The sequence below is a fragment of the Rhinolophus ferrumequinum genome, chromosome 17 (genome assembly GCF_004115265.2).
Source record: "Rhinolophus ferrumequinum isolate MPI-CBG mRhiFer1 chromosome 17, mRhiFer1_v1.p, whole genome shotgun sequence".
NCBI lineage: Eukaryota > Metazoa > Chordata > Mammalia > Chiroptera > Rhinolophidae > Rhinolophus > Rhinolophus ferrumequinum.
This window is the reverse complement of record NC_046300.1, coordinates 21,789,482-21,915,787: the sequence shown is the minus strand read 5'-3', so window position 1 is coordinate 21,915,787 and position 126,306 is coordinate 21,789,482. Positions and strand designations below refer to the sequence as shown.

Here is a 126,306-nt window from a genome sequence, read left to right as displayed (position 1 = left end):
ATAATTAAGCTTTTATAAACGAGACCAAATTTATGTTTATCCCCCTAAAAATGTTGCTAGTTGTCACCAGCCAAGATACTTCTTGAATGGGGGAGACTGATGATGTAAGAACTTTGGGAATGAGATGTGTCCTTTTCCCTGCTCCAGCTTGTAGTGGGCTATTGGAGATGGACCAGTCATCACTGTAATGTTTATGAGTAAATGCAGGTCTTTGCTTGCTCTCTCTAATTCTGAGGGTTTGCCTAGATCTGGCTGCACTAGGCAACCTCATCGGGTTCCAATAGATCCATCGCCAAAGTAGCAGCAGAAATAAAAAAGCTTGAGTACAAAATGCTATTCCACAGCCAAAACAATTCTTGGTTTGCCACAGTCAACTGAAATGGAGAACTGTTTTACTTCTTCACCTACCATTGTCCCAAGTGGCAGAAGAACACCATATCTCCTGAGAAAAATGTGTTTTGCTGATTATTTCAACTGAGGGTATCATGCAAAGAATATTCAGAAACTAGCCTTATAGAAGCTAAAGTTGATTGGAGATGATAGTCAGAAGAGCTAGAATTGAGTGTCTCTCTCCCCCCTTCTTTAAAAAAAGAAATATTAAAAAAAATTTTAATCTGTCTTCATGCTGCTGTCTCCACTGTGACACCTGCTTAAAGAATGAGCAGACTCAATCTCTCTGGAATATCCTGGTATGCCAGTAATGAGTGTCTTTGGCACCAATAAATAAAACTTAAAAGAAAGCTGACAGAAGAAGGGTGACATATAAACTGACAGTTGTGATGACATCCTTTTCTGAAGATTAAAAATGATTCTCAAAGGAGCAGTTTGGCCCTTCTGTCTTTGACCTTGAATCCCCCTACAGACATCACTGTCTCTCTGCTCAGCCTCTAAGATTTATGGAGGCAGGCCTGGCTTACTGAGAATTTATTAATATTTACCTAGGGAGCTTCAAAGAAATCATTAGGGCCACTCTCAGAAGTTGTAACATGGTTTTGGGTGTGGGATCTGTGAATATGTATTTTAAAGAATTTCCTCAGGTTATTCTGACATGCAACTACTTTGGGATCATCTAGAATAGACAGTAATGATGATAATGATGAAATCTACCCTGTATGGAGCTCTTCCTATGCTTCAACCCTATGCTGTTATCCATGCATTCCTTCATTTCATCCTCATAATAACCCCTATGAGTTGCTATTATTGTTTCCATTTGAGGATGTGGAAACTGAGGTTCAAATTCTTTAATAACTTGCCCAAATTCATGCAAATGGTGCTGGATATTCCAAAGCACGTCTGCCTCTGGAGCTGGAGTTTTTAACTATATGTAATTCTCCTCCCTACCATTTTTTGAACTGTAAGGGGGGAGGAGGTAAGAAACATACAGATGCAGGGGGAGAGGGTCTCTCTGAGAACATCTGGAATTACTGTAGATCTCTGAGTCCATTCCTGTTTCTCAGAGGTAAGGAGCAGGTAGGCTGACAGGAGGTCTTAGGTGTGAAGCTGATCTTTGTCATATCTCTGACAGGTAGTCTTGCAGCTCCATAAACTTGGAATGGAGGTTATAGAACTGCCTGAGGGAGAGGGTTCATCAAAATGATATTTCTATTGGGTATCAGAAAGAACATTTTCGTCTTTAAATATGCAGAGACACTACAGCAAGTATCACAAATTCATTCTGGTGATGCAACCAACAACACTTAATTATCAGCTCCACAGGCAAATTAGGTGAGAAAGTTACTTGTCTTTTTATATTTATTTTATTTCTAAAAGAATTCAAAGAAGATAATGATTTAACTACCACAGCATCTTACACACAGATTGCTTCTCTCCTTGATCTGGTTTTTGCTTTCTCTCTCTCTCTCTCTCTCTCTCTCTCTCTCTCTCTCTCGCTCTCTCTCGCTCTCTCTCGCTCTCTCTCGCTCTCTCTCTCTCTCTCTCCCCCCCCCTTTTCTCTCTCCCCCTTTTCTTTAGCCACAAGTACACCTGGTCTTTTGCTTTGCTGTTTGCTTGGACACCTGGTAGAGGAATCTGGGTGCCATTTCTTGAGGAATCCGTTGGATCTGTCGGAAAGCTGAGGTGGAGACAGTGTGTGGGAGGGTTAAGCAGCAGGACCAGAGTGTATTGACCTGAAGGCATCTTACAATGTGTGAGACTGCTTTCCTAAGATTTTGAGCTATCCCACTCAGACTGTTTATCAGAGGTGGCTTGTGAATGCTCTTTGTGCTTGTCGTGTCACTAATGCAACCTAGTTTCCAAGTTCTGGCTCCACACTTTCTCTTTCCAGTGACACTTGTTTTGGGGTTGAAGAGGCTCTCGTGGCCTTAGGGAGCCCACGGGATGAACTCCCCTGTGGTGATAGGCAGGATGAAGGGCCCACTGCTGCCCATTAAAGCCATAATCTCCTTCACTTTCTCACACACTACATGGCTCTGTTCTAAAGGGGTCATTCTGAGGTGCTTCTTGAAGAGAAGCTATAGCCTCTTCCTTAATAATCTCTGAAAACAGTAAAGTTTCAACTATTTCACTAAATGTGCCAGGAAGTTATTGAGCAAAGTTTGGTTTCTTCTTCTAGTTTCATACTTTGTAAACCTCTGTATTCTCTAGTCTGCTCAGTGTGTGGCAATGGAGAGATGGAAGGAATCTGCCTGGAGGCCCTTGGGCCCTTAAAGGACAGAGCCAGGATTCCCTGTATATCACGGCAGGCCCTACCAGCAGTTATTATTTCAGCAATTTTGGTTCTCCAGCTCCAAAAATTAGAACTAAGGATTCTAGATTTTGTCTAGTTTAGTATTTCCAGAATCAAATGCCAGGAATGAGGCAGGCCGCACAAACCTGTGCAGTGGGCTGGAAGGGGATGATATGAACTGTAGAGCACATGCCCTACCTATAGGGGGCGCCAACCTCAGCTCCATCAGACTGTTGACGTGGAAACATGGAACCAGTTTGCCAGATCTTTCCATAAAATTTCAGCAGTCTGGATGTGTTATTTTCTGTTTGTTTGTTTTTGATAAATTTCACAATTTTTCAATGTTAGCAAACAAGTTAAATTTCAGAAAAAAAAATATTTTGTGGGTCAAACAAAACACATCTACAAGTCACATAAGGTCTGAGGGCCACCAGTGCAACTTCTGCTCCAGTTATATTCTATCTTTTTAAGGACAATTCTCCCAGAGGGCACAAGGTTATTCAGGTAGTCACAGAATGAGAACCAAGGTCTGGTGTCCGAATCATGGGTCAAGCATTCCTTCATGTGTTACCCTTGATTCTCTAATTTATTTTTTTTTTAACCAATTCAAAGATTTATTTCAACTAGTGGTAACTGGATACTTTCCCTATGCAAAGAACTGTGCTAAATATTTGAAATTATCAGAAAGTTAAACAAAATAACCCCCTCCCCCAAACTGATACTTCTCATGAGAAAGGGCAGAGAATTATGATTAATAATAATGTGTCTCCTCTGTGTCAGGCATTTAATACCCAGCATTTCAAGGAATCTTCAAAAACCCCTAGGAGGTCTGTTTTGTTAACCACCTTCTTCCAATTGAGCTACTACAGATCAGAGAGATTAAGTAATTTGCCCAGGGTCACACAGCCAGAAAAATACAGAGCTGAGAGATAAACCTATGTCTTCTGACTCTAGGATCCATGCTTTCATTTTTTTTTCTTTTTGCTTATCGATATTGTGAGTGCTCAATAATGAAATATGGGAACATACAGAAATAGCATTATTTAAACATGTTAATATGTTCCCATGCTTTTTTACTAGATAATACAATAATTGCAACACCAAAACAGCATTCAATAACGCATGCAACAAGAATGATGATCACTCTGTGGGAAATAAAATGTAAAGAATATTTAAAATTGTTGAAACAACATAGAGGCACCAGAATGAGAATAAGTTTGGCTAAAGAAAGATTTCTGGAGGAGGTAAGCTTTGAGTGAGGACTGAATGCAGACACTTGACAAAGGCTGGCATTGGGTTGGGTGTTCTCAGCCTTTGAGCAGATCAGATAAAGGAAATCTGTTTTGCCTACTCTCTAAATACAGTTCATGATGACTCAGAAACTGGGGGTGGTGGTGGCAGAAATAGTTTAAAATCATAAAGCTGCAGGTGCCCCTTAGAGCCAGCTTGTTTCTCAATAGAGAGGATGAAAGGCTGTAAGTGTTATCCAGGATGACCGGCCCCATATGCCTGGCCTCTGAGCACAACAGTTTTCCTGTGCAGCACCCAGCTTTTTAATACCTGGGTCCAGTTTTCTTATACTGATTGAAGGCCCAATTTCCATCTGAGATTTACTTGGTTCTCTAGAAGCATCAAATGTTTGACATTTATCATAAAAGGTCCAAACTATTCATCTGACAATTAAACATCCTCTGGGGTTATGCTGAAGGCTTGGTATTTATGCTTGTGCTTTTATTCCCTATTTTTAGTAACCCTTCTTTTGCCTCAGTGTTTTTCAGATACATCAATAAAATATCTGCTTTCCTATCTAATGGCTCAGGCCATGTGAAAGATTAGTTCAATTTTATTTTCATTAAAGATACATATGTTACAGTATCAATTCTTCAGTTTTTTCACAGTTAGAACTCATGGAAGATCACTATTAGGATCTTTTTTTTCCTCACTCTCTCCTACATTTGTTATGTTTGTGCGTCTGTGAGCGTGTGTGTATCATATATATACATATATATAATATATTTATGAATATATAATTTTTTTTTCAAGGAAGCATAGTGTCTTTAGTTCATAGCTCTTGATTCTGCAGTTTCTCTGTATGGTGACTTGACAGACGGGAAGAATATCCAAGGACCAGCATCGAGGAACAATTCGCTTACAAATTGCTGGTGAGAGAAATCAGCACTTCCATCCTAGATGTATTTAGGAGTTTCCATTTTAATTAAACTTACTCTAAATGTTACATTAGAGATCAGAATTGGTTTAAGTGATGGTTTTATTAGGAAGTTATATTTTTGATAGAAATGACATATAATACATTTTTTTTAATCCAGCTTCCCATGCCTAAGGGAAACCCAAGTGTTTTAAGAAATGATGATTGCTCATTTTTCCCTGTCTCCTGGTGGCAGCCACCTACTTAAAGCCATGATTCTAGGGAAAAACAGCCTTTAAAGGACCAGCCTTGAAAAAGGACCTAAGTGATGGCGAGTACAAGATCCACCTTCCTTAATGCTGCCATTTTTGATTCATTGAAAATAAAGTGATGATATTCAACCTTCAACAGGATGTAAGCCCTGTGAAGGCTGGGATGTTCCTCACCTTTACTCCTATATCTCAGCTGCTTTGACCAGTAGCTGGCACATAGCAGGCTCTCACAGATGTGGAATACCTAAAGGAATAGCCAGATGACCAGAGCCAAGATCAAGAAAGAATGTATAATTTTTGCTGTTGAAAACCTCACTGCCGGAGATCCAAGATGGCAGAGTAGATAAACATTGTGCCTGCTTCCTTCCATGAACACATTAAAATTACAACTAAATCATAGAATAATTAACCATCTGAAGTCTGGCTGAATGTAAGTTTTATAAGTATGGATATAAAGAAGAAGCCACGTTGAGACTGGTAGGAGGGGTAGAGATGCGGGACCGGCCCCACATGAGCATGTGGTGAAAGAGAATCAGGAGGGATATCTCGGCCATGGAGGTTTCCCCCGGAGGAGCAAGGGACGCCAGTCCCCCACAGCAAGCTCCCCAGCCCAGGGTACGGTGCAGGGAAGAGGAGCCCCCATATCTGGCCATGAAAAACAGTGGGGATTTGACCAACAGGGTGGGATGGAAGGATGCGGGAAACCCAGACGTCCTTTTAAATGGCCTGTGCACAGACTCACTCATTCGCACATGCTCACCTTGGGCTCCAACGAAAGGACAGTGACTCGGGGCGCATCAGAAACATCCAGTGGGCACATTGAGGTGTGTGGCTTCAGGCGGTTGACTGGAGGACAGTTGGCATTTTCCCTGTGTGCGGGTCCTTCTTCCATGCAGCCATGCAGCCGGCAGTCAGGCACCATATTTCCTGTGTTGAGCCTGCCCCCTAATCTTATGGCCAAATCTGAGTCTGATTAGTCTGGTGAGCTCCTCAGCTCCAGCCTGCTGACTCAACTAGGATCCAATCCACCCAACTCCTGCACTGCTGGAGGCACTTTCTCTCAAACAGCTAGCCCCCTCCATATCACACTCTTTCTGCCCCAGACCCCAGGTGGGCAATGACTGGCCTCACTGTACTCTGAGGCATTTGCTGAGTTCCTGCAGGCTCAGCACTAGCACCAAACCATAAACTACATTAACCTGATGACCAAAATGCTTCCTACTCTAGTGGCTCCCTGAGACGCTGCCTCACCCAACTTGTGTACAGCATGAGGCTGTATCAGTGGCTGAAACTTAGGGGAGCTGGCAGGTGGCAGCAGGCTTCTGGGTGTCCTGGTGTTTTGTGGAATTACCCCAGGCTTGGTACTGGTGGTAACTGACCTCAGTTCACAGCTAGGCATCTCCCATGTGCCTCCTAGTTTAGAACAGGCAGAGAACAACTGCAGATCACTTTGTAGCTCCTACCAGATAGTCCCCAGCTCGTAACAGGCAATGGGTGACCTGGGCCTGCACCAGAGCCCCTCCCAAGAGGACCCAGAACCAACATACTTTGAGGTTGGCTTCAGACCACAGCAGAGTACCATCCAATTACCCCACAAGTGGCATGCACAAAGGATGGTCTCAACAGGCACTGGAGCCCAGTGGGGTAAATCCCTCTCAGTGGGGTAAGCCTCCTGCACAGCAGCCCATAAGCTGTGCATGTGGGAAAATCCCAGAGCCAGTCAGCTTGAGGGTCAATCCCACCCTCTGACATGCCAATAGCAATCAAGGTTCAACTATAACAGGACGGCACACACAATCCACACAAGGGACAATCCTGGAGCACCTGGGTCAGGTGACCACAGAGACTATGCCACTGGGCCCCACAGGACACCTACTATACAAGGCTACCTAGCCAAGACTGGGAGACATAGCAGATCTACCTAATACACAGAAAAAACACAGACAGGCAGCCAAAATGAGGAAACAAAGAAATGCACCTCAAATGAAACAGCAGGAGAAAAATTCAGAAAAAAAACTTAATGAAATGGAGGCAAGAAACCTACCAGAGACAGAATTCTAAACAATGGCTCCAAGGAACTTAGTGAGAACTTCAACAAAGAGATAGCAAGCATAAAAAAGGACATAGGAACCATAAAGAACAATCAGTCAGAAGTGAAGAATACAACAACTAAAATGAAGAATGAACTAGAAGGAAGCATCAGAACGCTATATAAAGCAGAGGATCTTATCAGCACTTTGGAAGAGAAAATAGCAGAAAACACTCAATCAGAATAGCAGAAAGAAAAAAGAATAAAAAAAATATGAGGATAGTTTAAAAGACCTCTTGGACAACATCAAGTGTAACAACATTTGCATCATAGGGGTACCAGAAGGAGAAGAGAGAAAGCAAGGGATTGATAACCAATTTTAAGAAATAATGACTGAAAACTTTCCTAACCTGTAGAAGGAAATAGACATATAATCCCGGGAAGTACAGAGAGTCCCAAAAATAAACCCAAACAGGCCCACTCCAAGACACATCATAAGTAAAATGGCAAAGGTTAAAGACAAAGAGAGACTCCTAAAAGCAGCAAGAGAAAGGCAACTAGGAACTTATAAGGCAGGTCCCATAAGACCATCAGATGATTTCTCAACAGAAACTTTGCAGGCCAGAAGGGATTGGCAACAAACGTTCAATGTCATGAAAAGTAAGGATCTACCATTAAGACTACTGTACCCAGCAAGGCTATTATTTAAAATCGAAGAACAAATAAAGAGCTTCCCATACAAGGAAAAACTAAAGGAGTTTATCACCAACAAACCAGTTATTACAGGGAATGTTAGAAGGACTTCTTTAAGACAGAAAAATAAAATAAAAATTATGAATAATAAAATGGCAATAGTGGGTGGCCGGATGGCTCAGTTGGTTAGACCGTAAGCTGTGAGCAACAGGGTTGCCAGTTCAATTCCCACATGGGCCAGTGAGCTCCACCCTTCACAACTAGATTGAAGACAATGAACTGCCACTGAGCTTCCTGAGGGGTGGCTGGATGGCTCAGTTGGTTAGAGTGCAAGCTCTCAACAAGGTTGCCGGTTCAATTCCCACATGGGATGGTGGGCTGCGCCCCCCGCAACTAAAGATTGAATATGGCAACTGGACTTGGAGCTGAGCTAGACCTCCACAACTAGATTGAAGGACAATGACTTGGAGCTTATGGGCCCTGGAAAACACACTGTTCCCCAATTAAAAAAACAAATAAAAAAAATTAAAAATAAAAAAATAAAATGGCAATAGTACATAACTATCAACAATTACTTTCAATGTAAATGGATTAAAAGCGCCAATCAAAAGGCATAGAACGGCTGAATGGATAAGAAAATAAGACTCTTACATATGTTGCCTCCAAGAGACTCACTTCAGATTGAAAGACACACACAGATGGAATGTAAAGGGATGCAAATATTTCATGAAAATGAAAATGAAAAAACAAACAAAACAAAAGCTGGTGTAGCAATACTTACACCAGACAAATACACTTTAAAACAAAGGCTATAACAAGAGACAAAAAAGGATCCAGTAATCCCTCTTCTGATTATTTACCCAAAGAAACCCAAAACGCTACTTCGAGGGGATGTTTGCATCCAAATGTTCATTGAAGCACAGCATTAAACAACGGTCAAGATGTGGAGGCAGCCTGGGTGTCTGTCAATGGAAGAATGGATAAAGAGGAGGTGGTACATATATACAATAGAATATTGCTTGGCCATGGAAGTGAATGAGTTCTTGCCATCTGTGGCAGCATGGATGGACCTGGAGGGTGTTGTGCTGAGTGGAGTATGTCAGACAGAGAAAGACCGATGCAACGTGACTTCGCTTATATGTGAAATCTAAAGAACAAAATAAACAAACAAAACAGAAACAAAGTCATAGATACAAAAAATATTTTGATGGTTGCCAGATGGGAGTGGGGTGAAAAAAGGGGAAGGAATTAAGAAGTGCAAATTGGTTGTTACAAAGTAGTTATGAGCATGCAGGTTATAGCATTAGGAATATAGTTAATAATACTGTAATAACTATGTACGGTGTCAGATGGGTACTAGATTTATGGGGGTGATAGATAGGAAGGGGTTGGGGGGCAGAGTGAAAAAGGTCAAGAGATTAAGAAGTACAAATTGGGACTTACAAAATAGTCATGGGGATGTTAAGTGAAGCACAGGGAATATAGTCAATAATATGGTAACAACTATGTATAGTGCCAGGTGGGTCCTTCACTAGCCAGGGGTATCACTTCTTAAATTACATAAATGTTTAATAACTTGCTATACACCTGACATTAATATAAAATAATATTGAATATCAATGGTAATTTATAAATTTAAAAAGGGAGGAAAGGGAAATGGGAATAAGAGGCCCAAATTTCCAGGTATAAGACAAATAACATATGGGGATGTAATGTGCAGCATGGGGAATATAGTCAATAATATTGTGATAGCATGGTACAGTGTCAGATGGTTGCTGGACTTATCATGGTGATCACTTCTTTAGGTCTATAAATGTTGAATAACTATAGTGTACCCCTGAAACTAATATAATATTGTATGTTAGCTACATTTTAAATAAAATATTAAAACAACAATAAAAAGAAAACCTCACTGTTAAATTTCTTCATATTTTTCACTGTTGCTAAAAATGTTTCTTTTAGTACTGCATAAAATATTACTAAGGCTAAGCACCTGATCTGCTCAGCTTATATAATAAAGTGCTCACCACAGGATAAAGTGAGGTGGATGCATAATAAATTCTAGTTAATGATGAAATAATACAATTGAATTCTGAGCAAAATAATAAAATTAAACCGTGATTGAAAAAAAGGTCTGCCTGCAGTAGGATGCTATGACTTCCTGACTTATTATCAATTGCAAGATGTTTCGCAAGTAATTTATTGCTAAAAATAATTTTAGAAAACATTTATTAATTTTTACTGTGTAATATGTGTAGTGCTAAGGATCAAACATATGCATGAATTTATTTAAACCTTATAGCAGCTATTTTAGAGATGAGGAAAAGTAGACTCTGAGAGGTTAAGTAACCACCCAATGTCACCTGACTGGAAAGGGCTAGAGTGGGGATTCAGGCTCAGCCAACCTATCTCCAAAGCCCAATTCTAAGCCAATATGTAAAGTGCTACACTGTTTTACCTATTGCACAAAGTGGTTAAAATACTGACGTTTGTAAATAAGATACTATTTTTATAAACGAGAGCAGAGTCAGTGCTTTTCCTAAATTCTTGTCTCAGTTAGTCACGGACATTGTAATTTGCCTTCTTGAGTGGAAGAAAAAAGATGGAGTTACCCTTGCAGTATGGGACATGTGCATGTCTGTGCATGTCCATCTTCTGTATGTTCATAATTAGCAAGTGCCTTCGATACACTTTCAAATGTTGGAGTAATTGAAATTTTTGTACTGCTGCTCTTAACCCCCAAGAAAGGGAGGTGAATCTTGAATGATCCTAGGTGTTTTATTCTCTCTATAATTGGCTTCATCAAAAGCAGCCTGGATGCCAATCCCCAGAGTTTAAAATCCTAAATTCCCCATAAGAGGTAAGAAAGTGAGAAATCTACCCGGCAACTCACAGCAAACTAAAAAAAAATTCTCTTGAGATGTTTCCCTTCCTTGAAGTTCCCCCAACCTCGAGGGAACTCCTTCTATCTTTGTCTCTCTCTTCCTGAAAATCCAACTTGGCTCTTCTAGACCTTTCTCCTAGGAAATGGTTCTGTGGCCTTTTTAAATGCAAATCAACCTTCCGGCTTTTTCCAGCATCCCCAGTTCTGTAACTCTATCCCACCCCCTTCTCGTACACCAAGTCCCAAATGTGGTGACCACTAGAGAACCAAGGATCCAGACTTCTCAGAGGCTGTGCGGGGAAGAGGCTGTGAATATTTACAAATGCTTGCTTGTGTGATGAGGATGTTTTTTCCTCCAAGTCTGGGTATCTCCAAAGGATTATGGCAATTGTGTCACATGTATCCCTAACATGTGGAGCCATCCTGCCAAAATATAGTTGGTCTATCTGAAACATTTTCAACGTGTTTTGGTAAAATGAAAAGGTCAAATGTAGATATATGAGGTCTGCCAATTCAGTTTGTGAACTTGTTGCAATGATGTTGCTAACCTTTTTTTATATCAGAGAGATTATTCATTATGAATTTATACCAACTGGACAAACAGTTAACTAATTTTACTATTCGGAAATGATGAAAAGTCTGCCTGAAAAAGTTAGATGCAAATGACCTAAACTTTTCGCCAACAATGCATGGCTCTTGCATCACAACAATATACCAGCTCACGGGGCACTGTCTGTGAGGGAGGTTTTTAGCCAGTAAACAAACAAGTGTATTGGAACAGCCTCCCTACTCACCTGATCTGGCCCCCCAATGACTTCTTTCTTTACCCGAAGATAAAGGAAATATTGAAAGAAAGACATTTTGATGACATTCAGGACATCAAGGGTAGTACAATGACAGCTGTGACGCCATTCCAGAAAAAGAGTTCCAAAATTGCTTTGAAGGGTGGACAAGGCACTGGCGTGGGTGCATAGCTTCCCATGCGGAGTACTTGAAGGTGACTGTAGTGATATTCAGCAATGAGGTATGTAGCACTTTTTGTAGGATGAGGTCGCGAACTTAATTGTCTGACCTCGTACTTCTACGTGTCAACACACATGGTTTCCTTTACAAGATCCAAGCCCAGTTCATTTTCCCACACACTATCCCCAGGACCCTCCATGGATGCTACATTAGAGACCACAACTAACTCATCCACATGTAACAGGGAGCAATGTGTACATCACAAGTTTATAAACTTTTGTATAATGTTCATATTTACTCCACTTTATGAGCTCCTAGATTCCAAATCCACAGACAATATCACTGCTGGCTCCAGAGGGCACCTGCACAGCTTAGCGGTCATGGCTGTGGACGTCTGCAATCCTGCACTGCCTGAAGGGCTACAAGACCGAGTCAAGCATGTTCCCTATGTGCCATGTGTCAAGGATGATATGTCAACTCGTTACCCATGAAAACCATTCAGGATTTGTTAGCAAATAGTGGCCTGATACAAAAGGGTGTACAAGTGCTTTGTTGAATATGGCTGTTTTGATACTGCATCTTGAGGAGGGCAGCTGTGAACCACCCAGCAGTAACTAAATTATATGTTCACTTCTAAGTTAGAGGATACAACTAGAGCAGAGGTATCTGAAGCTCTGGAATTGATTCTTCCTATCAAGTAAAATACATTGAGTACTAAATAAGGGCTTATGTTTCATAGATATTTATTCAAATATTAATGTGTTAAATATACTCTATTCAGAATGCTTCATGAGTGCATATTTTAGTGAGTAGAATTACACACACACATATACACATAGACACACACACACACACACACACACACACACACACAGACACTTTCACATAAGTCACCCAAAAGTCAAGATAGCTTTTACTGGTCAATTGAGTAATATTTTTTAGACTGCAATTACAGTAGCTATTTGTTTATTGTATCGTAGTTGAATGAATATATATGAATCAGTGAATAAATGCAATTGCAGAAAGAGGCCTGATTGCCCAATGCCTTTCAAACTATAATCACACGCTTGTTGGCTGTTTTTTCAGGAGAAAAGATTATACTGAGGTTCTCTTTACCAAATCATTTGAGCTATTTTGAAGAGTTTCAGATATTTAATTCATGTATTGGCTAAGCATTCTAATCACACAAGTATCCAACAGTGAACCCATGTCTCCACTTGGGTGTCGCAAAGCAACCTCAAACCAACATGCCCAAATAAAATTTATGATCTTCCCCCAAATATGGTCTTTAGAGTTTTCCATCACAGGGAACACCAACACCATTCATCCAACTGCATAATGAGAAAGCGGGGAGTCGTTCTTAATATCCTGTCTTCCTCTACTCCCAAGTTTCAATCATCACCAAAGACTTGATTTTACAATTGAAATAGTTCTCCAGTCCAGCCCTGTGGCATCACTACCACATACTCCCCGGCCCCACCTATCATCACCTCTTTAACTGTTTCTTCTCTTGCTTAAGTGAAAAGGCTACTGAATGGCCACTCACCAATCTCTGGAAACTTGTCTCTCATGGGCTGCCCCTTCATATTTTTTCTCCAGCCACCTGGCCCTTCTTTCAGTCCCAACAATGCATTATGCATCATATTCCTTTGTGTTCCAGGTCTTTAAGCATGCTGACCTCTCTTCCTTGCACATCGCCAGTTTTCACAGTACATTCCCTCCAGTTTTGAACCAGTGTATTGTTTCATCCAGGAAGTCTTTCTTGATTATCTTAAATTTGGTCAGTCTTGTCAAATACGCTTTCCTATTATCCTGTGATTGTTCCCTCATAAAATTATAACATATCCTTACTCATATTTTTATTTGTATGATTATTTTATTAATGCCTATATCTCTCTCTGATTTACTTATAATTTTCACGAGGTCCAATATTTTTTGCTCCCCATTCTATCTTCACTGGTAACACAGAGCCTGGAATGAAGTAGCTGTCCTATAAATTTTGCTAACTGTGTGAATTAATGAAAAGCTATAGAGACCAGACATTAAATAAAACTCTGTTAAGGAGTTGAACAGAGAGAAGGACCACTTAGTGACAGCTATAGAATTTCCCTGTCTTAGAGAAGGGACCCTAGACCAGATAAGTTATAAGATGGTATCTCCAATTCTAGAATGCGACAAATCTCTGGAATTCCTTAGATACAATTGCTATATGTTTATCATGAGGAAGGGCTGAGTCTTCCAGCAGCTGCCTTCACACCCACTTGGCTTCTGTTGGCCAAGTATGGTCTTTGCCTCGTTTCCTCTACAAGGAGAAAGTTTTCAACAGCAAAATGACAAATCACTCTGGGTATCCCAGGACAAAGGCAGCGGAGTCCAGGTTTCGGTTGCCCAAAGGCACAGATATGTGGCATTTCCTTTTCTCCCTAGTGGAGGGTCAGCATCAGGCATTATAATTATACCTCTGTAGATACTCTGAGGACTTCCTCATGAAATGAACTACGGGTTTAGTGAACTTTGCAAACAAAGGGTCATCCCCTGTAAAGTACCTCTCAATATGGGCATGCTTTCTCAAATATCTCTAAGTATGACCAATCTCCATTGTGGAGTGCTTACAGATGAACTACCATTTCTTTCACTAAAATATCCTCCTTTTGGTTGGAAATTTTATAACATAAATTTCATCCCTCTTTCAAATGACAGCCTTCAAATAGTTTGAGATCGTTATAAAAGCTGTCCTTTTAGGACTATGTTTTTTCTTCTCTTGCCTTTCTCAGTCTCTCATTTAACATTGGGCTACTTTGAGGTACTTTTTGTTTTTGTTTTTTTCTGTTCCTATTAACACGTAAAGATTACAAATTCTTGCATCCCTAAATCCAGAGTCTAGTTTCCCAAAACCCTACCCAGTTCCAAAATCTACCTGGCAATCAGTGCTCACCCAGCTCCGTAAATTCTTAGTAACATTGTCTTAGCGATTGGGCATACACACACCTAAAATTGTAGTACCATTTTACGTGTCAGATACCTTTTCTTTCTTGTCAGGTTATATACATAATTGAGGACAAAGAATCTGTATACCACACTGGCAGTGCCTTGTTGAAAGCCTATTGACAACAGGTAATCCAAAAACACATTGTTTCATCAGATTTAGGAGTCAACGTTCTAATGTTTGGACCTCAACAAACCTCAATTTTCTCAATTCTGATTCGCAACAACCTCATAAGGCTATTTTGAAGAGAGATGTAATGTTGTTTTGAATTCGTTTATAACAAGATTTTTAAGAGGTAATTTTGTTTTCTAAGTTTCCCCCATTCCTATGTTACCATAGGCAGAAAGAACAGGGCCCAGGGGAGGGAGGATAAGGAAAGGGAGAAGGATAAAGGGGAGACAAAAGATGGAAGAGATGAGCTCAACCGTAAGAAAAGATGCAGCTACCAGACCAGCCAGAACTAGATTTTGATGACTGAGAAAGATCCAGGATGCCATCTTGCCCCTCAAGGTGACCTTTAGCTAATTGTAATGGATTGGAATACTATTAGCATTGCAGGTGGGAAAAATCTCCACCCAGTGTCACCATGACAGTTCCGACAAGAGCCAAATAAGGACAAGAAAATACCACCTCCCAATGGGAAGGAGCAGTCAGTGAGACCAGCCTAGGAACATCCATAATACCACCCCTAAATCTTGAATATTCCATGCCCTCATTCTAATAAAATCCTACGGCTCTTTGTTCTTCAGTGCAGTTGCTTGTTGCCTGGCCTGCCCACTCTCACTATTTGGGGAGTGTAATCTCTTCCTTTTTTTAAAAAAAAAAATAAATCCCCTGTTTGCTTGGCTTATTTGGTGAGTCCTTGAATTCTTTCCTGCGGGTTAAACCAAGAACGCACTTTTTGGCCACACCTGTGGGGTTGTGATTCAAGCTTTCAACACTCTGAGCTGTACTGGTCTCTCAGTGTCCCCTTTGCATCACAGAGATAAGCCCAGGCAACTGGACTTTTCAATGACATCAGGACAGTAACCCTCAAATTGCAAGGCCCAGAATATTGGGGTTATCTGGATTTGGGAAGAACACTTGGCACGTGTCCACAGATCGTATCATGGGGGTTAGGAGATGCATTCAGATTTGGCCAATGATTTCTTTTCTCTTGGGAAGAAGGGACTAAAGTATGCATGGTCAGATCAGAAAACCAACGTGGAAGGCTAATTGAAATGACTATGTGATCCTGGTGATGATCTCTGGTGAGGATTAGGAAGAAGGAAGCCAGATTCAGTATTGGAGCTGAGCAATCTCCATTTGAGAAGACTGGGACTGCCTGGGGGGGCTTTTAAATGCTGACAAAGGTCTATCAGGCTTTAATTGGGCAGTCTAAGCTTTCCTTCTTTTACCTGTTGTTCTGATTGCATATCAAAAAGGTGATTCTTCCCTGAATTTTAAAAACAAAATAAATGAATACCAATTGCTCTTCAAGACCAAAGCTCTACCCACTACTCAGAATCCTCAAACAGCTTTCGGAAACAGTTTTTTTTTTTTTTTTTTTTTTTTTTTTTTAAAGAGGCCATCTTATTAGAAGTGTTTTGTAACTGGAAGGAAAGACACCCATATTATAATAGTAGTTGTTGTTTGGGATCTTGGCCTGTAAACAATGTTATTTTTTCTTTCTGCTTTTCTATGCTTTCTGAATATTCTATTATGGCGTTTATCATATAAGAACAAAAGGAAAGAAAATTCAAAGTCACTCCTCCAAATGAAAAGTGCCTCAAATAACTACTTATTCTACCCTTTAATTTTTCTGCTTTTAGGATTCTCCCTTCAGTATGTGATAAGCATTTCCATTTCAGCTGAAAATACTAAGCTCAATAGTTTTAATTTTAATTTAATTGTTGTTTCATTTTCATTTTTACCTATTCCCAACAAGTCTTTCCTTTCTCAACAATTGGATTTTCAGCTTAACTGGAGATACAGGGCTTAGAAATTGCTCAAAGACTGCAAAGTGTAGAATTCCATTTTTTCCTTCCATTTTAATTTCCTTTAGCAATTTAGCACTTCTTTTCAAATCACTCATATAGAAAAAAAACCCAAATTTTTTAACACCCCTTTGGCAAATCACATGGAAAGAACTGCCACTATTTCTATTTACATGCTTTGGGCAAGTTATATTTCAAGTAAAGTGCTTCATCTCAGAACCAAAGAAGAATTTTTAAAAAGGTTCTTTGTAAGTAACTAATTCCTTCAGACAAGATATACTATGAAAAGCAAAACACAACCTAGAAATGTACACAGTAATATAAAAATGTACATCTTATTTGTAACATTTAATATTATGTTTCTAATTACTGATTCTTAGAGAAAATACCATGTAAATACAAAATATATTTTGTATTTTGCTTAATAGTATGTTAATATTACACAAGCCAGATCAATTTTTAGTAACAATAAAATCATATTTTATTTTAGCGAAATTACAATCATATGACTCAGATAAGCCTTCATATCTCAATGTTTACATTTACTTTCAGCTGTAAAAGAACAAAATTCAGTGAGTAAATGTGAAGACCTAATTGTCTTTATTAAGCAGTTCATGAATTGGGCAGCATTCCATCCAGCAAGGAGAAGGGTATTGCAGGGTTTGTACAAAATCATACATTTTTATAAGAGAAAAGGTGAGGCAAGGAAGTTATTAACAAAAGAAAAGAAAGGATTATTTTTAAACTGGACATCTTCTTTTGAGGGGGAGAAGGAAATGGCCAGGGTTTCATAATGCAGACAGCCTTTTCTTATGGGGGTGGGGGCAGTGAATGGACAGGGCCCACGTGACAGATTGCCTCTTTGATGTTGACCAGAAAATTCCAGACTGGATGATTAAGATTATGTTTTAGGGATGGTTGAAAGTGCAGTTAGGTTAGGTATTAAATCAAGGTTTGGTATTTTGGGCTTTGGCACAAGTGATGCCATTTTGGGGCCTGTGGTTTTCTTGTTAATACAGCAACATTCTACATTTGGCAGCTACCAATTAGTTAAAAAAAAGGGTTCGACCTTATTTTGGGGAAATTCACTTAGTTTAGGATGACTATACTTTTACAGTATTTAAACTCTTGTACAGTTTGCTTTTGTTTGGGAGCAAATTGTAATTTATTCAAGGAGGGAAAATATGAGGTCAAAGAAGATTAATTATTGTAAAAATTAAGAAAAACTTTCCTTGCTAATCTCTAAAACTAACAGAAAATGTTAGCAACAAAAGCAAATAACTGTGATTCTATGTTCTGGGATGTATTATGTAGTTATTTATAATTTGGAAACTTTGTAGAAATAGAATTTAAATTTATACTAATACATTTCTCTGTTCACTCTAAGGAATTTCTAACTTTTGTCTTTTTTAATGTCATTATAGCCTCCAATTACAATGTCTTCTGTGTATATAGTGATTTGCAGTTTTCAAGCAGCTTTTTCCATTTTTTTAATTAACGAAAACATCTTCAATTTGTTAAATGAAAAAGTGTCATACTATAAGAACCCCCAACCCTCATCCCCCCCCCCCCCCCCCCCAACTCTCATCCTCATTAGGTCTGTGATCTGAAGCATGTTTTGAGTTTAATTTTCTAGTTGGAGTAGATTAGTGGTTCTCAAAGTGTGGTGATTAGATACATAGGGTTCCCTAAGATCCATTCAGGGTACGCACGTAGATAAAAATATTTTCAAAATAATACCAGATATTTTCATTCTCTCAAGAGTGTATGGAGTAGTTTTCTAGTGGCTACATAATGTGGCGTGTTATGGCTCTGATGATTGACAGAACATCTACTTGCTCATTCTTATGTTTTAAAAATGTCTTTTGTTTAATATCTAATAAATATAATATTAATAGATATAACTCACATAAGCAAAAGCTCTTTAGGGTCATTAATGATATTTAAGAGTATAAGGGCTCTTGAGACCAAAAAGTTTGAGAATTGCTGAACAGGATAATTTCTATGGTCTTGCATAACTAAAAGTTTGTGAAGTGATACTCGTATATACACAAACTAGTTACAGTATTTTTAAGTTGCTGTGCCTTGTATATTTTTCTCCATCTTAAGTGTGGTGGAGATTAAAATACTCTGGATTCCATTTTAAAAAGATTTCTTTCCAGAAAATTGTAGAAACATCCTGTTTTATGTATCAGGAATTATGCTGGCATAACTGCCCTTTATGACATGGGCAGTTGGCATCAAACAAATCATAACGTAGGAAGGATTAAAGTGTAATTTTTCTTTCAGAGGAAAGAAAGGTATTATGTCATTCCAAATAAGTAAATCTGATGATTATATTTCTAACCACCTTAATTATACACCTGCTGTGCTCACCCAGGGGTCTGGATAAAGATGGGTTTTTACACTTTAGATGGAAACAAACCAATGTAAATTTGGTTGTGTCACTCTCTTGCTTAGAGACTTTCAAAGTCCTGGAGGTCCTTAGGAGAAAGCCCCAACTTATATATAAAGTCTTTCCAGGTCTTCATCCCCCTACGCCTCACCCGCCTCACTGCCCTGGCCTCACCTCAGTGCTCCCCCTCTAGCTTTGACTATATTCCAGCTCCGACGTAAACACCTTTTATTCTAGGAAACTTTCTGATTTACAATCTCAATGCAACTGTGTTTCTTACCCTTTAGCAACTCACTTATAATTCTCAGTCTCAGGGTAACCACTGGATCCAAAGAAAGAACCCTACTACTTATTGTATAGATAAGTAGTATCTTATCTATATGATCCAGGTGTGACGGGCTCCTGGCAACAAGCCTTGCCCAACCGCCAATTTGATGAGAGATGTGGCTTCCTTCTTATACCACAAAGGAGATATGAACATATATGGCAACACACTGCTCAGTTTGTTTAAAAAATAACGCAGAAAAAAGATATTTGGCTCCAGATAGCAAAACACAAAATGTTTGCTAAGTATACAAAAATGAAATCCTCAATTACCTAAATTCACTGGACATTGGTAAATTTAGAGAAAGCTAAGATCTATCATTTATTGAAACACACACACACACACACACACACACACACACACACACACGAGACCAGTTCAAAATCCAGATTGCCACTTGAGGAATCTATGGTTGCTAATTTATTTTGACAATTGGTAGAGTTGATTTAAATTATTTATGATAATGCTTCGCAGTATATTTTACAAAAGTAATGGAGGCATAGTTTAAAAAGTTCTGGGTTTTTAAGCTTTTCTTGGGAAGAGATGAAAGAATGTTGTTGTTTCTTTCTTTAAAATAGTATTAAAACACCAGAACTTATGAAGTACATATGAGAGAAGTCTGTTTATGTTTTAGTAACTGTATATGCTTCCACAATAAATTCTAGTAGAATATCCGAAACAAAAACTCTACAGGTCTCACTTAGCTCATCTTCCACATGAAGTCAGTTGCTGGAGCAGTGTAATAGCGCCCAGTCCCCTCCCTACTCCCGTGCCAGCTTTCCCAACATTGGTGACCATAATAGTTGGAAAATTTTGGTCAGCAGTGGTATCTCATCGCTGTCCATTGGCAGCTCTCTAATAACTAATAAGGTTGATAATTTTTCTCCTAAAAGATTCACTGGACAGTTGCCTTTGCAGGATCCTTTAAAAATCTATAGCTGTGAAGCAATGGGAGTGGCATCTGCAGGGCTGAAAGGGTTTTCATATGTAAATATTTCATATTCAAGTCACAATATCTCTAGCCTCAGTCTCTTTAACACACGTATACTCACTAAATCCCCCTTCTTATTCATTAACAAGTATTCATTGATGATCTACTATATGACAAGCCCCATTCTGGGTGCTGGTGATAGAACAGTGAGCAAAATTGGCCAAGTCCCTGGTGTGTACTTTCTACTGGGGAGAAATAAGCAAACAGAAGAATGTGCGATCATGTGCGATAACGGCAGAAGAAAGAATAGAGTACATTCTTTCTTACATGTACTCTACATGTACATAGGGTTACAGAGTGATGGAGAGGAAAGGGAGGTGTTTTCTACTACTCAGGCATCAAGGAAGACTTCTTTGATGAGATGATACGTGAGTAGAAACCTAGATGAAGTAGGGAGTGAGACATGCAGCTGTCTAAGGAAGAGTGTTCCAGAAAGAGGGAACAGAAAGCACAAAGTTCCTGAGGCAGGAGTGTGCCTGTTTTGATGGAGGAGTGGCTGGAACAGAATGAGGGATGGGAACAGTCGTAGAAGGTGAGATCAGAGAAGTGTAGGGGCCAGTTCATGTACAAGTTTATAGGCCACGGCCAGGGAGGACATCAGATTTATTCAGAAGGAGCTCAGAGAGGAAGAAGAGAGATTAGTAGGAAGCTACTGCAATGGTCCAACAGAGTGGTCCACAGTATTCATGGCTATAAGCCACTTCTCCCAGATAGGCCTGCCCTGCTCTGCCACGCTGAGGCCACAGCCAATCTCCAGTACTACCCAATTTCTTTACCTCTGTGGACAGATCAAGGGTAGATGTGGAGTTAGGTGTCTTATGAGGTCTGTTGGGTGCTAAAGAGTCTGTGTGACAGGCAATCAAAATACCTAACAGTGACAAGGCAGGAGTAGTGGGTGTCACCCTCACAAGTCAGAAGACTTAGTCTAGCACTTACAGGGTGGAGAAGAACATGCTGGTAACTCTAGAGAAAAAGCAAAGTAGAGGCATCAGCCTAAAAAAGAAGTGGCAGACACAAATGCGTGTGTGTACCAAATCACTTCATATTTAATCTCTGCATGAGGTACCTGGAAATCTACAAATGACAGCAAGAAGCAGCTTGACAGGCTGCTGTGTGTTTCACTTGCCAGGTACAAACTAGTTGGAAGTTTTTTTTCATATCTGAAATGCCACTTTTGAATAAAAAAAGTAGGTTGAAAGTCCCAAGTCCAGCCCTCTATTTACAAACCAGATCAATGAGCTATCAAGAAGGAAGTGGGGGAGGGGACAGGACGGTGGGAATAGCACTACTTGTCTCCAAAGCCTGACTCACTGACCCCACTTGGAGAGAATCACAAAAGAACCTCATAGAGAGAACCAAAGACATAGGGGTACATGAGAGGCTAGATTTGTCATGGGGTGACATGGTGGCCATTGTCCCAGTTTCTCAGTTAGGGGAATACCACTGTCCAGGCATTTACAAGCATAAGGCCTACCTTTTTCAGGAAACCCTCCCGACCATCTCAGCTCACACTTATCTCTCTTCTCTGGCCATTTTGGTCCTCTGGATAGCACTATTCATTTAGCACTTAATTGTTCTAGAAGGCAAACTTCATGAGGCCAATGACCCTTTTGCTCACTCCTATGCTTACTTGTGTGTGGAACACAGTGGGTGCTCAACAGTTATTAAATGGATAGATTTTAAATTCCTTTAGGCGTACATATATATTTTTATAAGTTTAGTGAGGATGAGATCAGACCTTATTTCTCATCATCTTTCTTCTTTTTCTTATTTCTCTTCCATATCACTGTAGCAGACACCTTCAGTGGCTTGCGCACATGACTGTGGTCCATTCTGAAGTCAGCAACTGACGGTTCCTGTCCAGAGTGGTGCTTTTGCTGGCTCTCTTCCCATGCTGGGAAAGTTCTCCAGGGAGTTAAATCACCCAGGGTGATCCTCTGTCAATGAAGAATGGGAATTGGTAGGAAACTATTCCAGATTCCTTGCTTCTTGGTGGAATAATTCTGTGGTACATTCTAGAGTCTCTCAGAAGCCTGCAGGGCATCGAGTCCAGTTGCTGGCAGTGGTTATCTGTCCATTCATCCTTTAGCTTTCCTACCTTCCCTATCTCAGGTCAGCACTCTCTTACTCCATTTCCTGGGACCACCTCCTAAATCATAAATAAACTACTTCCGTGTTTCCCTGAAAATAAGACCTCACTGGACAATCAGCTGTAATGCATCTTTTGGAGCAAAAATTAATATAAGACCTGGTCTTATTCTAATATAATATAAGACCAGGTCTAATGCAATAATATAATATAGTACAATATAATATAATATAATACAATGTAATATCGGGTTTTATACTAATTTTTGCTCCAAAAGATGCATTAGAGCTGAAGGTCCAGCTAGATCTTATTTTCGGAGTAACACGTTATACCCATATCCATATGTCAGAGGTTGCTTTCAGTAGAACTCAAACGAAGACAATTACCTACAGTGTTTAGAAAAACTGCACATGGGGTTTCTATGAGTGAGAAAATGCAAGTACAGCATTTAGCACAGTGTTTGACCTGTTGTAAATATGTAACTCCTTTAGTCAGTGTTGTCGGTAGTCACAAAATACTTGTGCATTATTAATCTTTGAGGTGGAATTTTGAGGAGGACTCGAGGCAGAGGCCAAAGGGCTTCCACAACAACAACAACGACACTAGATGAGGAGAAACAGGGCAAAGAGCAATGACAAAGCCAGGGAACATGTGTGTATCCAAGGTGTTCACTTTTATTGAACCAGTGGCATAGGAAGTGAGACTTCACCCATGGGCCAGAGAGTAGAACTTCCCATATTTTCAAGAGAACTGATGCAGGCCTAACACCTAGCCAGAATTAAGGATACTTACAATCTGATGGAAAGAGCCCTCTTAAAACAAACCTGGCAGGAAGGGTTAGAAATTTGGCTCTTTGAAGGGACCGGCAGATTCTGTAGGTAGACATAGGGAGAAGCCAAGTGGCTCAGTCTCTAGAGAGTGTGAGAGAACGTGAAAAGCAAAAGGAGCAGGCAAAGCTAGGATTGTGAGAATCAGAGACTCAGCAAATTTAACCTTGAAAGGGCTCTGCATGGGAGGGAGAAATATTTAAGTCTTTGTCTTGTTTGATAGTATCTGTCAAATGCTGTAAGTGGCACTCGTGCTAACTGTATCTGAAAGAGGTCAGATGCCACAGGGGTATTGGCATTAACCGTAAGCAGTGGCAGACCATGGTGATTGGAGATCATAAAGTTAGTCCTTCGTTTTTTCAGTGAGATACTCTTGGTGAAATTGCCGAATTTAAGGTCTTAAAGAAGGTACAACAAGTTACCAGTCATACTTTAATTCTTGGCATGACTAATTTTCTTAAGAAATTGAATCAAAAGCCTGTATCTCTTGATTCGTGTCCTATCTGTAGCAGTGGCAGAGGGAAAAGAATGGCTCCCAGAACTGTCTTGGCTCTTACAAAAGTTCATGGGCAAAATCATTGGGACTGTACCGTAGTATCAGCAAAGGTAAGCAGTACAAGAGATTTTTCAGGAGTAGCAATGGTGCCCGACAATGTCTGATTTTATAGAAGGGTCAAGACTGGAAGCCCCTTCAAGGCACAAGTGGTGTCCTGCTCACTTTTGGAGTTCCAGTGCCTCTTTTTGTGAGTCCTCAATAAGTGTTGCTGCCTGGGTTGCCTGAGAGGGGACCAGGGTGCTGGCTTGACCACTTTCTCCTCTAGCTCTGCTGGCTAGAACAAAAACAGACCAGAGGTCCTCACTGATGTGGTTTCTTCTAAACCACCACTATAATTGACAGGTTACCCTGACAGGCTGTTAGGCTGCAGGCTGTCTTCTCACTGCTTTGTAATGAAAAATCTGATTACACATTTGTAAGGAGGACATAAGGTAGGATGGGAAAGGAAAATGCTGCTGTTCTTGTCAATAGGGAAAGGAGGCCGATTGATCAAATCATAAGGCACCGAGGGATACAGTACAGGCAGCTGGAAAACAAAACCTTCTGAGTGTTTGGAGTCCTACTGACTCCTAGGAGGAGATAGCCTCCCACTGACCATCCCTCCCTGGGATTCCACGTGTGTCTTAGGGGTGATTGGAGTTTGTAAAGTTAGTCCTTTGCTTTTTCAGTGAGATATTGTTGGTGAAAATGCCGAGTCTAAGGTCTTAAAGAAGGTACAACAGGTTACCAGTCATACTTTAATTCTTGGCATGACTAATTTTCTTAAGAAATTGAATCAAAAGCCTGTATCTCCTGATTTGTGTCCCTTCTGAAGCAGTGGCAGAGGGAAAAGAATGGTTCCCAGAACTGTCTTGGCTCTTACAAAAGTTCATGGGCAAAATCAGAAACTAAAACCAGTGGCGTCTAACTCATGTTCGTCCACTAACAAGATGTTTGGCCTGGGACAGTCACAGCTTCTCTTGGCTTCAGCCCCTTCTGTGTGAAATAAGGCACTTAGATTATAGAATTTCTGAGGTCTCATCTCAGTCTGTTATCCTATGTTTCTGAATATGTTGTTGAGACACGAACTAGGTGTAGTTGCTATGAGAGATTACACAGTTAAGGCTTTGCTCCCACTGACATGCAAGAGGGAGGCTTCAAAAAGTTTTGCCTTGTCTCTTTCTGAATGATTCCAATTTTTGTACCTGTGGTAAGTGAGCTTTTAAATTATTTGTCAATTAACTTTGCTTGTGATCCTTTAGCTGCACATTCATTTTAATTCCCTTTTTAAAATTTTTGTTTGTAGGATTGTGTTAAAGAGCTTTGCCATTCAAAGATTATATAAATATGCTCCTGTGGAATTTTCTATTAGTTTCTGATTTATTTTAAACATCAAAATCTTTAATGCATCTGAAATTTAGTGTTGCAAATGGTGTGAGTCACAAAATATAACTATACCCCAATCCCAAATTGACCCTCTATTTCTTGGCTATTGGATTCCCTACTGATTTGACATGCCATTTTTATTTCATTCTCATAAATGCATGAGTTTCTTAAGGAATTCTTTCCTCTAGTCCATTGATATATTTAACTATTCTTGCATTGGTAAGGCATTTTAATTTCTGATTTTTAAAAGGTGAACTTTGTAGCAAATAACGTCAGTTCTCCTCCTGGGTCCCCTTGGGTCCTTTTCACTATTAGTTTCAGAGTATTTTTTTCTTTAGTTATACCATTATATATGTTTGAAATGTTTCATTGCTTTTATTTTTTAATTAAGATAAAAAATGAGTCTAATATAAGTATGGCTTTCTTTTATAATTGACATACAACATTATATTAGTGTCAGGTGTACAACATATTGATTCGATATATGTATATATTGAAAATGACAGTAAGTCTAGTTAACATCCATCACCATACATAGCTACAAGTTTTTCTTTGTCTTGTGATGAAAACTTTTCAGATCTACTCTCTTAGCAACTTTCAAATACACAGTACAGCATTATTAACTATACATAGTCCAGTATGGTCTTTTTTAATGATTACTTCCGAGATTCTTTGAGAACAGTGGTTTTTCACTTCTTTGGAGTTACACGCATATGACTAAAGTCATTAACCCTCTCCCCAGAAATATACATGAGTGCATGCACACACACACTCAGTGACACGTTTCAGAGTACTTTGCAGTGAGGGACTTCTGAGTTTTAACTTTTTCATCCTACACTTTCTGTTCTTTTTGGGGGCGTGTCTTCACCAAGGGAGACCCAGAGGTGCTCCTCCCCCCTTAACCAGTGACTGACAGGTGAGAATATGTGAAAATGCACTTCTCTCGCCTTACAGAAGGGATAAGGACAACTCTGAGCTTTAACTTATAGACCCAGCCTTATCAGCCCGAAGCTACCATATTTTGCCATGTATAATGCATACTTTTTTGTCCAAATTTGTGAGGGAAAAATAAGGATGCACATTATACATGGATAGTACTAATTCCGTATCTATATAAATGTTTTTAATTATGTTATTTATACTTATGAGTTAAAAGTGTAACTCTAGAAATCAATAACTATATCCATATGCAAAATAATACCCTGGAACATGACAATTGGTTTTGTTGAACTTATGATGAACTTACAACGATGAAGAGTTCTTGGCCTTCTATGATGCATAAATATCATAAATTTGTTACCAGTACATAAAATTTCTTGTACCTTCTATCTGTTCTTGTGTTTTGTAATTATTTGTTACATAAAATTTCTTGTACCATAATATATTAAAGAATTAATGTTAAAATTCCTTTATAATACAAAAGACAAGTACCTAAATGTAAACAAATACATATTTGAATTACAAAATTAAAACAAAAGATTTTTTTCCCCTGAAAGTTTGGGCCAAAAACATAGGTGTGCATTGTAAAGAAGAGCACATGATACATGGCAAAATACGGTCCTTTCCTCAGGACTTTTCACTCTGCCACCTTCCCTCCCCTTCCTTGCCCTGCTCCCCAACTTCCTGACAGGTTTTCTCCAGACACCCTTTATCAAGAAATCACTTGCACATAAAATCCTCATCTCAGGGTCTGCGTTTGGGAAACTCAATCTAAGGCACAATCTCTTTCATCATCCAGTCAGATCACTCCACCAACTGAGAAGAACCATCCCACACCAGTCACCCACAGAATGGAGAAAGATACCACAGTGTGGCATTCTTTACCATTTCCGATCAGAAAGGCTTTTGGGTATTGAGTTCAGTAAACTCGGAGCTCCTGGTCATATTTTCCTGTCAAGACAATGATCGATAGCTGTAGTATTTTAAATGCAATTCCTAAAACACATAAAGCTTTTAATTTCTCAGAAATTATCTACCAGATCCTAGAAATAATGTTCCTGAATAGTTCGTTGACATCATTTATGATAATTAAGATTGAATTTGATCACCTTCAAGCGTTCACCTCAAAAAAAGTATCACATGCACTTGGAAGAAATTAAATAGAAGATTATAAAATGAATAAATATCTGTGTATTCTTCTGAAAAGTTTTAGACTTATTTAAAGATTTATTCGTTTATTAAATATTTTGTGTTTACTATATGTCAGGCACAATTTATCGCTCTCTCTTAACCTAGGTGCACTATAAAATTATTTTCACATATCCTTTTGAACTTATCTATTATGCACGTTTTTCCATAAAAAGTCTTCCTCATTTTGATTGATGGCTGCACTATACCTAATTTCATTCTATTCTGCCATATTTATTCCCATAGTGAGATTTATCCTTGTTTTACTAGATTCAAAATTGTGACTAATTCTTTGAATCAAGTTTTTCCCTTCCTGGTTTTGTTGATTTGATTCATCTCTTTGTTAGCTGAATTTCATCATCAAATAGTTTTTGTGCACTTGAGAGGTTATTTCTCTTGCTTTAATTTTGAATAACAGCCTTGTTATGGAGAATACTGAGGGCAATTTGATTTTTCTTTTCTATATCCCATCACTTGTTTTTATACATGCACTCATGAGAGTTTTTTCTCTTTTTTTCAATAAAAATGACTTCAGCAGTCTTTTTCTCTTCCTCCCTGGCTCCTTGTTTTTTAGGATTTTTTTTTTGGGGGGGGTATTAAGTTTCTGAAATTTCTTGTCCCTTATTGATGTATAGATTTAAGTCTTCCATTGTTTATGGGATAACTTCTTTTATAATTATTTTTTCAATCCCATTAGTTGTATTCTTGTTTTCATATAACAAATTGTATGTATGCTTAATCATTATATATATGTTTAATCTACCTTCCATATCTATTAGCTTTCATTTTCCCAAGAGTTTTAACCTTTTTGTCATTTTTTTCTGCATTATCTTTAATCATTTGAATATTTTTCTCCATGACTGAGATTTTGTCTTAAACCAAAACATTTTTTTTTACTACATGTTTTAAATGATGTTTTTGTCCTCAGCATGTTTTCTTGGATATTTGGATGTGTAAATCATTAGGAAGTATGGCTCCTTGTTCTCAAAGCATGATATGAAGTTATATATTGTGTAAGTGCCAATAGGGTGTGTGTGTTTGTGCGTGTGTGTGTGTGTGTATAATGGCATATATGTATATACATATACACACATATATATCATCATATATACATATATGCTTATCTTGTTTTTTCTTTTACTTTGTTCAACTTATTAGACTAGATTTTTGATATATTATCTGGCTTTACTCTGCCATTATACCTTAGAAGTTGTTGACTTTTGTTCTTGATTAAAGAAACGTTTTTGGTAAAGGTTTTTCCCTGGGATGCTTTTTTCTTGTCTGAAAATGTTACCTTTAGCAACACGGTACATGGACTGTCAGTCTCAATTATGGATCTCTTTCAGAAAACCAACAAAGCAAAAGTGGGCTTCTATTCCATAATTCCTGAAGAATGAACTAAGGGCAGCTTTGAATTCTATAAATTATTCCTTAAAACTTATAGGAGTAGGTTTTGTATCCAGCTTTGCATTCTGTCATAAGTTCATTATTACCTCTGGTGAACTCATTGATAAATCCTAAAAAAATTGGAAACAATAAAACCTATTAAAAATACCATGTATGAATCTGTTCACTGTGAAAATCTTAAACTAATTCTATTTCTGTTTTGCAACATCAAACATCAAAGATAATAAGATTGTATTTATGACAACAATGACTTTCAGTATTTTGCTCATGAAAGGATCTGTTAGGACTGCCACGAAGGAATCACAATTTCAAAGCTTTAGTTATGTACTCTGAAGACTCCAATATAACTGTTATTACTGCTCTCTCAATGAGTAACAAAATTCCAAACAACATTCCTGCTTCTATCTCCGGGTCACCATCTTCGTCCTTTTCTTTTTCACTCTTCAGACCATCGGGGTCTACCATCTTTCATTATGTATGACTGATTTTCTTTTGCATATCATGTTTTCCAACAAGATTGAATTGGAGGTTATTTTTGAGGGGATTTTTAATATTTGCAAGTGATATTTCCATAGATTAATAGCAATCTGACTTTTAAAATGTTTTAAAGAAATCTTAGCTAGATTTCCACACTTCACCTCCTCTTAACCTTTTCCCTTTTGCAAAAGCCTTTGTAAAACTTTGAATAGTGAGAAACTCCCACTAGCAACCCACATAGTTTCCCTCCAAATGGGCTTATCATCTTTTGAGGCAGTTTTTCACATGGTTTTGACTTTCACACTTTTGGTCATCTGTCATATTTTGTTTATTAGAATAGGTGGAGATTTAGTTCTATCTTTCATGTAAAACATAGTAAAATTCAAGACTTTGCTTAAAAGAAACTAAGGAGATGGAATGAAGTCTTAGATGTATAAAAGAACTTTAAGCTTGAAGCTGATACCTCTTATGCTGTCTTGACCTTTTTGATGAGTCAGCATTTTGGGTTATTGTAGGGTAGGGATCTCTGCTGGAGCCAATGCATGGGAAGGATCTACCTTATCTTGATTTTCTGGGGCCATATCATCCAGAGTTTAGTGTGGTACCTTTAATTTAACTGTGTCATAGTGTGAACCTAGTAAAGATCCACGTTATTTAAACTCTCTGGGATGGAATTTTCTCCAAGTTGTACTTGCTGTACAACGTCTAAAATGGGGTACTGAATCCTACCACTCTTACCCTAGTTGACACAGAATATCCTACACTGTTGGGTACTTGAGGGTCAGCATATGAATGGCAGCAGAAAACAGACTCAGCAGACGCAGTAGCTCATATGGGTCAGTGCTGTCCAGAACTGTGGCCAGTGAGGGCTGTGGTACCCAACAGAAGAGGCAGCAGTGCCTGGAGCATGTGATGTTGCTAAACAGAAGGACAGTAGTTGGGAAAAAGGCAGCCTGCAGATTTTACATAGTAACTGAGCTCATGTGGGAATGCTGTTAGGTTTGCAGTAACACAGGAAAAGATTTTATAAGACTTGCAATATGTATTAGCAGGAGCTACTATGGAGAAGAATGGGAAGAAAGAACCAGCGAACATTTGTTACCCTATCTTTTGAGAATAACATTTTCTATGATAAGATATCCTTAATATATCCATGTCTATTGTTAGTTAAAATGTAACGGTGTAAGGAAAAAGTTGATGGAAGAGTGTATAGAGATTTTGGCACTTCTGGTTTTCTTTTTAGTAAAAATTTTGTCATCCAACTCACAGATAATTTATATTCTCAACATAAAAATAACAATAAAGAGTTTTACACTTCTGTGGAACACTATCCTTTTCAAAGACTTCCGCATACATACTTCTCACTCACAACATTTTGACAAGGTTGACAGAGCATGCCTTACTTCCATTTTGACAGAAGCAAACTGAACCTCAGAGGAAACAGAAATATTTCCAAGAGTAACACAGCTAAAAATTGAAGGGACTAATACTTAAACCAAGTCTTCTAACATTAAGATCACTACTCTTTCTACCAACTCTTTCTTATTATAATAGTTTTTCACAAAAAAATAGTGTACATTAAGTTTTATAAATTTAGCTGAAATGCAACACTAGGCTAAACCAATTTCTGTAATTTTCATACTATGAATAATGATACTTAGTATTAATGCATTACACAATTTTCAAAACACTTTCAAATTTTAAATAACCTTAAGAAATTAACAGGGGTAGAGAATGATTCAAGATGGTAGAGTAGATAAATACTGTACATGCCTCCTCCCATGAACGCATTAAAATTACAACCAAATTATAGAACAATTAACCTGGAAGGTCATCTGAAGTTTGGCTGAACAGAAGTTTTATAACTAAGGATATAAAGACAGAAGCCACATGGAAACTGGTAGGAAGTGTGGAGACGTAGAACAGGCCCCAAACCTCTGTGTGGTGGTTGAGAATCAGGAGGGACATCTCAGCTGTGGAGCTACTATAGCCCGGTACTGGTGGCAGCTGCCCTCAGTTTGCAGCGTGGCTTCTCCCAGGTGCCTCCAGGTTTAGTACAGTTAATGACCAACTGTGGATAGCTTGTAGCTCCTATGAGGTAGTCCCATCAGTCACAGGCAGTGGCTGACCTGGGCTTGCCCTGAAGCTCCTCCCAAGAGGCCCCACACCAACATACCTAGAAGTTGGCTTCAGACCACAGCAGAGCACTATCCAATTAGCCCCACAAGAAGCACACACAAAGGGCAGTCTCAGCAGACACGAGAGCCCACTTGGGCGAGTCCCACTTTGTAGGGTAAGCTGTGAACATGGCCAAACCCCACTGCCAGTCAGCCCGAGGGTCAATTCTATCCACTGACATGCCAAGAGCAATTAAGGCTCAACTATAACAGGAGGGCACACACAACCCACACAAAGGACACTCCTGGAGCACCTGGTTCAGGTCACCAGGGAGATTCTACCATTTGTCTCCACAGGGCACCTACAACAGAAGGCCACCCAGCCAAGACTGGGAGATGTACCAGCTCTACCTAATACATAGAAACATACACAGAGAGGCAGACAAAATGAGGAAACAAAGACATACATTCCACATGAAAGAACAGGAGAAAAATCCAGAAAAAGAACTAAAGTAAATGGAGGCAAGCAACCTACCAGAGGCAGAGTTCAAAACAATGATTGTAAGATGCTCAAGGAACTTAGTGAAAACTTCAACAAAGATATAGCAAGCATGAAAAAGGACACAGAAACCATAAAAAAGAACCAGTCAGGAGTGAAGAATATAATAACTGAAATGCAGAATGCACTAGAAGGAATCATCAGCAAACTTTATGAAGCAGAGGACTGAATCAGCAATTTGGAAGACAAGGTAGCAGAAAACACCCAACTGGAACAGCAAAAAGGAAAAAGAATTAAAAAAAAAAAGAGGATAGTTTAAGAGACCTCTGGGATAAGGTCAAGTGAAACACCATTCATATTACAGGGGTACCAGAAAGAGGAGAGGAAACAAGGGACTGATAACCTATTTAAAGAAATAATGACTGAAAACTGTCTTAACCTCATGAAGGAAATAGAGATACAAGGTGTGATCAAACAATACAGTGAATGTTTAAATTAAAAAAAAAATTTCTTACAGTAAAAGACATATTGCCATTAACCCCCCTCAAAATACTCCCCTTCACTTTGAACATCAAAGAATGATGGGATCATCATTCTTGCCACTTTCTTAAGCAGTTCTGGAAGTCCTCTTTCATTGAATGTCTTTATTGCTCTGTCATAGCTGCCTCAATGTCCTGAATCCATTCAAAATGTTTATCTTTCATGGTCGTTTTGACTTTGGGGAAGAGCCAGAAGTTGCACAGTACCAGATCCAGTGAATAAGGTTGATGAAGACACATTGTAATGCTTTTATTTGACAGAAATTTCCATACCAGAGGTGATGTGTAACATGGAGTCTTTCCATTGTGATCACAAAATATTGTGAATGCTGCTGCTAAGTGCCATCCAACGGAAAGAGCAGGATCTTCAATACGGGAAGTGGCAAGTTGAACCTTAGTAACATTGTGTGACATGTTTCAACTTGTTCAGTGCAGTCAATCAAGTGTGAGTAAATGTTGAGAGAAGGTGTGTTTTAAAGTGTGCCATAAATCATTCTCCATCATGACAATGCTCCATGTCACACATCGCTTCTGGTATATGGCAATTTCTCTCAAGTAAAAATATTATAATGTGTCCTCATCCATCTTACTCACCATATCTAGCACCGTGCAACTTCTGGCTTTTCCAAAAAGTCAAAATGACCATGAAAAGTAAACGTTTTGAATTGATTCAGGATATCGAGGCAGCCACAATAGCACAATTAAAGACACTCACAAAAGAGGACTTCCAGAACTGCTTCAGAAAGTGGCAAGAATGATGGGATAAGTGTGTTCAAAGAGAGGGGGAGTGTTTTGAGGGGAATTAATGGCAATGTGTCTTTTACTGTAATACTTTTTTTAAAAAATTTAAACATTCACTGTACTTTTTGATCACACCTCATACAAGCCCAGGAAATGCAGAGATTCCCAAACAAGATGAATGAGAAGAGGCCCATATCAAGACACATTATAATTAAAATTGCAAAGGTTAAAAACAAAGAGAGAATCCTAAAAGCAGCAAGAGAAAGGCAATTAATTACTTATGAGGGAGCTCCTATGAGACTGATTTCTCAACAGAAGTTTTGCAGGCTGGAAGTGATTTGCACAAAAGTCAATAATAAAAAGCAAGGACCTACAGCCAGGAGTACTCTACCCAGCAAGGCTAGCATTTAAAATTGAAGGACAGATAAAGAGCTTCTCAGACAAGAAAAAGCTAAAGGAGTTTATCACTTCCAAACCAGTATTACAAGAAATGTTAAAGGGACTTCTGAAGAAGAAGAAGGAGAAGAAGAAGAAGGAGGAGAAGGAGGAGGAGGAGGAGGAGGAGGAGGAGAAGTAGAAGAAGAAGAAGCATCAAAAATATGAATAATAAAATGGCAATAACTACATATATATCAACAATTACTTTAAATGTAAATGAGTTAAATGTTCCCAGACATCGGGTGGCTGAATGGATAAGAAAATAAAATCCTTACATATGCTGCCTACAAGAGACTCACTTCACATTAAAAGAAAAAAAAAGCTGAGATAGCAATACTTATACCAGACAAAATAGACTTTAAAACAACGGTTATAACAAGAGACAAAGAAGGACCCAGTAATCCCACTTCTGGGTATTTATCCAAAGAAATCCAAAACATCCATATGTTCATTGTAGCATTGCATACAATGGCCAAGATGTGAAGGCAGCCTGGGTGTCTATCAACGGAAGAGGAGGTGGTACGTATATACAATGGAATATTGCTCAGCCATGGAAGGGAATGGGTTCTTGCTATCTATGGCAGCACAGATTAGTCTGAAGGGTATTGTGCTGAGTTGAGTTTATCAGACAGACAAAGACAGATGCAATGTGATTTTGCTTATATGTGAAATCTAAAGAACAAAATAAACAAACAAAACGGAAACAAACTCATCGATACAGAAACATTTTAATGATTGCCAAACGGGAAGGGGGCTGGGAGTAGGTGAAAAATTGGAAGGGATTAGGAAACACAAATTGATTGTTACAAAGTAATCATGGAGATGTAGGATATAGCATTAGGATTACAGTCAATAATATTGTAATAACTATGTATGATGTCAGATGGGTATTAGATCAATGGGAGTGATAGATGGGAGGGATTTGGGCTCAGAGTGAAAAAGGTGAAGGGATTAAGAAATTTAAAAAATGGTAGTTACAAAATAGTCATGGGGATGTAAAGTAAAGCATAGGGAATATAATCAATAATAATGGTAATAACTATGCATAGTGCTAGGTGGGTTCTTGACTAGTCAAGGGGATCACTTCTTAAATTATAAAAATGTCTAAATACTCTGCTATATATCTGAAACTAACATAATATATAAAAAGAAAAACCAAGAAATTCACAGGAAAATTATTACTACCTGTCCTGTACTGGAGAAGGAAACTGAGGGACAAGAAATTTAAATTATTTGCCTAAATTCTTCTGACTCCCTGTTTGCTCATCACTAGAGTAGATTACTTTTTTTTTTTTGTCTCTCCTTCTTCCGCTTCTCCCAACAATGCTCTGGTTCAAGCCGTTGTTTCTCAGTCTAGTTGTGTAGGACACACATAGTTCCCTGGCCCATGCTGGTATTATGAGCCTTGCGCTCTCCCTAGCTGAGGCAGTCAGTCGGCCGTTCACAGCATCCTGTGGCAGCCCATGGCAGCTCATGGCAGCCCACGGCAGCTACGGTAGCTCAGTAGACCTCCGGCTGCTCATGACAGCCCAGCTCCAGAGAGAGCTGTTGTTCACAACCTTAGCTGTAGAGGGCTCAGCTCACTGGCCCATGTGGGAATCGAACCGGCAACCTTGGCATTAGGAGCATTGTGCTCCAACCACCTGGGCCACTGGTCTGGCCCTAGATTGCTTCTTAAAACTCTTTGCACCTTATAGTTATGGCCACACTTACACATATTCTGTCATGTTTTTAAATTTAACTCATTTTTCTTCTTTTACATGCTTCACATGTTGTCCTGGGTTTTCTTTCTAAGTCATTTATGGTGAACCCTGAACCAAAGTTGCTTCCATCTGTAATTGAAAGGTTAGTTCATTGACTTTTGTGGAACCCAAATGAGATCATCTCTACAAACCACAAGTGAATCTCCCTTTTTGTCTAACCCCCAATCTCAGCCTTCTTTTAAAAAGAGCAAGAAGCTTGTCAAAATTGACACCTTTTAAGTTGGCAGTGTATTAGAAAAACAAAAACAAAAACTTGCTTTGAAAATAATTGAGGTGTGTGGATGTCAGTAGTGTTACCTGCTGTGCTACCTGGCAGGTGCTGTCTGGCTGAGATTGACCCTTGATATCTGCAAGCTTCCTCAAGAGAGCCCGTGGGCTTACACCTTCATCAAAGAAGACAAAAAAATGAGAAGTTTACAAATTTTTGAAAAAAAAAAAAAAAGAAAAATGGCCTTCTTTTATTCCTTGCTATAGCAGTCAGAAAGATCTGCCATTTAAAAATTTTTTTCAAGTCCCTGGTAGAAAGCACCTCCTGCATTGTATCCAGCATTGGCATTCTCCTAGAACCTTCAGTATCAAAACCCAGTGTGGGGACAGAGCCAGGAGTGCAGAGGCTCTCGGCCTCACATGGAAAGGTGCTGGCTCAGGTAGTAAATGGCCATCAACTGTGATTGGATGGCCATCAGCTGTGGCTAGTTGGACTTCAGCTGAAACCAGTGAGCGATTGGCCACTAATATAACTGCCGTGGCTACGCTAGAAGCAAATGGAGCTAGCAAGAAAATGGTGGCTGAGCTAGCAAGTGCGGATTGCAGTTAGCATGGCGGGTTGCAGATCGTGTGGATCCTGCTTCCTTTGTCTCCAACCCAGCCACCAGCAAGACTACAGTGGTATGACTCCCCTATCTATGGCTCCATGGGTGTTCCTTTTTGGCCTCACCATGTCCTGCATTCTTATGTGAGGAGCGGGACCAGAGACCCCGCCTAACACCCTGCATGACACCCAGAATGCTCTCCTTGGATCTCAATCACTGAAAGAGGCATTTCTAAAAGGGAATAATGATCAAACTCTCGATTGAAAAGAAGTATTTTGTAGAGTAATTAAAGGAGATATTTTAAAAACTTTTTCCACTTTTCTATTTTTACTGCTCCACGTGGAAAAGCAATGTGATTCAAAGAGGAGCTAAAAAATTGGGGAAGAAATGGGTGGAGTTGAAAGCACTGTCGTGCTGATAACTTGACCATACACTCAAAGAGCCTTTCAATGTATGGAGGCTCCATTCCCCAAAATTGTGAAGTGAGAATGTGGAGAGGATAGTAGTAATCTGGAGATAATAAGATGTGAAAGCTCTTTGCATACTCATTAAACTAGAGTCCTCTTTCCAGTTTCCAGAAGCTCCCCCAGGCATGTAGAACCTGCCCAAAGAATAACTGTTCAGTGTTGAGAACACATGGAGGGATGTTTTAAAATCAGTGGTATTTATTTCTACTGGGAATTTCTCTCGCTCTTTTTTTTAATTCCTACTTGGGAGGTAGTTAGGTAAGGGGGGAGTAAGAAGTAGGACTACCTAGCCAGAGTGATTAATAAAAGGCTGTTCCACAAAACAATTGTAGATGTGACTCTTAAGTCAGTCATGACCATTTCAGTTGATCAGAACATCAGTTATGACTGCCCGTCCCATTGCCTTACATTTTTCAGTCCTAAAAATCCGCCACATTTCAGTGAATTCCACTTGCCATTCAGACTACTTTCTTGGTCACAGAGAAATAGCTTGGAATGTAATTAAATATGACACAAAATACGAACATTTCAGTTACATAGCAGGGTAGGAAATGAAAAACAAATGAATGATAACATAGTACAGATTCTGGAGGTGACCCCTGGACTCTCAATCCTGATTCTGTCACTCCCTAGCTATGTAATTTTGGGTGGGTTACTTAACCTCATTGACCTCATTTTCAAAATGGAGATAAAAAACTGTATTATCTCACTGGGTTATTGTGAAGATTAAATAAAATAATGTCTATACAATTTTTAACATCATGTCCGGTAAACAATATATGCTGAGTAAATTATATATGCTATTATTATGAGTAGTCTTACCATTCCCCTAGATTTCTAGGCCCACACCTTCCAATTACAAATTTATCGATGATGACTCCTTTTCTTTTGTCACTATCCCCACCCAACAGCCAATCAATAGCTCAATCATTTAAATGCCATGTTCCCAATCCTTCTCATCTCCTTTTCCAATGTCTCCTCTGAAATGCAACTCATCATGCCCTTCCTTCTAGGCTACAGAAGTGTTTTATAATCGCCTCTGGTATTCTTTTTTTTCCCTCCAGTCCATTCCTTACACTGCTGCCAGCTACAGCTCTGAACACAGCACTCCTTACAAAGATTTCCTATTGCAGCCAATTTTTTTTCTTTTAACAGCTCATTACTTCCACATTTAAAATCTGCCCTCATGGACCTTGTGATGGATTCAAGTATTGGTCTCAATTCTTCATTCCTGTGTAATAGGCTTATACCTTCATACATTTGCCTTGTAACTTTGTTATGCCCTCCCACTGCAGGTGGAGTATACTTTCGTATTTCATGTGACTTGCTTTGGCGATGGAATGTGAGTAGATGTTGCAAGAGCAAAAGTCTTACATATATTTGTGGGTTGGCTTGGCTCTTTTGCTCTGGATCTGCCATTAGAAGAACATATCCTGGATTCCTGCTGACCATTTAGCCTTTGCCCCAGAGTGAATACTCATGAAGATTTGAGCTCAACCCATAGCCTGGATCCAAGCCACTTGACACAGCAGAATCAGGGCTATCCAACCAAGCCCAGTCTAGATCAGCCGAACCTGAGCTGACCTGTACACCCATGAGCGTGAGCATAAATGATTGCTGATTGTACAGTGAATTTTGGAGTAGTTTACTATACATTTCATAATTATGGTATGGTGATATCTGACTAGTACAGACCAACTACTTTTCTAGTCTAGTGAATATGCTATAGTCCAGCTAATTAAGACAACTTGATGGTTTCTGAATATACCCATGGCTTTTCTACCTTTGGTATCCTGGTCCTTCTTTCTGTCTTCAGATAAATATACACATAGCTAATAGGTATTGGCACTGGGCTAAATAACTATGGGTAATCTTTCTGTAATCCTCTTGAATCGCAAGGCAGGCTTTCATGCCATTCATGATCTCAAGTTTTTTTAGTTTACCTTCTCATATGTGCATAATATGACTCCATAACTGCAGAGACAGACCTTGCATTTTGGTTAGGCGTTAATGCTTATTAAGTGATTCTAGAACTCTGATTGGTACTTTATATGTAATGTCTATCTGTGAAGCAGAGATTATTTCCCCCGTTTTATAAAAGGCGAAGGTGAGACTCAGAGAAGTTATATAATGTGTTCCAAGTGTAAACAGTAGAGGTGGGGCTGAAATCCACTTTTGTTCTGTCTCTCAGTACCATGCTTTTTGGCTATGCCATCTCAGCTTTTGCATCTCACAAAATTAAGGGGTAATTGATTTATCGAATAGACAAAGGGCATGAACAATAGTGTGTTTTAAGTGTGAAGAATCTAGAAAGTATCACATCTTAGTGATTTTATCAAAGAAATACTATTTACAAATTTAGATTCCAAACTTTAAATAGCACATGCCTCTATCTCTGGAAGCCTGCTCTCAATATTGTCAGTGTTTGTTTCTTTAAGTTCTATAGAAATCAGAAGGAAACCACAGAACCACCCCAGGAGAGCAGAGAGTCTGACCCAAGCCCACAAAAGCCAAAAGTAGCAGGGTTGGAGTTGAAAGCTTGGCTTGACACTTTGTCTCCAACTCACACCCTGGCACCTTCAGGCTTTGTCTTTTTTTAACAGCAGAGTGCCAGCCTAGAATTTTTAAACCTTAACTCTGAATTTCTTGACTCCATGTGTTTAAGATAGACTTTGCATGTTACTATTTTGAAGCAGCTGTTTGTCAGAACTGGAGAGGAGGGAGGGAAACAAAGAAGTTTAATGGGAGGTGCCTGTCTTAGAACTGAAGCTGCTGAGCTACCAAATTCAAGCCAAGTTTCTTCTGATTCTGACAAGCTGAGCAGATTTAGAATGAAGCTGAACTGCTCCACTCTAAATCAGGGTTTCTCAACCTTAGCATTATTGACATGTGGCACCAGATAATTCTTTGCTGTGGGGGCTTTTCTGTGCATGATAGAATATTTAGAAACATACTGATCTCTACCCATCAGAGGCCAGTAGTACCCCCTTACTCAGCTGTGACAATAAAACAGTCTATAGATATTGCCGAATGCCCCCAATGGGCAAAATCACCCAACTTGAGAACCACTGTTCTAAATGAATAAATGAGACTGAGATAAGTGTAGCCTTTTAAACTAAGAAAAAATAAAGGGATGGCAGAAGAACTTATCTAGAAAAATTACCCTAATAGCAATTAGATGAAATAATGGGAGAAATTTTGCTTTTTAAAAACATCTTACTCATCAGTATTATACACGTCTTAGGAAAGAAAAAGTCAGATGAAGAAGCCAATCCATGCACAAACTGGTAAAGCAAGGTGTGTAGAGATAACCACTCAACAAACAATAAAGCCTAAACTAAAACTTCTTTCTTTCATAGCAGGTGGGCATATTGTTGTAGAGACATGGGAGACTGAAGGCAAAAGATTCCTTCTTGATCTTGAGATTTCGTATCCTCAGAGCCAGAAAACATGAGAACGCTACAGTTTTTAAGCTACTACATCTTGACCTGCCCTCTTGCTCCAGGGGCTCTGCTTTGTGTCTCACTACACGAGGTAGGCATCAGTGTTCTCATTTTATGGATGACGAGTCTGAGGCATAGACAGGTGTCACTTGCCCAATGAGAAGACTTAGGATTCCATTAAGCTTCACAAAGCAATCATCATATTTGTTATCTCGCCATGTATTGAACCCAGGGCTGGTTTCTTTTGATACCTCTGACTACAGCTGATTCCTGCAGGGCATTCGAGGAGATTGTTGCTACATGGAATGGACTTACAGGAGACCTCTGGTTCAAATAGTGTGCGATTCTGTGATTCGAATCAAATCCATCCAGAAAAAGGAAGAAAGCCGTCTCACTGTTTGTACTGAGCTGGCAGGAGCTTTGGGGAAGGAAGCACTCAAGCTGTACAGATAGGTGGCTTCAGTGTTTCTGGAATTCCACATTAGTGCTGTCGGATAGGATAGAATGTGGGGGGGACAGCATGAGTAACTTTCTTATGATGGGTCTAGCAGATAAGGAGAGACCCTCTAATGGGGGAAGACAGGGGATCTGACGGGACCAGAATAAAGCAGGATGTCACAGTGAGGGGCTGGGCTGTGAACCACTGAAATTCTGGTAAAACAGTTCTATTCCTTGGACGCAAGCTAACCTTAGGCATTTTTCATTATTAAATAAAAGGCCAATAGAGGTACACTACTTTATACATTATTGATGGTGAGTTTTGTAAAGATAAGGAAGAAGTTGATCAAAGTAGGTGGATTTCACGTGGCTGGTGATATGGATCCTACCCAGAGGAGGAAAGAGAAGGGATGCTTGGACACACTCCAGTTACACACCTTTACTCATTTATGCAATGCTTTTATGGTGTATCCACCATGAACTAGGGGCTGTGCGAGCTGTGGTGGCTGTCGTGATGAGCAAAACAGTGGGGGACATAACACCTTGGAAGTAAACATATAACTTATAAATGATGAATGTATAATATAATCATTGTGATAAGGGCCCTATCGGGAAGTACAGGGATCATTTGACAGGGCTACCTGGCTCGTCTGAGAGGCTAGGAAAAGAGTCTCTGAAGATGGAACATTTGAGCCAAGATCTGCAGGATGAGTGAAGCAGCTAGGAAAGGTGGGGGTAGTGTTAGAGGCACAGGAAAAAGCTTGTGGAAAGATCCTGGAACAAGGCAAATCTTCAGGATTTGGAGAAATTGAAAGCTGGCTGTGAGTCTAGAATTTATAGGACAAGAACAAAAGTGGTGGCAGTTGAGACTGAAGAAATGGGAGGGGTCAGATCAGATTAAAGGTTTTCTTCTTTATCCTAAAAGGAATGGGACTGACATATTCAGACTCATCTTCTAAAAAGATCTTTGATTGCTGTGCAGAGAAGACTTTGGACAAGGCCAAGCCGACACTGCAGAAGATATTGCAGTCGTCCTAGCAATATTAGACAGTCATGTGGTAGCAGAGATGGACAGAAGCAGATAGACTGAAGAGGACCAGTCAGTCCCCCACCCTTGGCCCCATCTGGAATCACAGGTTCTGGGGTGATTCTGATACCGGATTACATGACCTATATTTCCTGTGGACATTAAATGCTATATTTGGGCATCATGTTCTCCATGTCTTTCATTTTATAAAGAAACTGAAGTCTGAAAAGTGAAGTGATTTTCTCAAGGTCACATGACAGTGGCCTGGTACCAGGGCTAGAACCCAGGTACACCAAACCAGTCAGTAGAGGTTGCTTGCGGTACCAAGTTAAAGCGCACAGATTCCTTATAGTCATGGAAATTTACTGTAAGATGACATGAAAGGTGGAAAGAGATAACACCCTGAACCTCATTTCTGGTACATGGTGGCCTTTATATGAATGCAAGACTAACTTGTTTTTGCTTTCCCCTAATTGTTGCCCACAGCAATTAGGAAGAGGTTGGTCATAACTCCCCTTCATCATCAACTAATGTAAGAGAACTTTGAAAGATATCTAAGGACAGGAAGTGGGTATCTAAGATACCTAAGATACCCATTATACATAAGGACAGGAAGTGGGTGAAGGATAATGTGCAGGGATAGATTTGTTTTTTCTTTAGCCTATTAAGACCTAGGTGTTGGTTGATAAGAAATGGAGGGCATAGAAGGAATGTGGATTTCTCATGACATTAAATGGAGGCTTGATTAAGAGGGTGTTCTTTGCTTACAACTGGCGAAATGTACTTTGGCTAATTTAGGCAAAAACAAAATAAAACAAGAACAAACACAAAAACACAACAGCCAACAATGAACAAATGAAAAACCCTCAATCAACCAACTCACAAGCAAAATAAAACAAGAACAAAAGAGGAAACTGTGAGGCGATTATTGGGAGTTCAGAGAAGCAACAAGACGGAGGTTGGAGAACTGGGTTGGGGGAGGCACCGGGATAAGATGGCTGTGGACGTGGGAGCAGGAACCACTGAGATGTTCTTTCACTGGAAACAATCTAGATAGGACTTTTCTGCTGGGCTGATTGCAACTGTAACATCCTCAGTCTCTCTGTCTCCCTGCTCAAGATGCACATTTCAGGTGGAAATATCTGACGGGCCCATCTCAAGCCATGTGCCTGCCCTTTGGCTTGAGATGGGCCAATCAGATGTTTCTGATTGGGTAGAAGAGGGTATGAAAATAGAACCTCCAAGGAGTATCCAACTGGCAAGAGGTAGTTACAGCAAAGGTTCGTGGGGTTGCTGTTTGGAAGAGCAAATAGATGCTATGCACCCAAAAGCAAATGTATACTTACAAGTACCATCAGAAGGATAATTCTCATAGTGAGATTTAGTTTCAGGGATATTGTTTCTCAGTAAGCCACAAGGAAAGATCTGCCTTCCTTCTTGCTCCTTACCGTTTCCCCGCCCCGCCCCCATCACCTTGCTAATGGCTCAGCCACTATGATCAGAGATCACCCCTACCTGCTGTAGGCCAATAGAAACTGGGTGGATGGAAGACGCTATTGACTCAAGTGGACACCCAAATCTGAGTGGTTTAGGACCTAACAGTAGAGTACAAAGATGGAAGGATGTGAGTGACAGGGATGGCTAAACATTAAAGACAGTGAGAAGTGAAAAGAGAAAGGTGAATGTTACGGAAGGGGGAAGGTCTCCATAGGGCACCTCTGAAGGCCCAGCTGAATCCTTCTCCTTAGACTTGTCATCAGCTAAGAGGAGCCATATTTGCTAGGAGATGACTGGAAGGTTATGCACCTGCATCCAGTGACTGACGGAGAGAGCGGTATGTAACGTGGCCCCTTGCATCAAGGTGGAACAATTCTGTAGTGCCATTCATATTCCAGGGGTCCCCGTAGCATCAGGCAGAGAAAGCTAGACCTCTGCTGAAATCCCATCTTTGCTTTTAGGTAGTTCCCCTGTCTCATTCTCCTTCACTTGCTTCGTATATGTTTCTCCTGAGAGCACTCCCTTAATCAGTAACTGCACAAAACCCCTTGTTGCAGGCTGTGCTTCTAAGGAACCCAACTTAAGACGATATTTAAAGGGATAAAGGAGCACAATTTGCAGACAGATACCTGGGTGAGAAATATTCCAGAGGGAGGGCCTGAGCTGAATTTCACCTGGCTGTTTCCTGGAAAAGCAAGGACAGAATGACCTTCCTACAATATTGTAACAATTTGGCTTTTCCTTGCAGGGTTTTGAGCATACGAGGGAAGCAACCTGCCTTCTGTGTTTCCAGGCTCTGGGCACTAGTGACACACATCTCCAGCCTTTTGCTGCTGAGTTCTCTTTGGCTTCTAAGGAGGTCTTTCCGAAAGCCCAAGGTGACTTCATGAAGACTGTCTCCTCCCTGCAGCCCACATCCCTTGCTGCAATAGAATGCAGACCCATCTCAACCCAGCAGCCACTCCTGAGAGCAGCCACCAAAATGTTAGATCAGCCCTTCTCACCCTAGATTTTCTGAAAGGGAGTCAAACCCCCGTCCACGGGCTGCTTTCAACCTTTCAAGTCAAGCTCTAGTCCTCTCTATCTCCTCCATCACCTAATTTAAGGCTCTCCAAGGGGTTCTTTGGAAGACTCCATCATGCTTTTGTGATTACACAGGAGCAACCTTCCTCCAACACTTGCCCAAAACAGGACAGTGGAGAAGGGCACTGAAAATGACACCAACTTTGTCTACACAAAACTCTTAACCAGTGTTGCACTCACACCATTCCAAGGAAGCCTCCTCGCTGGTCTTGAGGTGAAGACAGCATTACTGCTTGTCTCCTTCCACCCCCTCCCCACACCCCTGGTGGGGAGGGCCGCACAGAGCTCACAGCAGAGCTTTCTTCTGTGGCAGCCACTTCCCCAAATCCTTCCAACTTCTTTCTCTTTTCTCTTCTTACATCCTTGAACCACCTAAGGGATTCATATGTTATGGAATAAGTTTTCAAATCCATTTCCTTTGTAAAGCTGCATAGCTGAAATCCATCCTATTAGTGCTGAGAAATTCTAAAGCAAAAAAGGGTGCAGACCTCCCCTACCTAATGCTGAGGCATTTGGGAAGGATAGGCAGACCTTACCCAGAGATATCTGCTGTTTGTGCTCCACAGTTAAACTCTCAATGTTTTCTGAAGAATCCATAAATAAAACCGTTCCCTTCAAAACCTCTAGTGGACATATTCTAGCGCAAAATGCCCATTCTAACCTCTTAGCTAACTGTCAGCTAATAAGTTTACCCAAACTTGCAAACAAGATTCCCTGTTTCTATACTTCTACAGGTTTTCCTTCCCCCTCTTCTCTCTAAAATCCTGTTTTTGCCTGTTCTTTAACTCCATCATTTATTCAGTTTCCTCACGTGTGAAGTAACAATTTGTGTGCGTAATAACCAACAGCAACAAATAGCATAGCCGTGAAAAGTCGCAGAGTTATTCCTTGAAAGTGCCTCAGTCAAACAAGAGGCAGGGAAAGTTCCAGTTACAATATCCTGTTGCACTGTCTTAGTGGGCAGTTATGGCCGAGGCTTCTACTTGTCCCTCAACATCTGTTTTCCTTTTCTTATATATTTTAGAAGGTCTGATTTTTAGGTGGCATGTGGCACTTCTGCCCCTTGTAAGAGTCTTGAAACATCCCAGGGAAAGATTCAAATTTGCCTGGCCTTGGGTCATGTTCATCTGTGGATCCATCGACATGGCTGGAAAATAAGATGTTTAGGACAAATAGTTTCTATGAGAATCCTACAGTTAGCCTGGAGAAAAGAGCAGTTCTACAAAAGAAGAGGGTCCGTCCCCAGGACAGACTGGCATTGGGCCAGGCTCTTTAATCTATAGATTAAAGAGTAAAAGTTTGCATCAGGGGCTTTTCGGATTTCTGAGGCTGATACTTCCTGTTTGGATCCCCCAACCGTTCAGTGTAAGGAGTCCAGGCTAATTGACAATTTGTATCTAAAGTAAGAAGGCTGAATGTTTTCTTTTATCTTGAATTTACTTTTATTTCACACATGTGTTGCCCTGATAAAATCTACTTATTATCACTTTCTCTGTTTTGCTCTATATCCTGCATAGTCTCTGTTATGTCTCTGTTGAAAATTGTATTCATACATTTGTGTAATTGTCTCGATTATGGAAATTTTTATTTTCACTTATTCCTTGTCTTTTCTTTATTTCAAATCTATAGATTCAATTATCAGGTCACACACACAAACACTCACACAACCAAAGCTTTAGCACAGTGTGGAAATCAAGTCAAGAAACAACTTTCAGAATAAGCAGACCCATCCAAAAAAGTGTGGGGTATGTGGTTGTTGGGGTGGTGATGATGAAAGTGGAGTACATTTTTAACTTCCAGAATAGAGAATATATAGGAAATGACTGAAGAGGATAACTCAAGAAATAGGACTATTAGAATGTTATTTAATGATCTGAAGGGAAATGCCATGAAAGATACCCAAAACAGATGAATTTATTTGCCTCTGGAAGTGGGAAGTAGTGGGAAAAAGAAGATGGCCTAGGGGGTTGGTAACTATCATAAGAAATCTTGTTGATTGTTGTTAAATTATGTGCATGACAATTTGATAAACAATCAAAATAAAATAAAAGGTGCCCTAAATCTGAGATAATGGTCTAGGATTTGGGCCTGGCCATCTCCTGGGAGTTGGGTACACTGTGTCTGTCCTCTTGGTTTAATCCCTAGTTTTGATGGCATCTCCTGTAATTACTTCCTGAGAAAGAAGTACATGGGCTATAAAAATTTTAAGAAATTGTATATCTAAAAATGTCTCTAATCAATATGGAAAATTAATTGTTTGTCATGGTCATTATATTCTAAATGGAAAATTGTTTCCATCAGAATCCCTCCATTGTCTTTTAGTTTTAACTGTTCTATTGAGAAATCTGAAGGCATTCTGAATCTTGAGTCTTTATAAGTAAACTTTTGTTTCCTGAAAGTGTTTTTGGTTTTCTCTTTGACCCCAGTGTTCTGAAATTCCATAGCGTTGGTGAAAATGTATTTATTTGGTAATTTATTTTGGTGAACCTCAAAGAGACTTTTTTGTTTTAAATTCTGGAAAAGTTTTCTTAGCTATTTCATTGATATTTTCTCTGTTCTGTCTTTCCAGAATTTCTTTTATTTGGATGTTTAGCCTTCTGCATACCCTTTGATTTGCAAATCTTTTCTCTCTTTTTTTCCATCTCTTGGTCTTTTTGCTCTACTTTTTGAAAAATTTCCTTAAAATTATCTTCTAGCTCTTCTACTGAGATGTTCATTTTTGCTTTCAGATTTTTATTTTTTTCCAAGCTCACTCTTGTTATCTGCATCTTCTTTTTTTTTAAACAGAACCCTATTTTTATTTCATGAACACGTTATGTTTTCTCTCAGAGAATATCAATCATAGTTTTTTTTGTTTTTTTTTTTAAGTTGTCATCTCCTTGCTTAGACTTTTGACTTTCATATTGTGATGTTCCCCAGATGTCAGATGGTCCTCACCAAATACGGTGCTCATATTTAAGAATCCAGCTTTCTTATGTTTAAGTCAGACAATACTTGTCTTTCTGTTTGCCAGCTTCCAAAATTTGATCACTATTAAGAAAGGAGAGATCCTTCGACAAGAGACTTCTGTCAATGAGAAGAGACATAAATTTTCATTCTGACTCTTCTTGTTGATATATGCTATTTAGAGCAGAGGTGGAGCAGAGGTACGGCAGGAGGACAGAAATGAAGGGGTATTCTTGGGCAGAACGATTCTGGTTCAATCCCAGACTTACAAAGCCCACTCAGCACAAGAGAAGCCCTGTCCTCTATCACTCCTTTCCCTTCCTCCTTCCTTCCTTCAGCAGCTTATCAAAGCAACCCTCTCAGCCACTGCAAGTCTTTCTCTGAAAGCACTTTTGGAAAATAGTATTTCCTCCATCTCGTTACCTTTCCAGAGACTTGAGTGTCTTTTAAATGTAGATGACCAGATGACCCTGTCTTTTTTTCTGCCTCAGTCTCCTGCTCTGTAACATGGGAATAATACTGCCTCGTTCACAGCACCACTGTGAGCAGGAAGTTCAATGCGGTCAATCAGAAAGCCACTGGTCAGAGTCGGCCACTTCATGGGCAGCTCTGCCTCAGGCAGCTCTGCAAATGAGAAACACAATGGAAACACCTTCTCCTGGGGCCTCCTTTACCAGGGGCCCACAGTGAGGGTTTGCACTTTTTCCCAGCAGGGCTACAGTGTTCGCAGAAGTGAAAGTAATTTTAAACCCCTTGAGATCAAAACATAAGGTGAAAAACACCCAATAACTAAATTCTCACCTCCACAAATATTGCAAGTAAAACCAAAGGGGAGAGAGAAGATATTAACCTCTCTAGACCAAGGACGTGAGGGCAGCAGGGTAAGCAAGCAGCAATTCTCTACACAAACCCGGAGAAGGTGTGAGACACGGTGGAGTCTGCTGCTTCCTTCAGACCCAGGGAATGTCTGCTTGACACCTCTCTTTCTGCCTCCCCACACCCCACTTCCTTCTATTTTTATAACTTAGAAAGGAACAGGAAGGGGTATTTTTTTTTTTAATGTTTTTCAGCACTCAGGGTCGGCCTGTGCTCTAGAAGTTGATAAGGTTGTGAGGTTGCAACAGAAAATGATTCTTACCTGGGGCAAGCAAGCACTTCAGGTTCTCCAAGTTGTCAAAGGAAAGGCTGGCTAACCAGGTTGGGCGACATTTGCCATCTCCTCTCCCTGGCACAAAGAGCTCTAGTTCACATGCGTATGGTATTCAACCCGAAGTTAACAAACAAGACTCCAAGACCCTATAACTTATCAGTGAAAAAGAAGGTCGCAGCAGAGCTCAGGTTTGAGAGAGTGACCCCTGAGCCAAACTGCCAGATCCATCCAGGTCTCTTGGAAGCAGGCCCATGGGGACACATTGATTAGATAGGGACAAACTGATGGCTGAGGCGGCTGAGACCACAGTCATTGCTCAGTGGTCCTAAAATGTACATAATTTGGAATGGAACTTCCTATGCAAATAGAAAATAGAAAAAATGTACATGGCTTACAAATTAAATATATGCCCCATCTGGGTAGCTCCTGAGTTTTTTTTTCTTTCTTTTTCTAGTAGCCACTTCTAACCAATTCTCTATTTTCTGTTCCCCCATTTAGCTTCTAGTCCTATTTTTTTCCTTTTCTTTTCATCAGATTTGTTCTCCAGGTAGGTTTGCCATGTTCAGAAAATAAAACACAGTTAAATTTGAATTTCAGATAAACAATGAATAATGTTTCGTATAAATACATCTCATGTAATATTTGCACATATTTATAGCAAAAGGTTATTTGTTATTTTTCTGAAATTCCATGGGACAAGCACTCTAAAATATTATTCATTGTTTATCTGAAATTCAAATTCAAATGGGAGTTCATAGTTGGTCTGGCAATGCTATCTCTAGATCTTTTTTCCTCTTGTCTTCTGAACATTTTCTAGAGAAAGGCTTTCTTTAAATTAAGGGGAGAAATAAAGGATTAGAGGCAAGTTAGTTCCCAGACTATGACCTACTACGATGAATTCATATTGAACCAAAGAGCTAGCCTGGCTTCCGTATGCTGGTTACGAATGGTAGGGTGAGTACACTTGTTTTAAGTTTGCCTCTTCTCTCAGGAAACAACCTTATAATGGACATTCACAGTTTTCTGCACAGATGTGCAGAGCTGTGAAGCTGGATTCCTAAGTCAGCTGCATCAAACTCCTAGCACATGGGTTAGTGAACAGACAGAGGTTTCATTTTTTGAGATTGTTCTTTTAAACTGGGAGAACTTCAATTCAGCGAACAAGTATTTCTTGAGTAAGTGTTAAGTATGTCAGTCCTGAGCCAGATGCTTCTCTGGTTACAAACCTTTAAGGATGTGTCTCCCACTTTCACCGCATTCTAATTCATCAGGGGAGCACACATAAAAAGTAGCTAAGCTTTAGAGCAGTGTGTTGCTGCCATGAGCACTATATGTTTACAATGCTACGTATTATGGAGGAATTCCTATAACTGATGTATTTTTCCCCCTTTGAAAAGTTTTTAAAAGTTCACAGATTTAAATAACCAATAACTGTGTACCTCAACCACTTGGGAAATGAGCAGATCTTAACCTTTAGCATTTTTGCCTTATGTAGAGAGAATGTCACACATTTCCCCCCACATATTATCATCTCTGAAACTGGGGGCCTTTAAAAATTAATGGCATATTGTGGCAACTTTCTTCCTGGGTGATACATAAAATAATAGTGAGTTTTATCATCAATGACCTCTGAGGTGTGATACAGCAGCATTTTTTTTACTATTAAAATAATATAACATTACAGATAAATCAAAAGAAATTTCTTCTCCCCTACCCCTCATCTTCACCCTTGCCAGTCTCATTTCTTCTTCACTCCCCAGAGGCAAAAACTGTTATAATTTTGGTGTATGTCTTTCAACTTGTGATTACATATATGCATGCATTTATTTATTTTCTTAATATGTAGTATTGTTCTCTGTGCTATTGTTCTACATATATCATTTTGCATCTACCTTTTCACTTACAATTATATTTTTAATTGACCCATGATTTATATAGAGGTATTTACTTTATCTCCTATATAATATTCCATTGTGTGAATATACCATAATTAATTTATCCATTCCCCTACTGATGGACATTTAGGTTGATTCCAATTCATTTTTTCAGCTTTATATTATTATAAACAATGATTCTCTAATATTTAGAATTTAATTTAATACTCTGAATTTAGGAATGGATTTTACAGGTTGTAGTGTATGTACATTTTCAATTTTTATTGTTTCTTTAATTTCATTAAGCTTGTATTTAGTGGTGCTTTTAGTGTTGTGGGTGAAATCTGGATTTGTTACTGTGTGAAGATTTTTTTTTTCTTGCTCAAAGGAAACCCCTTTCTGCTTTGCCTTTCACCCACTTCTTTATCAGAAATCATAATACGACAGTGATAAAGTCACTCTCTGTCACCTTTGAAACTTTTGTGATTGTTTGTGGGCTACGGGTCAACTGAACCACCTACACTACCTAAATCATCACTTATTTCCAAAGACTTTCTGTGCTTGGAAGGCCACAAAAGGCCCCTTCAGACTCATGTGTCTAGAGTTGGAGAAATGAAACAACATCAGTGTGAATTTTAAAGACATAGCAGTATGTGTCAAGGGCCCGAGTAGGCATCCCCATTTGTCCCAATAATGCCACATCTAGGAATTTACTGTAAGAAAGTAATTAAAGATGTGCACAGAAATGAAGTGACAAGGTATTAACTGCAGCTAAGTGTATAACAGAAGAAAGTAAGGAACATCATCAGGATTTTACAATAGAAGTAACCTGATTTGCATAAGTAAATCAGAGTGGGTTTCTATGAAAACAAAATGCGTCCCAGAAAGTACACATAACATGCTGTTAAAAGAAAAAAAGTGAGGTGAAATATAGTTTAAAGAGTATAACTTGTTTTAAAAATACATTTATGGAAACATATCTGGAAGGATTATAACCAAGGCATTAACAGTGGTTATCTCTTGGATGTGGAATTATGGGTGGATTCTTTTTTCTTCTGTCATCTATCTTTCTAATTTTTATACAACGAACATATATTATTTTTGCAACAAAAATAATTACAAAGAAATGTGCCTGGATTTTGTTTACTTGGGTCATTTTGGATTTTATTTACTTTGCGTTAAGAATAAACATTGGGAGATGAGTAAGAGAATTGAGGAGTAAGACGAGATGGGGGAATAAGTTTAATATAACACATTATCTGGGAACAATTTTGAAATTTTTTTGTTGCATTTTCTTTACCCTTTTCCTCCAACTTAAAAACACAAATACCTAGAGATCTGCAGTGAATAATCCAGTTTTCTTTTTGTTTTTAAAAGACTTCTGCTATTATTCCTGCTATATACTGTCTATGGAGAATTTATGCTTCCAGTGAAGACCTGTGAGGTGGATTTGATAGCCTTCCTTGATAATAAATGTAAGAAAGGTATTTAATGACTCTTCAATTTTAATTTAGTTTGGAGGAGATCAAAATCTCCTGTAGAATAAAATTCTCTTTGCAGCTTCAACATCTCTTCTTTCAACCTTCACTGTAAGGGGGGAAAAACTACATGGTCAATGCAAAAAGCTTTATTTATTATGAGCTTCTTATCAGCTTCAAAATGTCCAACTTACATTGCACATAAAGCGAAGATGGTTGCATGGGATGGGTTCCTTAACAGCTGAAGATACTCAAATTTAAATAAATCTAAAATTACTAGTATAGCAAACTAACCATTGCTATTAAAAATAATAAAATGCTGTCTGGTTTATGGGATATGGAAAACCTGGCAAAAGTACCCATTGACGATGGCACTTAAAACCAGTTCAGTATTTATGGAAAGAGTCCTAATCATACGTAAGCATGATCAAAAAGAGTTTTCACTCTCCAGAGAAAGAAAAAGAGGATCTGTACAAAAATTATCAAAAGACCATTTGTTTACTATCCTTGCATGATGTAACTTCAGAGTAACTGCACCACAAAATAGAGTTCAAGATTCCTTCCAGCTTTGAGTTACTGAATCTAGGATCCATAAAATCACAGAATTTTAGAGATAGAAAGAAACTGAAAAATATAATCAGATGACCATAAAGAATTTTAAAGATTTTCCTATGATCTCCCAGGTAGTAACTAAAGAGGCCAGGTTTACAGTTGACGGTTCTGTATTTATGAATTATGCATCTTTCCCACAAAACCCACGTACTCAGTAATGACCCAGGAATTCCTGACCCAGGCAGACCCAGGAATACCTCCAGGGTCAGAAGTGAGTTGTTGGTTGAGGCAGAGTCCTGTTGAAAGGATCTTAGGAGCTCGTTCAATTCCCCCATTTTAAAGAGGAGAAAATGAGAGGCAAAGAGGTGAAATGCTCTGACTCAAGGTCAGTGGACTTGCCTTACTTGCTTCCTGGATGAGAGACCAGTGTGGGAAATGGGTCAGCAATGTGAACCATGCCTGATTCTCTGGGTTAGATATTTGGATGAAGGCTTAAGAGACACAGAAGCAAGTGTTGGTTAAGCGAGTACACCACGGGTGGTGCTGTGCTCCCTCTGCATTCCAGACAGACAATAGCTCTGGAAGTGGTGTGAATGGCACCCCACCCCCACAATTAACCTCAAAGAGATGTTAATTTCACAGTCAACCTGAGGACCATTTAAATTCAGGCAGTGTCAGAAAACAAGCATTTATTTGGAACTAAAGAACAATTTGTCTCTTTTCTTTTGCGTTGTCTGCCCCATTAATCGTCCCAGAATAAAAAACATCTTCAAACAGACTTTCCCTGCTCCTAGAATGTGCTGCCTCTCAGTCTCGGCAAACAGGACCTTTAAAGAGAAGAAAAGGTACTCCTACATCCTTTGGTGAAGACAACAGGGAGAACGGGTAATTGCTTCCAAAGAGGGCCATTTCAGGAAATAAAGCTAAAGCAGTACACACTTGTTCTTCAGAGTATCTATCCTCTTTTATTACTGACATGATGACAGTCTTCCAGAGTCCATCATATTTATTAATGTGGACACTTTTCCTCTCAAATCACTGATTTTGTGTATGACCACATGGCTATAGTTTTTAAATGTTAACTTTACCTTTCTTTTCTTCATCTCATGGTTTCTCAATTGGGGGCACTGTTGACATTTTGGACTGGATAATTCTTTGTTGGTGGCAGAGGGTCCTGTATATTATAGGACATTTAGCAGCATCCCGGCTTCTACCCACTAGATGCCAGTAGCACATTCCTCCCCCGTGCTCCCCATTTATGACAATGAAAAATGTCTCTAGAGAGTGCCAAATCTTCCTGGTTGAGGTCTAGCCCCGGCAAGCAAGTCACCAAAAAGTGGTGCCATTCTAATCCCAAAGGCACCCAAAGCCTTTCCCAGAGTTGGGCCCAGGTCCCATGGTTTTGACTTCCTGAATTTCTTGGTACAAGTCTACTGAACCATGTACCATATTGAAATGAAAGTTAAATACCAAGAATGTTGGGTTACTTAGGAAATCACAAGATATGAACCAATTTAATTCTTCATCCCACTTTATCTTGAGTACTCCCTTCATTTCTATTTCATTAGCACCAATCTATGTTTTCTATACCTAAATACATTATTGCTTTGCAAAGCAGTCTGTATAATAGTAACACCCACCATGTATTGAACTCTACTCTGTGCCAGGCTCTGCATTATTTACTTTATAGTGTCATAGCAACCCAGACAGTTAGGTATGTTGTGCTTATATCACAAGAATGTAACTTCCATGAAGGCAGGTACCATATGTTTAGTTAATCAATGGACCCCCAAGGCTTTGCCCAGTGGCCAGCATATAATTGTGCAGAGCACACTGCCCAGTAAATATTCTTTAAACCGAATCAATGATTGAATCCATTTTAACGATGATCTTTGATTTCTCTCTTTCATAACCCAAACCCAAATTTTCAGCAAATCCTGTTTTCTCTCCTTTTTAAATATATGCAGAATATATTTATTTCTCACTACCTTTATCACTACCACCTGATCCAGGCCAGTGTGATCTCTCACCTGGGTAATTGCCATAGTCTCTGAAACAGTCTCCATGCTTTTGCCCTCATCCTACTAAGATCTGTTACCAACCCAGGAATCAGGGGATCCTTCAAGAAAATACAGAGTGTGACATGATCAGGAAAGAATCTCTCTTTAGTTCTTGGGAAGAAGGTGGAAAAAAGCAACTTCTTTAAAAATGGTTTATTGAACAAGAAGAGCAGGATACATTACAACTGTAAAAGTATGCAAAGGTGGTCCCGTTCAGCTCCTATCCTAGCTTCAATCCATCCTTGGATGTTGCTGCCTTGCATAAAGCAATAACTAAGAGAAACAATGCACAGCATCAACAGATCAAAGCAGCATAACTCCAGGAAAAAGTAAAGCTGCTGGATGAAGCTCTGAAGAAAGCCCTTACAGGTCACATGGAGGAAGTTGTTTTGACTTAACTAAAAACTCCAGCCCAGTTAGATGCTGAAGAACTCTGTGCTGCCATGAAGGCCCTTGGACTGATGAAGACACTCTGAATGAAATTTTGGCATCAAGAACTAACAGAGAAATTAACAGAGTCTATAGAGAAGAACTGAAGAGCGATCTGGCTAAAGACATCACTTCAGACATATCTGGAGTTATCAGAAGGCTTTGCTTTCTCTTGTTAAGGATGACTGATCTGAGGATCTTGGCATAAACGAGAACTTTGCTGACTCACATGCCAGGGCATTATATGAAGCAGGAGAAAGGAGAAAAGGGACAGATGCGAATGTGTTCAGTACTATTCCTACCACCAAGAATGTTGGGTTACTTAGGAAATCACAAGATATGAACCAATTTAATTCTTCATCCCACTGTATCTTGAGTACTCCCTTCATTTCTATTTCATTAGCACCAATCTATGTTTTCTATACCTAAATACATTATTGCTTTGCAAAGCAGTCTGTATAATAGTAACACCCACCATGTATTGAACTCTACTCTGTGTCAGGCTCTGCTTCATGTACTTTATAGTATCATAGCAAGTCCAGTCTTTGCAGAGTGTTTCAGAAGTACAAGTCCAGTCACCATGACAGTAACAAAGTTCTGGAGCTGGAGATGAAAGGTGACGTTGAGAAAGCTTTACAACGACTATGAAGTGTGCCACAAACAAACCAGGGGTGCTGGAACGCATCATAGGACATCTGTCAAAATTATGGTTTTCCCTTCTGAAATCGACATGAATGATACCAAAGCATGCTCTCAGAAGTTGTGTGGTATCGCTCTCTGCCAAGCCACCCTGAATGAAAACAAAGAAAGGAGTTTATGAAAAAAATTCTGGTGGCTCTCTGTGGAAGACAGTGAACTTTCCTTTGATGATCTCAAGCTTTTGGATCAGAAGGTTTTTTAAATCATAGCTTTTCATTCCCTATTACAGACTTAACTAGGAAAGTTTCTTCAGCAGGATTAGTCTAGCTAACTGCTTTCTGAAACCTATAACCTACAAATCATTTTTATATCACCACTCTGTATAATACAGATACATTTTTAAATAATATATTTACCCCAACTGCAAAACACCCAAACCAGGTTGTTCTAGTAACACTACCTGAGAAAGATGTTTATGTAATAGAAAATAAAATGACTTTACAGGGAAAAAACTTAAAAAGAGAAGATTCAGGTGACTCCATTCAAAACCTTACAGTGGCTTCCCATCTCACTCAGAGGAAAAGACGAAGTTCTTTCAGTAGCCTACAAAGTTCTAGAGGATGTAGCCTCTGTTACTTCTCTGATTTCATTTCCTCTACTCCCTCCCCCCACCCCCACTTGCTCTGTTTCTTCTACACTTGCCTTCTCACTAGTCATAGAACACGTCAAGCACAGCCCCGCCTCAGGGCCTTTGCACTCGCTGTTCCCTTTGTCAGGAACACCCTTCCCAAGTCTCCACATAGCCTTCTCCTTCCTTAAATCTTGACTCAAATGTCATTTGCCCCATGAGGTCTTCTCTGGCTCTTCTATTTAAAGTTGTAATCCTCCCAAACCCCTGTACTGCTAAATTTCCCCTTTTTGCATTTATTACCTTCTGATAAAGCAGAATGCAGGCTCCAGAAAGAAAGGGATTTTTGTCTGTTTTGTTGGCTATGAAATTCCCAGAGTCTAGTACTGGCATATAGTAAATACTCCAACAAACTTTAATGATTAAATGAATGAATGAATAAATGATGATGCTAACTGCCAGAGCTAGGATACAGGTCCAGGCTCCAGCCTCCCACTCCTATTCTTCCCGTGGTTCTCAAAGTTGGCTGTGCAGCAGAATTACCTGAGGGTGGGGTATGCCTGCTAAAATGCAGATTCCTGGGCCTCATGCGGTACCTAACGAGTCAAACTACGGGCAGGGGAATTTGGGAAACTGTACTTTAAAAAGGTTCTGAGGAAGTCCTATGCAGCTCGTCTGGGGGCTCAGCAGACCTGTAAATGGGAACTTAAGATGTGATCTGGGAACCGCCTGTACCGGAAACACCTGGATGAAAGTCTGGGCTCTGAAGCCAGCCTTTTGGGCTGTGAATCCTGACTCTACTGCCTACTATTCTTGTAACTGCTGGCTTTTTTTCCTTTTCTCTTATTTTCTAATCAGAAACTCCTTGAGAAAAGGACCTCAATATCTAACTGCATTGAATGTCCTCACAGTAGAATTCCATGTCTGCAATTTTCTAACTATATGACCTTAGCCAATTACTTGCCTGTTTTAAAAACCCATTTTCTAGTCTGTAAATTGGGGATAATACTAGTCCCTGTCTCACTGAATCACTGTAAAGATTCAATGGATTTAGGTTATGAAATTAGCAGAACAGCACCTGGCATATAGCAAACGTTCAATAAATGTTACAAATTATTATTATCAATACCAGAATTTTCTAGGCTTCAGCCTAGATCTATTCAATCAATCTCTGCACATCAGGCCTTGGAACATTTAAAACAAGCCTTCTGTGTGATTCTGATGCACACAGAGGTTTGGACAGCCCTGCCTCAGTCTGCCCCATAAGAACAGGAATCCATCTTCCTCAGCCAAACAACCACATGCTCAGTGCATACTGAGTGGAAGCAGGAATCTTCTGGCCCCTTGAGAAACACAAGAAACTCCGGGCCTGGCTAGAAACGAAGCATACAAGTTTGGAGTGGCAAAGTCAGCTCACAGATGACCCAGCCCAAATGTTCATTTTTATAATTAATGAATCAGGCCACTAAAGAGATTGTATAACCCATGTGTTAAGACTACCAAAACACAGTCAAACAAATTCCTCTATAGCCTTGTACTCAGTCAATGTGGTCCAAGGATCAACAGAACCAGCATCACTGGGAAACAAGTGTGTTAGAAATACAGAATCCCAGTGACCATCCCAGACCTACTACAGCAGAAGCTGTTCTATACTGTGCTTCTCAACCTTGGCTGCACGTCAGAATCACTTGGGAAGCTTTAAAAAATACTAATAAAAGGATTTCATCTCTCGAGATGCTGATTCATTTGTTCTGGTGTGAGTACTGGACACTAGGATTTTAAAATCTCCCCAGGTGATTTTAATGTGCAGCTAAATATGAAAACTCTATGTCAATTGTTCTAGATACCAATTGCTCTCCAAATGTTTTGAATTGGGAGAAACTGAGTCATCAAACTAGGCCTGGGTTTCCTGTTTCTTTTCCATGGGGAATATCCAAATCAAGATAGTTTGGAATTGCTATTTAAAAAAAACAAACAGCATTAGATGCATAGAACAATCATATATATTTATGAATAAATATGAATACACTCATATGCCATCTCATTTCTGGCACCACAAGTTTTATTTAATAAGGAAAGTGATGAGAAAAAAAAAGACTAAATTTAAAAACTAGAGAAAAGAGAAAGACCTATCGCTCACCATCCTGCCATCCAAATACAACAGCACCCTTCAACTGACAATGCAGGTTTTAAACACTACGTGCACATTTTCCTCCTGTTGACTTTGCTCCCACTGGTATTCATTTTCAGATCTACCAAAGTAGATGACTGCGTTTAGCCTGTGTTTCTTTTCTTCCCCAATTAGATTGCTGCTTAGGATTTTTCCCTTTATAAGCATTTTTTTAATGAAGAGAATGCATAATTGTCTGTTTAATCCATCCCATTAACTGTCTGGCACTTCAGTTGCTCTTCTGTGACCTGAAGATAACTTCTAGCCTAGCTCCCTTGTGGGGAAGATTACATGAGATAACGAAGGCAAAGATGCTTTGAAAAAGGATAAAGGAACTTAAGATCAGTGGGACAGAGGAAGCATCATCAATATAACTCCATTTGTTGGGGGCCAATGTGCCAGGCATTGGGTAGTTTACATATTTTACCTCTGGTGCTCACAGTGACCTTGCAAAGCTTTACTACCCTTACGTTATAAACAGGAAATTGAGGCTCAGAGAGACGCAGTAATAAGATCAAGGTTCCACCACCAGTAATTGAGAGAACCAGTTTCAAACTTAGTTTTTCCTGGCCCTGAAGTCACTTCCCTAAGCAGTCATTCAGAGACTACCACCAGAAATTCTGATGTGATTGGTCTGTAGGAAGGCCTGGACTTGGGAATTTTTGAAAGACCCTGATGACTCTAATAGACAGCAGTGTTAGAGAATCACTAAGCTAAAAGCTCCTAAAGAGACTGGTGACTAAATTACTATAGAAAATGTATGTTAGAATTTACATGGTCAAAAGTGTATTGCTCTAGCCAAGCCAATAAATAGAAATTTTCGCCATCTGTGAGTATGACTTCAGGTAGCCCTGGATATACACAGAGCATAGCTTAATATAGTGTGTAATAAATATTTGTTGAATATATAAAGGGACTGAACGGTGGAGGAAACAATGAATAAACAAAAGAATGACACAGCTGAGCAATTATGATATAGTTGTATCAGGAAAGGTGCACCCTTTCTGCTTTTATTTATTTTTACTATTTTTGCACATAGGCAAAATCGGAGGATCTATGGATTTGAAGTTAAGAGACTTCTCTTTGAATGTCCACACTGGAAAAGTCAGATAAGCTCTCTGAAACTCAATTTTATTATTCATTCAAAGAGGAAAATGATCCTAAGGCTTTTGTGATAACAGGTAAGGTTATTGTCTGTAAAAACAAAACAAAACACCTTTGTAAATAGTACATTGCGATAGAAATGCAAAGGAATATTATTATTTTTATTACATAAGTAAGAAAAATCCAGTAAGTGTAAATTCGACCAGTGGGTCTCAAACTTGAGCATATATCAGGACTCTGGAGAGCTAGTATACATGTGCTCTCCTGGGCCCCACTCAGATTTTAAGTCAGTACATCTGGAGATAACAATTCATGGAGCACTGACTTACTAGCATCACTCATATTTGTGAATGAATTGACATCTGTGTACTACTTACTCTTGGAATACTAGAATTTTAAGACAAATTATAGAATAGAAAATTGTTCACCCCCTTCAAGAGTTAACAGGTTTTAACCAGTAAATAGTGTTGCATCAAGGAGAGTGGTGGGAGAGAGGTTGAAATAGGAGCTTAGATTTGAGAATAGAAAAGAACAAGATGGAGAGGAATGGCAAAGAGGAAATCTACAGGGAGGTTGAATTGATACTTCAAAGTTTCAACTAGTGTAAGCCCTGAACTAACAAATTAATCCTGGCTCTCACTTGAGTATTCTTCATGTATTCGTCTAAAATGAAAGCAAATGAGAGAGTTTATTGGCAAAATTTATTTGGTGGGACCCAACTTTCAGCATGTCAGGATGTTAGATGATAAGAAACTAATTACTCAGAGGGTAAGGGGGGGTGGGGGTGGGAGATGAGGGTAAGGGGGATCAAATATATGGTGATGGAAGGAGAACTGACTCTGGGTGGTGAACACACAATGGGATTTATAGATGATGTAATATAGAATTGTACACCTGAAATCTATGTAATCTTACTAATAATTGTCACCCCAATAAATTAAAAAAATAATAATTAAAAACATTATAAAAAAACAAAATAATTACTAAAACACTCATTTAAGAAAATATTTTAAAATAAATTCTTTTGTATAAGTAACACAGTCACATGGTACAAAAGGTAAACATGGGAAATCAGTGAAAATGGTGGAATAGGGACCCTTAGGATCTGTCCCTTACCAAAAATATAGAAAAACCTGGCAAAAACTACCAATATCAACCTTACTGAACTCTGGCAGATAATCAAAGGTTTACAGGAACCAAATGAATGCTTAACTAAGAAAAGGCCACTAAGTGTGGTAGGACATTTTGTAGCATTTTCCCTTACTCTAATACCACGATTACCCCAATGTGGCAGTGGTCTTAAAATTAGCAGCAGCCCGCAGTTCCGGTGCAGGTACCAGATTACAGAGAGAGCAACGATCTTATTCCCAAAAAGTGGGTTTATCTGTTTTGACCTGACTAGGGTTTCTCCAAAATAACTGATGCAAAGGGCTTCCTTTTTTTTTCACCCCACTTGGAACTCTATCAGGATTGAGTGATTTTAAGGAGGACATTTCCCTAAAACATTGAAAGACAAAGAGCGAGCCACTGCTGTCTGGTGCAAAAAGTAACAGTTGGGGCAAACAATAGATACACCAAGAGGAGGAAAAAGTGAGGAATAAGATTTTTGAGGAGAATAAAGGCTTTAAAAAGTTCCTGTATATACTAGGGGATCTAGAAAGACACGTGTATGCCCAGGGCAAGACACATACTCAGAAAAGACCTGAGGAAACCATACACTTTGATCTCTGGCTGATCTTTAGGCTCAGTGTGAGCAGGAAATGAAGGTTACCACAGAGTTGAAAACTGACCTGGCTAAGGATGAAGAGACCCAACATGTAGCCAATCTGCGAAGGCCTGGATAATTGTTTTTCTTACTTTTCCAACCCTTCCTCTTCTTGGCTTTAGGCATTTAAGGAAATCTCTGTTAAACCATTAGCTGAACACTTAGCTAAAGGAATAGAGACTTCAGAGTCTTCCCATGACAAGGAATATAGTCTTTACAAAAATAGTTCAGAAAAGTCATGGAGCAAACAATCTACTGCAGCCTATAACCAGCAATCTTAAAAAAATCTAGGGAGGGTAGAGAATTTGATTTCCCGAGTTATGACATCATAATGCTTAAAATGGTCAGTTTTCAATAAAAAATGATGAGACATACATGGAAACAAGAAAGTATAGCCCAATCAAAGGGAAAAAAACAAAACCACAGCATAAATTAACAGAAATTCCCCGTGAGGAAGCATACACATTGGACTTACTAGACAAAGATTTTAATCAAATGCCTTAAATATGCTCAAAGAGTTAAAGAAAACCAAGGACAAAGAATTAAAGGAAACCAGTACAATGAATCTCACAAAATAGAGAATATCAATAAAGAGATGAAAATTATAAAGAAAACCCCAATAGAAATTTTGGAACTGAAAAGTACAAGAATGAAATAAAAAATCATTTGAGGGGTTTAACAATAGAATTTTTGAGTAGATGGAAAGAATCAGTGAATTTGAAGATTGGTCAAATGACCTTATACAGTCTGTTGAGCAGAAAAACAACAACAACAAACCCAAATAGAGCTTAAGGAAACTGTGGTACACCATCAAATGAATCAACATATGCATAATGAGAGTCCCAGAGAAAGAGAGGAGAGAGGAAGGAGCAGAAGGCATATTTTAAGATATTATGCTCCAAAACTTCTCAAATTTAATGAAAGACATGAATCAACACATCCAAGAAACTCAACAAATTCCAAAATACACAGTATAAGCACAAAGAGATTCACACTGAGACATAATAATTAAACTGTTGAAAGATAAAGACAAAGAGACAATCTTAAAAGCAGCAAAAGAGAAGTGATTCATCATATGTAACGGATCTCAATAAGATTATCAGCCATTTTCTCATCACAAACCATGGAATCAATGGGATCACATACTTAAAGTACTGAAAGGAAAAAAACTGTCAACCAAGAATTTTATATCTGGCAAAACCACCCCTCAAAAATGAAGGAAAATTTTAGACATTCCCAGATAAACAAAAGATAAGGGAGTTCATTGCTAATAGACCAGTCCCACAAGAAATGCTAAAGGGACTCCTTTAACTGAAATGAAAGGACACTAGACATCGGTAAAGGTAACTACATAGGTAAATATAACATCCAATATTATTGTGCTTTTATTTGTAACTACTCTGTCTTAACTATATGACTTAAAATCAAAGGCATAAAACAATAATTATAAATCTATGTAATGGGTACACACGTATAAAAGTGCAATTTGTGACAATAATAACATAAAGGGGAAAGATGAAGATGTATAGGATTAGAATTTTGTACACTATTGAAGCAAATTTTGTATTAATTCAAACTAGATTGTTATAAGTATAAGATGTTAATTGTAATCCCCAAGGTAACCACTATGACAAACTTTTAGCTAGACTGACTAGGAAAGAGAGAGAACACTCAAATTGCTAAAACAAAATGAAAATGGGGACAATACTACCTACCTTACAGAGATAAAAAGTCATTAAAAGAGAATAATATGAATAGTGTACACCAACGAATTAGATAACATCGTAGAAATGGATGTATTCCTAAAAACACACAAACTACCAAAACTAACTCCAGAAGAAGTAGGAAATCTAATAAACCTATACAAGTAGTCAAAAACATTTCAACAAGAAAACCCCAGTATCAGATGGCTTCAATGGTGAATTCTAACAACAATCCTTCTCAAACTTTTCTAAAAAATAGAAGATGAATGACTATGACCTGACTCACTCTATGAGGCTATCATTAGCCTGATACCAAAGCCAGACAAAGACATCACAAGAAAAGGGAACACAAAATAGGTGCAAAAAAATCCTCAAAAAGATACTAGCAAACTGAATCCTGTAGCATACTAAAAGCATTATATACCATGACCAAATGGGATTTCTACCATTATACAAGAGTGGTTATATGAAAACCAATCATTATAATACATTATATCAATAGAATGAAGGAAACACAGACAGACACACACACACACACACACATGGTTCTCAACAAGTTAAATACAGAATTACCATATAACCTAGAAATCCCACTCTGAGGTATACATGCAAAATAACTGAAAATAGGTATGCAAACAAGAACTTATACCCAAACATTTATAGCAGCACTGGTCACAATACACAAAAGGTAGAAACAATGCAAATATCTATCGACAGATGAACAGTTAAACAAAATGTGCTATATTCATACAGTAGAACATTGTTTAGCCATAAAAAGAAGTGAAGTACTGATACATAATATGATGCAGATGAACCTTGAAAACATTATGAAAGCCAGACACAAAAAGCCACATATTGTATGGTTTTATTTATATGAAATGTTCAGAATAAATTCATCGGGACAGAAAATGGATTGGTGGTGTCCAGGGGCTGGGGGAGGGGAGAAGGAGGAGTGACTGCCTCAGAGTAGGTATGGCTTCTTAGTGGGGTGAGGAAAAAATTCTGGAATTAGCTGTGGCATGAAGGTACTTAATGTCATTGAATTACATATGTTAAAATAGGAAATTTTATATTATGTGAATTTTACCACAAAAAAAGAGTCAAATGTGAAAAGACACATTGAGAGAAGTGTCTTGATTCCATGCCTATACCCTCCACCTAATCCCCTATTCTACCCTGACTCTTAGAGGTAAACACTTTAGGAGTTTATTTTTTATATTTACATTTTTTACTAAGTTTCAGGTGTATAAAACAATGTAATAGTTAGACATTTCACCCCACACAAAGTGATAACCCCCCTTCCCCAATCTGTTGCTTCTCTGGCATTGTATATAGCTGTTACAATTCCATTGACTCTATTTCCTATGCTGCACTGTATATCCCATGACTATATATATATTAAATTATAGTTGACATACAATATTATTCAGCTTAGGAGTTACTTTTCTGTTATATATGTATGAAATACAAGCAAACATAAATTTACATTCTTATAGCTAGCCTTTTTTTTTGTAAAATTTAGCATGTTGTATATACTAATTTCCACTTTTTTAAGTTTTTTATTTTTCCAGTTAACAATATACCCTGAGATCTCCCCAGATCAATATATAGAGAAAGTCCTCCCCTCTTACAATTGTAGGTCCTCCACTGTGAAAGCACTCATTACTCTGGAGACCCACTGAATATCATTCATACTCTGAAAAAGAATTATAACCCTTTTAATGGGGGTGTTAGCTAAGGCTTTGGTGGTAATCATTTCACAACACATCATATCAATGCGTTGTACACCTTAAATTTACACAACGTTATATGTCAATGATATGGCAATAAAGCTGAGGAAAATAAAAAAAAGTTCAGCACTTTCCTCCTTTTATTTCCAATATCAATAATCAATTCTGTTTTTCATTAAAAACCTAAAAAATCCAAATGACTCTAACAACAAAATTCCCTGCCAGGATGTAGATGCAAGACGATTAATCTCCTCGTGCTGTTTCCTCATCTAGGCGTCTCCCATGGCCTTCTCCTCACTACAGGAAGAATTTGGGATTGATGATAGTAGCTGAAAGCTCAAACCACTTCAGATTCTTCAGGACATAAACCCTAACATCACCATTTTAGCATTTTCCCCACATCAGAAGGTGAGTAGAAAGAGAGGAAAAGAAATAGGTTTTCTGCTCCTACATGTTTCAGAATTCTTATCGGATCCTTCAAACCCAGTTTTTGACCCTGATTCGTGAATGCATCAACGTAAGGTGGGCCAAGCTTTATGGGGTCCTCAGGGTTTCAAATAGCTTTCCTGCAAGCATCAAAGGAAACCAGCAATCTCTCAGTTGCTTCAATACTTCGAATCAGAAAAGAAAGCAGTTAATAACTTGCTGAAATAGACTCAATCCAATGCCAGATTTCAGCAACCGTGAAAGAAATTATTTTCTTCACACGTATGTTTAACACAGTGGGTGAACAGATGAAAAGGAAACGAATACCTTGGTTAGTCTTGGTTATGATTCAGCAAAGTTTCCTCGGTGTGGACTCTCCACCTACCAGTTACATTTTTACCTTGGCATGACTGCCTCCTGGGCTAAAGTGAAGGCAGCTCTGACACTGGGATGAAATAGCTCTCCTTATTATTCCTTCAAGAGCAGGGTCCACTCTACCTCCTCTTAGCCTATAATGCCATCTCATAATGACTTCCTTCTCCACTCTGTATCACTTACACTCAGCTGCATCACAGGGTCACAGTGTCTGACACATAGTAGGCACTCAGTGAGATGTGTTGACTTGTTAAATAAAAGCTATTATGTTCTGCCTTTTAATTCTACGGATGTCGTCTCCTGCATAAGTCAGGAATATATATTATATATTATATTCAGCTAGCACTCACTACTGAAGACCAAGGTTCTTGTCCTCTGACAATTGCTGCCCTCCCCAGACTACCAGCTCAAAAGGCTGACAGTGGCTCTGCACGGCCTCAAGGGACGAACCGTACAAGAGCCTGGGAGGAGCTATCATCCAGAAGTGGATGTGCAACAGCAAAAACATCTCTGCTCCTCCTTTCCCATATGCCCTAGGCCCTCCCGGCGCTCCACTACCTTAGACCTGAGCCTCTGCTCCTGTTTTACCTACTTCGCCATGAGGTTCAAGAAGGCCTGGGGCAGGTTGAACTGGGAGGCCAGGGATGAATGCCAGAAGAGCCAGCACTGTGGGTCCTGCTTGGCCCTTGAGGGCTTGTCACTCAGCAGGTGCTCCTGTGCTTTTGCAGGCTTTGGGGCTGGGCCAGGGTGGCCATGCAGTAGAGTTCTGGGGCTGGGGGCAGGGCCTCTTGAAGAGAGGAAGAGTGACTCTGCTCAAAATCTTCCAGTGCCTTCCCATCTCACTCAGAGGAAAAACCAAAGTTCTTTCAGTAGCCTACAAAGTTCTAGATGACGTGGCTTCTCTGTTCTCTGATTTCGTTTCCTCCACTCTGGGAGTCAGCATGATTCACATCTGAGACTATGTAAGTGAGAGCCTCTGGAGTAGCACAGTGTATAGCCTCACAACCCTAAACAGAGACCTGATTTCCAACCATTTATCCATCATCCATCCGTCCATCCATCTTTCCATCATCATTACTACCTCCCTTCAGCCATTTCTGAGGGAATTCACATTCAAAATTTCATTCATTTGAGAAAACCAATGTGTGGTGAGATCTTCTGAAGTTGTAAATATCTGAGAGCAAGTTGAAGGACCCCTCAGTTATTAACTCCCTAGTGTGCGTAAAATTAGGTTTTCCAGAAGATAGATCTCAATAAGGCCTATAAGACAGATAACATGCCTGACCAAGAGTTTCAGAATATTCATCAAAAGGCAGCCATTTATGAAAACACACTTCACAAAGTTCTCTACAGGTAACCTTATCATACTTTGTTTGGCGCTTGGGATACATTTTGACTACATTTTTCTGACAGGCTTACTTGAAATCTAAATCTCTACTAAACCATTGCTCACAATCTTCTTCTGTTTCACCAGCTGTCTTTGGCCTTATTCATGCATTCGACAAATACTTGTTAGGCACCTTGCACAGGTCAGGCTAAGGACTAGACCCTGGTCCTTTTCCTTTTGGAGCTTACAGTCTAGTTTCCCATTCAAAACCACAGTTCCTGACCCTTTATTTCTGGTAAAGGGATTTATCCAAAATGCCCAATGACATTATAGTCTCTGGGCTGAGAAAGGAAGTATTTCTGGTTCATTTAATAAGATTTAGGTCATGGGACGATAGGACATTATCAGATGGAGAACACAGAGGAACTACCTTAATACACAATACAGTACTCAGTGCATGCAACAAGTATGGTTGCCTTAAGAAGAAATTAAAGGTCTGGTAGTATGACTATGCTAAAGGTCTGGTGGTAATAATACATATGAACTAAAGGAAAAAACGCTGGATCTAAAAGAATTCTGTAAGCTTTATGCTTCCTTTCAGCCACAAGTTTATTAGGTGGAAATTGATTTTGGCAAAAAATTTACATGTGTTTTCTTTTGCCTGAGATTTTGGAAAACTACAAATCATAGCCCATTTGGGACTTAGGAAACCAGTCTATGGGTTCCTACTGCCAAGAGCAAGGCTGAAGTTGGTTCCATAAGTTAGACCATCTCTCCATCTAGAAATCTATTTCCCACCTTATTCCAAGAGAGTTTTAAGGAGTCTTATAAAAATATATGAATTGTACCAATATTGAAAAAGAAAAGCAGGTGAGAAACACAAGAGAAGGAAAAATAAAGTTAGCTTTGTGGGTCGACAGCTTGTAAATAGCTTCCTATTTTCTTGAATTTATCTGCCAGAAAGTTGTTTTTCAAACTTACCACGTATATAACTCATTTTTTCTAATACTCATATTTCCTGTATATCTTACATCTTTGAAATTAAAACTCTTCTTTACAAAAAATGACATACTAGATAAATGAAATATGGTAATCAAGCACCCTATAATTAAAGCCATACTTCTTTTGCTAATTGTCTTATGTATGTTTCAATCATGTTTTCAGGTGCTTCCTATGTCTATATTTTGTTTTTTGAATTAGAATTGTAAATTCTTCGAGATAAGAGTCCCCAGTGGTGCCAGGCACTTTGTATATACTATTTTATTCTGATTTATTTCAATAACTCTGTGTGATAGATTATTTTCATTTTACAAACAAGGGCATTGAGGCTCAAGGAGGTGAAGCTACTTGCCAAAGATCCCTACAGCCAATTTAGTACTGGAATCAGGACCTATGCTTTAATCTGTCTGACTCGAGTGTCCTTTCTCTTTCAACTGTGCCATCATGCACCTGCTCTCTCAAAATCATAGATCACGCCTTAGTTCGCTTTTGGATTCCCCATACAGCTTTTTATTTTATACACATTGTAGGTGTTCAAGAAATTCTTGTCAATTGAGTGAATGACATCTCTGGTGTCCTTTTTTTTTTTTTTTTTAGAGCAATCTACTTGGCATGGGAACAACTTTGGTTTCTACTTTCTCTCTTTGGTTCAAATGGTTTGGGATACCTTGAGTATGTTGGAGCTGCCAGGAATAGAAAAAGAAAAGAGAGAGAGAGCCTCTTGAAGGGCAAATCATGCCTTTTAACTCCCCCACTTTTTTTCTGAAAGGGTCTTCTTGCTAAGCCCAGGGTGGTAGGAGTAATTCTCTGTGGGGAGGTGGGGGTGGGGGTCTGTGTGGTTTTGACAATGGTGGGCTAGAATTTACCCTGGAAATCTTGACTAAAATGTTTTTGTGGGTCCAGGGCACAGTTAGGTTCACACCTAGGAAACTCTCTGATGGTAAAGCCACAGCTTGGTTAAATCGGGTGACTCACAAGTGTGAAGGCTCATATTTTAGCACCTGGCAATCAAAGGCCGAATTAAACCACTTAAAAATGAACACTGAAGAAAACTCAAAACCTTTGCAAAGGCTCCAGGCCATGGCATATATTAGAATCTTAATTGCACCAAAGAACTGAATCATCTTCTAGCTCTTCTTTGATTCACATTAAAAGAATATGAAGTGACAACGCAAGGCAGGCGAGTGAGCCTTTGAGTCCTGTCCTGGGGTCATGTTCTCTGCTTGAACAGATTCGATTTCAGGAGCCTCTTCTGAAAAGCAGGTTCATTATGGTACTTACTGGATAGTCTTAGAACAGGCCAATTACAAGATCCTGAAAGCTGCAATATAGATTTAAAAAAATCTAAACCTCAGCAACTTGCAGAGGTACGAAAAGACAACTGGCTTGTACAAGTATATCTAAAATTCAATAACTCTTTAGTTGGATAAATACTCTTCAGTTTCTTCAGAAAAAAATTACAATGATGTGTGTGGGGATTAAGGGAGAGAAAGAACAGTCCTACTACATACGGTGTTATACTTTCTACAACTGTGTCACTAAGCAGAGAAGAAAGGGAAGGTGGAGACTACAGCCCCCTCACTTCATTATTTCTCCGCCTAGAAGAACTGGCAGATTTTGTAGGACTTTTATTTAATTTTTAACATTCTAATGTTAAATATTCCTTGGGGGATTCTGCCAGTGCTATCAATTTATAGACGTGATTGAAGTACTGAAAATGGGAGTATTTTGTTGCTGACTTGCAGGATAAAGTGGTGGTGGATACATACTTGTAGTTCATCTAATTACTCTGCCTCCTTTAGCCATGTCAAACAGCTTATGCGTGTGCTTCATGGATTGTTTAAAAATATGCTATTTACACTTCCCACCTATAGTTTTTCAGAATTTCATCTTTCCCCACAATCTGAGATGCTGACTTTTACAGTAAATACTGATGGTTACGCAATAACTAAAGGTTCTGTATTAGTAATACAGATGGCAGGCATCCACTTTATCAAGTCTCCCAGGCTCTTCTATAAGGTGGTACAGAATCTTGGTGCCTGGACTTAGAAAAAAGAGAAATAAGAATTGGATTCACATCAGGCCTGATCATTTAGCCCTCTTTTTTCCCCCACTGGACTTCAAGCTCTGAGGAGAATCACTTCTGTTTTTGCCCACCATTAAATCTCCAGTTCCTCTCACCGTGCCTGGGACATAGTAGGGACGATATAAATATCTGGTTAATAAATAAATGAATAAGTGAATGAGGTAAGGAAAGAACTGTGCCTGTCTATAGTGTCCCCAGATTGTAGTACAGAATATGGTTCTAGTCCGTGCTCAATAAACAATCATAGACTTGAATGTCTTCCTGGAGCTTAAAATATCAAGTTAGGCTTTATGGAATTCAGCAGTTATTTATTATATGACAAGGTTGTTTTGTTTTTCTTGAAGGAAGGCGCAGCTCACAATGGCCCATGTGGGGATCGAACCGGCAACCTTGGTGTTATTAGCACCATGCTCTAATCAACTGAGCCCTGACTAGGTTGATTTTTAGAGACTAGTTAATATTTCAGGTTGGTGGTTCCAATATAGAGTAAACAAGGTCTACATCTGATTTTATGAATGGGCCACAACAAAGTAATACCTCTATAGGTGCTGCCATCTTGCCTAGTTTTGAAGGGGCCTACTCCTGACTTGTTTATTTTGACTCCTAGAACTCTTTCTTATGTATACCCAAAAATCAAATCCATCCTTATTCTGTTATAGGAATGGAGTGAGATGGGGAATTCCATATTATGGAGCCATGTATAGAAATTAGAACATCTGGAAGTGCCCAGAAGACATCCCCCTGGATACAATGAAATAGGGAGTGAGGAACAATGATGGATTGGGAGTCTAAAGGCTCTGGTTTTGGCATTTCCTTTGCCTAAAACTGGAATAACTTATTTAACTTCTTTGAGCCTTTTTCTCCTTGTCTGTAACAAGCATATCTTTTGAAGAAAGGGTATCAAGGAAATCATGTTCAGGGTAGAAAAAAATTATAGCTAGATGATACATACATCTGTTTGAAAACATACAATCACACAATAAATGCCAATTAGCTCATAAGTCACTTATTAATGATGAATTTCCAGTACATTGTTAGAGAACTTGGAAATGCAAATGCAAGTATTTCCCATTCCATCTGATGAAGGAACCTATAGATGTGAAGTCTAATAGATATTTTTGATGCTTAAAAAATTTCTTTTGAGTTCATGATTTGTTCTGATTTGTTTTCCCTTTTTCTTCTTTTTCAGGGAAAATAATATTTGCCAACTCAATTCCATAGTTGCACAGGATGCTTTCGCCTCCTTATCCATCCAATGTGTGGTACTTTGGTCTAATTAGAATACTTTCTCAACGGTGCTATCAAAGAAATTCTCATCATTACATATCAACAACCTACAGGAAACCACCATCTTGATGTTAGAAAAGAAACAGGAAGCACTGCTTATCTCTGCGCTGTCAAGATTTCTGAAGCACTTACCTACTCTGCTGGGTTATACTTTGACACCCAAGCTGTTAAATCATTTATAGCATTTCCCAAGACTTAACTCAGTTCTTCACAAAACCTCCAGGTTGGGAGGACTTTGCCAAAGAAAACACTTCCACTGCACAAGTTCACAGGCCAGAAAAAAGGGCAGCTATTGAAACAATTCAACATCAAATAATAATTTGGAAGTGTTTTCAAACACTGCTTAATATCAAGGGAAGGTCAAATACTGTATGTACAATAGGTTCTCAATTTTGGAAAACACACACATAAACACACAAATACACATACACTGGGAAAGAAGATCGAAAGAAATTACCAATATGATAGTCATTGCTCTCTCTAGGGATGAATACAGGACATAGTTTTATCTGCTTCTTTCTGCTTATCTGTGTTATCTAAATTATATCCAATCTTTTGGAATCGAAAAAGGTTATAAAAAGAAATATTATTGAAAGCTATATTAAATGTAAGCCTCGTCCTTTGCAAACATTCCATATTGAAAATCATAGTCTAAATACCATAATTTAATAGAGGGGAAAACGAAGACTCTGAGAAGTAAAATGACTCTCATGGTCTGTGGTGGAGGTGGACAGGGAGGTGGGGGAGGCCTGGACTAGACTCTCAGGTAGGAGCTCTCAGAGGGCTGCCAGCATAGTTACCATTGAAGAACCCTTTAACATCATGTAACATGGGGGTCGTTCTCCAGATTAAAAACTACTGTAAGATATTCTCTAAGAGTTCACTGGGAGGGGCACGCAATTTTTTAAAAAAAACACGATCAGCTGTCCTGTCCCTTTTCACTAAAATAATGTGCCCAATTGTAAGAAAACAAGCTTTGTTCTTTTTGGCAACAGGTGAGCTCAATAACACTGGACTGAGTAGGCTGCTGTAGGAAGCAGATTGGAGGTCCAGCATCTGCCCTCTCCAATCACCACCTAAAACATGCATCAGCTACCAAGAAGTGCTTAAATCCCTAGACAGAGGGGAGGAAGATGATGACTAGACATCTCCGTGTAAAGGAAAAGAGAAAACCAGATTTTGATGCTCTGAACAGGAGCCCAAAATAAAACACAATAACCTTGTGAGAGACGTTTTCGAAAATCCCATTTTATAGAAGAGTGAACTGACACTGAGAAGTTAAAATACTTGTTTAAGATTATAGCTAGTAAATAGCATAAGTAAAGTCCGAACCCAGGTTACGCTCCACTCAGACCAGTGTGCTTTCTAATCTTTTCTACAGCCTACTTATTAGAAAGTATAATACCCATTGCATAAACTAATAGCTGTTACAGAATGTTAAATTGCAAGTTATGGCCCAAGTGCAAGGATACAGATAATGTTGCAGACTGTCAGATGGAACACTCAAGGTAGTCACTAACCTGCTGGAGATCTGGGATGGATGCTGTTGGTGCACAACCACAGTCCCCTTTACTGGGCTGGCACAGGCCTCCCCCAACTGCTATGAATATTGACTCCTAACAACTCACAGCTGCCTCCTTATCTGGAGGTTTGCCCTTTCCTGAACCACCAAAGGAACACATCTCAGCTGGGAAGCATAACTGATGGACATGGAGATCCAAAGGTGGATCTTATGGTAGGTCCCACCTTGTGGGTACAATTCATGTTCTAGAGCTCCCTGTGGGATCTGGTCAAAGTGTAACTCCAGCTGAGACCACATCCTTGCTAAGCTTCACCTTATCCCATTTTCTTTCCTCATTCCCTTTTTCCTGAAAGCATTCCTTCAATAAATCACTTGAACAAGAATGGGAGTTGCCAGATTTAGGGAAAACAAACAAACAAACAAACAAACAAACAAACAAACACGAGATACTCAGTTAAATTTGAACTTCAGTTAAACAAAGTATAATATTTTAGGATAAGTGTATCTCATACAATATTTGGAACAACTTTTACTTAAAAATTATTCATCAGAAATTCAAATTTAACTGGGCATCTTGTATTTTATCAGGCTGCCCTGATAAGAATTTCTATTTAAGACTGCTTCTAGGTATCCTAACCCACAAAACTTCTCATCCACACCAAATATAAAAAACTAACCAGTTGTGGAAATTAAAAGGACTGTGTAGAAGAAATTCCTTGGTAATTTCCTTCCACACTTCCACATACATCAGATGTGCCATTTTCTGATCCCAACCTAGATAGACAGAGGGCCTTGAGCAGGACCGCTAGGAGCCCTTCACACCTATCTCTGCAGCTGAGGCCACAGTGGAACAACGTACCTGAGATTTCTAAAACAAACTGGAGCAGCAGGGTCAATGACTAGAATTGGGAAACAGCTGCATTCCCCTTTGATGGCAGTCAAGGAGTGTGAATATCAGGGACCAGATATGGAACTCATGGGAGGGATGTGGGCCTGAGGTCATTTTTAAAAGGAATTATGCCCTAGAGGGTTGTCTGCTAAGGAAGGAGACCGCAGCAGGTTAAGGTGGACTGATGGCGCTTTAGGAACAGCCAGCCAAAGGGAAAATAGAGCTTAGGATAGAAGTTGGAAACTTTCCTCTAAAGGGCCAGACAGTAAATATTTTAACTTCTGGAAGTCATACAGTCTCTGCTGCAATTATTCAATTCTGCCTTTGTTGCACAAAAGCAGCCATAGACATTATGTAAATGAAAGGGTATGGCTATGTTCCAATAAAACTTTATTTATAAAAACAATCAATGAGCAGAATTTGGCCCACCAGCCATAGTTTGACAGCCAGTCCCTGGTTAAAAATTAAAAAGAGGCAATCAGAGGAACCTAAAAAGAACCTATGTATTTGCCCATGAGAGAGTCCAGTTTAAATGTCTAACCATTTTTGTCTATATCAGTTGAATAAAATAATTTCTGCTCTTCTTTTACCTCTTTTCTTCCCAAACTGCAGCTTTGGAAAGGCCAGAAACTGAAATTACTAAACCGAAGAAGCATGGCAAAAGAAAAAAAAACTTTAAAGCAAATTTGGAATTTTGATAAAGGACTAGATATTTTTAATTATTGAATTGAGACTGCTATATAAAGTGACTACAAAATTTTCTATTAACTTTAAGCAATGAGAAAAGGCAGAGTCTGGTTAGTTTTCATCCAGTGGCAGAGAAAGAATATTCTCCTCTGAATAAATTTTAAAGGGATGGTGAAGGATGAGAACAAAGATGCTTTCTTAATACCTTGTATATATCATGTGTTCTACATTCCTCTTGTATTTATATTTGTGGGTCCTTGTCTGGAACATAATCTGAAAAGTTTCCCGATGTTGGGGAATCTCCAAAGCCAAGAAAAGTGCCTCTTGAGAGAATCAGTTTTGAATAGCAGTTTTGACAGGAGCAGGCAAGTGAAAACATCACTGCCCCTTAATTCTCCACCCTCTAATCAGAAGAATGGAATAAGGGAAAGAATCAGAAAGAGCTAAGGAGGGGCAGGTAGAGAGTGAGGAAAAGGGAGGAGGCCGAAGACATCTTCTCTGAAGGCAGTAATGGAGTGGGGGGTGTGGGGGGAGGGTTAGAAGCCTAACCTTTGAGAGACGATTTGTTTTGTTAAAATGTGACCTGATATTCCACATTGTACTCTCTGAATTAAGACTATGACTTAAAGTGACTGTAGGATTTCCTGGTACCTAAGAATTAATAGAAAAGTCATGGACTGCCTTCCTCTTCGTTCAGAGGTGGTAAAGGACTATTCCCATTCGGCAAGACTGAGAGACTAAAACAAAGTTTCTGTGATCACAACCTATGAGCCCCACTTGCTTGACACACTGGGCAAACAGATAAACGTGAAACGAGGTAGGATTCTGGCCTTCCCCTCTGCAGTCCTCTGGTCCCTGAGACCTTCCCAGGAAACCCAGGCTTTCAGGATACACAGTTTGCCAGCCCCTGCAGCACATCTAACATATCCCTAACTTGGAGGTCTGCAGAAAACAGTTCAAAACTGCCTAAAAGTGTGATGACACCAATTAATTACTTCATGGCGTTTCCTTGGGACGTGCCCACACTGACATCAGAGCATATCCCAAAGCTATACTTATTTTAGAGGCCGCAAACTTTTCCTCTAAAGGGCTGGATAGTAAATATTTCAGGTTGGCAGGCCACACAGTACATGTGGTAGCCACCCAGCTCTGCTATTCTGGCTTGAAAGCAGCATCGATAATACATCAACAAATGGGTATGGCTGTCCTCCAGTAAAATTTTATGGACAAACAGGCTGTTCGCCGTGGACCAGAGTTTGCTGACCCCTGCCACACTGTGCTGAAGCATCCATTCCCTGGATTTTTGGTTTTTGTTTTCCAATGAAAGGCCCTTGTTTTCCTTCAGAACCACCCCCACCCCCAGCTCTACGCCCAGGCCATGTGGTTCAGGTAGTTCAAGGCATGCTCTTGATCCAGGGGTGGATAGGTGACTCAAGTCTGGCCAAACAAGGTGTGCGTCATGTATACACGAAGATTGACTTAGGGGTGGATACCTGAGCCAAAGCAGTTGAAGTCTAATTAAATTAAGGGACGTTTGCCTGGACAGCTCTGGATTTAAGTCTAGAAAAATGTATGCCTGGAATGTGTGGACTAGCATAGAAAAGAATCTGCCTGTGTTTGGTGGGATTCCCTGATACAAGGATTTTGTTCCCAGAAAAACCTAACAGGGGTATGGAAGCTGGAATGGGAAGAAAGAGAGGCCAGGCGAGGATGCAATCAAGCCAAGTTCTGTAGCTTTGACTAAGTTCTGCAGGACGTGGGCAGCTCTGTGGACAACCTCAACTGCAAAGTCATTCCGGGGGGAGGGAGTTGGGGTATTTATATCTTTGCACTTGTGAGTCATGGAGAAGGTCTGACCCTGGGGAACTTACATTCCCAGGAATGGCTAGCTCTCAGGGCAACGGCAGGCAATGCTGGCATCAGAGCCAGAAATCAAAGAAGCATAGGTCTGTTGGAAGTGGAAGGACACCGGGTAAAGGCATATGAGAGCCATGTGTAGAAAACCAACATTTTCTGCTACACTACTAGAGAAAGAAGTCATAGAGAAAGGAGCAAAGGAAAGAGATGGGAAAAACCTGAGATCTGAGGATAACTTTTGAACACCTGTGTCCAGTATTCCTGAAACCCTAATTTACCTCTGGACTGTGCAGTTACATGGTGGAGATGGGGAGAATTTTTTGAGTTAAGCTTCCTATTACTCGCAAGTAATAATGTTCTGATCGAGACACATGATTGATCAGCCTTTGTCATAAAACAGAGTGGGAACAAAACTGAACTTATGAAGTTGTGTATTGCCCTTTGGACCTCAAATCTTGGAAATATCTTTCCTCGGCTGAGGTTTTGTGTCTCCATTTCTGTTAATAGCAGCCTGATTGTAGAATTGCAGGGGTAGGAGTCTTTCACTCCTTTATAAAATCCCACCTCCTGAGAATGAGGGAGGGCCTGCAAAGTCTGACCCCAGCTGGGGATGAACCCCAGGTGCACTCAAGACCTTAATAAATAATGGAGCACAAGTAGAAGGGAAGGCAGGAATGTGGGAAATGTGATATTTCAGTTCTGAGGCCCGGTGGACCAATGTGGCAATCTTGGATAGAAACAGATTAAGTGTGAGAAATCACTCAGCCCTAATACATAGTCGTTTCATAGACTTTGCCCCTGGAAGAAGCATTCAGCCTCAGTAAGTCACAGACAACAAAATGTGCGTTTTCTTTCTTTCTGTTTTTTTTTTTTTTTTTCACTTCAGAGGATTTAGACAGTTGATTAGCTACAAAAAGAGGGAGGTTGGTGGGTAAAACGCCAAGCTCTCACTTCGGGGAATTCTGATTGAGTCCTCCAAGATATGAAGTTCACGTCTCAGCTATGGGAGTCTCATGGATAATAGCTCACATCAGAAAACCAACGTAAAGGATTTGGCAAGTGGGGACTAAGGCAGGGGGGTATGGTGGGCAGAGAATTATGGGAAGTTTCTCTTTGTATCCTTATGGTTAGGGAGATCCTTAAAGATATGGCAGAATAAGTGGAGAATACTAGAAATTCAGCATTCGGTCTGATTTGAAATCACCTCCTATTTTTAAAGAAACAAAGAAGGTGTCGTGCCTACAAATGAAGATGATGGTCATGGAAGTATTCTTCCTCACTAACTCTGTATGTTTATTCTTCTTTTTCTTACTTTTCAGGGAATCTGAAAAGTAAGCACCATGATAGGAAATCAGAAAAACATTCAGAGATTCACAAATATCAATGTATTTAGGGTTGGATTTACCAATAGGCAGATGAGATTAAGTGTAACCTGGTTACATTGCCAGTATGAGTCTTTGCAGGTTTATCGTTTTATGCTATTATTTCAAATAGCTAATAAAGGATCCTGACTTCACCACTCAGTAGCTGTGCGACCTTAGGTAAGTAAGTCCTTAGATCTTTAAGCACCAATACCATTTATAACAGAAGTGAGCTCTGTTATAAAATAATTAAAAAAAAATGTCTTCTAGGGGTCATTTTGAGAATTAAGTGAGATAATCCATGGAAGGTATCTTCACATACTAAGTACTAACTAATTAAATAATAATAATTATTATTGTTGCTATTATTATCATTACTAGGGCAGGTCTGAACAAAACTGAAAAATGTGGAGCCCATTTTTTATTTTCAGTTAGCCTTCCAAGTAAACCTTTCTGAGCATTCATCTGCATTGGCAACAAAGAAAGAAGCTGAACTTGGAGTTAAAGATCTTAGATCTAATCTCTACATTGCCACTTCCGAACTGTGTGATTCTAGACAAGTTACTTACGGTCTCTGAGGCTTGATTTCTTTTTCTGTAAAGAGGAGGAATCCCATCTTATGGGCTTGTGGTAGAGATTAAATATAAAATGTCTACCACTGTGCTTGGTACACAGAAGGCGCAGATGCACGTCTGCATCTTTCCCTTCCACCCAATGACTCCTTTCCCAAGACCCAGCTGAACTTCCTGGGTGCCTAATGGCTGTATCTTTCTTGTAGGGCCTACGCCTCCCAACCCCGACACCGTCCCCCAAGTCAAAAACCTCAGTTCTCCAGATTGTCTTACTTCCTCTCTCAATTTAATAGGGAGCATTTGATGAAAGTTATTAGTAACACTCGTTCACTCAATAAGTGTTTCTGATTACTTATTCGGTGCCCGGCACTGGGTTACATCAGTTCCCTCTGTCCCTTGATCTTTGGTCAATATTCTTTTCTCTCAGAAATGTCCTTAGTTGTATCCTGTTTGCTCCTCTAAAAGGCTATGGTCCCGAGGCACAATCAGTAATTAGAACTCAAGAGTGACAGCTGCCAACACTTCCACAACACTTACAAAGTGCCAGGAATGGTTCTAAGTGCTTTATAGTACTATATATTAACAGTATCATTTTATCCTCTAAACAGCTCTGTCAGATAGGTTTCCTTCCTATCACCACTTTCTAGGTGAAGAAACTGAGGAACAGAAAGATTAAGGAGCTGGCCCAAAGTTATGCAGGTTGGAAAGTAGTAGAGATGGGATTTTGAATCTAGTTGTACATTACCACTATACCTGTGGTTTTCAAAGTCTAATATGCAGTAGAACCACCTGAAAAGTTTGTTAAACCCAAGTTGCTTGGCCCCACCCCCCAGAGATTCTGATTCAGTAGGTAATTTGCATTTCTAACAAGTTCCCAGGTGGACCACACTTTGAGAATAACTGTGGTACATTATACTGCTTCAAGCTGAAGGGGACGGACTCTTCAGGTGTTATCACAAAAGAAAACAGTGAGGCCCTTAAAAAAATACATTCACTCTACTGATAACAGAATGGGGAGTCAGAGCGCTTATATTAAATTCAATTTAATCGACACTGAACTCCTTTTAGTAACTCCCACCTCATTTTACTATACGTGTACATAAGACAATGGCACTAATCATTTTTAAAGAAGGCAGAGTGTGACCAGAAGAATCTGAGAGTTTTGGGGGTCCACAGAAGTAGATACACAGAAGGTAGGTACTTAAAATAATGGCCCCCAGTAAGCCTCAATAGGTACAATTAGTTGTATCTACACCCCTTTGCAATGTGATGTTGCCACTCCTTCCATTAAGAAATGGAATCCATTGTTCTTCTCCTTTGAATCTGAGCTATCCCTTGCTTTGTCAAACAGGACCGGGCAGATATAGTGTTGTTCAAGTTCTAGGGCCTACTTCTTAAGAGGCCTTGCAACTTTCGCTCTTGCCCTGTTGGAATCTTACAATCACTAAGCTATGAAAAAGTCCAGTCTAATTTACTGGGGAAGGAGAGGCCACATGTGGAGAACTGAGGTGCCCCAGCCAGTAGGAAGATCCACAGACACATTTACAGCGAAAGTGATCAAGAAAGCTCCCTAGATTTTCTTTCCATATTGGCAGTCTCGCCTGCTCCAGCCCCACTCACCAGCAACTACTACTGTGCTTCCCTGAAAATAAGACCTAACTGGACCATCAGCTCTAACACGTCTTTTGGAGCAAAAATTAATGTAAGACCTGGTATTATACTATATTATATTATATTATATTATATTATATTATATTATATTATATTATAAGATCAGGTCATATATTATTACATTATATTAGACTGGGTATTGTATTATATTATATTATATTATATTATATTATATTATATTATATTATACTATATTATGTAAGACCGGGTCTTATGTTACAGTAAAATAAGAACAGGTCTTATATTAATTTTTGCTCCAAAAGAGCATTAGAGTTGATGGTCTGGCTAGGTCTTATTTTCGAGGAAACACAGTAGGAAACTTCGGTTACAGATTCCAAACCTAACTGCTTGATTGGCATTGGGAAATCCCATATTTACCTGCAGGTGAGTTCTGATATCAGACTATCTCTACACCTGAGAGTTGTGATTTCCTGTGTAAACTATGGGCCATGAATTTAGGTCGTGACACTGATTATCATATCACATAGAGTTATTCCTTTTTCACTTGTCCTGTAACACTTTTGGTTAGGTCAAGAGTAATTACACTTGCTAAACAACCTTTAGATCAGCACAAAGAGAACAGGCTTTAGGCAAAAAAATTTGGCAGCCAACAGTATCTATCTGGGATTTAATAACATTTTGTTTTCATTGAGTGTGTGTGTGTTAGTGACATCTAATTATATATAGTGATCCTAGCTATTGTGTTTGAAATTTTCTTTTCAAATAAATGTAATAATTTCAATACTATGTTCACTTATAGAAAATAAGTAATAATAAATTATAACACAGGAAGTACCACTTTCACAAAAGCCGTAAAAGTGGTAAGAAAGACATGGCAAAGGACTGAGATTCTAAGACAAGTGCCTCCATATTTTGGTGACCTCACAGAATTCCACTCTTCAGAGCATGTGCCCTGATGGTCACAGAACAACTGTCCTGGTTCCCAGTATGCCTTTCTCTATATCTTTTTCCATCTTCATGTAGCCTTCTTGGAGAGGGTTTAGAATATGTTAGAGAAAAGCAAAGCACTATTTCCTGTAGAAGTGACCCTCATTCTCCTGTCTCCTGTCTTCGTAAGGACCCAACTGTATAGTCCTTTTAATGACAAGGCTCTTCTCAGCCACTTAAGGCATTTTTCTTCCATTTATGAAATGTGGGTCTCCTCAGGGATGAGTATGTCTTATTCTTGGGAAACTCCTAGGACTCTGAAGGGCTGAGAAGCTGGGTGACTCACAGCTGGTTCTAAGGCCTAGGGCATGAGGAAGAGAGCCATCGGGGTCTTTGGAGTTTCATTCGATAGCATCAACCCCATTTACCAGTCTAGGAAGGCAGTAGGCACATAGGGTGAAATCCTAGTTCAAGACTAGAGAGAGAAAGTTTGTAACAATCTCTCTTATGATGAATTTGGGTATCTGAAAAGAGTATTAATCCAGCAGAAAAGCACAGGAGGCAGCAACTCTAAACACTTAAGCAGCCTATAGTTAGTCTTTAATATGTGCCAGGCACTATTTTGGGGGCTACAGAGATCAACAAAACAGAAATGACATTCTAATAGCAGAGACACATAATAAACAAATACACAAAATAATATAAAGAATAATACCAGATGGTGATAATAGCTATGAAGAAGAATTAAGCAGTTTAAGGGGATTGAAACTGAGTATGTACGAGTATATGAATGTCCGTGGTGTGTGTGTGTGTTTGTGTGTGTGTGTGTGTGTCCGAGCGCGCTTTTGTGTTTGCATGCATGTGTGTGCGTCTATAGGGTGCTAGTTTAGAGTGGTCAGGAAAGCCTCTTTAATGGAGAGACACTTTTGATGAGCATTAGAGACAAGGATGAAGTATCTCTTAGTTGGAGGTTGCAAAGTGTCAGGATTTGGGCCAACTTCTGATCACAGCGTGATGTGCCTTGATGACATGTTTGATTTGGCCAACATTTCCCATAAAATCTGGATGTTTTTGGCTTCTCTTGAAATAGTTTTAGAAGCAACACGGGGCCCACAGTCCTACAGGACTGTACTTTACTACTGTGAGTGACAGCTGTCATCCTTAGATGAGCCATGCGCCCTCTGACTAGCCTGCTTCTCTCACAGATTTACCTGTCTAGCCTCTGTGGATATTTAAGTTCATTGACCTTTGCTTCAAGGTCAGAAAACAAAACCAGAAAATGCAAAGCATATTTCTGCCTATAAATATTAGTAAAACAGACTCTGCTGTGTTTTAACATGTGCATTTGGAAGACTACACTGTAGCCTATTTGGAAAAATGCATTATTTATTCAACAAACATTCTTGATGTACAGGCTAGGGGGACTCAGAAAAGAAGGAAACAGGATGATGAAAGAAATGTCCTCTGCCTTCAAAGAACCCACAGTGAAGTGGGAAAGACAGATATTTGAAGAAAGAATCACAATGCTATGACAGAATGCTGAGGAAGGACACGGAGAGACACCCGTCCTACATGGGGATCTCAGGGAATGCCTCCCATAGATGACAAAAGTGCTGGGTTAAGAATTGAGAGAATTTAATTCTACTGGGAGGTATGATGGTTATGGGGGTGGGGGAAGCATTCTAGGAGAAAAAACCATGAATAGGGCACGGAGGGGAAAAAGAACGGGACTACCCCTTGTGATTGGAATTCCCCCTACTCCACCCTTGTCCATTGCCATACCCTCTGTGATGCTTTACCTTTGAAATTTCCTTTCTGATAATCTTCCTTTTATTGAAGGTAAGCCAAGAAGCCGACAGCTGTGTTGGGAGAAACATTTAGTTTCTGTCCCTGTTCTTGGAGAGCTTGGGGTGTTGCTGAGGAAGAGAGTGGGAGACTACTTTGACTTTTCCACTTCTCTCCCCTTATTCTGTGAAATGCTTCAAAAAGCCTGTTGACCAGTTTTCCCCAGTACTCTGCACATGTCTATGTAAAGTGGTGCCAGCAAGGTTCCTGTTATGTATTGCTGCGTGACAAGACACCACAGACTGTCTGTCATGTCTTAAAACAATTTATATTATCTCTAGGTTCTGTGTGTTGAATGGGCTCACTTGGATGGTTCTTCTTTGGGATCTTTTATGTAGTTACATGGACTGGGGCTTGAGTTATGGGAAGGCTCAACTGGATATCCAACATAGCTCCTTCCCTCATATTCATGGTGCTCTAATGCCTCTTATTGTGGCTGTTGGTCAAAGCAGTCACAGGCCAGTCCAAAGTCAAGGGGATGGAAGAATAAACTCCATCATCTTCAATGGGGACGTGTCATGAATGTACTAAGACGGAAGGAACTAGTGACAACGATGGAGACAGGCTACTCCCAGTGGCACAGGGCACAGCTTGCCAGTGCTCAGGCAAGTTCTGACAATGTCAGGTAACTGAAGAGAGTTTCTTGAGTTGGGACTTTTTGGGTTACTCCTTCTGGAGGATTTTAGGGGTTGTTACCTGTGCGACGTCACTAGTAGGTATCATTAAAATCAGAAGTCAATAACAATATCTAGTTGGCACTCCCATTCCTCAATATACTTGTATCCTCCCAAAAGGGAGGTTAGATTACTGGTCTCTGGAAGTATCCTAAAATTCTCTGGGATAACCATGAGATATGGAGGAAAAAGCATGACCCATGAGACATGGACTTCCTTTTAGGTTCTGCCATCACAACTAGTTTGGCAAATTATTACTCTTTCTGAGAAACATTTTCTTAATCTGCAAAAATGGAGATAATAATATATAGTATTGCTCTAAGGATTAAATGGATTACAGTATGTCAAATGTTCATTGTGGGCGTTAGGTAAATGGTTACTGAGGCATTGCTAGACACACTAGAATCTGAGGTTCCTGAAATGAAACTTATAGAAAGAGCCTTGTCTTAGTTAGGATTAGGTTGAATTAGCAAAACAGCTGTGACTAAAGCCAGATAGAACTTCTCTAGAACATGACAGAAAGCCGAAGTAGGCAGTACTAACCAATATGGCGTTTCCATGATAATCAGGGACCTAAGGTCATGTTACTGTGGTGTTCTAATGGTGATTTTCTATTTCCCTTATTTCCTTCATGCTGATTGGAATTCTGTAAGGAAGAATTGCCCTCTTCCCCATGTATTTATTCAAGTCTTTCATGTGCCCATATCATTTTTTGTTTGTTTATTTGGTTTTGTTTTTTTGGAATAGCATTTTCTTCCTTGATAGAACCACAAAGGTTCCCACATTCACCTTGTATTTTGCTTGATCCAACACTGGAATCAATTACTTCTCCAAGGAGTCCTGGTTGTTTTTCTTGTAGAGTGGTATTTCAAAACCAAGATCTAGGTGCTAGGTTGCTACTGGGATTTCATTGCTTCTGGGACTTGTGAGCTGACTTAGCTAGGAGAGATAGATAAATAGACATATCTATTCAATTATCTATATACTATAAATCATACATGTGCACAAATTTATATTTATTTCTGTTTCTGTCTCTATACACATTTATAAAATCATGAGTTCACCCTGAGACCTCCCACTGCAATGCAGCACAGTAGGGTTATTCCTAGCATTCCCTTTTGCGTATTTATAACTTGTCTCCTTTTTCTGAGAATGAGACATCTGACCCTCATTATCATGTGAGTGTATGTGTATGGTACATGTGTACATACACATACATCAGTTTAATCCTAGTATACATGCAAATTAAAAAAAATGCTAACATGTACCCTTGTGAGAAACACAATTACCAATTAGAGTACAGTGTTTGTGATAGTTGTTTTGTCTTTAGCCTTACAGTGTCCAATCAAAACATTGTTATTTATATGTCATTTAATAACACATATAAATAACTTATAACTTATAAATAACTTATATTAATAACTTATAAATAACAAAGTTATTTATAAGACACTTCCAAACTTTTTCTCGAAATGACTGTAACATTTTGCATTTCCCATCAGTAATGTTTGAGAGTTTTAGTTGCTCTTTATTTCTGTCAACACGTGGTATTTCACATTTAAAAATTATAGGTGTGCAATGGTATCTCATTGGGGCTTTAATCTGTGTTTCCCTGATGCCTATAAGTCCTTTGTGGGATATGTGCCTTGCACATATTTCCTTTTAGTCGGTGGCTCTTTTTATATAGAGCAACACTTAAAATTTTTTCTTTTATGTACTAGATTTTTAAATTCATATTCTAAATGTCTTTGCCAAATTCAGGTTGTGCAGATTTTCTCCTGATTCTTTTCCTATGACTTTTATAGCTCTCCATTTGACATTCAGTTTATGGTGACTTTGAATTAATTTCTAATAAGGTATGAAATATTTATTGAGATTTTATTTTTTTGTCTGAGCAAGTGAAAAAAAATGAAATTTTCATTTATTACATAGGAGACAATGCAAGAGAAGTGCAACTTGAGGCATTTAATTTGAGATGCCCATTTGATATCCAACTGGAGATACTGAGTTGGCAGTTGAGTCGGGCAGTCAAGTCTGAAGTTCAAGGGACAGATACAGATTGGAGATACAGATTTGAGAAAATATCTTATTTTTTCTTTGATGATTTCTTCCGCTCCATTTTTCTCTGCTATCTCTTTCTGGAATTCTTATTCATCAGATTTTAGATTGAGCTTCTTAATCTCTATCTTTGTTTTCATATGTCTAGTTTCTTACATTTTGATAGAGTCAATTTTCTGAGGGATATCCTTGATTTTCTCTTCTTTCCATTTATTTGTTTATTCATATTCAGTTATCAAAATTTAAATTTTCAAGTTCTTTGTTTTTGATTGCTCTTTTTAAAAATGCTATACAGCTCTGGTTTTCAATTCAAGATTTTCTCATATTTTTCTGAAGTTAACTGGTATCTTTAAAGTTTCCCCGTTACCTGAATAATCTTTTTTTGGAGTAAGCAAGTGTGTTTAGAGAGCTTTCTTCATAGGTCTAGTGATCTTTGATTGCCATGATTGTGAGTAAAACATTAAAAATCTTTTAGAAGCTGTCATAGACTTACATGTATTCCCCCAAAATTCGTAAGTCGAAGTCCTAACCTCTGGTACCTCAGAATGTGACAGTTTTAGATATAGCCTTAAAGAGGTAACTAAGGTAAAATGAGGTCATATGGGCGGGCCTTCCTCCTATATGGCTGGTGTCCTTAGAGGAAATTCGGACACCCACACAGAGGGAAGACCATGTGAAGACAGAGGGAGACAATGATGATCTACAAGCCAAAGAGAGAGAGCAAGAGAGAGAGATCTCAGAAGACACCAACCCTGTGGACAGAATGACTTCAGACTTCTAGAACTGTGGGAAAATGCATTTCCTTTTAAGCCATCCAGTCTGTGGTGCATGGTTAGTTATGGCAGCCCTAGCAAACTCCTGCAGAAGCTGTTAGACCTCAGGCTGCTTTCACTTTTTGGTGATTTCCTACAGAACAGACTGTTTCATTGTGCATATGCTTTTCCCTCCCAAAAACACAAACGCACAATTTCAGTGTGTAGTAGTCATTCAATATCTCCAGAGACGAACTTCCAACTTCCTCCTGGAGGTGGACACCTAGTCATGTACAGGCTTGATGGTCCGGTTGTTCAGAAAGCAATGTTTTCATTGACTATTCCCTCACCCCCTTTACAATCTTATACCGCACTGCCACTTTCTGCTTTGCTTAGTGCTTCTGAATGCAAGTCTTGCCCTTTCACTTTCACTGGAGAATAAAATTGTGGCTGTCAATGGTGGGAGTTGGAAGCATTTGGTTGCTGACATGTCGGCCTGGGGGTGGGGAAGGTGTTATGTGGCTGTACATCTGGAATTTCAAGCCACCCATATACTCTTGTGCTTTAAGTCTTCCTTACCCATTGCTGTATGTCATGGTAGTTGTTCCTGAACTCTCGAGGACAATTGAGTCCACATCTCATTGGTATCCCCTTGGGTATACATTTTAGGTTAAACTCATTCTTCTATAACAGCAGACACCACTCCATCATCTCCTTTACATCCTCCAAAAATGTGAATAAGCCTCTACTTTTCTTTGCTGGATTATATTAGTAGGGTTGTTTTTTTTTATTCCTTTGCCACTATTTTATTGGAGGAGATAAAGGAATATGTTCAATCTGTCGTTTTTAGCTGTCCAGGCAACTTTTGGAAAAAGAGAAAGATAAGGTGATTGTAAAGATATTTTATTTCTCACTAGAAACTGGAGTTAATAATGAAGATATAATTCTAAAGTCTTTTTTTTTTTAGAAAGTACAGTTAGGTCTGTGAGCTGGGTTAACTGCAATGACCCTCTTTGCATTTCAGTTTCCTCACCTGTCTAATAATGGAATAAAACTGAGTGGTCCCCCAATCCAGGTGATTATTAGAATCATCTTGGGCGCTTGCTTATAAATCAGATCTCTAGGTCACAGATCCAACGATTAGGATTCCATAGGTCTGGCGTGGACAGCTTGAGGCCACATACGCGTAAGTTCTTGGGGCCCCTGACACTTGGATTACCTGTGAGTCTCTGAATTTCCTTTCAATTGCTTGATTTCCTTTTTAGCTGAGGACTCTTTTATGAATGACAAATATTCTAACTATTCCAACAATTGTAGACCATTTTAGACCCTTAAGCAGAACTTCAATATTGCACAAGAATAGGCCATGAATTGTTGACAAGTGGAAGGCCATAGTTGATTTAGTAGCTGGGAAGGACAGAGTGGGGCGTTAGGAAAGGATGATATGTGATTTGAAGAAAAATAAGTTTTAAAATATTTTTAGAATTAGAAAGTCAACACCATTTTTTTCTCATAATAATTTAAAAGTGAAATGTAATAATTTTTTTCTTGACTGACACAATATGCAGGAAATAGAATTTATTTTCTGCACTCACAAATCTCACTGGTCAGGGTGGGAGTCAGAGATGAAAGGAATAGTGTCATGAGATTTTCAGGTTTATCCAAAGGGGTCATGGGTTTAAAAAGGTTGCAAAGCACTGCAGGAGTGAGATGGATTGGTTTCTGAAGAAAAGTGAGAAAAGGAAACCATTAAGTCCAACTGTCACTCTTCCAACTGAATACTGAAACCACTTGGGAAAAAATTTTGAGTGAGGTTTACAGTCATAAGCACCGTTGGTGTTTTTGAGGTTTGCCTGTGAATCGCCATTTAGCTGTACCACATGCTTCCTAGAGATGTGATTAATTGCCATAATTTAAAGCTTTCAAAGGTGTTAAGTTGCCTGTTACACCAGGCTAACTTATTAAAAGGTTTCTGTTCATTCGGATCAGTAGATTTATGTGCTGCAGCATGGCTTAGTGGAAAGAGGATGCAGGAGACTGGGATTTCCATTCTACTTTCCCAGTGACGTGGTGTATAAACTGGAACAGTTCACTGAGTATTTTAAGTCTTTGTATGTCATATATTGCATGTGAGGGAGATTTGGCTCAAAATTTGTTGCCCATGGACTGCCAAGGTTCATTTGGCTGACTGACCGACTTGGCCAACTAGGTAAGTGTCTTTGTCCTCCTTCCTTCTTTATACTGAAGATAAATAAGGATGTGTAATCCAAATCGATAGTTACTTATTACAGTGATAGAAGTATTAGTAGTAGTTGTCTCATGACAGATCACTCCTTAATGTAATGGGGGAAACTGATTAAGGAACCAAATAGTAAGCTGGATATTGAAAGCAGTGGATCTAGAGACAAGAAAGCTGATTTTGAGTCCTAGTTCTCCCGGCTCCGTGAACTTGGTCAGGATGGTTTAAGTGCTCTAATCTTCAGCTTCCTTGTTTATAAAATTGAGATCAGAATAGCTACCTGATAGAATTGTTTGGAGAACTAGAGGAAATAATATTTTTAAGCACTAAGCCTGTGCCTGGCATTTGATTCTGAAGATGATGGGAACCACTGCAAGTTTTTAAATAAAAGAATGGCTACAATTAGATTTTTGTTTTAGTAAATGTGAAGGATGAGTAGGAGATGAATAAAACTAGAAAAGATTTGAAGAAGACAGGTGCAAAACGTATAACACGGATGAAACATTATACGGTCTTAAATAAAGCAGAAAAAGAATGGAGAAAATGAAACCTGTTTGAGTGATGAGACTGTTTCTTGACAGTAAGGCCCATGTCTTATTTATTTTTGTGTACCGAGCACAATGCCTTGCCTGTAATAGGTGTTAAAAAATATTTCTTATTTAATCACAGAATTGATGCAATTTGATTGAATGTCATCAATAAAGGTAACAAGATGAGAAATTTTGTAATTCTACTGATAACTGTTTCCCCATGTTTCCTGTTACCCCAACCCCTCTCCCTCTTTTTATCTAGCCTCCAGTTTGAGGAGCTAGGCATTTTGCCTTTGTTTCTTTGGGAAAGAGTTGTGATAGGAGAAAGCAGACTTTACAATGTGGTAAAGTTCATAAGTTTTGATTTTTCAAAAGAACCCAGGCTTATTTGGAAGAATGCATAATGAATCAGAGTCAATGTCTCCTTCGTAGAGATGAACAGAGATTCCTTATCCTAAAGGTTGAAGAGATTCAGAGAGGACATGATGAGACTCAGTGGCTTCCTGAGTGACGAGAGTGGGCTCAGGGTTGAGGAAACTGGATAAGTTTGGAGGTAGGAGAATAGAGGAGACCTGTGCTTCCGTCTCTGGGTAGTGCCTGGGGGTGGGAGTGGAGAGAGGCAAGCTCCAGTTCTCACCACCCGCCTGCTGAAGAAGCCTAACTGTTGTCTGCCTGGTGTAACACTCATGGAGTTCCTTATGTCATAGTATGACACTGAAGCAGCAGATGGTTCTAGGGCTTGAAAACACAGCAGAGTTTCCACAACTCAGCAGTGCCCCACCATAGAATTCCCCCAACACACAGGTGTGACTCAAAGAAGAATCAAAGTCTTAAAGAGGCTTAAATGATGGAAACAACTGGGTAGGGTGGGAGGGTACCCCACCCAGGGTGGGAGCACTGGTCTCACAATGATCAATGACTAAAGTCCAGAAGGGAACCAGGACATGTGAATGGATGACAGTGTAGATACCCACGGAATACCAGATGCTTTCTCCCACTGCATCCTGATACCTTCACACTATGAGCTCTGTGAGTCTATGGCCCCCAGAATTCTGGTGAAATCCTGGGGGAAGCCAAGGAAACCAAACTTGAATTAACTCAAGTTGAGTTTCTGCCACCCAGCAGCACAAAACCTCGCAAAATAAATTGAATTCGGTTTAAAAAAAACAAAGAAAACTTTGTGGACACCTCATTTTGTCAATTGACATTCAAGCTTCCTATCGGAATAAGCTTTTTTTGGATACATTACCAGGAATAGAGTAGGTATTGATTTCAAGTTGCTGCATGAGCACACTGTATGTTGTACTGGTCAGAACATACCTGAGATACAGGTTCAGTCTAGAAACACAATTTTCCAAAGAGCATTGCCAAATTGAAGCCTGATAAAAATGAAAAGAGAATAAAAGTCATGCAATATGAAAAATGGTACAAGGATCTAGGATCCTTAACTAGGGCTCTAGCAGTTTTCTACTATTCAAAGTACTCAAAGAGTACAATGAAGACCAAGGGTAGAATTCCTGCTAACCTTTGTGTAGCACCTACTATCTTCCAGGCACCAGCTCAAGAACTTCATATAAGTTAACTCTTGATTTTCAGAACAACCAGAGCAATAGGTACTATTAATATTATTATTCCCATTTACCAGGTGAAGAAATGGAGGTGCTGAGAGGTTAAGTAATTGCCAATTTCATACAGCTGATGAGGGGCAGAGCCAGGATTCAATTCAAACTCAGTTTTGCTCCATGATTCATGGACTCACTTTGCTCCCTATCATGTTCTGAGTTAGTGTAGCAAAGAATTTTACAGTTAGAAGCATTAAAAAAGGAATGCTGGCCTCAGAAGCAGTGATTTCATCCGGACTGGGCGAGGCAGATGTCATGGTCATATGAAGAGATTCGAGATTTTGGTGGAGATGGGCATTAGGCCGAATGACTCCGAGATCGCTGATTCTGAACTTCTAGGAAGCTCCTGGACATTTCATTTATTAGTTAAAATTTTTAAATATTTGATTTGAAATAGGCTTTCTTTCCCTCGCAAGTGGTGTGTACGATTTACTTAAGAAAAGACTGCAATAAAATTCTAGCTCAAGTTGTATAGCACTCATCTTAAGGACATGATCACAATCAGAAGAATCCCATTTAAAAAAAGCAAACTTTTGTGAGTGAAAATATTTTATTTATGCAGCTACAGAGCTAATGGAAGATGACTTGGTGAAATTATTTTCAGATTCTTCTATACTTTGGAAACAAAACCATTTTTTTGAATGACTTTAGCTCTTGATTATTGATTTCATTGGCTGAACTTCTTAGGGTTCATTTTTCCTGCATGGTTTGCAATTTTGGTTTGAGAGCTCATCTTGAAGGGTCCTCCACCCATCCTCCTGTCTTTTGTCTGTGCTCACTCCTGTCTAACATACCTGAGATTTTCATGGTTGATCCAGTCCTCTATTTCATAATGACAGTGTGAATGTTACATTTAGTGGTCCATGAAGACCTATCCCTTAGAATTGTCAATAGCTGATAGTACTTCTGGAATGCATTCAGAAAGTAGATGTGTATAATGACATGAGCCCAGACTCCAATATATTTTACACATACACTGACATCTGCAACTACATAAAAATCAAGAGAAGATTGTATTTTATTTTTGGCTGAACTTTATCAAAAGTGGTTTACCATTTCGGAAAATCAAATTACTGACAGTCTCTCCACTTACACTTTTAAGTTGCTAGTATAGCACACCTCATCAATCTGCATCTGTAGCTATCTTATTCATGGTAATTACTACATAAGGAACAACCTAACAGCTTCATTATACCTTTTAGTGTGACTGAGACCAAGCATTTACTTGCTGAAATTATAAATCTCTTTCCTTCTATTTATATTAAAGTTACACATATTGATTTTTAAAAATCTGTGTGTTGGTAGGTTAATTTATTATAAATTGCATTTGTCGTAGAACAGAGGGCATTACAAAATATTATAAAATGGAGGTAGGGTGATTTATAGAGCTTTCATTTTGTTTTGAGTTTCTATAACCAACAAAACCTGAAAATGAAACCAAGCCAAACCTCTAAATTTTAAAACTGGCTTCCTTGAATCTTGACTCAGGTTTACTAAAAGAATATGTGACACTTCATAAAAGTTAGTAGGAGGTAAGGTTTCTGTGGAGGGCAGTGTGAAGCAAATATCAGATTTAGGAGAAACCATTATATAAATAAAATTTTACTTTCTCAAAATATTTTCAGAAACTTTCTCTTTATATGACATGCTCTAAAGAGCAAATTAAATAAGCAACAAGTACTGTGACCAAGACTGCTGTATCGATACACTTTTCTATTAGAGTATTTATATATATATTTTTTCCTTCTCTAATTCTCTTACTTAGAAGATTTGATATCAGAAGAAAATTCAGTTTCAAGATAGCTGATATGAAAAAAAAAAAGATGATCTTCCTTTTTAAAACTCAACATTGCCTTGGGCCTAAGCGGCATCTAGTTAGTGGAAGTTCTTTCTTCCCTCACTGTATTTCCCTTTTTGAAATATCTTTTCTCTATCTCCACACTTTCAAGTCCTATGTTATACCTCTACACTAAGAAATGGACAAAAATATCTCATGAAGAAAGGAAACCAAAGCATAAAGAATGAAGAGTCATCTTGCCAAGTAATAAAATATATTATAAACCTATGTTGAAAGACATAGTGTATCAATGATACAAAAATAGGTGCAAATACAAGGGATATTACAAAAGCAGACTCTAGTATATGAAAAATTATAATAAATATTACATCAGAAATGAATAGAGAAAGATTATTAAACAAAGGGTGATTACATAATAGATAAAACTTTGAGAGAAAATTGGATTCTTACTATATATTATGTACTATAATACGTTTAACAGAATTAAAAAGGTTTTTTATTAAGTATAAAAATAGCAAAAATATAGATAATAAGTGCCACGATCTCAGGGAACTAACTCTATAAGAAAAATAGAAAGCAAAACCAGTGGAGGAAGTCACAAAGGAATAGACTGATCGAATTTACCATCTTAAATTTTGTTTTTATTTATAGTATTAGTAATGCTCACCTTTATTAGTGCCTACTAATATGCTAGTGAAATGATCTCCAGACCTTCAGAATGTGCATCCCCAACACAGAAGCATAGTTGCTTCTCCCAGATATCCAGGTTGTGTCCTACACAAGGGCATTGTGATTAAGAGAGTGCCGTTCACATTGTAGACATGCTTATTATTTTTAAACATTTTTATATTTTTATAATTTTTTAGGTTTCAAAAATACATATTTGCACATTTATTGTGATGGTTCCCTGACCAATCAAGTAGAATGCCTTCTCCTAACAGAGTACATAGATATCATTTTGCTTTGACTCACGCAGAAAAAACAAGTTACAAAAACCAAAGACTTTGACAATAAACAATGCTTCTAACACTGGAAGTTACTTTACATATTCATGTGCTTATCAGAGAATATCTTAAAATAAAAAAAGAAAAATCCCCTCTTGATAAAATTTAGCTAAATTTTGTGTTTCATTTTGCACTTCACAGTATTGTCATTTGTTTATTTTACTAAAATGATATTGCGGAGTTTCCAATTTAAGTCTAATAATACTTTCATCTGACACAAATCACTATATGATCGGTAATATTTACTATGACCACATAATGATCTAATTATAGCCATTTTTATTGGTTGCTGTGAAAATTTTGTCCTGCAATTTTAATTGCTGTTAAAGTTTAATGGATCATTAAATAAATACAATTTTAAAATGTTACAGTCTAGGGTAAATGTATTAAATGATCGTATTATTTCTGCCCAGATATTCGAAGGATAAGAAAGCAATGTATCATGATCAGAAAAACAGAAAACAAAAATCCACTAAATAATAAAGTGATAGAAAATTATTTGGATCACTGAACACCATGGGGGAAAAAGGAAAGGAAATGACTAGTCTCAGAAGAATCTAGTACAGACACTTCACAGAGGGGGCAAGTGGTAAATTCACCCTCTATTTCCATGACAATAAGAATAGATGGATTCCTTTGAAAAAAAAAAAGAGAGAGAGAGAATGAAACATGTCAAATCCATTAAATAAAATATACTTTTTGTTGATCTATTTATATGTCTGTGTATTTGAATAGTAAACAGCAGAAGCCTCTTGTGGACAATATCCATCCCAAGTAAAACAAGTTTATCTTCCAGAAGAAAGCAGACAGGAAGTTTTTGCATACTTCTTACACAAGAATTCTGACAAACAGTGAAAAAAATGCTAACTCCTATTACTTTTTTTTTTTAAGCTGAAAGCATATTTCTAAAAAATTTATTTTGTAAAATTTTTGAGGATGGAGAAAAAAACAACTGAATAAAGAGAATGGGGGCACAGACTGGCAGATTTTATCAACTGTTTTAAAACAGGAATAGAGTAAAACGCATCACAAATATTTTATTGTGTTGAAAATTAAAAACTGTTTTAAAAATATATAATTACTGATGCTACAGAAATAAACTATTTAAAGAAGATAAAATATTAACAAGCTATTAGTAAATGTATATTATAAATAATTATGTGTTTAGTAAAACAATTTAGCATTGACAGACTAATCTGCAAAATTTAATGACAATGGGAATTTTCTTCATTTGGTAGAAACCATAGCAAAATTTTGTAACTTTATGACTGACACTTATGCATAATACAAACTTTAATAATAAATAGAAATATTGCAGATTATTTAGGAAATGAAATACAAAACCAAAAATTAAGATTACAGTAGATGGGTTGAATAAGATCACTTAAGAGATCATTTAATAAGGTGAGTAATGCTAATTATTACTCAATTAATTTGTATATAATAAGTGGTATACTGATAAACTGACTGTCTTAAAAAAGAAAATCAAAGCTCTCATTTGTTGCATTTGCCAATTTCAGTGGTGTAAACACGCAATAAGGCTGATTTCAAGCTCCCAATAGTTGAAAAACTGGCTCATAAAATTACTGAATATTTAATGGTAGATTTCACAAGCCAGTGCAAGCTGGCTCCGACTCACCACATAAATGTACAATAGATGACAATCATTGCTAGAGCCATGGATTTAAAAACGCAAGTCTTATATTTTACATGTGATAATTTGGGGGCATTTTTTGTCCAGTAGGTGATATAACTAAAGAAGATAGATAGATAGATAGATAGATAGATAGATAGATAGATAGATAGATAGATAGATAGACATTTATTTCAGTAGCCTACTTACAAAGATAAAATCTGGCTACAATAATAGCATAAATATATATGGAAAAACTTAACAATTTGTAACAGATAATTTTTTAAAATGATAGGATGCTTATATTCTGCTTTCTGTACATTTTTTTTAACTGAGAGGAAATGAGACAGCAAAAAATCTCTTTGACAACACTGAATAGTTTTTTAAAAATATTATACAAAGTATACAATTAGTTTTTAGCCTCAATAAAAATTGAAGATATTGAAGATCACCAAATATAAATATCTTGCCATTGTTGAATTTTAATAGGAAATGCAGTTGGTAACATCATGTTACTAAAAATGCAAGTGAGGTAAATAAAAAACTTTTAGAATTTTTTGATGGTATTAATAAAGGTATAATTCTACAATAAAGTATATTTGAAAAAATATCACATTTATATGTATTTGTTTCGTGCTAATTTATCATATTTTAAAAAGTATTAATATTATAAGCAAAATGTTGCAGATACCAAAAGTCAAAACACAGTATCCTTGGCATTTCAAAGATATTAAGATATTCCCCTAAAAAAGGAAGTGATTTACATGAAAAATATATTATTGTTGCTAAAGAAATTGTGATCTCTTGACATAGATGTGAACCTCTCTGTTGTAGACACAAAGTAAAATTGATAAGAAAATCAGTTTTGACTGGGAATCCTATAACCAGCCCATCTCTGATCCCAAACCAAAATTTCCTTGTTGAGCATTTTGTTTTTATAGCAGATGCAATGTCATCATTAAGGAAAATTTTATGATGCTAAGAGAATAAATACCAACCTTGTTTTGGTGTTCTAGGTAACATGTCATTTAAAGAACTGTGAGGAATATGAAATACTACAATTACATAAAAATTCACAATTGGTATCTACTGATGACTATAACAGAGAATGTGATATTGATGGGTTATGAATATTTGAGAAACTAAAATCTTTAAGCTGTTTCGTAGACTCTAAATCGATTCTTTTCTGAAATATTATGATTTCAATATTAAAATGTTTGCAGCAATAATTTACTGGACACGTTTCCAAAAACTCTTCTAGCTTTAAAGTTGTTAAGTAATTGCCAATTTCAGTTGCCAGTGGACAATATAGAGTTTCAACATCAAAATGTAGTTAAAACTACTTAAGGTCTGCAATATCTCAAGAAAACCAGCAAGTAAATCTGAGATGATTTTTATGGAAAATGAGAAATTGGAATAAGTAAATATGGAAATTATCATAATTTTATTTTTATATAATAACTATTACAAATATATTCTGACTGTGCTATTTGTAATTATTTTGATTAACATTTTTATTTTCTATTATTTTATGCTCAATAACCTTATTTTTGTAATTTATACAGCATACTTTTGTACTTTTGTATTTTGTAGAAATAAAGAATATTCTAGTAAAAAAAAAAACGACTTTCATTTAAAGAGCACTGGTTCTAATTTGTCGATTGTCGGCAATATTCCTAATTGGCCGGCAATATTTCTAATAAACACACACTTGTTTATTCATACATGGTTATGTATGACTACATATAAAAATTATATACAAGTATACACTTTGAAAATGATGTGATAAAAATGACAATGGAAGTTATTGTATTTTATTTGTTTTATTGTATTTATTTTTATATTATTATTATTAATAATATATTTTATTTATACCCTAAGATGGTTATAAACAATATTATATTAAAAGCACCATAATTGAATATGCTTCACTAAAATATTATTGCTTTAGCTATTTTTGAGAGAGCTTTCAAAGCACTGTTTCTTAAGTTTATTTCAATACCTGAAAATTCAACAGCTGAATTTCAGCTGTCAACAGCTGAAAATTTTCCCTCAGAAAGATTGCAAAATCAATGTCAACATTTTATCAGCTTAGGGGAAAAAAATTAAGTACTGGATGTGTATCATGTGAATTTTAATATCTGAGAAACATTATAGAGATTTGCCTTTACGTATTAGATCGTTATATAGAACATCTTGCCAATCACAGTGATTCCATGCTACTATTAACTATAGAGCCAAAAGGTACACATGGATATAAGTCTATATCTATATGTCGAATAGTCTTCTTGTTTATTTTAATTGTTATGGCCAATTCTTGACAAATCTTAATGAGCTTTTAGGTAGGTAACAAGAAATAGAGTGTCTACTCTGCTATTTTCTTGTTGTTCACTTACATTTGCATTGCTAATAGACCGAGTGTATTCGGTCTATGTTTTTGCAGGAAGCTTTCCAGACATTTGTTTATATTTGAAGAATAGTTTAATAAAACTGGGTTCTTTAACATATAAATCTATTTTTTAGACACATGTAAATGGCAACACACTGAAATGCTCTGTAAAGACAGGAAGACATAAGGGCAGCACCATCAACCTTCCATGTTTTAGAGCCCCTATCTTCCTGTAGGACAGCTGCTATACCTGATATATGATCTAAGCAAAGGCCCTGGGGTTCATGTCTATATTAAATACTGTTAAAGTTTAATTTCTATATTTTTAAGATTAAATAAATAAAAAGAGATATTTCAGTATTTTTTCAATGAACCACATGTATACCCCGAGGGGATATGCCTTATCTTATACCAAACCTAGACAACCGGAAATTCCCTCAAACTAAGAAAAGCATCAGGATGTTGAGCTGCCAAAAAGATGATGAATATTCACTATGATTACATACTTTGTGTATTATTACTAAATATGTTACAAAAAAATAAAACACATTTTGCTACTTAAAAGTTTAAAATTTTAGAATGCTTATTGCATATAAAACTTTAATGCTATAGGACAGAATTTTCCAACAAATATGATAGGAAATGGATTAAAATCCTATTTTTTTTTTACAATCAACAAAATATATAAAGACTCCTTACAAATAAATCTTTAAAACTGCTGGAGAAATAAACAAAGTCACAAGGCATGAAAAAATAACTCATAGATTGACAAATGCTGAGAAATGAAAAAAACTCACAAGTAATTAAAGAAATGCAAAATAAAACATAAGAATATCATCATCCCTCTATCAAGTTATCTGTGGTAAATGGTCTCTAAAGATAGCCACTCAGAATTCTTCCATCGTTGTACATGCATGTCACAACTCTCCTCAAGAGGTGGCATTTATTTCTTCTTTTTTAGAATCTGTGCTGATCTTGTGACTTGGTTTTAAAAATACAATGAGGTACAAGTGAAGTCGTGTATCTAATAAATAGGTAAAGATATACATTACTGATGTGTTGTGCATATAAATGGATAAAGCTTGATAATATGGTTGTTCTATGTTTAATCTTTTATACTGTTTTTATACTTTATACTATTTTCCATAGCAGTTGCACCAGTTTACAATCCCACCAACAATACACAAGGTTTCCAGTTTCTCTACATCCTCACCAACACTTATTTACTTTCTGTTTGTTTGATTTTAAGAGTAGCCATCCTAATGGTTGTGAGCTCATATGTCATTTCGGTTTTGATTTGCATTTCTCTTATGATTAGTGATGTTGAGCATTTTTTTCATATGCTTTTTGGCCATTTTTATATCAACTTTGGAAAAATGTCTATTCAAGTCTTTTATCCAAAAGAATTGAAAGCAAGGTCTTGAAGAGATAGTTGTACACTCATAGTCATAACAGCATTATTCAAAAGAGGTGAATTTACATTATTCACATAATTCCCAAGAGGTGGAATAAATCTAAATGTCTATTGACGGGTGAATGGATAAATAAACTGCAGTATATGCCTGCAATAGGATATTAATCAGCCTTTATTTCACTTAGCATAATGTCCTCTACGCTGTAGCATGTGACAGAGAGAACCCTGTCATATGCTATAGTGTAGAGGACATTATGCTAAGTGAAATAAACCAGTCATGACAAGACAAATACTGTATGATCCCACTTATATGAGTTATCTCAAATAGTCAAATTTATAAAAACAGAAAGTAGGATGGTGGTTATCAGGAGTTGAGGGGAGGGGAAGGTGGGGAGTTATTGTTTAGTGGGTATAGAGTTTCAGTTTTGCAAGATGAAAAAGTTCCGGAAATTGGTTGCACAACAATGTGACCATATTTAATGCGGCTGAACTGTACACTTAAGAAGGGTTAAGATGGTAAGTTTTTTGTTATGTGGCTTTTACTGCAACTGAAATAAAAATGATTGATAAAGTTTTCTCAAAAGCAATTGGACGAAAAATATCAATAGCACTAAAATAAAATTCATAATCTTAGTCCAGGAAATAATAATACAGGCAGAGACTCATAAGGATGTTCATTACAGTGATATTTTTAGTAGTAAATTAGTAATTTATTATTGAAAGATCCAACAACTGAATTAGGGTGGGTCACATAAATTGTGTATTATCTATAGACAGATTATTTCAATGATGTGAAAAAATGTTTATAGCAAAATGCTGAGTGAATAAAGCATGGTACAATACTCTACACAGTGTGATCCAAATGTATAAATACATACATACACATTTGTGTGTATTATAGCTATTTGTTACATACATGATATAATCATATAAAGATATATTCTCTACATGTATATAGAAATATTTCATATCATGTCTGTTTTATAAATGAATGTAACCAGTTTATTGAATAATCTGGGCTTGGTAGATTACAAATATAAAGTAACTTTGTTTTTTCACACAACTGCCATTTTCAAATAAACTCTAGAAACTCATTCTTCCTGTATCCAAGATGAAATTGTAAGCAGATCCTTTTAGTTTGTCTAGCCATTTGAAAATATTAAAAAGTCTAGTCCAGGCTAACGTCAAAACTTCAATTCTTTATTAAGGTAAACTTCTCTCCTGGCCAAGTTTAGGGAACTTCTGATAGGAAGAAAGGAATCGGTTGGTTTCTTCCCATTTTGTTCTTTCATCTTCCTTTCTATTCACTTGGCTGCCTCTCTGCCCTGCTGGGTAGAAGGAAGAGAGGCAGAAAAGGAAAGGTCAGAAAAGATCACTGCCATCATCTCTTTGGATGTGACAAATGTTCAAATGCTGATTTTCAGAGGGTACACTAGTGTTCTTTAAAGACCATCCATCTCCCTGCTCACGCATAGTCTTCCTACCTTTTCTCCCTTTGCAGCTCTCCCTCCTACTTTTTCCCCTCAGGAAGATGCCTTCCTTACATAGTTTCTTACTACTATCTTCTCAGCCTTTACCCCTGGTAGCCTATCTCTATTTTATATGTCTTCTTGGAGGTTATCCCTTCTGAGAGGATTGCAGTCATGGTCCACGTGGCCCAGAAAAACAGAAAAAACAGAGAGTCCTACTGAACTCTCAAAGTGCAGGTCATTCTTAACTTGGGCTTCTTTTTTATTTTTGTGTTGCCACTTTAATGGCTTCCCTCAGCCTTTCCTCTGTAGAGTTTTTCCAGGAGTGAATCAAATAATGGTACTGTGTCCACTGAACTCCAGCTATCCGAGCAGTCTTCTTGAATCTCTTTACTTGAGTCCAGGCGAGAGAGAAGCACAATTCCCACGGATGGGGGCTGGAGCAGAGCATTTGCTCTATGGCAACTCTCTCTCTAAGGCAGGTTTTCTCAACTTTTGTACTATTGACAGTTGGGGCCAGAAAAGCCTTTGGTAAAATGGCACCCCCAATACAAATACTGCATGCAAAAGTTCTGAAACGCACTGATCTACACGACCCTTATCATGTTTACCACCTCACAACAAGAAGCCTCGTCAAGAATCCATTGAAAATAAAAATTTCTGACTTTGTGCTGTGGAAGATTATAGACACTAGGCTACTGAGACTTGAAATAAGGATGGTCCAAACAAAGATGTGCTGCAAGTGTAAAATAAGCACTGTATTTCAAAGACTGAGTGTGAAAAGGAATGAAAAAATACCTCAGTAATAATTTTTTATATTGAGTACATGTAGAGATGATAATATTTCACATATATGAGATCTAATAAAATGTTTCACCTTTATTACTTTTTAATGAGGCTACTAGGATTTTTAAACTTACATATGCGGCTTGCATTATATTTCTATTGGACAGCACTGTTGTAACTAATCTCTTTAAAGGATGACTTTTTTCTCTGAATTTACATTTTCTAGTTCTAAACTAGCCAGTGCTTATTTGAAATGATATGAGCAGAAAAAAACAAGCATTTGTTTTTTGTTTAACATGTGCCAGACTTTGAACCTTAGCATCTTGCATGGATTATTTCATTTAATCCACAGAATAATTCTATGAGATAGCTACTATTATTATCCTCATTTTAATAAGGAAACTGAGCTCAGAGAGTTTAAATAACTTGCTCAAGGCTACCAGGTGATAGGTGACAAAGACAGAATTCAACTTAGGTCCGTCTGATCCCAAAGCACATTCTTTTATATACTTCTCTGTACTTCTCTTTGTTATACAATGCACTGAAAAAAAATGTCACTTATTATCCATGGAATTTATTTACATTGAAATGATGAGTTCATTATTCAAGTTTGTATGAAGTAGAAGCCTATCATTAGAAAAAAACAATGACAGAATCAGCTCCATGTGTAATGTGTGAATCCATAGACATTGAAGAGACTAAGCCATTCAGGAAGCTTGACATAATCTTTCTCAGCTTTTCCTCTGATAAGTGGGTTTCTTTCAGCTGTTTCCCATAACTCTATGGCTGGTCACATAGAGTTGAAAACTCTAAGAAAACTCTCCAAATTCAATTGGCAGTATCTCGATCAAAAACAAACCAAGAAAAAGCAGCAACTTCGTAACTTTGTGACATCACTCCATGTCATGTCCTACCAGCTTCGAGGCCCTGAAGGTCACAGATAGGCTACTAAAGGGTGGATTCTTTCGTAGACAATTCTATTCACCAGAAGATTTGTTAATCCATGATGACAATTATATTTTAAAAAATTGAAGCAGACACATCATCAGTCTTTCTTTCAAAGCCTAGCAGAGGAGCCAGAAAGCTTGCCACCAATATGTCACTCATTCTAACTGTCTATTAATATTTGTTATTGATGGTGGAAAACACCACACCAAGGTGAGCCTTAAAAGCAGCAGGATGCAGAGCAACAGAGACATGTAACATAACCAACAGCCTATGGATAAGTCCTCACGGATGAGTGTGCTTTCCATCATCCATGACATGATCTAATGAAAAATCAGAATATGGAGGTCGGCACTAAAGGACAGAAGGAAGGAGAATATCAAAAGCAGTGGCTAAAATTACAGGGCTTTATTTCATGGCACCTAAATCTGTAAGCCTCTTCATCAACTGGGATAAACTTGATTTCTTATGATTAATAGCAATACGTGTTCTTATTAGTTCCATATTAAACATATTTGTTAATAATAGGATCAATAAAAATTGATGCTCTGAGAGTTTGTTGCAAATAACCAACTTGAGTTGACCACAGCCAATTAGTTCCAAGCTATTCAAACCTTTAATAGTGATCTGCATGGACACTGGGGAATGTTCCCAGTGGCTTTTGGATCTAGTCTTCTGTGGGTTTTAGAGCCAACTGGACCCTTTCCAACAATGGTGTCTTCAAGGAGATCTACATGTGGACAACCAAATTTTATCAATAGGAAGCTCTAGGATAGTGCTTGTCTTCTTCACAATGTTTGCTGTTTCCTACATTCTTACAATCCCAGACTTCTCAGGTTTTGAATTCATAGACAAGACATTTAAAGCAAACCAAAAATTCACTCCTTGGCTTATGGGGTCTTCAATCCATATACATTGGCGTTATCAATAAACCAAGCCCAGTCTCTCCAAAATTAACAGAGGCCATCTCTAAGAATATAATCCTCAAAGCTGAATCATGAATGTGTCTTGTTGCAGTAAAGGCTGATTGCCAAGTCATTTTATTTGGAGACTGCCAGTTGGGACTGGGGTGAAAAATGACAGTAGTTCTATGCACATAAAGCATTTTTGCAGCTTATCCTCAGCTGACTTCTTGGAAGCTCCTGCCTGTGGACTTTTATGAGCTCTTTTTTTTTTTCCCCCAAGACCTTAAGAAAGCCAAATTTCAGTTGCCACTTAAAGTTCCCAGAGCTTGAATGTGCCAACCCCTATACGTTCATAACTCACTCAGAATCTCATCCAATATAAAATGCAACTGACTAATGGCTAATGATGGTTTTTCCACCTGGTATTAGCTTTCACTTGAATATTAGCTTTCACTTGCTTGGAAAGTTCCAGATGAAGAGGGAACAAAGCTTTCCTCTTGATAGCAGAAGCTCAGGGAAATGTGACTCCCCCCTTCTAGCCAGCGGTAAAAAGCATCAGCATAGCTCTAGCCTTAGATCCAAATTAAAACCATCAGCTCAGCCTGACTATGATGTGGCCGTAACATTTCACCACATTAAATGTGTGATAACTGGGCATGGGCAGGTAATATAATCTGACAGTGTCCCTGTCACCATGGAGCTGTCCTGTCTGAATTGTTTTCTCAATCCCAGAGAGCCACTGTCCATCATGAATCTTCACGATAGCCTAAATTCACTGTGATGGGAATAATATATGCAGTGATGGAAAAATCTAAAGCTGGGAAGGAAATTAATATTTACTGAGTACTCACTATGTATCTGTGGCAGACAGATCCTAAGGTGACCCCTGCCCCCCACAATGATTTCCGGCTTCTTCATTCCACTCCTTTGTGTAATCTCCTTCCCTTGAGTGATTGCAGGACCTGGAACTTGCTTTTAACCAATATAATATGTCAAAAGTGATGGGATGTCACTCCCTTAAACAGGTTACGTTATGTGGCAACGGTGATAGGCTACTGTGTTTCCCTGAAAATAAGACCTAGCCGGACCATCAGCGCTAGTGCGTCTTTTGGAGCAAAAATTAACATAAGACCTGGTATTATATTATATTATAAGACTGGTTCTTATAGTAAAATAAGACTGGGTCTTATATTAATTTTTGCTCCAAAAGATGTATTAGAGCTGATAGTCCGGCTAGGTCTTATTTTCGGGGAAACACAGTATCATTCCTGTGAATATATTATATGAGGTTCCTTTTTAGCAGAGATTCTCCTTGCTGACGTGATGAAGTAAATAGCCATACTGAGGGAGCCTACGTGGCAAAAGAAAACAAAACACTTTTTGGGTGGCCTCTAGGACCTGAGTACAGGCTCCAGTCAACAGGGAGCAAAGAGCCAGGCCCCTCCATCACATAGTTAGTCACAAGGAAATGAATCCTACCAATAACCAGAATAAACTTGGAAGCAGGTTCCTTCCCCAGATTAAAATGCACCCTGACTGACACCTTGATCTCAGGACCATTATGAGCTGTGCCTGGACTTCTGACCCCTGGAAACTGTGAGATAACAAACTGTGTGTGTTATTTTCAGCTGCTATATTTGTGGTAATTTGTTACGGCAGTAGAAAACTGATACATTACCAAAAACCATGTGTCCATTCTACATTCTCTATCATGTTTCCTCACCTCAATAACCTTAGGAACCATGATAACTAGGTAGGACACAAAGTTGAAAAGTTCTGGCCTTTTTCTTAAGGAAATAGTCACACGAATTTTCAGGGCCCTTGTCCATGAATTGGGGGAAACCTGCCTTGATACCTTGCATCTAATATCTAAATGGTCATATATGTTATGAAAGGCAGCCATCTTTGAAATGGCTTGATACAAATTCTGCCCAAGAGGATATTAGTAGATGCTGCCAGCGCCCTACCCATATCCTTCCCCACTCATCAGGCATATTTACCCAACTTCCTGCTGTGAGCACCTGTGACTTTCTAGTATTGAACCCTCTATGGTATGCACAGCTCAGGAGCGAGAAGGCCAAAAATTCTGGGGAATTGATATTTCTGGGAGCATCTCTTAGCCAATGGTGGATGGAGTTGGAAGACAAAGCCCTAGCTTCCTTATCCCTCAAAGTGCAGCCATTCTAAGGAGTATTTTACATTTTCCCAGAAGTCCTCAGTGGGATTGAGATCCCAATGTCCCCCATAATAACCTGCTACTTAATACACCATATACTGGATTCTTCCCCTTGTCTCATTTCCCAACTCTTACCAGTGGCTACTGGAATTTCTACTCCAAAGAAATGGTTTGAACTAAATCCTTTTCTCAGGGTCTGCTTTTGGGTGAACTTAACCAAAGAACTAGGAGCACTTCAAATTGGATGGAAATTTAGTAGAAACCCAATCGAGAAGGAAAAAAATAAACACAGAATCTATCTTAAAAGAGTGCTCTTAAGAATGTTCTAAGCAAAATGCATGAAAAAAAGGAGAAATAAACTGACTAGAAACTATGAATTTTACTGGTCAAACTCAATATTTACTAGCCAAGCTTTGGTGAATAATTTGACCCCATATACTTTAAGACTGGGAAGGCAGTGTGGTGGGAGGTAGATACTGGTGTTCTCACACCAGATAGATATCTCCCGTGTTGTAAAATCACATGCTAACATTCTAATTTATATATCAGTCTCTTGAGTTTGGTTAGTGTGAGTCAATTTCAAAAGTTCTATCAACTCTTGCCGCAATTGCTGATTAAAGGATCAGACTCTGGAACTGCCAACTGGAAGTCTCTATCTTTGATATATCGCCTCAACAATTCTCACTATGTAATCAAAACCATCCACTAGTTCTTCAGGAAATATAAGTCTTTTCCTGGCTTTTATTTAAATTTATATATTAAATTCTGAAAAAATTCATTATCGATAAGTGGCACTAGATAACATAAAGGTCAATCTCAAATTTCCATAAAATCTGAGCATAAGATATTCAATTACAGCAAAGTGAAAGTATTTCTGTTGGGGCAAAGCTAAAGAAGTCACAGAATTTGACCTTCTTAAAGTAGAAGCAGTGATTCTCAATCAGGTTCCAAAGCCCCCATGGGACCTCAGTAGCTTTTATGAGTTTCTTTCCCACATATTGGTTGCAGACTGAATAAATAGATCTCACACAAACATGTATGGTTGTTTTTACAGGTATAGGTAGATTATGGTATTTTGGAATTCATGGTGGTGATTAGTGTTTTTGATAGTCACTATGTATTTTCTCAATCAATGGTTACTAAATAAAATTGTCATTTAAAGAAGGTCTTGATAATTTTTTTTTTTTGTCTAATAGGAGTCCTTTTATATTACAATATGAAGAGCTCTTATTTAGACAGACAAATGGGTAGCATGTCCCTTTGAATATATTCCTTAAGAATCCATATCCTCAACTGGATTTTGAAAGGTGAGATAGACAGGGAGATAAGTTTAATGTTTTCTTTTCTGGTGGCCCTTAAATTTGGAGATTCTGAACTTTTGCCTAAGGTGTATCCCTGTGCTAGGGGGCAAGACTGACATTATTTTATGAAAATTTGTAAGTCTAACTGATGCTGTTCTTTGAGTGGAACCTATTTTATGACCTGGGCAGTTAGTGCTAGGACATAGGAAAGAAGGATCAATGGCTCTATCTGAAGGTCAGCCCAAGATACTGGTCAAGACAGAGCAATTTCCCCATAAGACACGGAAGACGACAGATCGGCTCCCTGAGGCAGCCTTGGTTCCACTCTGGTTTCTCCAGGAGATTTCTCTATGGTTCTAGAGCTTCTGTACTCAACGAAAATCTAGTTCTCTAAGCCCACAGATGTAAACATGTATCCAGAGTCACTGGACTCTTCTCATAGCTATAGTGGTTCACACAGTCATATGTATTTTCTCTTGATCGTTTTTGAAACCCTGTGAAATGGGAAGGATAGGATTATCCCATTTTACAGATAAGATAAGCACCAAGCACCCTGTTTCAGACAGACGGCCTTTCTCAGGGCTATTTAGCTAACATGTGGCAGAAGCATTGCTAAGACGTGAGCCCTCCTGAAACCACCCTACAAGACAATTTCAAGTCAAACATAAAACAATGTGTTGCTTTCTGGGAATCACAGAAACTTTCTATAAATTTATAATCACATTATATTCTTATATACCTTTAAAAAAGCACACATATCACATAAAATGTGATATTGAACAGAATATATTTGAAAATCCAGGCGTTCAAAATGGAAAAATATTATTTAACATTAAATAAAATGTATATTATTTAATATTAAAAATACTATTGAAATTCTCATTATTTAGTATAATTTTGAATATATATGCTTCTCTGAACATGTCACTTTATGTAAATTAATCCATTTCATCATCAACACTGTCCTCTGAGAAGTTTATCTTATTTTTAAGATTGGAGAATAGGCTCAGACACTTTAAGTGACTTATCCAGGGTCATACTGCTAGAATACTGTAAAGAGAAGGATGGGACATTTGCCTGGCTGCCATTTTCTCTTATGCTACACTTCCTCACTGATGCCTAAATATTTCCTTCAAGATAACCTATATTTTTCTTGGATCATTACTTATCCTTTGCCCCCTATCACCTAGAACATAAATGTTTAGGATCTTAGACTCTCAACTTTCAGTTCATTTCACCATGCACCCTGGAAATGATGTGAATTGTATCAATGGATGGCAGACAAAGGGGAGTCAAGGCTGGACTTACTTATCAGGCCTTTCTCTCTCACCCACTAAATATCTCATTACCATTGACCAGCCGGATGTCAGCATGTCACACATTATTCTGAGAGCAGAGCAAGAGCCCCTCAGGTCAACAGATAATCAAGAAACAGTGTTATGAGAGTTGACATCTTATGAATAATTATTTAAAAAATTTCTGTCCCTTCAACCCCAGATGGGTGAGTTGGTTCTACCAAGTTGCTCAAACTATGGTGAGAATATCACTTAAACAACGAGCCAGTTGCCGTTATTTATTTAAGTAAATTTGAGTTATATTATCAGAATGTATGGTCAAAAGAGTATAAGGCAAATAACTCTGAATGCAATACAGGTAAAACTTGGACTCCTTAGGGAAATACTTTGAGAATTGTTGGGCCCCAATTCTTTTCTTATTTCACATAAATGTCTGCTGGTGTCAAGTTTTTGTTGCTAGGATATCAAATGGTAGAAAGTTGATAGTTATTACAGATGGGAACATAATAAAATTTTAAGCTCTTTATAACTTTGAGGGATACTGACCTAAATTTTATGAAGAAAGAGTTTGAGAGTGGGCTAGCTAATGACTTCCAAAAATATTGTTAAGGTGTTAAGGTGGAGAGAGGGTGTGTGCGTGCTGTACTGCCTTCAGGAAGCGGACATGGGCTCCTGTCCTGGTGGGGCCACATGATGATTTTAGGCAGGCTCTCCGTCCTCCGAAAGTTACTTCGCAGGGCTGCTGGTTAAATTAAAAGGCATATTTTGATTTTCTGGAAGCTAGTAACTCTATGCATTGTATGCTTCACCTCAAGGAGGCTCATCTCAAGAAGGAGGCAGAGTGTGGCCAATACAGTGTGATGAAAGCAATTCTCTGCAGGTGGGAGTTTTTTCTAACTACTGAATAAATAAGCACACTTTTTTGGTTTAAGCGTTCAAGATTTCGGAAAGCCTCAAGGTAAACTTTTATAAGGAAAGAAGAACCACTTCTGAATTAAGTATCAAATGAAAACAGAGACTATCGCTTAATGACTGTGCTACTTGAATTGCCTTGTTTTTCCTGGTCCTGTGGCATTCTGCACCGTCAGTTGCCCTTTGAGAACAGACCGAAGTTGTCCTGTCGTGAACAGCAGAAAGTTGAGAATAAGATCTCATCTATGTACTTAAAAAGGGCACCTCAGAGCTAACTGGTGCCTATTCTATGACATGATTTGCCTGCAGCCAGTTACAATGGCCAAAAATACCACTCAACATAGAATTTGAATCAGCAGATTGTTACTTTTTGATCACTTTTTTAAAATTGTAAAATCAATAGAGTTGAATACATTTCTGAGCAAAATTTTTACTATTCCCAATGATTATTTTTATTTTTGTGTTTCCACATCTATCTTATTTTCAATTGACAGCATCAATAAGAAGATAAGAAAAAACCCAGAATTTAATATTTATTAACTGTTGCTAGAATGGGATGACTTTATACGCTTTATATGAAATTGAAATCTCTCTGAATGTACTGTGTGTGTGTGTGTGTGTGTGTGTGTGTGTGTATTAGACTCTATCAAGTGGCACTTAGAATCTTGCCCCACCTCCCTTTCATGTGCTTTCTTGTATGTCGGTTTGAAAGGTAAAAACTGACATTTCTCAGGCTCCTTTGCAGCTACTGTGATAGAGTCAAATTAGAATCATTCAGGAATGCATTCCTTTGCGGATCTGGAGGCGGATCCTGCATTTGGCTATTCATTTTTGGTTTTAGGTCCAGCTGTGGAGATGTATGACGTTCTGGGGCCACATTCCAGTGTCACCTTAGTGACTGTCAGGAGACATCTGTGTTGTATTTGGTGATGGCTTCCTAATCCTTGGGTCTCGGCTGCAGTGAAGTATTCTTCCTGATGGTGGCAGATGTGCTAAATCCTTTAAGGACCAGTTCTGTGATGTTTCTGGAGTCATTCACAGAGGCCCCACCTAGAGGCTGTCTCTACAGCAAGTCCAGGAATTTTTATAAGCATCTAATAATTCTCTGTGTTAAATCCCTTTCTGTTTAAAATATCTGGAGTGGTTTCTATTTTCTGCACTGAATTGTGATTGATACAAAAACGTTTTCAGGATATAAAACAAGGGTCAATATATTTATTATAAGAAGTATTAGTAAGAAAAAGAAAAGACCCCAAAATAGAAAAATGAAAAAAAAATTCACAAAATGTACAACTAGTTCACATAAGAGGAAATGGAAATAGAAAGCACCCAAAGTGTATCTCTTTTCAGGATGTGCCCTATGGCAGACTCACCCAAACCACCCAAAGCAGCCACACACAATGGGATCCCGCTCTGTTGGCTACAAGTGATTAGTTGCCCTATAAGTCCTTTCTTCAAAAATTTGACATTGGAAATAAAATCTCTGATATTTTTCCAGGTAGCTGGAATGAAGACATGTAAAACTTTTGCCTGTGGACTAAGATATGCAGAAAGCTGATTTGTAGTGGGAAAGAAATTAAGCAAAGGAACAGAAAGGAACTGAAAGAAGCAGAGATAAGAAAGAGGTGGGAGGGGGGAAGGGAGAGAGGGAGAGAGAGAGAAAGAGAGAGAGAGAGACAGAGACAGAGAGAGAGAGAGAGTAAGCGAGTGTGAGCCTCTGGGTACAGTTTGCTCCCAAGGCCCAGGAATAAATTTCCTGTTTTGTTTAAGCTTAATGCATTGTAGCTACTTGCAAATAACAACAAATAGTTATTGGGCATCTTGTGCAGAGGAATTGAGGAACAGGGCTTTGAATGAAACCAAGCCTTCATCTTCATGGAGATAAGGAAAGAGCTACTGAGAAAGTAATTATAAAGAAGTACAGGTTTCCTTAAGAGTTAAGAGTGTACACTGAATAGACATATCTAAGTCATTTAGAATAGAGAATTAACCAAAATAATCATTTATTCATTTGTGGTTGGGGAAGTCTCTTCCATATGTCTGTGATGCTTCTGTCCTATCTTCAGGCAGAACACTCTTTTACTACTGTGGTCAAATATATAAAGTCAAAAATTTCCACAATAGAAGGATGGAGAACCCAACAGCAGAATCTGAGACTCAAAGTGTGACTTTGGGCGAGTCACAGAAAGTTACTCCAGGAACCTTCTCACACTTTGAGTAGCTTTTTGTCCCTGGTCATAGATGATTGTCTTTGTTCCCAGCGACAACTATTAAGTGACTCAAAAGCCTGCAGACAGAAGCACGTGGACACTGAAAACCTGTTATATTTCTTATACATACATCCATTATTCCTCCTGCATGGGTTTCCTTTGATTTCAAAATCTACATGTATCATCCATCAGATCTCATAATAAGGAGATTTCAGAATGGGATAAAAACCTGGTTGCATGGTAACATCTTTTTGGGGATTTTAAAAAGTCTGTGGTTTTAAAAGATGTTCGAGGATCTCCTATGATTCTTGGGCCTAACTACCAGCTGACTATTACTTTGATTTGTTGTGAGCTGAGGACTCCAATACAGGGACAATATTTCTCCAAGAGAAATGTATCTGGAATCAGAAAGACTGGGTTCAAACGGCATCCTTACTCTGATGTTTCGAAGTTGCATGATCTTCTTGAGTTTATTTTACTTATCTGCAAAATGATGTGTTCCAGCTCTATCTTGTGATTGTCTTTTATTCCCCAAAAGGAGAATAAAAATGCAAAAACACAAACAGAAGATAGAAGGAGAGCATTTTGTGCAGTAACTGCATTGCCTCCAGACTACAAGTTGGTGTGAAACCCTGAACTAGAGGGAGCGGAAGATGAGCCAGGCTCAGCTCACACCAACAAACATGTTATAGCCAGAGGATGCTTCACCCTGGTTAAATATCAGATGAATTAAAGGCCTTTGCTAGCAGCTGTGAAGAATGTCACTGGGATGCCGTCTGATTGCTCAATGAATGCTATGAGTGAAGGGTGTCAGATCCTAAGAGAAGGTCAGCTGCATTTCCAATGGTTCGACTGTGGGGTTTGCCTGGAGGCACCCACAGACACACAGGTGCTGGAAAATGTCTCTTCCTGGCAGTGTTCACTAGAACACGCCAACTTCACGTTGTCAGGTGAAGTGTAGCATAGATAGCCTGGGTTATGATGGAAAAAGACAGCAAACCTGGGGCAGATGATGGGCTCTGGGGAGCGGAGCAGTGAGCCTATGTTGGGACTTTTTTTTCTTTTTCTACTTTTTAAAGAGTGGACTGATTGTCCTGTCACTCTGCCTACTACTTTTTATTATAAACTTTGTGTGTGTGTGTGTGTGTGTGTGTGTGTGTGTGTGTGTGTGAGAGAGAGAGAGAGAGAGAGAGAGAGAGAGAGAGAGAGAGAGAGAGAGAGAGAGAGGTGGCCTACTTATATTTCTTAGAACACTGGGTGAGGGTGGTCTGTGAGTTGCCTCACGGCTATCAGGTGAGGACAAGCAGGTGGCCACAACCAGAGATGCTCACTGTTACTCTTTCATATGTCAAGCTTCACTGTAAGATGTTGATTAAGAAATTATTCCATAAATAAACCAATGTGTAAAATTCCTGTCCACTAAATCAGCACTTCTCACTTCAGTGGGCATAGGCATCACCCCAAGATTTTGTTAAAGTGCTGATTCTGATTCAACAGGTCTGGGTGGGGCCCGAGCGTCTGCCTTTCTCACAAACTCCCAGGTGATGATGATGCTGATGGTCCATGAAACACACTGTGAGAAGCAAGGTGTTAGATAAACTTTCCAGAGTGAAAATCTCATGGCACCCACATCATTCTTAGGATTTTTCTATACCGCCCACTTTTGTATTTGTTTTTGCTTTTTGAGTATGTATTACCTTCATTTATTTTTAAACAGCTTTATTGAGATGTAATTTATATCATTCGATTCATTATATGTATCATTCAATTTACCCTTTTAAAGTATACGATTCAGTGGATTTTAAAGTATATCCAAAAGTTGTAAAGCCTTCACCACTATCCAATTTTAGAACATTTTCACACTCCCCAAAAGAAAGTTGTGATAGTTAATTTTGTGTGTCAACTTGGCTGGGCTGCGGGGTGCCCAGAAGTTTGGTCGAACATTATTCTCAGTAGACTGAGTAAAGCAGATTGCCCTCCCAAATGTGAGTGAGACTCGTCTAAAGTACCTGAATGAATCCATCGGAAACATCATCTCTTCTTGTGTCTCAAGCCTGTCAACCTTCAGACTGGAACTACACCATGGGCCCTCCTGGGTCTCTGGCTTGTTGACTCCTCCTGCAGATCTTGGGACTTGTCAGCCTCCATAGTCACATGAACTAATTCCTTACAACAATATATACATATATCAACCACTAATCTACTTTTCGCCTTCATGGATTTACGTATTCTGGAGGTTTCATGTAAATGGAATCATAAAATATGTGGCTTTTTGTGATTGCCATCTTTCACTCAGCGTAATGTCTTTAAGGTTCATCCATGTTAGAGCATATATCATATACTGCCTACTTTCTGCAGCCCTTTGCAACCCAGCTTCGGATCTCCCCAGTGGCCCCGGCAGATGAATAGGCATTGTTAGTTGCTATGTCTCCAGCATCAAGAACAGGGCCTGGGATTTACTAAGCGTGTAATGAATGTATGAAAGACAATGCCTGCTGAGCTAGAGATACTAGAGAGCAATTTCAAGGAATATAGATAAGGAGAGGTGACCAAGAGTTTTCTGTATGTGTATAGGGAGCGGTGGAGGTGAGCTGACTGTGGGTGTTTTAACAACTGTAGAGTTGCTATCAAGTAGGGGTAGGAAGCATGACTAAGTAGCTTTCTGGTGAACACATAAACCCAGTTGTCATCTAACCTTCTACCTGGGCTAGTTTTTCAGAGCAACTGGCTTAACTTCAGAGCTATTCCAAGAAAGTCAAGTTAATTTATGCCTTTCAATTTGATTTATGAACTGATTATGGGCATCTATTTCAGATTTTAGTACCTACCATGATAGTCTTAAGAAATGTGCAGTGAATGACATAAAAATAATTCTGAAAAAATGAGGTTAATTTCTTTTAACTATAGTTATGTCCAGCAAACATCGATTACACACCTACTATGCATAAAGTACTGTGGCTATAAAAATAAACAAAGGATCTTCTTAAAGATCCTTCCTTTAAGAAGTTTGCAATCTAATCTGGGGTGATTACTTTTGGAAAACTTTAAAACATCTTTTAAAAAGAAATGATTTAGTCATATGCAGTAGACAAAAATTTTTGAAGTGTTCTTTAAACCACCATTCTCATCATTTTTCTTCCAGAAGCTGTAGATGGCTAAATAATATTATTTCATGTTTAGATAAGTGCTAACATATGAGGATTAGAACACTAAAATCTTAATTCCGAATTATACCTGCCTTCAATTGTGTCCCTTTCCACTTTCTTCTCCACTTGCAGTAAGGTTACCATTTCTATATGTAAATCCAATCATGCCATTCATCTGCTTAAAATCCCTCCATGATCAGTTGACTTTATCATAGTCACCTCTTCTTTTATGCAGTCAGCTATGTTACAAGAGAGGCACCAGAAACAAAATGACACAGAAAGTTTCAAAATAAACAGAAATATACTCTGAAATATTTACAATGGACACAGGTTTGCAATATGGAAAACAAACTAAATAGAATTCAAGTAAAGAATGTAATTTAAAAAGGGGATTTTATATTGATAAAGGGTAAATGCATTTAAAAACATCAGTCACAAACCTTTAAACTAACACATCAAGCAAAAAAAAATATTATTTTAGGGAAAAGTTAATAAAACCTCAAAAATAATAGGGACCAACAAGTTAAATCTCAAAATTTGACAATTGATGGTGAGATGGAAAGGAATAATGAGTAAGAGTGGCACAATTAACTTTAGATAAATATGTATATGTATCCAACATATGTAACAAAAACAAATTCACATCATTTTCGAATATCCATGGAATAATGAAAAACTTGACAATGCATGAACAACAAAGACAAATCACAATAAATTCCCCAAAGCAGAAATTATATAGATTATATTCTCTCACTGCATTCAAATAAAATTAGAAATTAACAAGAAAATAAAAGCTGGAATAGATCAATTCACTTTAAAATTGAAAATAATCACCCACAGTAGTCTAGTAACTCTTTAAATAAATGAGATGTCAACATGATTACAAAGTTTTTAGAAATAATAATGAGAAAACCTCATAAAACAACACGATGTTTTGTTCCCTATGTTACTCACAGCATAATCCATAATCTTGAAATGAATTTATTAGAAAACAAGAAAAAGTGACTACATGGCATTTGACCACAGGTATGTATACTTTCTATCTCTCCAAACTACGTTAGAATGCTAGTAAATGTATTAAAACACTATTGATTGACAAGAAAGGAGAGCAGAAAACTTTAGCTGAGGAGTTTCAATTATTTTAGAAAGTTGAGAAGTATGTGATTTAACTGAACAGTTTAAATTATCAAAGTATCTATAGACTATGATATCTACAACTGGTGTGCAATTCACCCCAGAACCTCCATCAAGCTTGGATCTAAATGACACCAGGGAGTACCGTATATGTGACTGACTTATGGGGCTGACAAAGGAGATGGCTTACAAGTCTCTACACAGCGTGGCTGGATCCTTAGGTCCTTTTCCACTATGGGGCCAAGCAACCAGCTCACCACAACTACCCATGTGACACTAAAAGTGCATAATCCAGAGGACTTGAAGCCTTGAGGCCTAAATCTTGAGAACAACAAGAATAGTATAGAACAAGAGAGCAGAGAGAGGAGCGGGACTGAGAACAGGAAGATAGATTTCTTGGCACTGCTTATCAGAATGTCAGCGGTCAAAAAAAAAAGGTTAACTCCAGTCTGGAGTAAGTGAACTAAGGATGCTAACATTTGAGTGTCCTTCAATAAAAATGGCATTTAGTAATCCCTCCACCATTCAACTAACTTGTCTGTGTACACTGAGCTTCCAATCAGCATTTTTAGTACATAAATCTTAAATGTGATAGGACAGACAATGATCTTTAAAGATTTTGGGTAATTCACCTAAATGAAGAGGAAATCCACCAAAACACAGCAAAAAGGTATCTCAAAATGATTATGGTGGTAGCAGAAGACAGTTTCAAAATAACTATTATAACCTAACAGGATAAAAGAAAACAATGTATTGATAGACAAGAGAGATCTCTTGGCAATTGAGGATATGCTATAAGAAATTTAAAATTCAGTAGAATTCAAAGATAAAGTTAAGGAAATGTCATAGAAACTAAGATAAATCAAAGAATGAATAAACAAATATATGGAAGATGGGAAAAAATATGAAAACATTGGAGGATCAATCCAAGAATGTGGCATCCCACTATTTGGAGCTATAGAGAGAAAACATGGAAAACAAAAGGGAGGAAATCATTAAGAAAATTATAAGAAAAACACGTCAAACCAATGGGTACAGTTACAGACTGAAAGGAGCCATCCAACGGAGTGAAAAAAACTCATACCAACATCTATCATTATGAAATCTGAAAATGCTGTAGGTGAAAAGATGCAAAATTGGTTATAAACAAGGAAATGAGAATGATAATTATTGGCCTTCTTAACCTCAATACTAGACGTTAGAAGACAGTGGAACAATGCCTTTGGAATTAAGGGACAATGATTTTTAAACTAGAGTTCCATATCTAGCCAAATTATCAATTACACGTGAGCCTAAAATTGAGGTATTTCAGACCTATAAGGAACTCCCATTCATCCTTTTCAAATTTAACAATAGCTCAAGATCAGAAAATTCATTAATGCAATCCATTATTTCCATTTAAAGTAGAAAGATAACAATTATTACAATAAATGATTTTTCTTTTAGTTTCAGGTGCACAAAACAATGTAATAGTTAGACATTTATCATTTACACCCCTCACACAGTGATAACCCCCTCCCCCATCTATTACCCTCTGACATCGCATACAGTTATTACGTTTCCACTGTCTCTATTCCTAATGCTGTACTCCACTTCTTGTAACTATATATATATATATATATATATATATATGTATGTATATAAACTTGTAGTTGACATTCATTATTGTTCAGCTTCAGCTTCAGGTGTACAGTGCAGTGATCAGGCATCTACATCATCCCTGAGGTCGTCTTCCTAATGGGACAAGTGTCCTTCGGATACCCTACAGAATCTTTACAACATTCTTGATTACATTCCCCAAATTGACTTTCGTATCCCCGTGGTAATCTTGTGGTTACCGACTGTGCTTTCTAATCCCCTCACCTTCCCCCTTATCCCCACCCCCCCATCTAGCAACCCTCAGTTTTTCCTCTATGTCTCTGAGACTGTTTCTGATTAGTTCATTCACTTATTCTTTTCTTTAGACAATAAATGATTTTTAAAAGCTCATCATTTTAACATCTAGTTCTGCCTCAAATTTTATTAAATCAATAAAATTAATCTATTAAAAACCTTGAACAAACATTGTACTTAATTGTGAAATAGCTTGAAACATTCTTATTTATGTCAGGAACTAGGCACAGATGCCTGTTATTTTTAAATACTGAAATTTTGTGGTCTATTGGAAAAGTTTGGGGAGGATAAGGAATACATTGTTTTCTTGGTATATGCACAGAAAAATGGAACACGGAAAATTGAGGTAACTTACCTAAATTCATAAAATGGGTTGCTTTTCATTTGTATGTTTTCTCTATAACACTCTATTTTCATTGAAACCACAATAGGAAGCCAGTCATTACATCCTTGCTCTTCAATTCACATTTTATTTGGAAGGTGTTCCTGGCTGAATTGTGTCCTTCCAAAATTTACATGTTGAAGTCCTAACATGCAGTACCCCAGACTGTATTTGGACATAGGGTCATTTAAGAGGTAATCAAGTTAAAAGGAGTTCATTAGAATGGGCCCTAATTCAATACGATTTATAAAAAGAGGAAATTTGATGACAGTTTCAGGGCAAAGACCATATGAAGACCAGGAAGAGGACAGTTATCTAATCCACACCCAAAAGAATGAAATCAGATCTTTATCTTATTATACCATACACAAAAGTCAACTCAAAATGGAGTAAAGACTTAAAAGTAAAACTTGATACTATAAAATTCCTAGAAAACATAGGGGAAAACCTTCATGACATTGGTCTTGGCAATGATTTATTGGATGTGACACCCAAAGCACAAAAAACAAAAGCAAAAATAGACAAGTGGAATTACATCAAATTAAAAAGTTTTTACACAACAAAGGAAACAATAAACAGAGTGGAAAGGCAACCTACACATGGGAGAAAACATTTACAAATCAACTATCTGATAAGGGGTTAATATCCAAAATAAAGAACACCCTACAACTCAATAGCAAAAATCCATGTAAACGGATTAAAAAATGGGCAAGAGATTTGAATAGAGATTTCTCCAAAGAAGATATAAAATAGCCAACAAGTATAAAGCATAGTAGTAAGTATAGTATGAAGTAGAGTGTACGAAAAGTTGCTCAACATCACTAATCCTTAGGGAAATGAAAATCAAAACCACAATGAGCTATCACCTCATATCTGTTAGAATACTATTATAAATTTATTGGATTATAAAACACACACACACACACACACACGAAATAACAAGTGTTGGCGAGGATGTGGGAAAAAGGAAACACTTGTGCCTTGTTGGTGAGAATGTAAAATGGTGCAGTCACTATGAAAAATAATATGGAGGTTCCTCAAAAAATTAAAAATAGAATTACACTTTTGGATAGACATTCAAAAGAACTGAAATCAGGATCTGGAAGAGATGATTTTAGTTCCATATTCAATGCAACATTATTCACAATAGTCAAGAAGTAGAAACACTAAATGCTCACTGACAAATTAATGCATCAAGATATGTTGTGATATATACACAATGAAATATTATGCAGGCTTGAAAAAAGAAGCAAATCCTGCCTTATACAACAATATGGATAAATCTGGAGGACAATGTGCCAAGAAAAATAAGCTAGTCACAGAAGGACAATTACTGTATGATCCACTTATATGCGGTATCTGAAATAGTCAGACTCAGAAACAGGGAGTAGAATGGTGATTGCCAAGAGCTGGAGGGAAAGGGAAATGGAAAGTTGTTATTCAGTGCATCTATGGCTTCAATTATTCAAGACATCTGCTGTACAACATTTTGTCTGTAGTTAACAATACTGCATTGTGCATTTACAAATTTGTCAAGAGGATAGATCTCATGTTATGTGTTCTAACTAAAATTAAAATATTTTCTAATGTAAAAGAAAAAAAGATGGCCATCTATAAACCAAGAAGAGAGGACTCAGAAGAAATCAACTGTACTGACACCTTGAACTCGGACCTCTAGGAGCTGTGAGAAAATAAAGTTCTGTTGTTTAAGACACCCAGTCTGTGGTTCTTTGTAACAGCAGTTCTAGCAACCTAATACAAAAAAAAATCCTTGTTGTTAGTCTGTTTTTCTTTACCAAGCTGAAATTGCATGAACAGGTCAATGATATCAATTTGTTTTACAGCTTAGGAAAATTGTTCTTTACTGAGAACTAGATTCACACCTTGAAAAGGACATTCTGAGTCCAGGATGTGTAATTTCTGATTAACTGGAAGTGAAAAATAGAGAATATATTACTCAGTTGATGACAATGTTTTCTATACTTACATGTCCTGATTAAGTGCACTTATGAACTTGGCATATGTTCATAAATAATCAGCTGTATGTGCCCCCTTAATAAATGACATGGAGAGAGGTGACAGTGGTACAAGTCAGAAATAGGCTCTCTAGGCCCTGGGAGTAGGGGAGGAATGAAGGCAGGAGGCTTTGATAAGTCAAACCAAGGTGGTGACAAAAACCATTCCATGGCCGAGCACGGCAGAATCCTTTCACACGAAGCAAGTTGAACTCCTTGAAAATTTGTAAACTTGGAATCAGTTCTAGATCATGGACCAGGGAAGAATGTCTGTAACAGTGCTCCTCAAATTTAATGTACTGAGGGGGATCTTACTAAATCTGACCAGGCATGTCGAGGGTAGGGCATGAGATTCTGCATTTCTAACAAGCTCCGGGGTAATTCCAATGCTGCTGGTTTAGGGACAATACTTTGATAGAACTTGTAGTACTCGAAGAATGAAAAGGAAAAGAAGGTAGACCATAGAGGCATTAAAAGGAAATGAAGAGCCACTCAGCCCCATTTTGAAGTTGAAGAAATACAAATTAAAACAACCAGGTAGATGTTCTGACCATCTATTTGGCAAAGCTCTGAAGATTTGATGATATTTGGCAGGAGAGTGTATGGAGCTCTCTTATGTGTCACGTACAACTTTGAGGTGGGAATTTGACCCTAGCTATTGAAATTTAAAAGGCACATAATTTCAAACTCAGTATTTTCACTTCTGCAAATATATTCTATGGATTTACTCATATTTGTGCGTTAACAGTCTATGCTATCTGTACAAAGGATATATGTGGGGGTATATTTATATGCTAGAACATGCATAAAATATCTCTGGAAATCTACAAAAGAAATACCAGCATAACCTCTGACAGCAGAGAGTGTTTAAGGAACCAGGAGTTTGGGTTGGAAGATTTACTTCTCACTTTCGTACTCACTAGGTGATTTTATTTTCCATATTCATGTATTAATTATTTTAGTTTAAAAAAGGGATTCTGGAGGTAACTTAGAAAGGTTCATGGAAGTCAGAGAGAGCTGTAGGACCGAGAGGGCGACATTGTTTCTTCTCCCTCCAGAGGTCACAGGGTGGAAAGAGCCATCACTGCCTGCTCGTAACAACACTGCCTACCAGTTTCACCCCTACCAGTTTCAGGGGTCCCTCTGCCTATGCCAGGCTTTTAGCCTTGTGGGTCACCCAGAAGTTGTTTTGTGCTTCTGTGACACTTAGGTATCTAGGGAAATAAATTCATGCAGGCCAGCTTAGAAAAGGAGAAAACATATTGTAAATATATACCCGTTGGTGGAATAAACTACAACTGGGACATTTTCAGGTACCAAAGCTAGCATAGAAAGCAGACTTGCTGTCTTTCTGAACCTGTCTCTGTCTCTTATTCTCTCTGTGTATGTCAACATCCTGACCTTGGACTCGCTTGTTTTCTGTCGCTCTGCTATTTACAGTAATGTCCTGCTCATAAATTGGAACCTGCTATCCCTCTCACAGCCCTCACTCTGCTTCATAAAGTCTTTCCATTTCTGAGTCTGAATTTTGATTCTTGCAGTATAACCTTATTCCCATTCCCGAGAGGTGGACTCTGATGGAACCAGCTGGACCAGACTAGGACTCAGGGGCTGCCGGACATGGCTGCCGTTGGGACAGCTGCTCCTCCCTTGTCCCACGGCCTGGGAGGGCAGTATGGTTCCTCCATCCTCTTCAGTGGCTACTGGCTTACTGTTTCATGTGAAATGGGTTTTAAATGGTGTAGACACCATGACTGCCTATTTCTAATGCAGATCTTTTCTCCAAACCCACTTCTTTTGTGGCGATCCAGGCTTAACGTCTAAGGATAAACACGATTTGCTTACTAGTCGTTCTCCACTGCTCTGTAGCATGTCATTTTTACCTTTCTGTTAATAAAACTATTTCTCCCCAAACTGCCCACTCACAGTCCCCTTGTATGTAGCAGTGCTGCGTCATGCATTTAACGGTGACTCTGAGGCTCTGTCCTTAACAAGCCTCAGGACGTCTTGGGCCATCTTACGTGGATTGGCCCAGGATGAGTTTTCTCCTCTGCAGAGTCCATTCTACTCACAGACCACAGACACAACAAGAAGGTTACCATTTCTCCATTTACTAAAAGATTGACAAATGCAGACTGGATCACACCCCAGAACCTGAGAAACAGCACTCCTGTGAATTTCTGAGAGAAAAACAAATTGTTTTTTTGGCTTTTTTTTTTTTTCCAGCTGTGGTTCTTTATAACTCACTAGCTTAGCAAAGTACATAAACTAAGGAAATAGAGTTTTACAGCTAGATGTTTTTCAATACTGTATTTGAACAAAACAATTTATAAGGTTCTTCCCCCACCTCCTCTTCTGATGCTCCATTTAGCACATATATTCCTTAGTCTGAAGTAATTGTACACTTTTTGCATAATTCTTTCTGACTGGAGGGGGGTAGGAGGGTAGGGCAGAGAATCTGCCGAGTCCGGTGCTCAGAGTAGCATCTCCGGCTGCCTCTCATCTTCAAAAAAAGAAAATAAAAATAAAATAAAATAAAAAACTTGGAGAAGAGTGATACCTGCTCTCTCTGTATTAATGCCATTGGCATCTCTGCCATCATGCCCACAGCACCTGGTCAATGTTCTAAAAAATTTAGGGACGCTCCATGGATGAAGGCTTTGGCTACTTCCATGCCGACCTAGGGGAAGCTCTTGAATGAGCTGTCTGTGTTCCTGTTCATCACATTTCTTCTGACCCTACGGCTACCCTAATGTGCTTTCCATTGCAACCCTTCTCTCCTTCCTTGATGGTTTAAAAATTATTTTTAGAATAAAATATTAGTGTTTAGATAGGTAGTAGCAAAAGATACAGGACAGGATCTAATGGGCTTCTCACCAAAGGAGAGGGCTCAACTGAGCTTTGAAATATCAGAAATAATAGTTATAATCCTGTCCCTCCAGGCAGGGAAAAAGGGACCTCAGCTTGGGCTTTTAACAGAGAGCCAGTCTAAATGACAGAAACCAAAAAGGCAGGGTAGATGGGCAGCATGCAATGAAGAGCTTTTGGGGAAAGAGAGGCTATTTGCAAAGAAAAAGGCCAACCTGCCAGTCTTTTTTCTGACTTTTGCATGTCTCTGAAAACTAACTACTTAGCCAGGCGTGCTCGCTGCAAAGAGAAATCCTGTGGCTAGAATACAGTCATCTCTCCTTTCTGTCTGACATTCTAAACATGGAGAAATCTAGATTTAAATGTTCATTCCTTACCAACACAAGAAAATCATAATGTCAGAAGCTACTGTCCAAAATAAAGCTCAGAGTTCCAAAGTGAATATAAATATATAATGAGTAAAAATTTCAACGAAGTCTGAGCTACATAGAGCTTAACCTATATCCCTGTCGTTTGGAATGTTGGTAGCTTTTTCCCCAAACTTCTAAGGAGTTAGAGTTTTTTTAATTAAAGTTTATTGGGGTGACACTTGTTAGCAAAGTTACATAGATTTCAGGTGAACAATTCTGTAACACATCATCTATATATTGCATTGTGTGTTCACCACCCTGAGTCAGTTCTCTTTCCAACACCATATATTTGAAAAGGAGTTAGATTTTAATAAACCATAATTATTATAAGTTATATAAATGTCTATTCACTATGTTGTACACCTAATACAATATTGTATGTCAATACTGCATTTGAACAAAACAATTTAAAATGCAAAAAACAAGAATCAATGGAAAAAACTTTTCTTAGAGGGGCACTTCATGTTATCTCTATTAAGTGGACATAATAAAACCTAATAGTTTTCAATTCAATGAGGTAATTAGCATTTTCAAAGAATCCTATATATATATATATATATATATATATATATATATATATATATACACACACACACACACGTACATATATATATGTTCAGTTAAGAATATTCTTATGATGTCATGAAATATTTTATACCATGGCAAAGTTATAGACTACACATACCTCTTAAAGAATATTATTTAAGAACTCTGTTTGAGAAAATAAATACCTACTAAATGGCCCTGTCAAAATAATAATTACCACGTTCTTTAAAAATCACCAGTGCTTTCCCCCTCTCGCTTCTCAGACTTCAATCTTTATTTTTCATTAGCATTGTTGTTGTTGTTCTGTTTTTAACTTTTCCTCATCTTGGTAATTTTTTCCCTTTTGCTCTAAATTTCCCTGAAGAGAAATAGATCAATAGAAAGACACAAAGACATTGAAACAGAAGCCAGAAAACTATGCTGGACTTGGAAAGAGAATATCGACTGAAACGAAGGAGTGTGCTGGGACACAGTGGGCTCTCTGAGAGGAGAATCAATAATGATGACAGAGTCTGATCTGGCTGGGATTTTGTTAATGAAATATTCCCCTTCCCACTGCTACAGGAAGAAGATGGATTGGAAATGGTAGTTCACTGCAGGCTATTCTGTCCTAAGTGTTTCTCCTTCAACTTTTGAAAGGAAAGGATGCCTATTTACTTGGATGGACTCTTCTGGGCCCTGTCCCTTGGAGATCCAGAGTGATTAAACCTAATAAACTCTCCGAGGCCCACGTTTCACTGAATTTGGCCAAATAACAATTGTCTGAGAATCTCATTTGCGTCTAAGTTTCAGATTCAGGGGTACACGGAGAAAGAGTTGCAAGCTGTCATCTGGGTGGGTGAGATGAATATGTCTTATGTTAGAGATATTATTAATTTAATCTCCACGGGTGGGCGGTGATAGTAGAGAAATAAGCATTAGTGGTTGGGGAGAAGTGATGAATAAAAGGCCCCATCTTTGGTGTTAGGAAGACTGGGTTTAGAGCCATCTTGTTGTACTTAAGTACTTTCATTTAACATACAATCATTTAACAACTGGAATATATTCCAAAACATCTTTGAATTCCTTTCTAGATTTTCTATGCTGTCACACCAATTCATGAGCCAGGGACACTCAAAGAATGATGTTATAAGGTTATTATATGAGGGGAAAAACGGCTGGAAACAGTTACTTACCTCCAACAGATAGCATTGAGCATTGAACATGAAATTTCATGATGATGGTGACATTTCTCCTTTCATATATTTTAGTGCATTAGTTATGGGATATCTTTTTAAAATCTCTCCTTTCTTCCTTTTCCATCTCCTACACATAGCTACCACCTCAATTGTTTTTTCTCACCAACTATGCCCTACGTGACCCCTCCCCCCCACACACAAGTGTGAAAATGACTTGGTCTGAACAACCACTTACACAGCAGGTAAATTCCATCATGGTTGGTGGGAGATTTTTGTACTTAATTGCTTCTTGAGTGTTCTATTAATAATGACACAAAATAATTTCCTTTCAAGTATTTTCTCCTCCTTAAGCTTCTAGAAGTAGTTGTCACTAGCAAGAAGCAAAAAGAAAATACAGTCACAGTGTATGATTTTAAGATTTAGGTTTTTCCCTAAATTTTTTTTATCATTAATGATGGGTGTCTTGTGGAGTGAGGAAAAATTTTTTAAAGTGGCTCTTTGAAAAGGATAAAATCTATTCATTTACTGAATATTTATTGAACGTTTATTGTGTGCATAGTACTGTAATATGTAGGCACAATATGTAGGAGGAATATGAAAAAATATATACATGGCAGTGGCAGAGCCATCTATAAGAGTTTTCTATTCAATATCTCTTTAATCGTTTTTGTCACATCCAACCATTAGCAAATTACATCAACCTTATCTTCTTCAAAACAGATACAAAATCTGATTCTTGCGCCATCATTATCTTTTACCTGGCTCATTGCAATAGCTTTATAACTGGCCTCCCAGCTTCTCCTGGGTCTTCCTACAGTCTATTCTCTATGGAGAGGTAGAGTGACTCTTTTAAATCAAGCTGGTTTATGACACTATCCTTAATTCTCACCAACGACTTCCCATCTAACTCTGAATAAGGAATTGTCCTAGTGTCCCTACCATCTAGTCTCTCACTGCTACTCTGACTGCATTTTCTACTGTTTCTCGCTCCCTTTTCCAGTCCAGCCACACCAGTCCTCTTGTTACTTCAACATGGCAAAAAACTGGCCTCAGGGTCTTTGCACTCCCTGTTCTCTTTGCCCAGAGTTTCTCTTCCTTCAGATATCTGTACCGCTTAACTGTGACACTTCCTTAATAACTCTACGGAAATGCTACCTTATTAGGTAGCATATAAGTGAAGACTTTCCTGACTACCAATTTTTTGGTTTATTTACTCTCTCCATACACTATTAATATGAAGTCCACGAGTGTAGGATTTTTGCTTAGCTTGTTCAGTGTTCTATTCCTAGGACCTGGAAGAGTGCTTGGCACATAGAATTTGCTCAATAAATATTTGTGAAACCTTTTCTTTTTCTTCCTCACTAACAGAATACTAAGTTTATCCAAAATGGTAATGCACCTATCTAAAAGACTGCATTTTCACAGCCTGTCTTGTGTCGAGGAGTGGTTGCTTAGATTTAAGCCTAAGTCATTGGCTTGGTAGGGGGCTTTTGGGAGAGCCCAAGGAAAGGGAATAACTTACTCATCTGGGAAACATAAATTTTGTTCCTCTCTGGAATGTGGACTTGATGTTTGAAACTCCACCAGCCATATTACCTCAATGAAGACACAGTAATTATTATAGCCATAGGATGAAGGTGGTGAAGCAAAATGATAGAAGAGTCCAGGTTCCTCTTATAAATAAGAGGACTGTTTACCATGTTAGTTCTTTATACTAAGAGAAAATAAAAGTCTACCTTCTTTAATTCATTGTCATTTCAGATCTCTGTTACTAACAAACAAATAGAATTCCTAACTGAGGCTATAGCCATGTTTCTTTAGAAGCTTATATCCAATTAAGAAGAGAAGTTATACATACAGGAAAATATAAATAGACAGGATAATATTACAAGAAGTGGACATAATACTGCCACAGGAATGGTATGACATGCAATGTTATAAATTCAGAAAAGGCAAATACTGAGAGGCTTCATGGCAGTGGTAAGAAGTTGGTTGAGGAAGGGATGGACCAAAGGTTTGGATGTAGAAGATACTTGATGTGTTGCAGGGATCGTGTGTCTAGGTTAACTGGACAGAACACTTTGATCATGTTTCCCCAAAAATAAAACCTAGCTGGACAATCAGCTCTAATGCATATTTTGGAGCAAAAATTAATATAAAACCTGGTATTATATTATATTATATTATTATACTATATTAGACCCGGTCTTATTTTACTATAATCAGACTCATTAGAGCTGATTGCCCGGCTAGGTCGCATTTTCGGGGAAACACAGTATGTAGGAAATTATTAGAAGATTATGATTTAAAAAGAATGTTGGTGTTGAGGTACAGAGGGCTAGATTGGTGGCAATGAGGAAAGAAAGAAAACAATAAAAAGGAGAAAAACTACAAAGAATTTGGTCATGGGAAACAAAAGAGTAAAGGTGGTCAGAAAATCAGTGAACTCGGGCAGTCTACATAAAGCATACATTAGAGGAAGTAACTGCCAAAGGACAGGCAATTCATGTCCAGCTGGCTTCCAAGTAGTGATGAAACTAAAAC

At 38.3% G+C, this 126,306-nt stretch overlaps 1 pseudogene; it reads left to right on the top strand.

Moving 5' to 3' along the window:
• The first annotated feature begins 5,656 nt into the window (after window positions 1–5,656).
• LOC117036681 (annexin A1-like) lies at window positions 5,657–55,402 on the top strand (annotated as a pseudogene).
• Window positions 55,403–126,306: the final 70,904 nt, after the last annotated feature.